Source organism: Python bivittatus, unplaced genomic scaffold, assembly GCF_059951505.1.
Source record: "Python bivittatus isolate LINGU-HERP-01145 unplaced genomic scaffold, Pbiv_v1 ctg000310_np1212, whole genome shotgun sequence".
Lineage (NCBI taxonomy): Eukaryota > Metazoa > Chordata > Lepidosauria > Squamata > Pythonidae > Python > Python bivittatus.
The window spans coordinates 4,801,577-4,941,896 of record NW_028277054.1 but is presented as its reverse complement, the minus strand read 5'-3'; the positions used below and the strand labels follow the sequence as shown (position 1 = coordinate 4,941,896).

At 45.3% G+C, this 140,320-nt stretch overlaps 6 protein-coding genes and 1 pseudogene across 16 annotated transcripts; 2 read left to right on the top strand and 5 right to left on the bottom strand.

Moving 5' to 3' along the window:
* Positions 1-5,101: 5,101 nt before the first annotated feature.
* LOC103056386 (adenosine receptor A1-like) lies at positions 5,102-9,231 on the bottom strand (annotated as a pseudogene).
* A 5,197-nt stretch (positions 9,232-14,428) lies between these two features.
* LOC103052281 (guanylate-binding protein 2-like) lies at positions 14,429-27,846 on the bottom strand. Of its 2 annotated transcripts, none has more exons than XM_007427267.3 (11): positions 27,628-27,846; positions 26,763-26,963; positions 26,084-26,211; positions 25,612-25,721; positions 24,377-24,573; positions 23,172-23,414; positions 22,631-22,911; positions 21,952-22,164; positions 20,012-20,114; positions 18,721-18,914; positions 14,429-16,528 (listed from the first exon to the last, which is right to left on the bottom strand). In XM_007427267.3, the coding sequence occupies exons 2-11, from the start codon at positions 26,938-26,940 to the stop codon at positions 16,316-16,318; spliced, it is 1,860 nt and encodes a 619-aa protein (XP_007427329.1). In that variant the 5' UTR covers positions 26,941-26,963; positions 27,628-27,846; the 3' UTR covers positions 14,429-16,315. The 2 variants fall into 2 exon arrangements, with proteins under 2 accessions (XP_007427329.1, XP_087996042.1); XM_088139916.1 differs by lacking the exon at positions 27,628-27,846 and adding an exon at positions 27,513-27,617.
* Positions 27,847-31,395: 3,549 nt separating this feature from the next.
* Positions 31,396-45,210, bottom strand: LOC103057637 (guanylate-binding protein 1). 3 transcript variants are annotated; one of them, XM_025177178.2, is made up of 12 exons: positions 45,064-45,210; positions 43,340-43,539; positions 42,937-43,064; positions 41,595-41,704; positions 40,395-40,591; positions 39,568-39,810; positions 38,497-38,777; positions 36,514-36,726; positions 35,650-35,752; positions 33,294-33,487; positions 32,841-33,023; positions 31,839-31,974 (listed from the first exon to the last, which is right to left on the bottom strand). In XM_025177178.2, exons 2-11 carry the CDS (start codon positions 43,509-43,511, stop codon positions 32,877-32,879), a joined length of 1,788 nt encoding a protein of 595 aa, XP_025032946.2. In that variant the 5' UTR covers positions 43,512-43,539; positions 45,064-45,210; the 3' UTR covers positions 31,839-31,974; positions 32,841-32,876. The 3 variants fall into 3 exon arrangements, with proteins under 3 accessions (XP_007444669.2, XP_025032945.2, XP_025032946.2); XM_007444607.4 differs by lacking the exon at positions 32,841-33,023 and having other exon boundaries at positions 31,396-31,974; XM_025177177.2 differs by lacking the exon at positions 32,841-33,023 and having other exon boundaries at positions 31,396-31,974; positions 42,937-43,052.
* Positions 45,211-48,171: 2,961 nt separating this feature from the next.
* Positions 48,172-65,718, bottom strand: LOC103068218 (guanylate-binding protein 1-like). 3 transcript variants are annotated; one of them, XM_088139915.1, is made up of 18 exons: positions 65,582-65,718; positions 64,533-64,728; positions 63,551-63,660; positions 62,593-62,705; positions 61,692-61,879; positions 60,340-60,543; positions 59,740-59,840; positions 58,621-58,707; positions 57,361-57,592; positions 56,971-57,098; positions 56,634-56,743; positions 55,659-55,867; positions 54,589-54,822; positions 53,961-54,241; positions 53,223-53,435; positions 52,680-52,782; positions 52,271-52,464; positions 48,172-50,989 (listed from the first exon to the last, which is right to left on the bottom strand). In XM_088139915.1, exons 2-18 carry the CDS (start codon positions 64,693-64,695, stop codon positions 50,858-50,860), a joined length of 2,802 nt encoding a protein of 933 aa, XP_087996041.1. In that variant the 5' UTR covers positions 64,696-64,728; positions 65,582-65,718; the 3' UTR covers positions 48,172-50,857. The 3 variants fall into 3 exon arrangements, with proteins under 3 accessions (XP_087996041.1, XP_007444632.4, XP_087996040.1); XM_007444570.4 differs by lacking the exon at positions 65,582-65,718 and adding an exon at positions 65,418-65,542; XM_088139914.1 differs by lacking the exon at positions 65,582-65,718 and adding an exon at positions 65,107-65,241.
* Positions 65,719-79,468: 13,750 nt separating this feature from the next.
* On the top strand, positions 79,469-89,654 carry DMRTC2 (DMRT like family C2). Its single transcript, XM_025173738.2, has 8 exons — positions 79,469-79,698; positions 80,616-80,785; positions 81,089-81,186; positions 81,871-82,042; positions 83,062-83,179; positions 84,497-84,575; positions 85,793-86,780; positions 88,532-89,654. Exons 1-8 carry the CDS (start codon positions 79,469-79,471, stop codon positions 88,765-88,767), a joined length of 2,091 nt encoding a protein of 696 aa, XP_025029506.2. The 3' UTR covers positions 88,768-89,654.
* A 608-nt stretch (positions 89,655-90,262) lies between these two features.
* Positions 90,263-95,622, top strand: PAFAH1B3 (platelet activating factor acetylhydrolase 1b catalytic subunit 3). Of its 3 annotated transcripts, none has more exons than XM_025173739.2 (6): positions 90,263-90,593; positions 91,336-91,431; positions 93,499-93,588; positions 93,681-93,836; positions 94,585-94,707; positions 95,018-95,622. In XM_025173739.2, the coding sequence occupies exons 1-6, from the start codon at positions 90,372-90,374 to the stop codon at positions 95,282-95,284; spliced, it is 954 nt and encodes a 317-aa protein (XP_025029507.1). In that variant the 5' UTR covers positions 90,263-90,371; the 3' UTR covers positions 95,285-95,622. The 3 variants fall into 3 exon arrangements, with proteins under 3 accessions (XP_025029507.1, XP_025029508.1, XP_087996039.1); XM_025173740.2 differs by having other exon boundaries at positions 90,266-90,593; positions 93,681-93,797; positions 95,018-95,621; XM_088139913.1 differs by lacking the exon at positions 90,263-90,593 and adding an exon at positions 90,857-90,877.
* A 1,085-nt stretch (positions 95,623-96,707) lies between these two features.
* On the bottom strand, positions 96,708-133,766 carry CIC (capicua transcriptional repressor). Of its 4 annotated transcripts, none has more exons than XM_025173736.2 (21): positions 133,651-133,766; positions 127,107-129,680; positions 113,258-113,407; positions 112,842-113,061; positions 112,197-112,326; positions 111,831-112,013; positions 110,730-110,889; positions 110,464-110,645; positions 109,235-109,454; positions 107,756-107,856; positions 106,142-107,414; positions 104,617-104,837; positions 103,106-103,275; positions 102,845-103,014; positions 102,406-102,678; positions 101,223-101,689; positions 100,508-100,776; positions 99,482-99,636; positions 98,791-98,922; positions 98,527-98,658; positions 96,708-97,915 (listed from the first exon to the last, which is right to left on the bottom strand). In XM_025173736.2, the coding sequence occupies exons 2-21, from the start codon at positions 129,646-129,648 to the stop codon at positions 97,584-97,586; spliced, it is 7,482 nt and encodes a 2,493-aa protein (XP_025029504.2). In that variant the 5' UTR covers positions 129,649-129,680; positions 133,651-133,766; the 3' UTR covers positions 96,708-97,583. The 4 variants fall into 4 exon arrangements, with proteins under 4 accessions (XP_025029504.2, XP_015745503.2, XP_087996038.1 ...); XM_015890017.3 differs by having other exon boundaries at positions 99,482-99,633; XM_088139912.1 differs by lacking the exon at positions 133,651-133,766 and adding an exon at positions 132,843-132,948.
* Positions 133,767-140,320: the final 6,554 nt, after the last annotated feature.

The window sequence follows — 140,320 nt, the reverse complement described above, 5'->3', positions numbered from 1 at the left end:
AACTCCCCAGCCAATGTGTGCTGCTTAGGGAACTCTGGGAGTTGAAGTCCACACGTCTTAAAGTTGCCAAGTTCGAACAACACTGGTCTAAATTGACTACAGTATGGAAATTGATAGTGCACTATTAAGACTTAAACAGTACTTTCCACCAACTGTTTCCAGGTTTTAAACATCCATGATATCACTGGCTGATTTAGAGAGAAGCTGTTGCTAAACTCAACAGTTTTCTATCTCTCAGTTTTTTAATATTTTATTATAAAACTGATAAACTAAGTTTTGATTTGTCATCCAGACTTCTTGATCTCTTGCCTTTTCTATGTATTAATTTGATTTATATCCTGCCTTTATTTTTTTTACAACTCAAGGCCCATACCTAATGCTGCCTCCTCCGGGTTTCTCCACAACAACAACCCTGTGAGGTGGGTTGGGTTGGGTTGGGTTGGGAGAGAGGGACTGGGCCACAGTCACCCAGCTGCCTTCCAAGCCTAAGGGAGGACTGGAACTCACTGTCTCCCAATTTCTAGCCCAGCACCTTCGCCACTACACCAGACTGAACCCTTTTCCCTCAAAAATCCATCAGAAGCACCTCTTCGTCTGTTTTCCACCCAGCCTCTGCTCAAAAACCAGCAGAAAGCATCTACACAGCTTCCCTGCTGTCTCCCCACCCTCAGCCTCTTTACCACTCACACCATAATTGTCTCCCTTTTCGGATAGTTTTAGTGCTTATTCTTGATCTCCGTTATTTTGCAGTGCCCTTCAGATTCTTCGTCTCCTTGCCCTGTTGCCAGTTTATATTTATTCTGTATTTGTACATGACACCTTATTTTTCTTAGACAAACCCTGTCTTCCCACTAATGGGTTTCTTGATTCTCTTCGTTAACTGCGTTGGCATTTCCTTGGACTTCAGTTTCTAATCAATGGTATCTATAGTTCTTTAATAAATGTTCAGGATCTCCCCAAGTCTTGAAGTATGAATGCTTAATGTTTTTTAAAAAATATTTTTTAGGACATTTCTCTTTACAGGCCCCAAAGTCAATGAGGGCAAGCAGAGGTTGTCTTAAATACCAATATTTGGGGAATAAGGATGTCAGTTCTAAACATGGCCAGACCATCCATGATACAGAGTGAGATCCTTGCCTTAAGCTACAAATTGGGTGGGCAGTGGATTATGGCTTCAGTGCCATGCCTTTGGGGCTGGACCCAGACCCCTCCCAACCTTGGAGTGCCAGCTTCTCTTCCATATCAGCAGAGCTATTAAATGCTTGGTCAACTTTATGTCCCTGATGGCCATTTTCTTAATGTCCCTCTAGTGGCCAAAAGGAGTCCACATTTACTCTTCCCAACAGGAGATTTCTGAGGAGACAGGGAGGAACGGTTCAAAGTTGGCAGTTTGGACAACTGGTGGTGGAAAACCAGCTGGTGATGATGGTTGAAGAGAAGAGGAGGACAGGGACACCTCTGATGGAGTAGTATTTTTTAATGAAAGGTGCCAGTCAGAACAATGATTAGCGAGTTGCACTGAATCTTTATCTTGGTTAGGCTTATTCAAGATTGCTCTCGTGGTTTTCATGTCTACACCCTGTTGAAATCTTGAACAATTTGTTGAATGCTAGTCCCTTAAGAACCCGCCATGCATGGAACTCATTCATCTGGTGTACCGAGGGCCAATAAACCTGCAGAGTAATCTGTAAGAGAAAAAAGGGGCTTCTGGTTTTAGTCTCTAGAGCAGTGTTTGTCAACCTCATCGGCTTTAAGATGTGTGGACTTCAACTCCCAGAATTCTGGGACTGGGGGAATTCTGGGAGTTGAAGTCCACACATCTTAAAGCCAATGAGGTTGACAAACACTGCTCTAGAGGAACTCTCCTGTTATCCTAGAGCAGACTGTGGCTCTTTAGCAAAGGAAAAACAAAAAAATGCTGCCCAGCCAGATGCCCCTTCAGAGAAAGGGCTGGTGATGCCAAGGAGCCCAGAGGAAAGAGTGGGAGGGTCTAAAAACATCTACATTTCAGTACATTAGCTAACACCACAGCATGGAAGGGACTGGTGGGGTTCTTCATAAGGACCAGCACCTTCTGTGCTTCACTCTCAGGGGCCTTCATGGGACAAGCAACTTCAGGCCTCTCTTTGAGGAAGGCCCTTTTGGTGTGAGGCTGAAGCTGTCCCCTGGGCAGTTAAAAAAATGGTTATTGTGGTAGGAAATGGATTTGGCCGCGGCAATGCTGCATCTGCCAGTGTGAAATCTTGGCTATGGGGCCTGATGGGGGCTCACATTGTTGGAATTGGCTGGTGGGTAATCGATTCTGGCCCCCCGCCATCTTGAATTGGATATAGTCTTTTTATATAGTATTATTTTTTAGCTAAGTTAATATGGATATTTATATTTTTACTGTTTGCAATGTTCGATTTGAACTGTGAGCTGCCCAGCGTCACCCTCTGGGGGAGATGGGCAGCATATCAATTTAATAAATAGATAAATAAATAATAAATATTTGTGGCCACCATTCATTCTAAACGTGGACTGATCTTTAAACCGCACGTGCCGTCCTTCGAAATCAAGTTTTCTCAGGGTGGCTAATGGATTTGGTGACCCCACACAGCACAGGGAAGCTGTTTGCTTCTGATGGCCCCAAGTAACAGCCTTGGGGATGGGTGTCTAGATGAAGGCAGAAATTGCTGTCTGAACAGTGCAGCAGGTATTAGCTTTAGAGGGGTGGAGGGAGGATGAGAGGGGCATTTGGACTGGTTTATGAAGCAGAAGGTCTTGGCATAAGTGCTGTCTGATCAAAAGAGGAAAAACACCCAGTCGTATGTGAACACCCTCTTCCAAGGTTGGAAGGTTAGAAATTGGAGTTGTTGGGTTATCTAAAAGGTCTTATGAATTACCTGCTGCCAAAAGTATCCATGCAATTGGGGCTGAAATGGAAGTACTGGGGATTGATGGCTTCCCCTAGCAACTGCTTAGGTTTCCAAGGCAGTGGGGGAACCAGCTTTATTAAGGACAGCTGCAACAGATGGAAATCAATAGGCAAAGCATGCCAGCCAAACTTCCACTATTGATTTACGCCTGTAAGTTAGCCCTAGGAGGCACGTAGCCTCTGTTGGTAGAAAGTTAATAGGAAGAACAACATTACAAGCCAAGAACCCTGGAGTTAAATTATTTGTGGAATGGAAGTTGTAGGGTATCCCAAGCATTTTAAGAACCAAAGATCAATAACTCAAAGCCATGTTTTCCGGCACTTATTTCTTCCCTATCTTTATGAAGGTTTCTTTCTTTCTTTCTTTCTTTCTTTCTTTCTTTCTTTCTTTCTTTCTTTCTCTCTCTCTCTCTCTCTCTCTCTCTCTCTCTCTCTTTCTCTCTCTTTCCTTCCTTCCTTCCTTCCTTCCCTCCCTCCTTCCTTCCTTCCTTCCTTTTCTTTCTTTCTTTCCATTTTACCTCCCCAAGATAACAATAAGATTTATTGCACTGAATTTTAAACCAAATCAATTCCATCTGCTTTATTTAAGGTTCTAAAAATAGCAGGGGCCAAGCTACCACCTTTGTTTAAATAATGGGCTTATCGACATTCACTGATGTCCATTATGTGCCTTAATGTCGCAATATTCAATAGCTTTGTGCAGTTCAACTCCCTTGTTTTCAATAATTGCTTTGTGGGTGGAAGCGATTTTCCTGTTGCTGTCTTAAGTGGGCCTCGGTCTACTGCACTTAGCTGACAACACCCAGAAGCAGGCAACGCACACAGACAGAAATGTGTAAAGGCGGGGACGCCAAATTATCCATTCTGCACCATGAGAAAGGTGCAGCTATTTTGTCCTCATTAGCTTATTCAGAGCCAGCATCAAGGGACATCAGCATCAGGACCACTCCCAGCAACACAGGCTCTCCTCTTTTTGCTGTTGCTCTATTTACTTGCTTCCCTAAGAATTAGGAGAAGAACCTTCATCCTTCACTTACTTTGCCCTCTCTTGCTGGAGGGCCAAGAGACAGAGGTCAAGCCCTTCCAAATTTTTAAATCAGCCCTGGATTGATTTATCGCTTCTAACTGTTGCTTTTTCCAAGAGACTAACAGGCAACATCCTCCAATGGGTCTATCTACTAGCTAGGCGGTGACCACACATTTAATATAATTTGTAGCTTCGCCCCCAAAGAAAAAGTTCAGAATTCATCTGGCTAGCAATAGCTAGCAGATATTGTACCACATAAGCAACAATAGTTGGATCTGATGTACCTTGTTGTTATTTGTTTTCATTGAGCTAATTGGTCAATGTAATTGTTTCTAATGAATAAAACAAATAAATATTTTTCAGGCTTAATTAGGCTTTCAAAGGATTGCTGATCTGTCTTTTTTCAATTATCGTTGAAAGCTGCAAATGTTCCACACTGCCCTACATCTCTTCCTCATTTCTGCTCAGCAATACATTGTAAAACAATGTGGAGTTACGTATTACTCTGTGGATTTCTCTGTTCCTCTCCCCACCAGATGCAGCCAACGAGCCAGAACAAGGATGGGGAAGGTCAGAATTAATTGAACTCTTGACCCTTCCTCTATTTCACATTTGCCCTTTCTTGTATGTAGGGCTCCAATTATGGATTGCAGAAGGTACAGGAGAAGGTGAATGCTTTGACTGTAAAGGGCTAATGTAAAATCTCAGGTCACCATTATATTAATTAATTAAGAATTAAAATGCAGGTTATCAACCTTTGCTTCTTCAAGATGAATGCTGTCTTAGATAGATATCTAGAACAGCATTTATGAAAGACATGTGGTAGCATATTGTCACTCCCTAGCAGGAGTGCTCATGTTCAACGTTCCACACAGCAAGCTCTCCTCTAGGATATCACACACATAAACACATACAGAACTTCCTATTTTTTTCTTTTCCAGTGGATACTTGGTGTTCTATGACTATTAAGCATGCATGCTCCATGGCTGAGCACTGGTTGCTGATGTTTCTAGAAGGACGTAGATGTCTCACGTAGGCTTTGTTTTATTTGTTTTTGTAGGTAGGTCTGAAAATCTCAAGGTTCTTCCAATTCTTGTTTCCCAGTAGAGCCAATGCATGGATTTCACAAAGTTGTCTGGTCAGCAGTTAAGAGTCCTTTAGGAATTATGCTTTCTCACTTCAGGCCTGAGGATGGACTTTGGGACTAGGACCACAGCAGGTCTTCATGGAGGGCCAGCGCAAGACTCGGTAGAGGAAGACAGATCGTAGGGCAAGTCCTAAGTCTTTCTTCCTCAAAGCATAGACCAGTGGGTTGGCCAAAGAATTCAGATGCGAGAGCAACACCGCCAGGTGTTCCAGTGACTCATACTGTTCACAGCTAGGACACAGGAGCTGGACACAGTAGATCATATGCAGTGGCATCCAGCAAACGAAGAAGACACCCACCAGGAGCAGAAGGGTACAGGCCATCTGCATTTCCCTTTTCTTGGCTGGCCAAAGAGGCTGTGACCGGAAATGTTCTCGGACTACCCGAAAGATGTCAGCATAGATACCCAGCATGGCTGCCAAGGGCAACAAAGTGCAGGTAAAGAAAATGAAGTAAACCAGGTACTCAGGACTAAAGATGGAGGTGAAAGAACAGCGACCCAAGTGTTCAATTTGGCTGTCGCTGTAGCTCAGGTTCTCTTGATCTTGATAGGCTTCAGAGAGAAAGTGTCCAGAAGGTTTATCTGGGATTACAAGAACAAAGACTGCTCTCTCTGAGTGGAAGCTGATAGCCATGGTCTCATTACCGGTCTCCCCATATTGCTGAAAGCGATTCCATCCCATCATTGGGGAGAGGCCGATTAACAGTGACAGCAGCCAGCAGAAGACCACGATGATCACCACCCAGCGCTTTTTCACATGTGTGGTGTAGCTGTCCAATGAAAGAATTTCATTAGTATCTTTGGATGGGCAGAAACCAAACGTAGAACTGCTCAGTCCCTGGGAGTTGGGTGGCATGTAAACTTAATTAATTACATAATAATAATAATAATAGATATAATTGTGGCTCAAAAAAGCATACACCAAGAAGCCTCATGTACAGTCTTTCAAATATAGTTGAGCTGAACCTTCTTCTACCATGACTGCCAATAACATCTTTGGGGTTTCATGGAACATTTCCTGTTGAAATAGCTGGGGCATAATTGAGGGACAAGTGTTAGATCTATTGGGACATTGAGAATAATTTTCAGCGGTACCTTAATTTTATTCCACTGCGATCCTAAATAGGCATTTGTTCCTAACTCTATAAATCACTTTGAACTGTGGTGCTGGAGAAGACTCTTAAGAGTCCCCTGGACTGCTAGGAGGTCAAACCAGTCAATCTTAAAGGAAATCAACCCTGATTGCTCATTGGAAGGACTGATAATGAAACTCAACCTCAGATACTTTGGTCACCTAATGCGAAGAGAGGAGTCTTTGGAAAAGACCCTGATGCTGGGAAAGATTGAAGGCAAAAGGAGAAGAGGACCGCAGAGGATGAGATGGTTAGATAGCATCACTGAAGCAATGAGCATGAAACTGAGCAAACTCCGGGAGGCAGTGAAGGACAGGAAGGCCTAGCGCAATATGGTTCATGGGGTCACGAAGAGTCGGACACGACTGAACGACTGAACAACAACAACTATAAATCACAATATACCGGGGTCAAAAAGTTCTCATCATGAACCAATTGCATGAATGAACTTTGCCACATCAACAGCCCTCTGGTTTGCAGCATATGCCCAAGACGTATTTCCTATATTGATCTCATCGACAACACTTTCCAACATACGCAAACATGACACCAGAACTGGGGAGACATAAGAGGTAGAGAAGAGATAGAAGAAAAAAGGGGGGATGGATTTCTATCTATCTATCTATCTATCTATCTATCTATCTATCTATCTATCTATCATCTATCAATCTATCTATCTATCTATCTATCATCTATCAATCTATCTATCTATCTATCATCTATCAATCTATCTATCTATCTATCTGTCTATCGTCTGTCTGTCTGACTTTCTGTCTTTCTGTCTATCTTTCTATCTTTTGGTCTTTCGGTCATTCAGACTTTCTGCCTCAGGGAAGAAGATCTGCTTTGATTTCTGGAAAACTCTTTACAGTATTGCCGGTAGATGAAGTACAGACTCTTGATAGCTTGCTAAAGCAATCCTCCAGCTCAATTCATACCAAGTGTAATCAAGGTGGAGTTGCTCTCCATCCCTTTTTCATGCCTCCTCATGCCTCCTCCTCACCTGGACTGCAGTGTGTCTTTTGTAATGGTGTGGTTTCCTCCCTGGGTTTCCAGGGCCCGCTAGACATTCTGCCACAATCACTTACCTTCACACCACAATCAGGAAACCAGTCACCACAGCTATCTCTTTAGATTAGTATTGTCCAAACTTGGCCACTTTAAGATGAGTGGACTTCAACTCCCAGAATTCCCCAGCCAGCATGGCTGGCTGGGGAATTCTGGGAGTTGAAGTCCACTCATCTTAAAGTGGCCAAGTTTGGACAACACTGCTTTAGATGTATGAGTGAATAGTCCCCGATGTACCTGTCAGGATTCATAACATTTTTGAGGGGGTGCCCTCGGGTCAGTGTTGACTCCTGGTGACTGCCTAGACCAGTCCCTGCAGTTTTCCTGGCAAGATTTCAGAAGTGGCTTGCCGTTGCCTGCTTCCTAGGGCTGGGAGAGAGGGACTGGCCCATGGTTACCCAGCTGGTTTGTGCCTAAGGCTGGACTAGAACTCACAGTCTCCTGGTTTCTAGCCCGGTGCCTTCACCACTACACTAAACTGGCTCTCTCGTAACATTATTTCTGAGGACTCATTTCTCAGATTATGAGCCATCTCAAGTAACAAAATATTTTCAGCGGGCCATGACACCAAAGCCAAAACCCAATTTAACACTACTATGGCTTCTTCTAAGGCAAAAACCAATCACCATGAGTGCATAATTAGCCCAGGTTTAAAAAAATATCATAAGCAAATTCATGCAAAACCATGCCATAGTATCTAGCAACTCAATTCATCCAATATCTCTCAGATGGATTCACACACTGCACTGAGGAATGTGGTTTGGTTTTGGCTCAGTGTATTGTGCAAGCATAGCCATTGTTGTTTCTAAGCCATGATTTATGGCTTAATGCACTGCAATCATCCAGCGACTTGTGTTTTATTTAATAAACCATGGTTAAACCTTGGTTAGATAATGTAATGTTTGAATCACTGCTGATAAATTAGTTCACTACATGCCCTCGCTTAAATTAAAACAAGAATGCAATTGTCAGAAGGACAGCTTCTTAGAAGAAGAAGCCTGCTTTCTAGCTCTTGATCATAGTGTACAACTCCAGGGTAGGGAGAGAAACCCTTGTCCAGAACTGTGGTACACTATTAGCTTTTCTCTCCAATTACAAAGCTGGTGTGTGCCTGATAAAATAGCAAGTGAGCAATTTAACTGGTTGAAAAACAGTTTTCTGGATGGATAACAGCTTTTTCCCAACCTCAGGAGAGTTCATCCTGAAAAAGACAGATTTATTATTCCCCTATGATATAAGACAACAAAATATATAATTGACATTTTTAAAGAGAGAGCTGATTTGAGACAAGAGGTTATTTGCGCATAGCACACCCGTTCTTCTTTCATCCTACTATATGATCTCAGGTATGAAAACAACCAAATGAAAACCAGTTGCCCATCAGCACTAAAACCTGCCTTCAATTCTCCAAAAAGAAAGCGGGAAGTGATTCACTACTCCAATCTATGGAAGCATCAAGTCTCCACACGTGGCTCTTCTGTGGCTTCTTCATGTGGAATGTATTCCACTGGATCTGCAGAACCTCGTGGAACCATCCAGATGGCTGTGAATACAGATAATCTCTCTCACACACATCCAAACTTCACACACTGGGTTCTGATCAAAGAACATGACTTGCCTGTTGGGCAGCTTGATCTTCAAGTGGGTATTGATGGCAATCACCAGCAGGAGGAGGATAGAGAATTGGGTGGTGACCAGTGGGAAGCAAGTGAGGAAGAGACAAGTGTAGAAGCACAGGGTATACTCCATGCTGAGCACCATGGAGAAGGGGATGGCTAAAGCTCCCACGCCAAGGTCAGCCACCGCCAAGGAGACAATCAGATAGTTGGTGATACATCTCAATTCCTTGTGCAGATAGATGGTGACACACACTAGCAGGTTGATTGTGATAATGGCTATGGCCAGGATACTCTCAAGAACCAGAAAACCAATATTCATGATGGCTATTGTTCTTGGAGACCATCTGACCACAAAGCCACTCCTTCTTGCAGAGAAAAATCCTCTGGACTCGATCTATTCCATCGAAGTTGCTTCTCTTAAATCCAGAAGGCACATCAACATACCTATTCGCCTATCTCCCTGACTTTGTAATGTGAAATTTCAGCTCTTGCCTTCTATGAGCAATAATCAAGACCTATCTCTGTTTGCTTAGCATATTGCCAGCACTTAGATCAGAGGTGTCATGGGCACAAGATAACTTTTTATGTGAGGTAGTGCACTAACGTTCATGTATTAGAGGCGTATTTCTAGAGTAAACCAATCAATGTGACAGGTTAAGTGAATCGGGATAGGCAGAGCTAGAGATAATAGAAGACGCCACTGAAAGATACAATTTGCAGAGGGAAGTTATCTCACCAATTCTCAGATTAAGACATCCCTAGCGTTAAACACATATAACCAATGAGATCAATAGAGTAAAATTACAATTAAAAGGTGTTTTTGTGTGTGTATGTGTAAGTAGGCACAAAATAATTTGGTAACTGCCTTGTTCAACTGCCCAGTAATCAAGGTTGGAAAACGTTACAAGAATTGATCTTGATGTGTCTTTGGTTTGCCACCATCTTCAGATAGCATATTATTCCCATATGGTAATAGGTGTCCTCCACTCCAAGGGTATCTGCAGGATGGGGGTCCAGAAAGTCAAGATGGCAGACAAAACTAAAGCTCCTCCCATTTTTATGTACAACACATAAAACACAGCTTTGATTGCACCATCACAACTACCATCTTGAGCTGGTGGACCATTCCCTGTGGACCCCATTGCTCCATGCCATTATCTCTTTTTCCTAACCATTCCCACCTTGGCCACCATCTTCCCTTTACCTGCCTCCCTTCCTCCTCCTCCCTTTTACTCCTCCTTCCTTCACCAGCTATGGATTCTCTTCCGAGAGTAATTTTTTTTAAAAAAAATCACACTTGCAGTTTACCTTTTGTAAATGAGGACTGGAAATTGCTCAAAATAACACCCTTTTTGGGGGCGGGGGGGGGGGAATCCAGAAGGTATCCAGAAAATCACAGGCCAGTTAGCTTAACATCTGTTTGGATGAAACTGGAGGGAACCCTTATAAAAATAACATCATAAAACACTGAAAGCAAGTTGTGCTGAATAAAAGTCAACATCTGCAAAAGAAAGATATGCTGGCTGTGTTTTTTCCAGAAGCAAGTGGCTGGTCTTGTGGGAGAGGAGGCTGGGTAGATGGTTCCTGGTCTGAAAAAGCTGTTCTTCTTTTTCCTTTCATTTATAGCATGTTGCCTAATGGGACTTGTACAGGTCTAGTGCATTTCTATTTTTCTCCCTTCAGATTCAGGTTAATTGCATATTCTTAGTATAGACACAGACTTGGGAAACGGACAACATAAGTCCCAAACCTTCCTTTCCATGAATAAATTCAATATATCCCTAATGACTATTCCCCGAATCAGGTGCCTATCTAAATTGGAAACCCCATGCATTCTGGCTCTTTTCCTAATTATTGGAGGAGAAATACAGCTCATCGGGGGGGGGGGGGAATGCAGTAAAATCTAAGGCTTGTTAGAAAGATTCTGGATGCTCACAGGTTTGCACAGATTGCTAACTGCCCTTCTTAGAAACAGGAGACCGATTAGAATCAACCGGATAATCCCGCTGCCAAAACTGGCTGTAAAAAGGGGGGGGGGCGTTCTCTGTAATTCCCTATTGCTTCATTGTTAATATGTTAGGATTTAATGTTGAGAGGGTCTTCTTGCACACATTACAAATGATAGAAACAGTCCACCGGGGATTTTGCCTTGCGAGCTGCATTGGTAAGGAAAAAAAATACACGGTACGTATCACAGACTCTTCCATTTCACTGGAGGCTTCCTGCAGACGAGAAGTTCTTGGTGGATGGGACTTCTTGTTCTAGTTTGCCTCTTCCTGTGGAAGGGAAGCACTGGGACTTTAAATGGATGGGTTACCTTTCTCAAGTTGTGAGCTGTGCAGAGAGCATTATAATGACGAGGAACGATGGGACGTATGGCATCCATGCATTTAAAACAGCAGGAAAACTTACAACCTGCAGGAAAGGGGGAAATCAAAGATACACCTTCTCCTCCTTTTTCTCTTCCTCCTCCTCCACATGAGTGCACTTGGTGTTTAGAGCAGGGTTCCTCAACCTTGGCAACTTTAAGACGGGTGGACTTCAACTCCCAGAATTCCCCAGCCAGCCTTGCGTCTTAAAGTTGCCAAGGTTGAGGAACCCTGGTTTAGAGGGTTGCAGTCCAACAGCCCTGACCCACAACAGGTGAGGACACAGCACTGGGATTTTCTGATTGTTCTTCTTTTTGGGAAGCAGAAGATTTGGGGAGAGAAATGCGTCAACATTCTGTTCAGCCTATCTAAGGATTTATGGCACCCTTTTGTAACCAGAGCACCCTCCAGATGAGTGGATTTCAACTCCCCAAATATCTTGACTTATGCAATCAACGCTAGACTTCCTGCTCCAAAAGGTGGGCAACTTTGCCGCAACTGCAATCAAGCAGAGCTCCAGGACCATTACAGGTCCCCCCAGAGAAATTGCTACGTGAAATATGATCGTCCCCTCAAATATGATATTTCTTGCAGGCAACCTGCTGCCCTGGAGATATTTTGAATTGCAACTTTTACTGGTGCTGAAATCCAACACATGCAGGGAGAACCAATTGGGAGGAAGCTGCCTTAAAGAGATGCCAACAGCCCTTGAAACAATTATGCAGTGCGGTAGTTTATGTCTATGCAATAGTCATCCTTACCGACTGATTTGCAGCCAGCAGAGGGCAATGCAGGACAGTAATTCTGGAGTGTTTTACTTCTGATTTCACATTCATCATTCTGGAGGGAGGACAGGCTTCAGTTCAATTCAGGCAAGACCATGTGGCTGTGGGTTTTGCCATCCCCCCAGGATCTGGATCAGGGGATTTTCTACCCTTGGCTCTGAGTGGGGTTGCACTCCCCTACTCAGAGCCTGCCTGCCACTTGGGGGTCCTCGTGGACTCACAGCTCCTGCCTGAGGAGGGGGTGACAGCCATGGCCAGGCAGCCCCTTGCACAACTTCATATTGTGAGTCAATTGCACCTGCTTTTGGATTGTCAGGTCCAGCTTACAGTCATTCAGGCCTTAGTCACCTCCCAGTTGACTTTCTGTAATGCACTGTATATGGGCTGCCCTTGAAGACCATCCAGAAGTTACAACTAGCCCAGAATGTGTCTTCAACGGATAGTAATGGGTGTGCCCTTGTACACCCGTGTAACATCACTACTCTGAGCTGCGCTGGCTCACAGGTGCCATTCATGGTGTGGGTGATCACCTGTAAAGCCCTGCAACTGCCCATCTCTGGTTATCTCTGACCATCTCACTAGGTCACCCAAGATGGACATGTTCCATGTCCCTTGCTTAAGGCAGGGTCATCTTATGGGGTGTGCCTTCTTTATTGCTGTGCGTGTCCTTTGGAATAAGCCCACCAAGGCCACCACCACCACCACCCAAAATGTGGGTGATCTCAACCCTCACAAGCCTTTCATAGAATTGTGAAGACCTGGCTGTTCTCCTGTGCATTGGCCCAAGATGGTGCTTGAGCTATTAGGAAACAGCACCATGGTTACTTCCAGCCTTAGCTCTGTGTGCATAGTTGTTATATTGGTTTTATACTTGTACACTGTCTGGAAGCATAAATGAGCTGGACAGCCTTATAATCCCATAAATCAGTGCCTACGTCCATACTGTACTCTTCTGGGTTTATTTATTCCTGATATGGGAGGCTTCTAAATAGTTTGAAAATAAACATGATGCCAGATCTTCCTCATCTGAAACTTGCACACATGGGTAGGCTCAGATATGTAAGTTTGGATTTATACCCCTTGTCTTAAGAAATCTTATTCTGATGAATAATTTGAATTATGGTTGGAATGTTTTATTCTCTCTGCAGACGCGTAAGAGCTATGGACACACCATCTATAATAGATGGCGCTCCCCTTAACTGTAGCAGGGAGCATCTGCGTGGCTTTTGCTAAATAGTCACTGAGAACTCTGTTGTGCCTTTGGCAGGAGTGACTTTCCTGTTGTGTTGCTCCTCTGGAGGAAGGAAGGGGCAAACTGCAGCCGCTTCCCTAGTTCCCAGCCTCCTGAAAACAATGACGCATCTGAGGGAGAACAAAAGCAATTCTTGGGCTTCCTAAGCGCAGGGGCTGGGCAGGATCTGTGCAGACCAGACCAAGACCCGGTGCTTTCTGAGAAATGGGACTGCTGGGGAGGAATCAGCAAGCAAAAGTAAAATCAATGGCAGGAAAAGGCGCTTTGGGAGAGGCTGGCTGTTACGAGCCACAGGTCAGAGAACCAACCCCTGGTGGTCTTCAAACCTGCTCAGTTACAGGGAGATGCTGTCTAATGAAGTGATATAATGCCAAGGGTGATACTGGGGATGTGCGTGCGTTGTGCGTGTCTAGCTTTTAACATTACTGTATTGTTGTTGTTGTTATTGGCAGATCTACACATCCCCCAAATGTTGGCTTGAGAATGCTGGGCTGATCATTCTCAAGAATTCCTCCGCAGGACGCAGCCTTCTCCTCATAGCCAGCTAGCCAGTGTGCAAACTTTCAGAAATGATGGGCTTTCCAAAGTTTATACATACTTGTAGTCCTCGCTTAATGACTGTTCATTTAGTGACTGTTCAAAGTTACAACAGCACTAAAAAAGAGACTTATGACCTATGCCCAAAGTTACAACTGTCACAGCACCCCTGCAGTTACATGATCATGGTCTGGACACTCAGCAACCAGCTTGCACTTATGACAGTTGCAGTGTCCCAGGATCACATGATCACCATTTGCATTCTTCCCTCCCAGATTCCAGCAAGCAAAATCAATAGGGAACCCATGTGATTCACTTAATGACCATGTGATTCACTTAACAACCACCATGAAAGGTCATAAAATCAGGTCCAGTCATGTGATGATTCACTTAATGACCACATCACTTAGTGACTTAAATTCCAGTCCCAATTGTGGTTGTTAAGCAAGGACTATCTGTATCCCTTTCTGAATACTGTAATATCAAACTAAGATTGTTTCCATGGAAGGAAGGGATGAGCCACAGAGCCACACACACCATATGTATACATTTAGCTCATCAGGATTAATAATTTTAATTTTTGAAAGTATCTGTGAATTAGAGACTCTGCTCCCATACTATTGCTTATGCCAGAAGAAGATGTTCACACATTTGGAATGCAACTGTTTATTTAGGAGACAATCAAATTGTGCACTGTGAAAACAGGCAAGCATTCCCACAAATTCTGCTTCAAACCACTTCAAACAGTAACAAAAGGATGAGCTTCTTCCTGGGCACCCACCCTCTTCTTTTACTGATCAGGAGAAGGGCAGTTTGCTAATACTGTCAACTCCAAAGACCGCCTCCATCCAGCACCTTAGTGATCCCATGGAGCTCCATGGAAGGACACATGGTCCCGCAAGATCTCGAGCTTGGTCCTTCCCTCTGTGTTCAGAAAGACTGGCTCCGCTGGAGTGAGGTAACATGAGTGCAAGTAAACAAGGGTCCCGTAGGCTTCCTGGATGGATTGCGTTAAGTGTTACAACCTGAACAACCATGACTTTAGGAAATGCACACATGATGTGTGTTCCATCCATAAGAAGCTTCCTGCCTCCTATTTGGGAACAGCTTCTTAAAGCTGTGTGAAAGAACAGGGGAATCCTGTAACTTTTAGGCACATTCCAAAAGATGGGTTCACAGCACCACAAACCTTAATGTGGCTCAGATGCAATGTAAAAGCATCTAATGTGTGATATGCATATCCATCCATGTGGGTTAATTAAGCAAACTATAAAACATGCTACTTTGTTATATTTTCTAGTAGGCCTTTTGAGTTCAAGCTTATGAAGCTATTACGGTGTAAATGGGCTCCTCACCCATCAGGCAACACAATAACACTGTTATTAAAGAACATATTTAAAAATCTATATTGTCAAGGAAAGGAAAGAAAGCTACGCAAAGGCCATTCAAAGGCATAACCTAAATTGGGTGGGTGTTGAAAGAGCCAATCCAAAGATGTGGCTGAATCACGTGGAAGGCAGAAGTTTCCTGCATCTCCAAAAAGCAGAGAATTCCTCAGCTTTCTGGTGGCCCCATCACCATAGGCTGCTCCTGCTGGGTCTTGCATTTCTATTATTTTCTGGAAGCGTGATCAGATTGATAAATACAGTCCACCTTCCCTTAAGCTCTCAGAGGAGAGAGACAGAGATGTTACAGGGTTTGCATGACTTCCACACAACCCTCTTGGGGTTCGGTTCGGTTCTATTCTATTCTATTCTATTGATAAAAAGTTATCAATCTATAGCTACCGATGTCTGAGTAGTCCCAATAAAGACAAAACTGGACATGGGTACCTCTTGTGGTCAATGTAACTGAAAATACATTTTCTAGGAATATCCAAAATCATAAAGCACTATACAGCCTTCTCCAGTTGGTGTTATGTTGGCATAGTGATGGGTGGACAATGCTATAAAACACTATAAATTGCTAATGAGGAAATAGCCAATATTTGGGAAACAGGTTAGGGTCATAATCTTCATTCACTATGCTTCATTCTATCCTGTTTTATTCTTTTCTTTTCTCTCATAAATGAAAGAAATTTCATTTTCTTTGGTTATCTTACAATGACTTCTCCAATTGCACTAAGGCATTAAGTGATTGGTTTAGTTTGGGCTTTGTGTCATATATAAACCCCCAAACATGACTTAAAACATCAGGATTAAAACCAACCAACCAACAGGAGCTTAATACAATGCCTGAACTCAGCTTGTGATGTTTCATGAAGCCACGGACTGTTGGAAGCCTATGAAGCCTTAAAATGCCATCCTTGAAACAAGCCCCTAGAGTCCAAGAATGACTTTGCGTACCATGACTTTACATTTACAGAACATATTTAAAATAACTCAAGTAAGAATGCAGCCAGGTCATTTCTAGAATATACAGGAACTTCCTGGGAGAGGAAATAAGGCCATTTGTTCTGGATTAGAAATGCTTGAACAAATTAGTAACAGCCCCAACAGCTTTGCCCCAAATTCCTGGTAATGCCGTTGAGACCACGTCTCCTAGGACTCCCAAAGCTGAGGCTATCCAAGATGGCTTCTTCACATCTTCACTTTTCTGTTTCAGCTGACGGATCTCCCCGTTCAGTTGTCTAGCTTCCTTCTCGAAACCCTCTTTCAAGAAAGCCTCTTGTTCCTGCAAACAGAGCCCATCAGTTATTAGACTGAAAGCAAAAGATGTGATTAACATTGGAGACCATGTTCAAGAATGTACCCAATAAAGAAAGAAGACTCAAGATGTATTTGGACATTTCCTGTCAAATTAGAATTGGGTAAAGGGGAAAAACAGGGAAATCATCTCATATGGACTACACCCCATTGGATCCCTGTAGTTCAGCTCAATTACTCTCTGTGCCATGGAGGGGCGTGTCCTGCAGTGATCAACCCGTGTGGCTTCTGGAGCAGTTAGGATATTAAGCTGCATAGGAAGTCTGAGAGTAAAGGCTGTCTGTCTTGCTCCCCAAATCTCAGAAGATTCTTTGCACTGTAACTTTAAGAGGGGTAAGCCTCATTTCATTTTCTCTCATTTTACTATTAACCATCTTGGGTTTTAGCAAAGCCTGCCTCCAAATTTTCTTTTTCTTGTTCCTCTACCCTTAAATTTCTCTCCTTGCTTTTCCACTGTTGCTTTTTGCAGCTTCAGCATCACTGGATCTATTCCCTGCACTGAAGAAATTAAGTCTTCAGATGAAGCTCAAGTAAAATTGACTTTTGATTCATGGATAGATTACATGCCATCAAGTTGGTGTCAATTATTAACAACCACACAGATGGATTTTCTCCAAGACAATCTGTCTCTAACCAGGTCCTTTAGGACTTCCACTGGTGTATCCGTCATTGCTGTAACTGAGTCCATCCACCTTGCTGCTGGTTGTCCTCTTTCCTTCCACCTTTCCCAACATTAGAGCTTTCTCCAGAGATGCAGCTCTTCACATAATGTGTTCAAAGTATGATGATTTGAGCCTGGTCATTTGTGCCTTGAGTGTGAACTCTGGGTTGATTTGTTCAATGAAGCTTTGTTTTGTTTTCATGGCTATCGATGGTGTTCTCAGGAGTCTTCTCCAATGCCAAAGCTCAAACGTGTCAACACTCTTCCTGCCCTGCTTCTTCAAAGTCCAACTTTCACTTCCATAGAATGTCACAGGGGAATATCATGACTTGCATGATTCTGATCTTTGTAGATATAGACACATCTTTTCCAAGGCCTTCGTTACTACTCTACGAAGTGCTAATCTACAGCATATTTCTTGACTGCTGGTTCTTTTACCATTGATAGTTGATCCTAAAAGGCAGAAGCTATCCACCACTTTGATATCTTCATTGTCAGTTCTAAGACTGGTTGCTGTACCCGTTGTCATTAGTTTGGCCTTCTTTATATTTAATCTGTTTTATTTTTTCACTGTGCTCCTTGACTTTCTTTACTAGAGCTTGAACATTTGCATTTGCCTTTTCAGCTATCCGAGTAGCATTATCAGCATAGCACAGGTTATGCAGTTTCTTCCTCCAATTTTAAAACCATACTCAGCATACATATTCAGCATATAAAGACTGACTTTTACCTGACTGTAAACCTATACAGGTAATCCTCACTTACCAACCACAACTGGGACCAGCAACTCCATTGCTAAGCAGTGCAGTCATTAAGCATGATGTTATGTGACCATGACTTGTAACTTCCTGCTGGCTTCCTCACTGATTTTGCTTGTCAGAAGCTGGCTGTGAAGGTCACAAATGGTGATCATGTGACTGCAGGATGCTGCAAACGTCGTAAATGCATGCCAGTTGCCAAGCACTCAAATCACAATCACGTGACTGTGGGGACACTGCAACAGCTGCAACTTCGAGGACTGGTCATAAATGTCCTTTTTCAGTGACGTTGTAACTTTGAACAGTTGCTGAACGAGTGGTCAGTAAGCAAGGACTACCTGTACTGTTTGAAATTCTGCATTTATTCTTCAAGACTTCAGTTAAGTACCTATACAGTAATTCTGTAAGTGCTGTGAATTGTTGCGTCTAGTTCTACTCTTCATTGCTGTTAAAAGTGCATCCTTCTGAGCACTAGAAACCTTTAGGACGCTCCCTCTTTCACTGTTTCTATCATTTGCTTTCTTTACATAGTCCCAGTGACTTTAAAACTTCCCCAAGCAAATAAATGTATTTCAACCTGTATCAAAATGACGTAAGTGGAGACGATGTGATAAGGTAAAGAAAGAGGAACGTGTGCTATGCTTATTCTAAAATCATGGCTTTTCAGTTCTGAAAGTCTGCAATTTTGTTAAAACTGCCCCCCACAACTAGAGCAAACTCTTGCTGAGACAATAGCCTTACCCTGAGTTTGCTACTGATCATCTTCTCTTGCTCTTCCAGTATCTTCTTTCTATCTTCCACCATCTGCGCCTCTAGCGTCTGAAGGTTCATATCATAACTCTGTTTCTGGTCATCCAACTTCTGTTGCAACATATCTATTTGCTGCTTCTGGATCTCCCTCTCTAGTTCTGCTGCTTTTGCCATGGCCTTTGCATCTGGTCCAGGGGGGAAAAAAAAGACAAACATCTGCAGGTGTGGGCTAGACTTGGTAGTATGCAAATAATGTAATAAATAAGTAGATTTGGCATACAGATGGTCCTCACTTAACTATGGTAATTGGGACCAGAATTTCCGTTGCTAAGCGACACCGTCCTAAAGTGCAACATCGCATGACCACACTGCTTAGTGACGGCAATTCTGGCAGTTTCTATTGCCGTCATTAAGTGAATCCCGCACCACTGTTAAGTGCGATGTCACATGGTCCCCATTTGCAACCTTCTGCCAGCTTCCCCATTGATTTTGCTTGTTGGAAGTTGGCAGTGAAGGTTGCAAATGGGGATCATGTGACCGTGGGACGCTGTAACTACCGTAACTGCAAGGACCAGTCCTAAGTCCTATGCATTCAGTGCTGTCGTAAGTTCGAACAGTCGCTGAACAAATGGTCTTTAAGCAAGGACTACCTATATACATTTCCATCCTCACTGTCAGTGTTTCTCAACCGTGGCAGCTTTCAGATGGGTGGAGTTCAACTCCCAGAATTCCCCAACCAGCAAAGCTGGCTGGGGAATTCTGGGAGTTGAAGTCCACCCGTCTGAAAGCTGCCAAAGTTGAGAAACCCTGTTCACTGTAGTGAGGGAGTTTAGAACCTGGACAAGAGAAGGTTACAGGCTGTTATAGGGGAATTACAAGGAAATTGCCCAAAGAGGTAAGAAAAGAATGGGAAATTACATGAACATTTTAGAAAAGAGGATTGCTTCCCCTAGAATCCTCTTTTCTCCACAACCTTTAAACATAGCTGTGATAGGCTTGAATCAGCTCCTTCATGATCCCGTCCTTCCAAGGCCCCCAGCTCTCTTGCTCAGCATTCTGCAATCCATTTATTGGGATATACTGTGAGTACAGTTAGAAACGCTGGCTAATCCTGCAGAAAAAAGGAACTTCTCCATCTTTCATTACCAGGATTTTATGTAGACAGGAAAGCATTTCCCCAGTTAGCAATGGGTTTGGTGTAAGGATAGACAACCCGTCTTTTCCCACCTTCAAGGGAGAGCCAACACCCCAGCATAATCTTACAACTGGATCAAGCCTTTACCTTCCATTTCCTTCTCCTTCTCTTTAAGGGTTACATCACTTTGAAGAATGGTTTTGCTGATGCTGTCCTTGCCCTGCAGGAATTCTTTCAGGGTCTTCCCCGCCTAGGTGAAGAGGGGAAAAAAGAGCAATCTGGAGCATGGAATCTGGAAATGCGATGAGGAGGCTTTGTCAAAGCAAGGACACTGAACGATCTCCCTGTAGGATGGCAACGCTGCCACATGGCTGGCAAAATGGACCTCTGATGCCCGATGAGGAAATTTGGCTTCCTGTAGCTCTTCCAAAGAACATTTTGAATGCCAGCATTCAGTGTTGGTGCCAGTGAGGGGGAATTTCTCTAAAAACCACCCAGAAATGGGCTGGACTCTGTGTGGCCTACAAGGCTAGTAGAACACCCGTTACATTTTAGAAGTTAATCATGGCTGCAATTTCACAATACCCAGTATGGTATTCATGTGTGAATCTTAATCAAGTCTTCCATTAGGTGTCTTCCATTAGTCTATTTGTATAAAGGTTCCCTTCAAACTTCTGTTATTAAAATTGGAAATAATACTTTGAAGGAAAACATGATGTTTTAGGTGTGGAGACCTTGGAAATTTCAAATGATTGAATTTTAGCAAATTGAGCATTCATATAGCTTGCTTGAACTTACTGGATTATTTAAGGTTGATCTATCGATTTTTCTGTATCTCCTTGTTGTTTTCAATGGGATGTTAATGGGTCTTGTTTTGCCTATGTTTTGATAACTCAGACTGATTATTTGTATATAAATTTTAACCAATTTGCCAAACATCTTTCAGGTTTTTAAACTTGGAATTGTAGGAAACAGTTCTTCAGAGGCATCTGCAGGAAGGTTCAGGGTGGCAGCAAATAATGAAAGCCGTGTCACACTGTCACAATACAAGCTCCACCCCTTTTGTATATATGTTGTGATCTTGCACGGACACACTCAAGGAGCACAGCTTTGTATTGCAACAGCATGACAGTATTTCATCATTTTGATAAAAGCACTGGATCCTGCAGACACCTCTGCCTTTGATTATTAGTGTCCACAATGTGCGTAATCTATTTTCCCCTATTTTGAATTCTGCTTTACAACTAACCCAGCTCCACAATATATTGCATGCATCATTTGTTAGATTATGGATTACTGCAATGCACTCTACGTGGGGCTACCCTTGAAGAGTATCTGGAAGCTACAGCTGGCACAAAATGTGGCGGCGCGGATAGTTCTGAATGCCCCCGGGGGGCACATATAACACCACTGTTACGTGAGCTGCATTGGTTGCTGGTTTGCTTCCAGGTCCAATTCAAGGTGTTGGTTATTATCTTTAAAGCCCTTCATGGCACAGGACCAGGTCATCTGAGGATCCGTCTCGCCCATTACATCAGCCCGCCCCACTCAGTCCAGCAGAAGTTGCATGTTGCTGACCCCACCAGTCAAGGAATTTCAACTGCCAGGGTCTAGGAAGAGGGCCTTTTCTGCCGTGGCCCCCACTCTGTGGAACAATGTACCACCTGAGGTGCAGTGTGTCCCCACTCTCATGGCCTTCAGGAAGAGTGTAAAATGTTGCTATGCCAGATGTCCTGGGGGCCTGATGGGGCTCACATTGTTGGAACAGGCTCGTGGGGTAACTGATTCTGCCCCCCCATCATCTTGAATGTCATAGTCTTTTTATGTATATAGTATTTTTATATACTATGATTTTTTTTAGCTAATTTAAAGTAGATATTTATATTCTTTCTTGTTTTTAATGTTTGATTTTAATTGTGAGTTGCCCAGGGTCACCCGCTGGGGGAGATGGGCGGAATATAAATTGAATAATAAATAAATAATATAAATAATTTTCCCAACCGCTCTCTCAAATGTTACAGATCCTGGCCTAACAGCATTACAATGTCCCTTGTGAGTATGAATTTAGCAACCCCAGCATTTTGTACCATTATTCCTTTCTTAGGTGCCTCATGGTATCTTTCCTCCACTTGTTTCAGGTCATTTACAAATTCCTGGTGGCCACCAGGCTGGGAGTAGCTTCCATTCTTGACCTTCTGTTCCAAGCCCTCAGAGAGTGACCTCAGTAAAGCTAAACAGACTTCAGAAGATTTCATCTCATTTTTGCGGCAGTACTCTTCCTTCTTGCTGTCCACAGTTTTCTGGTAGGAATAAAATGTTACAAAACAAGATCTGAGACATAACAAACAAAAGCATGTTTTTACTTCCAGTACATTTGGATGGTCTCCCATGATTCAACAGAGCTTAATCATAGTTTGAAATTGCAGGTTCTCTTCCTTCAACTTAACTAGAGGCTCATTAATTCTTACAGGAGGAACCTAATTGAAGAGGCTGATGATGATACTCCTTGCCACCCTGTGGACCCTCCTAGATGTTCCTTCCCACATCCATCTATTATCCGTCTGGGCAATTGGGCATGTTTCCAAACAAAGCACCTGGCTGCAGCCATCCACAAATTTATTGACTAAGAACATCTCCACAATTTGTGTGAGGCTATGTAGCATTCTTATAAATACAGAAAATACTGGAGGCCAAGGTACCATACCACCAGGACCCTTGAACCTTCAATATTGTCTATGAATGTTGGTATCTCACAAGATTACCTACCACAAGTTTGCCCTGGAACTGACGTGTATCATCCTTGAAAGCACGAGCCATGAAGATCCGGAGGGCCTCTTTCTCAGATTTTTTATGTACATCCAGAAGTTCCTGGAGAGTCTCAGTGGGTAGCTTCAGGTTTTGCTCCATCATTTGCACATAGTGAGCACCAGCTTCACGCACAGCAGCCGCGTTCTCAATCTCAGACAAGGCCAATACTGCATTCTCCAAGCAAGGAACTTTCCCACTATGAATAGCATCCACATAGGTCTTGACCAACTCTGCCAACACTGAATAGAGAAAAATAAACAGATTGCTGGAGCATCAGCTGCACATATTCAGCTGCCTTTGCTCACTGTGGAGCAGACTCAAGAATCTAAGGCACTGTGCCACAACTTGTTTGCCAGTTTGGGTGGTTGAGGACTGCCACATTTTTCCAGCCTGCATGGCTTTCTGGAGGACACTTCATTCAAGAGATGAGGCATAATGAGCTCAAACCTTCCAACTGCCCCTGGCTTATAATAATAATAATAGAGCTAGAAGCACTCACGGTTGCCAGTGACAATGTGTCCGCCTGGAAGAGTCTTTTCTCGAGATGTCCAATAGACATAGCGACAGAACTGCTTTGCTTGTTCCACAAAATCAGGCTCCAGCTGACTCTCTTGCATCTGTTCCAGATGAGGTAAGTTCTTCCTACTAGTAGGGCGATCAAAGATGAAGCACTTCCGGGTGGGGAAGAATAGTCGGATACATTTGCGCGGCAGATTGAACATCTGCTCCTCGTGACTGTTACCTAGAGAGCAACATGTCCATCTTGCAGATTAATTAACCTGAATTGCACCTACCAGCGGGCATTTCAGTAGGAAACGTTCCCATATCTGTGACAGAGCGCCACTTAATTATTATCCTTACCAACTGCAGGAATCTCCTCTAACTTTTTAACTGTCTTTGTCTACCCTTCATCTCTTAATTATAGAGGCCACACCTCTATAACATTGGTTTTTCTTGTTTCCAAATCAGTGGTTTTGGATAACCTCTATTTAACACACTGCACTGTAATTTACCAAGCATTTTGTGGAAAGGCAATGTACAAATTAAGGGTGATCTAGTCTTTTAATGTGTAGACTCAGCCAACAAAGTATATGCAAATTACAGCCTGAAATCCAAAGCAGTACCTTCTGCAATTGCAACCCTGGTTTAAATTAATCAAGAAAAATGAACACTGAAGAATTAACACTGTTGCTTATTTTCCAGCAAATAATTTGGTTAGGGCAGTGTTGTCCAAACTTGGCCACTTTAAGATGAGTGGACTTCATGCTGGCTGGGGAATTCTGGGAGTTGAAGTCCACTCATCTTAAAGTGGCCAAGTTTGGACAACACTGGGTTAGGGAATAACAGGAAAATACATTGGTTTATATTTCAGTGGCATGATTACTGACACAGAAATGGATTTGCTAGGAAAGACAAATTCCTGCTGGGTATTTTTGTTGTCTATTTAGCCTTTTTCAAAACTCAGTTATTTTTATGATATATTATATCTGCTGGGTCTTATTTTACAATGGTCTATAGTCAGGTACAACAGAAGCATCTTAGTAATTCCAGCTGAGAATTGCTTTTTATGGTCAGCCTCTTTTCACCTCTTAACAACTGAGGACCATTTTGCGCCTCCCTGAAGGAGGAAAACTTAGGCCCAACGGCTCCTATTCCTTATCCACATGATCACCTGGATCTTCACACTGCATTTATCATCAGTACCTTTTTTTAATTCCAGAGCTTGTTCCAGATAATCGTCCTCTGTGATGGGTTTCCCATTCCGTTCCAGCTGCAGGGTGAAATCTCGCACAGCCCAGACAAATGTAGGGAAGAAGCCAACAAATTCAGAAGAGTCTTCTGTATCTCCATGGCTGGATGGACTCTTTGTCCTGATGTGTTTAGAGAGCTCCGTCACAAAACTTTTCCCCCAGTTTAGGAATCAAGAAACGTACAAGTGCAGTGAATAAAGAGGATGGCCTTGAAGGACAGAGAGAAGATCTGCTACCAAGGCAACAGTCAGACAAATGAAACTTGAGCCCAGGCCAAGAAAGGAGATTGCAGAAATGCCTCAGATAGCTCCCTGCCCAATTCTCATGAAGATAAAAGAGGGAGGAAGGGAAGCACATAGAGACTTGCAAGATTCCGTTACTGCAGCTGTTCGGATAAAAGTAGCTTTAGGTCTACATGGTGTCTGATTCTTAGTCTGGTCTACCTGATAGGGCTGACATCAAAGGAAGACATGTCTGCAAAATGCCTGGCTCTACCTCTACCACAGAACCAGACATGGTTGATCAAGTAAGGAGAAGCAGATAATTTGGTTGGTTCCTAAAAGCTATTTATTTTGCAACAGCAGCTTCCACATTTATATTTGTTTGCCAAAATTATCTTCTTAATATTTACTTTTGAATATGAATTCTGCAGATGAATTGCTAGCAGCACAGCACCAAGGCTAATTTCTCTTCGATCATTATTTATTAAAATATATTGTTTATAGATATGCTATAATTAACATATGGCATAGGTTACCCACTGATTTCTCCCTCTCTCTCCACTGTCAAGAAGGGTAAGTGCTATACACCTCAGTGCTACTGAAACATTTTTGAAAGAATCCAAAGTGCCAGATTAATCTGAAATGCAATGGGAAGCACGGGATTGATGGATGACAGTAGGCGCCGTTTTGAACGTGTTGATTTCAAACAAAACAAAATTATCCCTGTTGAAGAGCAACACGATTCACATAACAGACTTCACCTCTTTATTGCCTTAACCCATTTTCTGTGCTTGCACAATACATTGAAACATAAGCTAGTCAACATTCAATCTAACCAAGCTTTGCAGGTTGGGGAACACACTTGATGAGTCTAGAAATGACTTAGACAAGGATGTTTCTGGATGTTGCCTCACTCCAAATCTACAGTAACTGCACAGCATAACAGGGCTATTCTTTAGAAGGATACTGAAGCTTGTCCATAGCAGTCTGATCAATGGTCCCCAAACTATTGTAGACGAGGGTGCTGCTTAGCAGCACGGCCAAAGCGAAGATCCAGGCATCATTTTGAGAATTGCCCTAAGGAGGGACAAGAGTAAGTTATGATCTGTTTCTGACTTCTGCTGATTGTATCTATGCCTCTCATAAGGTAACTTCATAAGAACAAGAAACCATTCATTCACCAGGCCAGAATTCATTCACTGAGTCCTTCATCATTTCTGACAGCCAGGAATGCTGGGAGTTGTAGTTCAGGAACAATTAAAGGCCATGCGTTCTTCCCCTTGGCCAAGAGAATTAGATTTGGTTGAGGTATATTAGGCCTGACTCTTGACATTAATATTGCAATCTTCCTTCTAGAAAGTCATCTGTGCTACTTGCTGCCTAAAGAAATCCCACTGACATGGTGCTTTATGCAAAGAAATACACAAATACAAAATCACCTTTTGCACATCACCCAATCCCTCAGTGTCCAGAAGGACGAGGGTTTGATGAGGCCTTTCCGGATAGGGAATGCACCACATCCAGATTCCTTTTGTATTTGCTTGCACCGTGGAGCCCAAAGAGAAACCTACAAATGGAAAAATAGGCCATGGTTTAGACCCAAAATAGATAATCCTGTAAATGTGTGAGCTGCAGTTCATGAGACACAGCTTTTCACTACCAGTTTTTGTGGCCGCCCCCCTGTCTTTAACACCTTCAAACAGGAAATCGTTCAAGGGTGCAGTTTCCCAGACGGAAATGCTTATGAAATACATTTCATTTTGCAATATAAGAGGAAGCACAAGAACCCTGAAAGAAAAGGGGGGCTACATTTCTCAGCACCTAAAAAGAATACCGGGAGCAGAGTTATACAGATGCATTGATTAAATCAGCAATTTAAAGCTTGCAATCTTACTATCCTAAAGGGAATTCTGGAAGTCAAGGTCACACCAGTCCAAAGAGTTCCCTGTCACTGCATGACTCACAATGGGCATTTTGGAAAATGGGAGTCCTGGGCTCTGTACATAACCTGATCATCAGAGTAGAAAACACTGGACTTGGGGGTGTTCATTTCCCCACCACCTATTCCAGGTTCTGCCCTCACCCACATTGTCCCGGTTCATGTCCGCCCCTTCTCACCTGAATTTTTACCAGCCAGCTTGTTCATCAGGTAGGACTTGCCCGTGCGGTACAGTCCCACAATGGACACCACCACCACCTGGTTCCGGATTTGCGAGAGCAATTGAAGGGCCTCTGGAGAGATGTGGAGGCCGCTCAGCCTGTTCTCAATCAGGCACACGGGGGCTGCCATCTGCATTTTGGAGGCCTGGAGGGATGCCGCTGCAGAGCAAGATTGGCAAGAAAGTGCCCAGAGTCACCAAAGATGCCGTTTGTATATGACGGCGATAGCACTTTCTTCACAGACGCTCCCAAATGAAGAATATAAAAGAGCCTTCCCCAAGTTCATGACCTCCAGGTGATGTCAAGCCCATCTCAGGCCAGTGAGTGTATGGGCTTTGTAATCCCCGACTGATTCCTTCTCAAGCATCTTCCCCCAGACCTCAGAAGACAACTGAAGAGCAGCAGGTCTTCAGGGCCAAGCCCGCCCCTGGGGGCAGACCTGGTCGGAACGGCGGGACGGGTCCCCAGGTCCCCGGGCCCGAACGGGAGCAAGTTCCCCGCGGTTCCCCAGAAGCATTTCCGCGGAGGAGCCCCGCACCGCGCCCCAGCACCCGCCCGCACCAGGCCGAGGGAGAAGCCTCTCGTCCCGCTGCTGACCCTCCCGCCAGCCCTTCGCGCCCCCCAGTTTTCAGGAAGAGTCTCTGCTTCGCGGATGCTCGGGAAGAGAGCCCCGCAACTGCTCCGCCGGTGCCAGCAAGGGGGACCCACCCAGCCCCTCCGGAGGACCTCAAGTCCCGAAAGCGGCTGCCGCTGCGGGGAAGGACCGGACACCGGAGGGGAAGTCGGGGAAAAGCGATCGCGCCTCGCGCCCGGCTCCCTTTACCGTCTTTCCAAAGGAAACCAGTTGGGCCGCCCGCCAGCTCCCTTCGTAGCCCGACGCGACCTCTCCCTCCTGCGCTGAAGTCGGGGCTTTTATAAAGCAGCCGCGAAATCGAAAGCGAGGTTCGCCGTTCGCTTCCAGGAAGGCACCCAGCTTCTCGGCAGATGAGCCGAGCCTCCGCGAAGCGCGCGGGGCCCCTGCTAGAAAGTAGCCGCCGGACGGGGAGTGGCTGGAGATCCCTCCACAACCCTCGAGCCAGATCTGTTTCACGGTGGCTTGCACGCGTAGGGGTTTCTGGACTTTAATATACATAGGTGTACCATCCGTTTGTGTGAATGTGATCGACCTGAGCATCTTCTATAGAGATACACGGAGTCGCTTGCGCCTGTTTCTATCTGAGCCCTTTATAGCTTAACAAATTGCGCAACTTAAGGGCGCGGGGGGGGGGCGCAGGCGATTTGGGCGCGGCCCCCCCAACTTCTGACATTTTCTGAGCGCTGGGAAGGAGTTGCCCCTTGCGTGTCGCTCCATAACTTGGAGGAAAAGCTGGAAAAGGCGGCGATTGTCCTTGAGAACATGGCAGACAGAAGTCATAATTGCATTTTTCGGATAGGTGGTGACTTTTGAACCGTTCGGGTGAAGAATATCCTGTTTTTCCCAGGCTCGTGTCAGAGTTGCAATCACTTAGATTTTTTTTCTTGTCCCTTAATCCTTCATTGATGGCTTCATAGATGCAGCGTGGGCTGCATTGCAATACCCTCCCCGTCACCTTCGCAGTTATTACCAGGAGGAGTCGCACGCACCCTGCTATTTTTGGTGCCTTCAAGCCATTGTGGATTCCTTGTGACTCCCTGGGCAAGTCCCAACATCTTACCAAGAAAACTGCAGGGTGCTTTGTCATTTCCCCCTTCCTAGGGCTGAGAAAGAGTTGGTTCCGTGCCCAAGATGAGACTAGAACTCAGGGTCTCCTGGTTTCTAGCCTGATGCCTTAACCCAGTGTTGTCCATGCTGGGTGGGGAATTCTGGGAGTTGAAGTCCACTCATCTTAAAGTGGCCAAGTTTGGACAACACTGCCTTAACCACTACACCAAACTGGTTCTTTTCTAGCTGGTAGTGGAATAAATTTCTTGTAAAAGAAGTAATGAGAAATGTCATTTTATTTTTTTAATAGACATTCTATACAAGTGTTAGTTGACTGGGATGCTTCTTACACCTCCCCACAAAAGAAAATCGCAGTTAAATGTGGGGGGAAATTTGGAAGGGGGGGAATAAGGAATGTCTGAGTGTGTGCGCTTGGTAGAGCAGCCACAAAGTTCTTGGGAAAGATACCCAGATGCTGTGATGTGTCTATGCCTATAAAGATCAGAGTTGTGCAAGAAATGGTATTCCCTGTGACAATCTAAGGAAGCAGAAGTTGCACTTTGAAGAATCAATATTAAAATATGCAGGGTATAATATATAATGGCCCTGATTCCACAAATAAGCCCTTTTTTTCACTTTTATTCCCAATTGTATAAAGCTGAATCAAATGTATTTGAAGAAGAAATAAATGGCATATAATTGGGGGTTCCACGGTGGGCTCAAAAAAATTGGGATGGCAAGCACAACTGTTTGATCAAAGCCCCTCCCCCCCTTTAACAGGTGATGTAATAAAGGGCAAGGCTTTGATCACACCGTGGTGGCCACTATCTTGATTTCTGTGAAATCCTCCAAGTGGACATTCCCCTATGTAATGTAAGGCGCCCTAAGAGTACATGTGATCAGGCCATTTAGTTAACTACAGCTTTATCTCTTCAAGAAATAGTAGATACTATTCAGGCTATGAAAACAGAAAGAGCTCTCAGGGTCTGCAAAGAAGGTGATGGGGAACGATCCATGAAGATGGACCATCCACACGGTGACCCAGAAGACCGTGATGCCAACACTGCATTTGAAACTATTAGGACAAGAACATTGCACAACCTAAGACAGCAAGGTTGCATAGGTTCTCCAAAGTCTTGGGTGGATTTTCCAGGAACTTCCAAAAGTTATGAAGGTACTGCCATTTTCACCGGGCAGAGAAAAGAGAAAGAAAGAATTATATAGCTGAACAGTAATCACACTGACTGCTATTAAGCATAAAGGCTGGCCAAATATTCTGCCGGTCCTGGGCCCAACTGAAAGGAATTAGGATACAGCCCTTGGTAAAAACCAAGTGTAGCCTTATATAAGTAGGACCTCAACTGTTCTGGGGATACGCAATGGTGAGGGTGCTCCCATCCGGTGGGCACACTGTCATCATCTCATCAACAGCAGCAGCCACAGCCGCAGGAAGGGCTCAGAACAGGAGATCATGCAAGGGACTGTAAGAGAAGGCTTTTAATTTCCAAGTGAGAGAATTTGCTAAAAGTATCTAGGCTATTTTTAAAAAATCAGGATAAATGAATCCCAGGGGCATCTGCAGGATAACCAAGATGTTGGGTAGTTCCTGTCTTTCCCATTTATAGTCTTCTGTCCTTTGGTCAACTTCCCTCATTCTTCCTCCTCTATTTCTTTCCAAGTTCTGCCTGGGCTTGGCTGGTTAACTCTTTACTAGCATGCAAGTAAACTACCATTTCATCGCCAGGATGTCAAATCCAACCTGTTGTTCAAATTAAGTTTAATTTTCCAAATTAAAGCATTGTGGATAAACGTCAGCTCAGTAGACCTATACTTTTTAAGTGTTTTCTAGATTGGGCTAGTGCACAGCTTGTTTGCACTCCATTCCCTTTCTTTTCCTGTTAAAATATCTCTGAAAAGTCCAGTTGTGGGTTTGCTGTAGCACCTAATTGACCTCAGCTGGACTTGAAAAAGCTAAACAGGGCTAGATCTGGTTCAGAGGGATGTGAAATGCTGCAGAAATGCTTTGGAAGAGGTGCTTCAGAATATACGAGTGCAAATGCAGCACCTGCCTGCCACTCATTAAAACAACTGCGTCTTTTTCCAGGAGGCAGTTTCTGCAGCAGCTGATATGGCTGTTTTAAAGAGTTACAGAGAGGCTGTGTGTTCACCCTCTTCCTCATTCCAAAGTATCTGTTCTGAAGCATCGCACAGACCTTAATAGTTGATATAGGATGTGATGCCACCAGGACATCTCAGGGCTGTAAACTAGACTGGGAAATCACTAAAACATTGTGGAAGAAGGCTATGGCAAACCATTTCTGCAGTGTCGGCAGGAAAACTGGATGCAGCCATCAGGAATCAAGAGGCGCTTGAATGTGACTTCACCTGAACTAAATTGGAACTGCTTGGATGAGGTCTAATGAGACACATTCCAGATTTGCTGCAAATAACTGAGGACCACCAGCCTACTTTCCTGTTAAGAATGCCTCATTCTGTTGAAATGGCTTTTCTTTTGCTTGTGAGGAATGGAATCTTCAAAGAACTCAACTCTGGAATAATATAAGTCTAATTACTTATGCCTAGCCGTAGTGTTTGTGGTGTTTTCCTGATTTTGTTTCATTATTAGAACATAGAATAGTGTTCGAAGATCAACTTTGTGTAATACTTTTTGGAATGTTTACTACACACGCTGAAAAGGCAACATGTGTGCATGAGGGAGGAATACATTTCAGAGAATCAGGACTGGAAGCAGGTTTTTGGTTTGCACTTAGTGGTAACCTGAACTGAGGCGTGAAGAGGTCCTATTATCAACATGACCCAACCCAGAAAGTCCGAACATTTTCTGGCAAGAAATGCAATGGATTACAAACAGCTATGCTGGTCCATAATGAAAACAAACAAAATCCATACTTGGGTAATATCTTTATTAAGCTCAAACAGAAGGACAGAAAGAGTAGAAATGTTCAACTTTTCCACAAGACTGCATTAAATAAGATGTTAATTAATAGGCGGACAATGGGGAAGAAGCAAGCAATAATGCTTGGAATCCACTGCCCAGCACTGAAAATCTATGTAACTAGTTACTCTTTCACTAGTAACTAGTTGTTACCCTACTTCAAAACTTGTCATATGTTAAGAGTATATTGGTTCAGAGGGATCTGGTTCAGAGGGATGTGAAATGCTGCAGAAATGTGCTACTTAGCACCACAAAGATGATTGTGCTAAGCAAATTCTCAAAGGAAAACAAGAAAATGATGGTGAGACTCTCCTCCCATTTGTTTATAACATCCTTAGCAAAATGGGAAGCAGAATCACAGCAGCACTTGCTAAGACTCCTAACACAACTACAGCCGCCTCTGTCAATCTCTTCATGCGCGGGGAAGTTTCACTCGGGGTCTTGGTTTGGGTTTTATATTTGAAATAATTTATCTCTGTTTGCAATAGGCTGGCACAGGCAGAGAATTGTTGGCTCTCGAAATACTGTTGCTCCTGGAAAGGAAAGAGGATATCAGTTCCCAGATCACATACAAGGAGGAAAATGCTTTGCCTTGAATGCATTCAAGAAAAATCCTGGTCAGACCAGGAAAGCAGTGAGGAAGGGGTTAAACTGTTAAAATTGCTCAGGAAAGCAATCCTGAGAAGCTGATTTGGGGGTAGATTTCTGACTCTTCCTCCTCAGAGTATTTGCATGACATTTTCATTTCCACAACTAAATTGATTAAGGGAATCCTGGCTAAAAGCACCTACTGCATGTTCTCAAAACTCCAAGCTTGTCTGCCAGCTCAAATGGATTGCCAACTGCTGGTTTCAAAGCTATTCGTAGAATCAGAGGTCAGAGAGTTGGAAGGGGTGGTTGAGGTCCTCAAGTCTGCTCCATGCAGGAATTAAAGCTTCCCCAACAGATGGCTGCTCTGCCGCTCCTTAGACCAGTGTTGTCCAAACTTGGCCACTTTAAGATGAGTGGACTTCAACTCCCAGAATTCCCCACCCAGCATGGCTGGCTGGGGAATTCTGGGAGTTGAAGTCCACTCATCTTAAAGTGGCCAAGTTTGGACAACACTGCCTTAGACCCGTTAGCAAAGGGGAACCCACCACCTCCATAAGTAATTGGTTCCACTGTTGAACTGCTTTTACTTTTAGGAATTTTTTCCTAATATTCAACAATAGTCTGCCTTCTTTGAATTTAAGATTATTCCATCATGTCCTCTACACTGGGACAACAGAGAACAGGAAAGTTTTTCCCATCTTTTTTATATTGTGGACCAGCAAACCGGTCCCTTTTATACCATGGTCTCAGTCTTGCACTGAACCAGTAACATTTCACAGAAAGCTCCACTGGAGGTTTTGGCACTTACATTCTTCTTAGCAACCTGGATTTGGCTTGTGGGACATCACAAGAGATTCAGCCATGTTATTGGTATGGTGATTTGCTCTTGTCGTGGAAAGCCATGAGCTAAATGGGACTTGTACCAACAATCTACAAGTGCTAGTTGTTGGATATGGCCAGCCTTGTCTCCAGCTGTGATTGGCTGCTGCCCCTGGGGGTGGTGTCAGAGAAGTTAACATAAATATCCACCACTCAGCATTCAAAAACTGAGTCACCACATGTTGACGAACCCCTCATCTGGAAGCTTCCCAGCTCAGCTGAAAGGAACCAGCTAGATATAGAGCATAGGCAGGAAATATAAATCTCTTGGGAGCTCTGCAGCTAGGTTATCTGAGCGTGTTCTATTTCTTATCTATATTTTAGAAAAATGATTCCTGGGCAACCCAACCCAAGCTGTTTTGGTTTGGTTTGTTGCAAATACCTTGGATTTTGCATCGATTATCCTGTTTAGCTCTTCCAGCGTACTTGTATTTTCTCCCTTCATCTTTTTCATTAGGTGTCGAATATGTGCACAAAAACTCTTTTCATTTTTCTTCTCCTTCTGTTCTTGCCTGGTCTCCTGGTTCTCCTTGGCCTTCAGCTCTTGTTTTGCTGCCTTTTCCTTTCTTTTTACATCTGTCCCAGTGGAGAAAAACAGGACTGCATGAGCTATGCAGTGCAACTGTATCCCAATGGTGCTTAGGAGGACAGGAAGCTGCTTTAGACCATGCCCCCACCCAGGTCTTTGAAAATGCTTCCCCACCAGTGTTGCACTGCGGGGTTCCCATGCTAGCCTTTACAATGATGCAGGCAAACCAATTTTTTTCTCTCAGTTTCCCCCAAAGTCAACCCACAAAGCTTCTGTTTTGCAACTTGTGCTACAGGCTACTTACCCTTTCGTAGACCCTCTCACCAATCTCCAGCTCTGTGATTCTCCTGTCATCTGTGAAGGCTATAGGCCAGCTGGTTTTCTTTGTCTTACCATGAGCAAATGTGGCAAAGTGAAGACAGGGACAACATATTGCCTAAGAACTAATATCTGTGTTCTCTCGTGTCCCTAAAACTCCCTCACTTCAGAATAATTCCGCAGACTTCACAAGTCAAGGTGGTTTGTTTCTTTCTGGCTTACAGTCAGGTGTGAAAGGGGTCAGTAAATGACCATGGTTCATTTAAAGACAGCAAACCAAACTTTAGAACCGTAGTTCCTTATTGTATACAGGTAGTCCTCACTTAACAACAATTCATTTAGTAATCATTTAAAATTACAATGCTAAAAAAAGTGACTTATGACCAGTGCCCAAAGTTATGACTGTCCCAGCACCGCTGTGGTCCTGTGATCACAATCCGGGCACTTGGCAACCAGCTCACACTTATGACAGTTGCAGCATCCCGGGGTCACATGATTGCCATTTGCAACCTTCCCAGGGGGCTTTCAGCAAGCAAAGTCAATGGGAGAAACTGGATTCACTTAATGACCATGTGATTCACTTAATGACCATGGTGATTTGCTTAATGACCGCTGCAAAAAAGTCGTAAAATTGGGTCCAATTCGCTTAACAACCACCCCGCTTAATGACCAATTTTCCTATTGTGGTCATTAAGTGAGGACTACCTGCACAACTTTGACTTAGCAAGATATTTAAACTGGGGAATATCTTTATAGGGTCTTGGCTATTCAGCCTCAGGGGTGTCCTTAAGGTATGTCAAAAAGTCAAGATGGCAGCCATGACATAGTGATTGAAGTTCTGCCTGTTTTTTATGTGTGTTCCAGATGTAAACACTTATATTTGGAATGAGGTTCCCCCTGAGATCCAGACAGGCCACTCCTGCTGGTGCTTTGAATGGCCTTAAAGACCTGGCTCTTCACCCAGGCAATTGCCAAGGGTGAGTGAAGCCCCTTTGGATTGTGTGGGCTCGTTTCTTTTTTGTTCCTGTCCAGTTTCTTGTCATCCTTTCCATCTTCTGTTCTTCATTTTGGGCTATTATTGTGTTTCTTTTCTTGTTTTTAATTTTTTACTTGTGAACTGCCCAGAGTTGTTGGGAGTTGGGTGGCATATACATTTAATTATTATTATTAACAACAACAATAAATTTAACAATAATACTAATAATCGCTTTTTGTGAGATGGGCAGTATCTAAATTTGAAATATAAATAAATAAATAACAACAACAACAATCATCATCATCACACATAAAAAACAGGTGGAGTGTCCATTGCATCATCACAGCCACCATCTTGACTTTTTTTTTACTATACCCTGCAGACAAACATCAGGCTGGTTTGTTTGTTTTGTGCCCCCTGCCTTTTTTTTAACATGGGGTATGGTATGGAAATTACTCAAATCCCTTAGAGGCACAAGGGAAGAGCTGTTGAAGCAAACTGGAGAAACAAGTTAGGAATTGGAGAAACAAGTTAGGAATTGGCCAAACAAGTCAACTATTGACATGCTCCTCTGCAAGATGAATACTGGCTTGTGTAAAAACCACAGTTAAAGCAAACTGTGGCTTAGCATAATACGTGAACGCATGGAAATCAGTCAAGGACTTCCATTCCGTTTTCTCTTAGCGAGATTTTGGACTAGCGATCTTTGTGGCACGGCAAAATCAAGAGCGAAATAAAGGATCCTGTTCTGTGTGACATTGCAGGTCCTGCTTATCATATGGTTCCTTACAGTTCTCCTAACGGGAACTAATTTATATAGTGTGTCTGTCCCAAGAGTAGCACAGGCCTTCTCCATCCAGAAGCAAGCACTTCAGTCCAGCAGTGCCAACATTCCCTCTCCCCATATGCTCTTACCTGCCATTTCCTTGTCTAACTCTGTAAGTTGTTTATCACTTTTAAGTATGGCTTCGCCCATCACATCCATGTCCTTGAGGAATTTACTCAAGACCTCCTTAGCCTGGACAAAGAAGAAGTAAAAGTCAGCAGAGAGGCTAATGTTGAAGAATGCCCAGTTCCTCAGCCAAATTCCCTTTCCTATTCAGAGGTGCCTACAAGTTGAGCAGATCTCAAGCACGTTGCCTTCTCAAGGATCTCTTGTTGATCTATTGCGCCTCTTCTTGGCTGCCATTCACCTTTTGTATAATTTCCACATTAGTAATCTGCAGCACCTTCTAGAACAGTGTTTCTCAGCCTTGACAACTTTAACATGGGTGGACTTCAGTTCCTACAATTCCCCAACCAGCAGTTCTAGGAACTAAAGTCCACACATCTTAAAGTTGCCAAGGTTGAGAAATGTTATTCTAGAATCATCTAGCCATTGTTGTGCCAAAATAATGCAATACAAACAGGATGTATATCGCTTCAACAATGGCCAGAAAATGTTATGAAGGTGCTTTAAGTCATAATGTAGAAAGGGCAAATAGCAACACCACCTTATCCATTTCTTCACATCTTCCTTCCAGCAGCCAGCATATGCTATAAAAATGCTCTACAACTACAGCAGCTACCGAGTATATTATTTTGCATAAAAGCACTGCCAAACTAGAAGTATTGGGGAGGTAAACCAATCAGATGCTGCCTTCCAGGGTGTGCAGTCAATGAAGGCCCTGAAGAATGAGGTTAGGTTAACAGGTATTTCAATGCTGGTACTGTTCTTACTCTACAGTCCCACTATGTCCATTTTAGAGTCCTTATTTGGTGATCCTGACTCTTCCTCACCATTATGCCTTTCCTTGGCTCATTGTAATATTTTGTTTTAATTGTCTTCCAGTCCATCCTGAAAAGGTGGTAGCCCCCAGATCTGATGTAATTTCCACTTTTGATCTTGTCCCTTAAATTTTGAACCAGAAGTTTCAAGATATCCGAGCAACGTTTTGAGGATGCCAGCTCATTCTTCTGACAATAATTCTCTTTCTTCTCATTCATGGTTTTCTAGAGGGAGAAATTTAAAGCAGAATGGTGAGAAAGTCATGTGTGTTGCTAGCAATATTCAAGCAGCTTTTGGTTTAAATCCTGCCTTTGTTCTATTTGCACAATTCTGAATATACAGCTTAATATATGGGAACCTTTGGACCTGTTATTGTGATGTTTTCCTCCTTTCTCCAAGGCCAGTTCCAGTTGGTATTGATAGGGTGGGAGGAAAAGAGGTATGCTGTAGACCTTGGACCTTGCTTTGCAGATGCCTCTGGGCTTGATTTCCTCCCTGCCATTGTTTAACATCCACATGAAGCCACCAGGTGAAATCATCCATCAACATAGGGTTAAATATCATCAGTATGTGATGATACCCAGTTGTACATCTCAACCCTTTGCTGGCTGAGTTATACTGTTTAAGCTCTCTCTCAGGATCTGGAGCTGTGGGGTTCTGGATGGGGAGGACCAAGCTCAAACTCATCTCTAGCAAGACTAAGTGGTTCTGGATTTTGTGGTCACCTGGATCCAGAGAGTTTCCACCTTTGGTTCTGGATGGATGTAGAAAGCAAGGAAGATGACCCGGACAGAGATATGCAAGATATATCAGGGCAATGACATTTTAAGTCCACAACAGACAGATAATATTCAGAAGCAGTTCAGACAACTCCCTAATTCACCGAAATATAAGAAGGGGGAGGAGGTACAGCACCATCAGACCTGCTAGATTCTGTTATTAGAGCCAATCAATAAAAGTAGTTTCAGCCTTCCTGTGGAGTTGATTTCTTGGTCTGGACTATCTAGTGGGGTGACAATGGGGTTGCACTACCTCAGACAGACTCGGTATGCAATTTGGAGATCCCCTTAGACTCATAGCTCCTTCATGAAGAGCAAGTGCCAGCCATGATTCAGACAGCCTACACACAAATCTATCTTGTATGCCAATTACGCTCATTCCTAGATCAAAATGTGCTACTCATGGTCAATCATGCTGTAGTCACCTTTTATCTGAACCCTGTATCTGGATTATTGCAATGCAAGCTCCATGGGGCTGTCCCTGAAGACCACCTGGAAGCTACAGCTAGTCCAGAAAGCTGGATGCAAGTCGGTATGAATGCACCTGGATACACTCATGTAATAATATTATTTTGCCAGTTTCACTGGTTGCCAGTGGGCCTCCAGATGCAATTCAAAATGCTGGCTGTTACCTATAAAACTTTTCATTGTACAGGGCCCAGTTATTTGTGGAACCACCTGTTTCCATTTACCTAGACCTGCCTGATAAGAGCGAACATGGTGGACATTCTCTGTGTCCTGTGTAATCTGATAGGATCCAGGAGATGAGTCTTCTTTGTCACTGTGCCTGCCTTGTGAAACAGCGTTCCCTCCAAGTTCTGGATGGCCCCCACTCTACCTGGCTTTGAACATCTGATTTTCCCCCAGGCCCTGTGCCTGTCTTGATTGTTTTGATGTTGTGAAACTGCTTCTGCACAGTGTGTCTTATTATGCTTTTTATTTTAATCTGTTCTGGCTATTGCTTGTTTTTTGATGTATACCAACCTGAGTCACTTATCAAGTGAATGGCTATACATATAAATCAATTAAACAAGCAAAAAAAAAAACCACCTTAGTTTCCTATGCTGGTGGGAGCCTTTATGAGGATCTATGAGGAATGGCTGGGGTAGCTCTCCATAATCAGATGTGGTATCCATATATGGGATTGTGCAGATACCACGACAAAGGACAGGAATACATGGACTCTTAATATTAACAGATTAAGACATCACCTACCATAAGCTCAATCTGGAAATGACATGTATCATCTTTGAAGGAACGATCCATGAATATCTGGAGGGCTTCCTCTTCACACTCATTATGTATGTCCAGGAGCTCCTCGAGAGTCTCAGTAGGCAGATTCAGCCTTTGCTCCATCAATTCATCATAGCGAGCATTAGCTTCACGCAAGGCTGCTGTGTTCTCTGTCTCGGCCAATTGCAGTACTGCATTCTCCATGCAGGGAATGTTACCATTGCAGATGGTGTCCACAAAAATCTTCACCAGTTCTTTCAGTGCTGAGTAATGAAAAACAATGCAGATTATGGGAATAGATTTACCTGCACAAGACTTACTTAAAGGATATGCAGCTGTCTATACTCAGTCATGTTTTTTAACCAAGCCTGAAAGTTCTCCCAAGGAAAGATAGGGTCAGCCAAAATGTCTGTTGGAACCTGGAGAACTGATGATTGTACCTAGTTCTACTGATGTTCCACTGGCTGGTTTAAGTTCTACATAGGTTATGATCTGCCCTAAACTAAGGCACACTAGCAGCATTTGGACCTTTACTTGGAGAAAGAGAAGAAGGAACAAAGGCAAGTACTGTAAGAAAGAAGGGAAGAAAGAAGCAAAATGAAAGACGGAGAGAGATTAGCTAAATCTAGTAAATATACATTAGAAATAAATTAGATTTAAATATAGATAGGAAGATAAATTTAGATAAATGATATATTTACACACACATACAATATACTAAGTATATACTAGATCTATTTAGATATGCATTGTGGGTCTCATGCTGGAGGTTCAGATTAAAAGATTGCAGATACTATATCTAGAAACTATGAAGACCACTATTCTAGTCTGTTAGCTGGTATCGGTATTAAAGTGTTGGGCCATGACTAGAGAGGCAAAGATTCAAATCCTGACCTGACAATGGATCTCACATGGTGGCTTTAGGCCATATGCTGTATATACAATATATATACTATATACTATGGCCATCTACATTGGGCCATATACTTAATTCTATCTGTATTGGAAAAAGGACTATGATCAAAGATGATCTAAGGAACTACAAAGACTCACAGCATCCAGTGAGGACATGGCCACCTGGGATGGTCTTTGTCTTAGATTCCTCATAGACATAATGGCAAAACTGATCAGCTTGTTTCACAAAGTCAGGATCCAGCTCTTTCTCCTGCATCTTCTCTAAGTTCTTCAGTTTATTTGCTTCAGTAGGACGGTCAAAGATAAAGCATTTCCGGGTGGGGAAGAACATCCGTGTGCATTCACGCGGCAAGTTGTATTTCCGGATTTCTTTGGTGTCACCTAGACAAAATTAAGATGAAGATGGGTTGATGACAGATGAACATGGAACTGTATCATTGGCAAGATGAAAAGATTCATTGGGAGGGGAATATTTCAGTTGTTAGTAGGAAGAAGCATGAATACTGCTTATAGAATTTATCTTCTAGCATTGCATGTCAGAATCCATGTACCAGATTAACAACTAGGTTTGCCAAATGGACAGTTTGAGAAGTGACTGCTAGGTGGCTGGTGAAAACATGTCACATGCCTCATTTCAGCATGAATACAGCTTTCTTGATGTCTATTTTTCACCACTAGATTACAGTAGCAAACTAGATCTTTCTCAGAAGAAACAAATTATGGCCACATCCTGAGCAACTGTAAATTGAGTTGAGTTGACTCCAGGTGACTTCTCTATAGTTTTCTTGCAACAATACAAGTTAATTGTCATTACTGCCTTCTGGGATTTTTGTTTTAATTTCTCAGTCTAGCTTACAGCTCCTCAAGATCTCCCATCCTAGCTGTAATTACGCCTCACTAGCTTAGTTTCCCAGCCCAGGCAAGGTCAACAAAACAGTACTTTCTATTGAGATTGTTCTTTGTACCTTCCTTTAATTCCAAGACATATCTATCCAGATACTCATCCGCAGTGATGGGATCTCCTTCCAGCTCCAGTTCCAATGTAAAATCCCTCAAGGTCCAGATGAATGTTGGGAAGAAGCCAACAAATTCTGCAGAATCTGCTACCTCTTTGATGGGTGACGCCTTTGCCTTGATGAGCTTAGTCAGCTCCGTCACGTAGCTGTGGGTTTGGTTTAGGAACTTGGGTTGCCAACTGCTTCTATGGAGGACATCTGCCTTTCTAAGACAAGTCTCCTACCTTTTTCATAACCATGCAAAATATGTTTTGAGTAATTAGAGGAAGATAATGAATTTCCCTCTTCTAAGTGAAAGGAGTAAGAAAAGCTACAAAATATAATTTCCCCTTTTGCAATATTCTACAACTGATGGTCCTAATGACAGATGATCAGATGGTTAAATTTTCTAGAATTCATCTGCAGGGTTCTTCTATGAATGCACACCCACATGCACAAACATATTTAGTGATATGAACTAGAGGGAAGACTAGATGCAGTGGCCCTACAATTCTACTCATGATTCAACATACAATATGTCTGTCTGTCTGTCTGTCTGTCTGTCTGCCAGCCTGCTATTATTATTTCTCTCTTTCTACCAATAGGGCACTTAAGATAACTAATACTGCAAAAAAAAAAAAATCTCCAGTAAATAATTAAAAGCAATGTCTTAGTTAATGAAAATTAATGGTAGCACAACCCCAAAGACTTGATTGAAAAGGAGCAGCTTAGGTTCATTCCCCAAAGCAGAAAGAGTAAGACTTAAAAGAATTAAATACAACTCCTAAGGGGGAGAAACCCTCTCCCAAATGTCCAAGGAGTGGGTCTCTAAAACAGCAGACATGTTTAAAACTTGTCTTCTAACTTGGGGATTGCAATGCCTAAAACAAAATGAACCAATTGAGTGTATCAGAATGTTTGCTTCACAGTAAGTAGTAGTTACTGCATGTCACATCTGTGGTCTTCCAGATGTTGCTGGGGCTTCATTAGAAATCCCCTATGTGAAAACAGAACTCTACATTTCCTTCAATACAAGCTTATAACTGAGGCGAATGGCAAGCAACATTCTACAGCCACCTAATCAGGGAAGGACCTACAGAGGTTCCTTCAAATGGGATGTGCGTGTGATAAAAAGAATCCTGCATCATACTGAGGGTTTCCAAAGGATACTGAAGGTTGTCCATGGCATGCTGAGAAATAGTGCCCAAAGTGTTGTAGATTAGCGTACTGCTGAGGAGAACAGCCAAGGCAAAGATCCAGGAGTCATTTTTAGTATCACCCTTAAGAGGGAGGAACAGAAGAGAATCTCCTAAATGTTGGTTCTGCACCAACACTGTGCTTTCAGATGACATTTTTATGATGAAATTACATGTCTTATGGACAGAATTCGAATCACATTCTTTACTTAGCACAAGGCTCCTTGAAACGTTTCTCTGGCTGCAGGAATTCTACTTTTTCCCACTGCTGAGTAACATTTTAATCAACCACCCAAAGAGGCAAGAAACTCACCACGAGGTATCTCAGATGAAATTGGCATGAACTGGTGCCATTTCCAGTATTTCTATTTCTGTTTAGCTTCTGACTTCTAAAACCAATTGAACTGAAGAATTTAAGTGAAATATTTAAGTGTGATTTAAAAGAAAATTCAAAATACCTGCAGTTTTTTTTAAAGATTTGGAAGCTCAGTTGTTTGACTTGACCTCCTCATCTTCTGCTTGTTTGCAGGCTATGATTTCTAGAGATAGCCTCTTCTTGTCATTTTAATGTGGTTTTCTTTTCCACTGCTTTATTTATGCAAGGTATAAATAAGTGATTTCAAGGTTTACTTCTGATAAGCTGAGTTCCTAGTTGAAGAGAAACTTCTCTTGCTGTGGTGCAAGCTTCACATACTAAACCAAGATTTACTTTAATCGTAGCCTGCTGACTGAGCTATAAGGGCAGAGTTTATCCTACCCATCACACTAGGCAAGGATTGACACTTTGTATAGTGGCTGGTTGCACATGTAGCCCAAATCAAACCAAGTACATCATGGTTTAGTGCACTAGTTCAGCCTGGCTGTCTGCTCAGCATTGGGACAAAGGTCTTATCTAGACAGTGCAATAATTTGGTTCATGAGAAATGGGGGCCAAAAAATTATACAAAATAACAAACTCCTACCTATTTTAGACTTTGTCTAGTGTGAACCAAGCACATAAAATGTTACTTCAAGTAGACCCATGCAGATTTGTTCTAACTGTTCTTAATTTCCAGAGTTCAGGAATGTTGCTCTTTCTAAACATCCTGATTCTCCAGAGTAGAAGCCTCTTCCATGCAGGGCTCAGAAGACATTGTGAGCTTCAGCTCATGAAAGCTTCGGTGTTTGAATAAAATGTCTTAGTTGCAAAAGGTGTTCTAAGACTCCTCCTGATTCTTAGCTACCATGGACTAACATGGTTCCCCTCCTACAATAATTATGAAAGAGATATACTGCAAAGGAAATTGCACTTTCCCCTCCCCCATGCTCAGAGTCACCTTTTTCGTATCGCCTAGTCCTTCAGTATCCAGAAGAATTAGGGTTTGGTCAGGCCTGCCCTGGTAGGGAACACACCACATCCAGATTCCCTTGGTTTTCGATTCTATTGAAGAACCTAGAATGAAACCTGTAGATGAAGATAATTGTATGTTACAGAGCTGAAGATGTTAGAAAGATTTTTAATATGTGTGATTTATTTGCCATATTTAGGTTAAATCATATTGTCCTTCCTCTTGGATGGAAAGGGGATTTATGGAAGTAGTGAGGTGGACATACTAAACTGCACATTCAGCTGTTTGGAACACAAATCACTCTATTTCGGGGTTAATCTCTTCCATGCCAGATTTCATCCTCCTTCCCTTCACTTCACCCTGCAAGCCAATGTCCATCTGTGTCTCTCACCTGCATTTTTGCCAGCTAGTTTGTTCATGAGATAGGACTTGCCAGTTCTAGCATTTCCCACAATGGACACCACCACAACCGGTTGGTGGATTTTAGAAAGCACTTCAAGGGCTTCTGGACAGACTTCAAGTTTGCCTTCAATATTCTTTATCAGAAGCATCGGATTATCCATTTCAATGTCTGATTGTGGCTGAAACAATCTGCAGCAAGAATGGAGTTTAAAAAAATGATACAGAGATCAGAACAGTTGCTAGTTTCCTATGGCAGAAGAATGAAGATAGATATAATGGGAAAAAAAGAATGAAGATGGATGGATGGATGGAGGGATAGAGATAGCTCATAACCATGAACCTGGAGAATCAGGATGTTTAGAAATAGAATGTTTAGATAATGTTTAGATAATATTTAGACAATGTCTAGATAAATAGAATGTTTAGAAATAGAAACATTCCCGAACCGTGGAAATTAAGAACAGTTTGAACAAATCTACATGGGTCTACTTGAAGTAACATTTTATGTGCTTGGTTCACACTAGACAAAGTCTAAAATAGATAGGAGTTTGGTATTTTATATAATTTTTTTTTTTACTTGGTTGAATAAATTAGGCCAGTCTCGAGCCATAACATGGTTTATTTGTTGAGGCGTTGCATGTAATGTGAATACAGCAATTGCATTTGGTTATATTGGGGGAGGGTTTGGCAAGTTGGGCAAACCCAGTCACTGACTCTAGTGGAGTTCATTCCCAGGCATAGAAAGGCAGCCTAACAGTTTTTCAGCAGCAAATACAGGGAATTTTTCCAAACATTTTGGGCACTGTTCCAATCAAGGAACATCCATGCATTATAGAATTCCTGTCTGGGATGCATCTAGATCAGTGTTTCTCAAAGTTGGCAACTTTAAGATGTGTGGAACTCCCCAGCCAGCATGGTCCACACATCTTAAGGTTGCCAACTCTGAGAAACACTGTTTTAGAGAATTTCAGCATATACAATAAACAGCATTGTTGGTTGTATCCATATCACACCATTCCATTCACACTCTGCAGGAAAGACAGTTGTCTGATTTCTGTTATCTGCCTCCATTCCAGGGTCACAAGCACTGAACTCCGAGCTTCATTACTTCAACATTTAACCTAATAGAATATAGGTTCTATTTCTAAGGCATAAAAATGAACGTATGAATTAGATCTCCACCCTGGAGCTCTGGAGATTGCTGCTTTATAGCTCAGCTGCTAAATCTTTACTCAGAAGAGTAAACCCATATATTTAAATTAAACTTCCAATGGGGTGTCAACAGGAAGGCTGCTGGAATACTTCCAGGCATCTTTAAAAGACAACTCATTCTTATAAATCCACTATTTTTGAGGTTCCCAAGAAGCAATGATTTATTTATTGTAACTGTCTTGTAGGCGTGAGCTTAAACATAATGAAAATGGTTGCAAAGGTGTGGTTTTTTTTAATAATGCTATTAAAAGAAGACCCAGTCACTGTTGATGTAACCATACCAATGGTGTTAAGCTAAATGTATCTGTTTCAAGAAAGATACTCCAGTTCTAGAGCTTACTGAATCTGATTGCCAAAAGCCATAATAAAATTCAGTGCACTGCAGTTCAAAGTCATTATCCAATCTACGTACTTTAATATTCTAGCCAAGCCGAAATTCTCCCCTACAAAGCCTCTGTACCCAATTTAATGCCAATTCTGAGAACTGGACCCATTTCTTACCTTGTTGGAATCTGGGGTGGGCAGCTTGCTAAATTTCCAGTGCTCTTTCAGTAATTTTGCTTTAGTGTTTAAGGAACTCTCGATGAGCAACTGAAAGTGAAAGTTGACTTTAGCTCCTAGGAGACCAAACATGGCACTTTGCAGAACCTGGGTGTGGCAAAGTCTGAGAGGAAAAGATAACCACCTCTAGCTTGGCAGCCATTTCCACAAGGAAATGGAACAAAAACAGAAAATGGGGAAATTCCCCGCTTGAAAAACATCTGTGGGAAGGCTTATAAAGATCACAAGGATGGAGGAAGGGACAGAGAGGGGATGTCTGGCTGGCTTGCAAGTGTAGGAAAAGGAACAGGCCCACCCCACCCTCTGAAAAGTTTTACAAGTGGTGGCCCTCGGTCTTCTGGGGTCCCCAGAAGCCTTGGATGCATCCTCCAAAAATGTTTCTTGACCAAGAACTCTTTGAATGCTTACCAAACGATCATTTTGAATGTGATAAAAAAGAGAAAATAATAAATACATGACTGGAGAGTAATCACGTCAATTATGTTTAATTCAAATTACTGTATGGGTAAATGAACTGAAATCAAACTTAGTTTTTATAGTGACCCACCCATTGTTTTGGAAGGTGCCTCTTGGAGAGTCAGGGTTGTCTCGGCACAGAAGTTGTGCATTTTCACTACTAAAGAATCCCTACCCCCTGGGGCTGGACAACAACTCCCAGCAGCCACAGCCAGTTTAGCTGTTGCTGAAGAATGTTGGGACTTGTAGTCCAGCAACACAAAGGGAGCCACTGGTTCAGCTTCTTGAAGCAGGCTTTAATGCAGCTGTGGCTGTCATCTGGCCTTCAGCTGATCACAGGCAGCTCTTCTGGAGCACAGAAGAGCCGTCAAGAGCTTAGGGATTGTTTCTGTATGGCACCTTTTATTTCCCAAGTCTCAATAAAGCCAAATAAAAAGACTTGAGACGAGGCTTCTTTAAGATAACAGATGTATTTTGATCAAGACACAGCTGGGTGACCCCAATCAACACATTCAGAAGAGATGTTGATGAAATCACACCTCACAAAACAAACATCAAAGGCTTTATAGACATTTAAATCTGGAATCAGATAGTACATCCCCTCACACCCATACAAGGGATTTTTGGGACGGTCTGAGCAAGTGAAAGGTGGTTCTTAGGAAGGTAAACTTAAATGTAACTTTTTCTTCTGGTTACCAAGAGAATGGCATACAAGATTTTTCTTATCTTTTCTCTGGAATGCAGGGCCCCACAACTGTTGCAAAAGCTTGGTAAAACAAACAACTTGTACTCGGCTAATTGCTTATTCGAAGACAATCGGGCATTCAGCAAAGAGATAAGGGGGGGGGGAAGAAGAAACCAGTGCTCTTTACAAAGCAAAAGCAAGTTAACCCTTTAGAAATAAAATAGAGTGCACTGTTACAGGTATGGTTAAACATTATGTGAAGCATATATATACTGTATATATATAAAATATAAAATTGTGTATACAGTCAGGTCCAGAAATATTGGGACATCGACACAATTCTAACATCTTTGGCTCTATACACCACCACAATGGATTTGGAATGAAACAAACACAATGTGCTTTAACTGCAGACTTTCAGCTTTAATTTGAGGGTATGTACATCCAACTCAGGTGAACGGTGTAGGAAGTACAACAGTTTGCATATGTGCCTCCCACTTGTTAAGGGACCAAAAGTAATGGGACAGAATAATAATCATAAAGCAAACTTTCCCTTTTTAATACTTGGTTGCAAATCCGTTGCAGTCAATCACAGCCTGAAGCCTGGAACGCATAGACATCACCAGACGCTGGGTTTCATCCCTGGTGATGCTCTGCCAGGCCTCTACTGCAACTGTCTTCAGTTCCTGCTTGTTCTTGAGGCATTTTCCCTTCAGTTTTGTCTTCAGCAAGTGAAATGCATGCTCAATGGGATTCAGGTCAGGTGATTGACTTGGCCATTGCATAACATTCCACTTCTGTCCCTTCAAAAACTCTTTGGTTGCTTTTGCAGTATGCTTTGGGTCATTGTCCATTTGTACTGTGAAGCGCCGTCCAATGAGTTCTGCAGCATTTGGCTGAATGTGAGCAGATAATATTGCCCGAAACACTGCAGAATTCATCCTGCTGCTTTTGTCAGCAGTGACATCATCAATAAATACAAGAGAACCAGGTCCATTGGCAGCCATACATGCCCACGCCATGACACTACCACCACCATGCTTCAGTGATGAGGTGGAATGCTTAGGATCATGAGCAGTTCCTTTCCTTCTCCATACTCTTCTCTTCCCATCACTCTGGTACAAGTTGATCTTGGTCTCATCTGTCCATAGGATGTTGTTCCAGAACTGTGAAGGCTTTTTTAGATGTCGTTTGGCAAACTCTAATCTGGCCTTCCTGTTTTTGAGGCTCACCAATAGTTTACATCTTGTGGTGAACCCTCTGTATTCACTCTGGTGAAGTCTTCTTTTGATTGTTGACTTTGACACACATACACCTACCTCCTGGAGAGTGTTCTTGATCTGGCCAACTGTTGTGAAGGGTGTTTTCTTCACCAGGGAAAGGATTCTTTGGTCATCCACCACAGTTGTTTTCCATTGTCTCCCGGGTCTTTTGGTGTTGCTGAGCTCACCGGTGCGTTCCTTCTTTTTGAGAATGTTCCAAACAGTTGTTTTGGCCATGCCTAATGTTCTTGCTATCTCTCTGATGGGTTTGTTTTGTTTCTTCAGCCTAATGATGGCTTGCTTCACTGATAGTGACAGCTCTTTGGATCTCATCTTGAGAGTTGACAGCAACAGATTCCAAATGCAAATAGCACACTTGAAATGAACTCTGGGCCTTTTATCTGCACATTGTAATTGGGGTACTGAGGGGATATCACACACCTGGCCATGGAACAGCTGAGAAGCCAATTGTCCCATTACTTTTGGTCCCTTAACAAGTGGGAGGCACATATGCAAACTGTTGTACTTCCTACACCGTTCACCTGAGTTGGATGTACATACCCTCAAATTAAAGCTGACAGTCTGCAGTTAAAGCACATTGTGTTTGTTTCATTCCAAATCCATTGTGGTGGTGTATAGAGCCAAAGATGTTAGAATTGTGTTGATGTCCCAATATTTCTGGACCTGACTGTATATAGAATATAAAATTGTGTATCAAAATAATGCCCTTCATTTCCTTCAACAAGGAGATCCCCCCATGGTTTTGTGGCCCCTGTCAATCAGTGTGGTGGACCTCTGGGTTTTCTGACTCACTGCAAACCAGGGAAGGTGTTGAAAATGTCAAGATGGCAGCCAAGATCTCATGGTTGCAGAGGCCATCTTGACATTTTTGACACTCTCCCCCCTACAGACACCTAAATGTCATAGCTCGTCTCTGGTCCAGAGAAAGATATGTGGATGGCTTGTAGCTGTATGGGTCATTACCAATGACTTATACTGAACTCTTAAAGGTTTAATACTGACTTTTCCCAACAATTCCATCTTAAAATACAGACATTTTTACAGTACACACAAATACCCATGCATTATAAGTACCCATTAGTTACAGTATGGTTAATACTGATATAAGTAATTGTATATAACAGTCAATTTGTGTGAAGATTCAAGTAATATCAGCATTACTGAGCAGTAACAACGTATGGGGTGGAGTGATGAACATGTCTCCCGATAGGACATCCCCTGCACAAAATCTATCCAAATTTGCTTTATAACTAGAAATCTAGATATGTTTTCCATACATTGGTTGGATCTGCACACTGAGCTAAGCCATCATGTGGCTTGTTTGTAGCTTAGTGTGTAAAGTAAACACAGCCAATTTTAGGCTACTTAGTAAAACATTAAAAAATGCTTCGCATAATACATAAATCCAATTGATCTTTACAGATAAATCTCCACCTTCTGGTTCAACCCAATGTTTATTTGCATCTGATCCCTTTAAAGCAGCCCTTCTTAAGCTTTTTACCCTGGGGGAACACTTGAAATAATTTTCTGGTCTCAAGGAACCCTATGCAAAAATTATTATATCTACAGTTCACAGTACAGGTAGTCCTTGTTTAGCAACCACAGCTGTGACCAACTTGGTCATTAAGTGAAGCGGTCACTAAGTAAAACAGGTATGCTTATGATCTTCCTTTGCTTTACAGACCTGCAAAGGTTGTAAATGAGAGGATCGGTCACAAAATTACTTTTTTATCAGCTGTAACTGCGAACAGTCACTAAACGAGGTAGTTGCTAGATGAGGATAACCTGTATCTTATCATGATCAGTAACTTGTAAATATAATAATCCAATACTAATTGTGAGCACTCTTCTGAGAGTGGTTTTTTCCCAGTGGATCTGATTATTTTGGCCAAATTATTAGCTTACTCTTTTTGTTATGTTCCCCCTGCCCCCACAAAGATATCAACTCTAATATAGGGCAGGAGGATAGGTAGAGGAATGTCAGTTTTTCCTCTTTTTAAAATTTCCTACTTGATTTTTTTTACCTTATCCAAGTAGGCCTAAACGTCTTATCACAAATTTCTATTTTACAAGATGCTAATGAGGAATAGTACAGGTGGTCCTCGACTTATGACCACAATAGGGATCAGAAAATTCATTGTTAAGCAGTGTGGTTGTTAAGCAAGGCATCACATGACCACACCCGATATCACATTTTTTGCAGTGGTCGCTAAGCAAATCACATAGTTGTTAAGTGGGTCATGTGGTTCCCCATTGACTTTGCTTGCCGGAAGCCGGCTGGGAAGGTTGCAAAATGGTGATCATGTGACCCCAGGATGCTGCAACCTCATAAATACATGTCAGTTGCCAAGCACCCAAATTTTGATCACTTGTCTGTGGGGATGTTATGACAGTTGAAAGTGCAAGGACAGGTGGTAAGTCACTTTTTTCAGCACCATCATAACTTTGAACAGTTGCGAAATGAATGGCCATAAGTTGAGGACTACCTATATGTGCAAGAGTCGTTTTTTCCCCCTTATTTACAACTAAGTGGAAGTTTCACTTCCAACCTATACACATTTTGCAACATTTACAACAGCAAAGCAGCAGACCAGAATTTTCAGAGTGCGTAAAAATTCCCAACACTGCAAGCACTAACATTTAAAGTGTGTGAAGTTCAAAACCCAATGTTGTTTTTTTTCCAGTCATGATACCTTGCAGAATCCTTATGAACCTCTCAGAAACCCAGTTGAGAAAGGCAGCTCTAAAACATTTTGCATATGCCAGGAGCACAAATTGTTTTTGGCCTCATGGGCCACACTTCCTGTCCGGCCTGGGGACCATGGGGAGACGTAGCTGGTGATGACACTGGAATGGATCAAATGGGAAATTCTGGATCTGTTCTTCTTTATTGGAGGGACAGTTTAAGTGGCCCCATTGGTTCCATAAGCCTTACAAAAGCTGTTTTGCCTCTTAACGCTCCCCCACCCCAAGTGGGAAAAGTAGCCCCATTTTTGGCAGGGACAGTTCTGAGCCTTGAAAGGATGCTATTTCACCTTTTAACCCCAAACTCAAAAACCAAAACAAAAAATGTCTAGCTCTGTCACTCTGGGATCTCTGGAAGTTGCAAATGGGGTTCAGAGGGGCACAGATGGGTCGCAAACCCCAGAGCCTCCATTCCTGCTATCTCCAACAATACAAGGATGGTCCAAACTTCTGTTGAAGAGAGTTTTCGTTATCCTGGATATTACTCTTTACTTCCCACCCATTTTGTCCCCGCTGCACTCAGGAGTCGCTGTCTGTTTCTCAAAGCTTTTCAGAGGTGCCACCCTCAGAAGATCATACATGATTCAGAGTCCTGTCTTCTTGAGTTTTGATTGATCTGAAACTGCAGTCTCTGGATCTCATCCTGAAGATCAGAGACTTCCTGCTGATACTGTTGTTCATGAAGCCTCCTCTGCTCCTAAAGTGCAGAATAAAGGTCAGTGGCTGGCTTCACACATCACAATAAGCCATGAGGTTTTTTAACCATCATCAGTTGAATAAGCCACAATGATTTAAGCAGCAAAACCAAACAAGGCAGTTTATTGTTCAGCATAAAGTAGGAGCCCATTCAGGGTCCATGGGTTGTACAGCTGTAAATAGGAGAAGCAGGTCATACACCAACAAGTGCTTTCACACCACAAAACCACAAAAAAGAACAAAATAAGAGGGTTATGGCTAATTCAGCGTAGCAGGTTAGGTGAATGGAGCTATCAGGTCTTTAACTGACCAAGTTAAGTGTCCTACATGAAGCCAGCCATTCAAACTCATAGGAGAGGAAACTGAATTACAAAAGAATCCAGTCATTCCCTAGGATTCCATTTGGTTGGCCCCAGAATCCTCAAAAATCTGCAAGAAACAAGTTATTTCTTTCCTGCCTATAAGAAGACAATAACCAAAAATTCCCATAATGCTGAAGGCTTCCACCAACGTCAGCTGTGCACATCAACATGCACTGCTTTTTTAAATCAACCGTTTTGACGTCATGTTCTCTAGTGTTCTGAAAGTATCAGTGGGAACCATGCTTTTGGAATCAGGTGCGTGGAGAAACCTGGTTTCCTATGTTATTTTTGAAGGCACATCTCCTAATGTACACATTTCATAGACCTCTTTCCTTCCCTTTCTTGCAAGCAGTTTTCTCTAATTTTTAATGTGCTTGATAAAGGAATTGCGCTGCAACACTGGGGGAAGTGCAAAATCAAAGGGTGTAAAGTTTATATTAAAATGAGGAACAGGTGAAAGTTCTCCTTGTATTTCTACGTGCCACTGAAGCAACTGATAAAGGTAAGTGGAGTCCTTGGTGCTCTCTGAGCTTGGTTGTTTGCTTGCAAACGTTTCATTACCCAACTAGGTCACCTCATCAGTGTGAGTGAGTGTGGGGTTTGCTCCCTGATTATATACAGTACCTTGCCCTGCCAGTGTTGGTGAGGGGGTGGTTTTCTCCTTGGTAGTTCCTTGATTAGGGCATTGTTTTCTGCTGGATTGTTTGCCTGGTGTCAATCCTTGCTTATCTGGGTGTTGGCTGCTGGAGAGAACCTGGTCTTTTTGTTCCGGTCTTTTTGATTCCTTCTTAGCTTTTTTATTGTCTCTTTTGAATGGTGTGTAAATGGTATGTAAAAGTAAAGCCTGTATAATGGTATGTAAAGGTAACTGGTGTGCAAAGGTAAGTCAAACAGACAGGAATGATGGTGAAAACTATTACCTGGATCTTCTGGTTCAGGAGCCACTCATACTCAGTCGCAGTCCTCCTCCGCTCTTCCTCCATCTTGCCCAACAGCTGCCTTCTGTGCTCCTCGAAACTCCGTTGGTTTTCCTTGGCTGTCTGTTCTATCTGTTCTTGAATTTCTCTCTGCAGCTGAAGTGCCCGCATAGAGGCCTCAGACTCAGCTTTCTCAGCTGAAGACAAAAAGACTAAATCAGAAATTCTACTACTTAGTATACTGATGATGTCAACATAGAAAAAGTCACCCCAACATCTCCTGCTGGGGACTGCTGTTCACAAACAGTCTCCTATTTACTGTGGCAGAAGACATTAGCAGTGGCAACCATGGGTCTCACTAATGTGCAGTCTTCCCTGGGGAAGAATCAAGGGTCCTCCCTGGAAGAATCACCTGCAATCGCCTTTGCCTGCTTTGTGAGAGTCTGATCAGCATGCAGAATGGATTGTCCTTCTGGCTCCTTAGATGTCAAGAAGTCTTGCAGGGCCAACATGGCCTAGAGAGAATGTAAGAGAAAATGACACAGTTCGCTTCTTACCGGGTTCCCACCTTCATCCTTCAAAACAGAAGGGCTCTGTGACTCCTTTCATAGAAGACTGAGTCATAAATGGCTTATGGGGTGTCCACAGGAAGGGGGATTAAAAAAGTCAAGATGGAGGGCCCCACCATAAGATCAAAGCCCTACCTCTTTTTATCTGCACGGATGCACATATAAAGGGGGCAGGGCTTCGATCCCATCCATCATCTTGACTTTTTTGACCCTCCCTTCCCTGCAGACACCCTGGTGGTTTACAAATTACAAAAGTGGGTTTGCAAAACACAGTACGACCCAACCAAATGAATCACACAACAGCTTAGCAAATGCCTGTTCCCGATCTCCCACCCCGCTACACAATTTGGCTTTAATCAAAACATCCAGGTTCTCAGCCCACATACCATTGGTCCTTTCTCAGGGATCTTGTGGTACCTCTCCACTAATTCCTGCTGGTCATCCAGGAAGTGTTGGTAGCCACCAGGCACTAAGTAGCTCCTACTGCAGATCTTCTCCTCCAGCTCCTGGAACAATTCCAGGAGCACAGCCTGACAACGGCTCAAAGACTCCTGCTGGTTCTGAAGGCAGAGTTCTTCAAGTTTGGATTGCAGCTGGTTCTAAAAGGCAGAAACCATGACAAAAGGTGTCACGGACACTTGGTAATGGGGAAACAGCCCTTTGGATGACTTGATCTCAAATATTGGGCAGACCTGCTCTATTCTGCTCTCCAGAAGGGGCAAATAATCAGAATCTTACAAAGGGCAGCTTCTGGGTGTGGAGCATCTTCCAAAGGAATCTGCCAACCACCCCAATCCAAAAGACTCTTCCCAAATGTGCTGCACGTAAAAGGCAGGCAGAGCTTCAGTTGCACCATTGTGGCTGCCACTGTGACTTTTTTTTAACCATACCCTGCAGACACCCCTGTCCAACTGAGACCAGCCTTTCTCTGTCACCCTTTAGCTGGGCAGGTATTTTGGGCCTAGATGTGGTATGCATGTTCCTTATTTCAAGTTATTGACCTCCTATTGCTTGAATCCATCTTTTTAACAATCCAGTACGGATTAATTTTATGGTACATTTCTTTAAGGGGAGGGTCCTTCTAGACAGTATAGAAATATTAGATAAGAGATGTAATCTGGTACCTGCAACTGTTTCTGGTACTCTTGATCCTTGTCGTGGAAGGCACGGGCTAAGAACACCTGAATGGCCTCTCTCTCACAGGAGGCATGCATGGTAAATAATTCAGAAACATCTTCTGTGGGTAGATCTATCAACAGCCCCACCATGTTCTCGTAGCATCTGAGGGCATCATTTACAGCAGCTGAATTCTCTATCTGAGCCAAGGCCAGCACCGCATTCTCAATGCAAGGGACGGCCCCACTCCGAATGGCATCCACGTAGGTCATTGCCAGGCTCCCCAACACTGCAAAATTCATCTTTATGTAGTGTATCTAGTTGCATTTTCATCCCATCTTCTTCCCACCAGCCTCCTTTTTCCCACCCAGCATCTTCTAGACAGATAGCTGGGAATAGAATGATCTGATGGAAGCTATGGTCCACCAGATCCAGAGGTTAAATCTATTCTAAAGGCTCGACACAAGTTAAAGTGGTTCCACAAAAAAGTAGAAACCACAAAGCTTGTTTCAACTGTTCTATGAGGAGTTACATTGAGTCATCATGGGTCTGAAATTTTTTCACCCACTTCTCTCCTTGCTCAGTTCCCCTTCCTGGGATTCTCCTGTTATGGCATCCTTTGCTGCTTCTACTTACGTGTCCCAGTGACCATGTGTCCTCCCTGGATAGTTTTGGGCCGGGCCTCTTGATAAATGTAGCGGCAAAACTGATGTGCTTGCTCCAAGAACTCAGGTTTCAGGTTCGACTCATCCAGCATCTCAAGGTGTGGTAGATCTCGTCGGGAGGCTGGGCGATCAAACACGAAGCACTTACGGCGAGGGAAATACTGCCGTAAGTACTTCTGAATCTTAGCCTGATTCTCTGGAATATCTAGAAGAAAATCCATAGACACACAAACACAAATAATCAATCAGGAGGCTTTATTGGCTGTTCTACAACCCAACAGTCCACACCAACAGTGCTTTGGGAGAGAAAAGGAAGCTTAAAATTATCATGGGGAATTTCTTTTCTCCAACCCGCTTTCCCCACCATGGATGAAAACTAGCAATTTGGCAAAGGCCAAGCTTGGTTTCCAAAAACAGTTTGTCTAATACTCTGGCAACTATTACAAGTTTTTATAAGCAAAAGAGCTGGGGGGAGAAGAAGAGAAAGGGGAAGGGGATGGAGATGAGATTGTCAGAATCCTTGCAAACCTTTATTAAGAAATATTATTCACGCTATAGCCTGCTTGCTTTTCACTTGCTTTTCACTTGCTTTTGATGTTCTGCCATGGGGGAAAGGAAATGGATGGAAGGCGGTCAGAGACAGATGGGCTCTTATCACAAGCCCTGGAATGCTCAAGGCCGTACCAACGGGAGAATATGAGGAGGCTAAGAAGGCAGGGGGTGAAGGAGGGAAATTATGTTATTTAAGCCCTCTTTAGGCTAGGAAGCTAAGCAGGTTAGTATTTGGATGGGAGATACCAGAAAATACCAGGGCTGTAGGCTAGACTAGGAAGTTGAAAAACATTCTGGAAGAAGGCGATGGCAAACTATTTCCACAATGAAGCCAAGAAAACTACAAGGATATGTAGTCACCAGGAATCAAACTCAGCTCAAAAGGATCTTTGCTTTATTTTTCCCCACCCCCAATCATTTTGGGGGCAAAACCTAGACAGCAAAATGGCTCAGACCTCCCAGGTGAGATCCCACCAGATCCTGCCTCACCGTTCTGTCTTTCCAAGGCTATCTCCAGGTACTCATCTTCAGAGATCAAGCGCCCATCCGCCAACTCCAGTTGCAACCAAAAATCACGTACCACCCAAATGAAGGCTGGGAAAAAAAAGGCGAACTCATCAGGGGGCCCGTCGTCTCTCTCCCCATCCTGCTGGGGAGAGGCCTTCACCTCGATATGCTTGGTGAGTTCAGCCACGTAGCTGGGCATCAAGCTAAGGAAAAGAGCAAAGTGCTTTCTCCATCTGGGACAATCGCTTCTCAGTCTCAGGGGTCAGGTGGCCCACTGAAGCTCAAATGTCTGGGGGCTGTGACACTGGTATTGCAAACTGCACCCAGGAACCATCGCTTCACTGACAACCGCAGTGATTTCCACCTCTTGACAACTGTTGCGTGTGTAGGCACATGTGGGTGTAGGCATATCTGAGCATGAGACTTCTGTAAAATGGCGGGAGCTTCAATCATGGGATTGCAACCGCCGCTGTGACCTTTCTGAACCACCCCTGCCGATGCCACTAATGCATATCCATTTGCAGGCATGCAGGCAGGCCATTGCAGCTCACCTCCTCCCCACGAGACCTGGCCCAGGATTTGATGGTCCCCAACACATTGCCCTCTTGCTCCAAAATGACTTGAACAATCTCTCATTTCATGTTTTTGGGAACCTCCCTGAAAAGAGCTCCTTTTGGAGAATCGGAGGGTTATCTAAAGCAGCATTTCTCAACCTTAGCAACTTCAAGATGTGTGGACTTCAGCTCCCAGAGTTTCCCACCCAGCTGGCTAGGGAATTTTGTCTTAAAGTTGCTAAGATTGAGAAACACTGATCTAAAGATCTAGAATCCACCGCAGTCACACCCGCTCAGAAGCTGATGGGTGTCAGCGTTTGGGTGCCTTCTAGCTTCAGTAGCATGCAGTCCTCCCTCTCCTCTTCCCCCCATCCTCTCAGAAAGCCTCCTGATAAAAAGATACTGCAGTTGTTCCAAATCGTAGTGATTAATGGTGCCCATGCTGTTGAAAATGAAAGTGCTACTCAGCAGAATGGAGAGTGCAAAGATCCATGAGTCATTCTTCGTATTGCTCTGCAAAGACATGGACAGGCATCAATGTCTGATGAAGGAAGACATCCTGGGCTGCTGCATCCTTGGGTGTACTGCTACAATAGGCTCTGTTCTTAACTATGGGTCATCTGTAACCCAGACGTTCTTAACCCAGGGACTACCTGTACAGAGCTTTGGGAGGGATTCTCTGGCAGGCAAGGTCTCCATGGTGGCTCTTCCTGACCACCATCGCCCTATTTCCAACTCACCTTCTCAACATCACCTAGACCTTCCGTATCCAAGAGCACCAGGGTATGGTGAGGCTTTAAGGGATGTGGAAGGCACCACATCCAGATGCCCTTGGTGTTGGCTTGTATTGTGGCACCTAGTGAGAAACCTAGAGGTTGCAGAACAAACAAGAAAAAGGGGATGAATTATCTAGGGCACATCCTCCCCAGCAACCAACACTCAGATGTCCATCAAAGATGTTCATCACTCTCCATCAAAGTCACCTTCCTTACCCTCTACAGGTGTACGAACCCAAGCAGTGATAAGGCAAATCAGATGGTCCACAGCTTTGATCACCCCATCATGACCACCATCCTGATTCTTTTGACTGTGGATATCCCTGAGGCAGATGTGCCTTCTTGCATTCTCACCTCCTTTCACCTTTCCTGCCAGCCTGTTCATGAGATAGGATTTGCCAGTGCGGTACAGCCCTACAATGGCCACCACAACCACAGGCTGGCAGATGCTTTGCAGGAGTTGTAAGGCATCCAGATTGATTTGCAGCTGCTCATTGGGCTTATTCTCTATCAGGCACACTGGCCCTTCCATGATACTTGTTGGATCCCAGGATGGTAGCACTTGAAATGGAGATGCCTGTCTGGACTGAAAGCCAAGAATAAAATTAGTTGGAGGGCATGCTCAGAGTTTTGTCACTGAGACACAGTTGCTCAAAATTGGGATGTTGATGACACACTAGTAGGTTTCTTGGAAGTGAAGGGGTCTGCAAGCTTGCTACAATCCTAGTGTGTGAAAAAATATAGACATGGAGAGGCAGAAACTGCGTGAATGGCTTATGGGCCAACTCCAAGGTGCAACTGATTGGATGGGGCAATGGAGGTAGCTACACAGTCAGTGAAAGAGGGTCAGCCTTTTGACAGTGAGGGTTGTGCTTGGAACCACAGAGATGGAAGAGGCTACTTCTGTCCTCAAAGGCAACCCCTAGGGGGGTGCTGAGGGTAGCAAAGTGATGACAGCCATATCACAACATGCATGGTGTTAGATCTGACAGCTCTCCTTTGGTTTTTTTTAAACTCTAAACTTTTTTAAAACTTTAAAACTTTTTACTCTTTTAGCGCTCAAGATCTAACATCTCCTTCTAGATTGAGCTTGACTCTTAGCAATTCATGATCATGTCCTGGAAGCAACAATATGGAAGTGGCATATCTTTGCTTCTTCTTCTTTTCCATCTTCCCAACCTTTAGTCTACAGCTCTGATCATCTCCTATCCAAGTACGAGGCAAGTCTGACTCTGCTTAGCTTCAGAGCCCAGACATGGTGGGCTTCACTTTTCAACAATCAGAACCAGAGGGAAAGGGACTCATGGACCACCTGCGGTCTTGGAGTGCAGGCAGCCCACCCATGATTTATGGGAAGGGTCTCCCAGAGCATGTCCAATATCATCTCTGCAGGATAGAGTCTGCACCAGGAAGGTCCAGGGAGGGAGGCCAAAAAAAGTCAAGATGGCAGTTTCAATCACATAGTCACGGCCACCGTTCTGACTTTTTGATACTGCCTCTGCAGATGCCCTGGTCTACACTTTGCAATTCCTGCTCCTGTGGATATCCAATCCTGGCTTTTTATGCTCAACATCTTGTAGATTCCTCCACTGTTGGCCTCATCCTGTCACCTACCTCGTATTCCTGTTCAGAAGAAGAGCCTTCTGCTGGGGTTTCCGAGGCAATATTCTTCATGGAGTCCATAAGGCTCCCATTGTCATCCTGCAAGGAGAAGCAGGTGGAAAAGCATGGATTAGGTTTCCAACTTCACATTCCCCCATTTATTTTATCCATTTGATTTACTGCACTCGCATCTTGCGAGTTTAACCATTGCACCAGTCTTCCTAGATGGTGTCCCTAGATGTGTTCAAATTATATCGCTCAGAAGAAAATATGTTCAGCGTCAGGCACATCCATAGGTGGGGGGGTTAAAAAAGTAAAAATGGAGGCTGTGACTCCACTTTCAAAGCCCCATCCCTTGTGGATGGGACAGGGCTTCAGTTATGATACTTTTTTGGATACTTTTTTGTATCCCTCTGAGAATGCTGCTGCTGAACATCTTCTGCAGAAAAATGGGATATGCACACTAGAGTTGGTTTGGGCTGCTGGGTGCAGGGCCCCAAAGCTCCATAATTCAGAGCCACACATCTCTTAACTAACTAACTAAAATAGCAGAGATCATATCCTGCCCTCTGCTCTTCTTTCTGAGAAAATAAAATCTGCATCAGGGTTCTATCCTGAGGGCAACTCCTGCTCCCCTGACACTGATAGTGCTCAGAGAAAGCTTTTCCTTTCTGAATCTCCACCCCTTATACCATCCAACCCACTGGGGGTGAAATGGTGAAAATCCAGCCTTCAGCTCACATTCTGTCCTTTGTGCCAGCTGATCAAGTGTGCAAGAGTTGAGTGATGCAGTTGGTACCAGTTCTGGGGATTCAGGATGCTTTTGGAAGGACTACACTGGAGCTGTCCTCTTCATCCTTTTCTCCTCTAACTTCATCCTTAACTCCTCTAGCAACTTTAAGATGGGTGGACTTCAACTCCCAGAATTCCTCAACCAGCATGATGGCTGGGGAATTCCGGGAATTGAAGTCCACAGATGCTGAGATTGAGAAGCACTGGACCTATCACGGGACTGTTCTGATAATGCTCCTGCTTCAGCCTGTTGTTAGCCCTGGAAGAATTGTATAAGAGGGGGGAGAACCATGGTCTGCTTCAAAGTGACTAGGGGTGCAAATTTAGCTCCATTCTTACCCAGAAGAATACTTCTTGGACAGTTTCCGAGATCTGACTCAGAAGGATAGGCTTATCCTGTGATAAGGCATCCACAAACAGCTCCAGCCTGTAGGACCAAACTGAAAAGCAAAGAACCTCAAATAACCATGGATCTACCACCAGCTGCATCTGTGCTATCGTGTAACAACCCCTTTAGCTTTGTATATCAACTACTCCAGATTTAGATTTACAGCATACCCTTTCTCCTGGAGCTCAACTGAGTGGCTTGCAGGGAAATATCTATTTTCATCCCACCACAACTCTGTGAGGTAGGCTGAGCTGAGAGAGGTTGGCCCAAAGCCAACCAAGAATTTCCATGGCTGAAGGTAGACTTGAACTTAGGTCTCCCCAGTCCAAATCCGACCCAGCTTCCCCACTACACTATGCTGCTTCTCAGGTGAACTTGGCCCATTATGGCTTGTTAAGCAAACCATGGGTTGTCACAATATGCAAACCCATCCAGAAACCTAAAGCAACTCCCGCCCCTCCCCCAAATCTGGCCCAGGATCACCTCCTTCTTCTCCCTCGCCACCTCCTCCTCTGGGCAGAAGCAAAAGGAGGGTCTGAAGGGAACCTCACCTTTTCCACTGACACTTATCTTTGGTTCTTTGCTCAGGATATAGTTATTAAATGCTCGAAATTGCTTCTGGAACACGGGATGCAGTGAATCTGGTGGGAAGAACCCCCAGTCCTCTTCATTCACTTGAGGACAGTGAAAGCAGAACGCCTTCTGGGAGGGGAAGAGCTTCTGTATGCAGTCAATCGGTGTCTCTGCCTCCAAAGCTAAGGGGACATGGAAACAGAGTTCTAGGTTATCCCTTCCATAAAAATAACTGAAGACTTGGACAAAAATGTTCACTTTCTACATAGAGGTATCTACCAGGGGTGACTGAAAAGTCAAGATGGTGTCCATGACTGTGGGATCCAAGTCCTACTCTTTTTTTTACACCATCTTGACTTTTTTGCCCCACCACCCTCAGACTCCCCCTCACATTTTCACACCTTGTTCCCTTTCTTCATCTACTGTTTTTGTCAAATGAGCCTTTAACTGTAGTCATGTTTCCTTGTAGCAACCATTTTTACGATTTGCTACCTTCCTACAACGGCTACTTTAGCCAGCTGCTTTTTAAAATATATTCTCCATTTTTCTCACACTAGTTACTGTATCTGTTTTTAGTTTCAAGTTATTCTGTCTACATTGTTTTCATATTAATCAGAGCTTCGTTTCTACTGTCTTCCAGTTTTATAAAGTTCTATCTTTAACATTTGTACAATTAATTCTTATTGGATTAGTTGCAAATGTTGTTATATACTGTACTGTTCTTATGCCAATCTGTGGTTGTAATAAAAACGTCTGTTAGACTAGATAGATTAAAACGGTTGGTTTTAATCTTTGTACGCCACCTAGAGTCACTGTTGCGAGATGGGTGGTCATATAAATTATTTAAATAAATAAATCAATAAAGGTACATAGTAACCTCTATCTGAAGAATTTTAGGAATTATCATTCTGTATGGAAGGAATCTCCAAATCAGGATTCACTGTTCCTCTATTTTTATCTGCCACTGTTTCCTGTCCCTACCCCACCATTAGTTTCCTCTTGACAGATTGTAGATGGTGTGAACTCCTTGCATCAAGGCCCTTTCTTCTTGTAAAGATCCTTACTCATTGCCATTGCTGCTCATAAGCAATGCTTTCACCTGACAATTTCCTGTCTGGGGTGCATAAAGGAGATTTTTCATTGCAAGACATTTCTTTCACTTGGCCAACTGAATGTCTTCACTTTGGCCCCTTTCATCCTCAATCCTTCCTTATGACATCAATCAATTATATCTTTCCTATATACCTTTATACTGCATAGCCCAGCTCCTGTTGTTAGGCCAAAAAGCAAGGTATAAATACATCTGAAACCCCTAAGTTGCAGTTCGTACCTGCAAGGGAAAAAAGGAAGCTATCCATGTTATTGTTTGTGCTCTGGAGCATCTCTTCCCAAACCGAGTCAGAAGACACATCAAAAAGGGACCAAACAAACTCAGGAAGGACGCTACGGAGCAAGACGCTGTTCTCCAAAGGATCATCCTCAGAGAGGAGGATTTTATTGGACAGCTGCGTCACATAGCTACACAGGCTGTGAGCAAAGGAAATGAAGCAGAAAATTCGCTTGCCTGAATAACATGCTTTTTTGATTAAAAAAAAAAAAAGTTTACAGAGACCCAAATCCTAACCCTAACTTTCAGCTGAACTACTATTCAGGCTAAGAGGTTTATTCAGTGGTCAGACTCATTGGGTTCGGTGAAAATCACCCCCAAAGAGGCAAGACGGCTGAACACTGCCATCATGGTCATGGAAAGTACTCTCCGAACCATGAATGCTGCAGCGTGAGGAGTTACTGCAAGCTACAAGGGAGTAGCATCGTTTTTGAAGGCACACCAGGAATCTAATATAAACTAGCACAGTGGATTTACTCTACAGTATCTTATCTGTAGAATATCTGCTGTCCCAAAAAAGAAGAAAAATACAAAAAGGAAAGGAGATCAGAGGTAAAATCTATCACAGGCTATTATACTATTTCATTCAATTCCTGCCTGTGTATTCTGGGTCTTCCAATTCTTCCTGCCCAGCCACCTTTGTTTTGGATCCCAAATTCTCAACACAAAGTCTTATATGAGTCAAATATAGCTCCTGGGAGCTCTGGGGGACCCCCCAAAATATTTCTATAGACATTTGTTTAGGCCCTGACTATAGATTTGAATCTGTCCATGCATTTCCAACCTGCACTCCCCACCCTCACCCTCCTTGGGGGTAAGCAGACAGCTGAATCAAGAAGGATACGAAAGTTTTTCCAACTCTTTTTCGGGCTCTTCATTATGTGTGGTGTTATATATCAGGAGGTCGCAGAGCAAGGCATTTAAGCAGAAGAATTTGGAGAAAAGGTTATCTTTATCCTGCAATCACAAAAGAAGGAAAAGGTTGAGGGGACGAATGACTTGCTGAAGTGCTCTTGAAGTCACTCACTAAATTGTGCCTTTAACTCATCTTGATCTGTCCCATTCAGAGATCTTCCAGTTGGATTTCTACTCCATACAAAATCTGGGGTTTTCTTTATGCATAGAGTTCATACTTCAATTTCATGGGATATTTAAAGCAGAACAGATCCTCAGTTTTGACTCAGTCTATTCAGCTTATAATTCTGTGTGATGATTCATACTGAGCTGACCAGGATTCTTGCTCTTTTGCCTTGCTTATAGCTTAATAGTGATTTTTAGTCATTTAAAGCAATATATTATGTTCAATTATTCATAATTTATTAATGATATACCAGAAAACTAAAACCTCCTTGACATTTTTCAGATCCCTTACTCACATCGGCTGTATCCATATTCTATCTGTGTTTGTTGATATACTTTCTCTAAAAAGTTTTTTGAAAAAAAAGAGAGATAAATTTCCAACTCATCTGTCAAGTTCTGGATCTGCAGATTTCTGCACATGGAGCGGCAGGGGAGAGCACCTCTGTTCAATGCAGCCTGGAGAAAATGTGTCCCCCACCCCCAAGTTTTAGGAAGGGCTGGTCTTGAATGAAATCCTGCCTTGTTTGTACAGAGTTTTCATTTTGCATTTCATTTGATTTTTATTGTGTACCTTTTTATTCAAATGGTATCTCTTAGTGTGTTTTATGGTAAACTGCTCAGACAGCTTTGGCTATTGGGCAGTTTAAATTCTGAATAAAATGGAATGGAACTCCAACCTAGCCACTGCCTATTTCTATTTCAGAAGCAAAAGATGATCCTACTTTGTCCATCTGCTCTGGAAAACCTTCTGTGTCCAGCAAGATGAGGTTTTTTTCTGGTTTTGTTGGATGAGCCAGCTGCTGGATCCACATTCCTGGCATGGGGCCAAAACCTAGGGAGAAAGGGAGACGCCAGTCATGAAGAGGGAGGATGGGTGATCTCGGGCATCAGAGAAGAGTCCCGGAGCGGACTCTGATCTACATTTATTGTTGGCTGGAAACCCCTTATGGACTTTTTGCATCAAAATGAAAAAAATGAACTTGTGATTTATGGTTTTGATGATTAGTCTGGATGGATGATAAAAAGAAGAGAGTCATGAGACAACTTTAGAGAGAGAGGTTAAAATATAACTACTTCTAGCTGCTGTGAAGAAGATCAGAAGCCACTTCTTTATATGTTTATATCTTTCTTTATATCTTTCTCTTTTCTACTTTCTTCTAGTTTTTTTATTGTACTTTTAGCTTTTTCTTTTATTTCTCTCTTTTGTTTTTACTTTCTCTATTTCAGTTTGTATTACAGGTATTTACTACCACAATTGGGACCGGAATTTAGATTGCTAAGTGATGCGGTCATTAAGCAAATCATCACATGATCGGACCTGATTTTATGACCTTTTTTGCAGTGGTCGTTAAGCAAATCACACATTCGTTAAGTAAATCAAGCAGTTTCCCACTGATTTTGATTGCCGGAAACCAGCTGGGAAGGTTGCAAATGATGAACATGTGACTGCAGGACACTGCAACCGTTGTAAATGCGAGTTGGTTGCCAAGTGCCCAGATTGCAATCAAATGACCATGGGGGCACTGCAATGGCTGTAACTTCAGGGACCAGTCACAGGTCACTTTTTGTAGTGCCGTCGTAACTTAGAACAGTCACTAAATGAGTGGTCATTAAGAGAGGACTACCTGTAGTTCTTATTATCGCTGTTAAAACTTTCAATAAAAATTATTTTAAAAAAAAGAGAATAATCCCTGAGGAACTCACCTTTCTCCTGCCCTGCCAGCTGGTCCAAGAGAAAAGACTTCCCCGTGCCTTTGGGTCCAAAGATACCCACCACATAGAGGGGGCCAGTGAGGCTTCTGAGCAGCTTCAAGGCAGCTGGGTTTACATGGCATGACGAGTCCACCAGACATATAGGCTTTGACATGCTGGCTGCCAGCCTCCAGAAAGTCAGAATTACCTAAGACGGGGAAAAGTAGGATAATAAAGGGGTCAGTCTTTGAAGGGCCAGAAAGTCTTTGTTATTTTTATTGCAAAAGACAAAAAAGGAGGAGATGATGATGATGATGATGAAGAAGAAGAAGAAGAAGAAGAAGAAGAAGAAGAAGAAGAAGAAGAAGAAGAAGAAGAAGAAGAAGAAGAAGAAGAAGAAGAAGAAGAAGAAGAAGAAGAAGAAGAAGAAGAAGAAGAAGAAGAAGAAGAAGAAGGAGAATTTAGAGCTGACTTTAGGGAAGGCATAAAAGAGCCATTAGAGGGACTTGGAGAAGAGATTACATAGTCTGGAATAGTGTTTTTCAACGTTAAGACAGACTGGGGAATTCTGGGAGTTGACGTCCACCTGTCTTAAAGTTGCTGAGGTTGAGAAACAGTGTCCTAGTCTTTGACCATGAGCTTAAGACTTGCAAGTGGCAGGCTGCATCCTTTTTACTGCCAGCAAAGTCTGGTTGCCCTCCTGGCAAGCAACGGTGCCTCTTACAAGCAAGGTTCTGCTCAGCCAGAAGCCGGCTCCCTTGTCGCCAGCGTGCCCCGGCCGCCCAGCCCGTCTCTCTGCACCCGGAAAGCCTGCTCCGGGGGTCCGTGAGCAGACGGGCCGCGCCAAACCTGCGGCTCCGCTTCCACGCGGGCTTGCGTGTGGCTGCCTTAGCCTACCGAGTGAACCGAGCCGGCAGGACTCCGTATTCACTAAGCCGCGGTTAAGGAAGCCGCCAGGGCAGACCCGGTTCGGCGAACAGCCTCCTCTCGCCGACCCCTTGGACCCGCTCTTCTCGGCGGCGGGCAGCGGAGAAGGAAAGCCCGGGGGGAAGCGGCCAAACCTGGCCCCGGCGCGACGATCCGGCGGGGAGACGCTTCCTGGCTCCGCGCGGCGGAGGGGCAGGGAAAGAGAGCCGGGCGCGCGGGCGCCTTCGCTTCGGGCTTTATGGACGGGATCGCTTTTCCGGCAGCGGCGCTTCAGCCGGACCCCGCCTCTCCCGTCCACGTGGGGAAAGTCTGGAGTCGCTCGAGGAGCCGCCTCGCCCGGGACCCGGCTTCTCAGCGCTCCGGAGAGAGGCGGGCGCCCACCCCCTCCGCCCGAGCCGTGCCAGGGACTTTCCCACGACCCCGTCGAGTGAAGCGTCGCTTCTGCGCTCCGGGACTGGTCCTTCCCTGCGTTCGGCGCAGGGGTGGCCGCGAGGGGAGGGAGGTCACGAAAGTCAAGACGGAGGCCACCACCCCGCGATCCAAGTTGTGGGCGCCATCTTGACTTTTGTGACCTCCCCTCCCCCGGACCCCCTCGCCTGGCTGCCTCGGGCTTTCCTGCAAACTGCCAGTCTTTTCCTTCTCCCTCCCCACCTCTGCCATATGGGCTTGCTTTTCAGATGGCAAGGCCAAGTGTCGGAAACTGAGTTAGCATCGTGATGCCATTGGGCCAACCACGCCACTTGGGTCGTCTGCGTCATCCCTTGAGGACATCAGATGGTTCATCCCTGATTTATTCCAGTGTTTCTCAACCTTGGCAACTTTAAGATGGGTGGACTTCAACTCCCAGAATTCCCCAGCCAGCACAGCTGGCTGGGGAATTCTGGAAGTTGAAGTCCACCCATCTTAAAGTTGCCAAGGTTGAGAAACACTGATTTAGACAGAGCATTTTCACCCTGATTCCAGCCCTGTGCAAAAACAGCCTGAAGATGTCTAAAATCTGATGGGCTTTGCTCTCCGTGGCGTCGCAGGGCACCTGTTGGGGATGTGAAGGGAGGTGTCTTTTGGGAGGGAGGAGCACAGTCCAGCCCCTCCCGCTGGTCCCTGGCCAGCCTGAGCAGACCCGCTTCGCTCCCAGCCGTCTGTACTTGCACTCCCTTCCCCTCCTCCAACATCGTTTTTGGCATCTGCTTCTTCCCGTTAGATCATGAAAAGGAGAGCAGACGTCTGCTCTCTCATCCGGGGGTGAAGCAGGAGTGTGTTTGTGTGAGTCTGCCAGTTTTACTTTCGTTTTCACCCACCCACCGCGCCAGGGAATTCAGGCGACTTCTCAGAAATCAGCTAGTTTCAGTTCTGCCTGGAGAATGTCCTAACGGATCAATCGTGGCAGGATCTGATCTGCAGATGGGGGGGAAAGTCCCACCCTGGTGGCTTCCCACGTTTCTTCATTTTGCATTATTTTAACTTGGCAGATGCCCAAATGGGTGTGGGACAAGGGCCAATGAAGTCCACCTGGGAGAGCCAGAGAGATCCTGCAGGGTCCCACCCCATTCCTGCTGCGGTGCCCGATTGGCAGCTGTGCCCCCCTCTGGCTGGGGGGGGGCAAAAGGAGAGGGCAGGGAAGTCAGAAGAGGAACCCAATCCCCTGACCTTCCACAAGTGGCCCCCCTGCAAATCAGGGCCACACCATGCCGCTGTGACTCAGAAGAGATGCACTGAGGGCAGGATAGGGATTGGGGCTGGGGGCAGCCCATTTTTACCCCCCCACCCCCATTTCCTGCCACTTCCAGGATGGGTGGCAAGGAGTGGGGAAAGTCCCTTAGGTCTTTACTTGACCTGGTTAAGCATGGTTTATCAAAAGAGCCCTCCTGTTTGCTTGTCAAGACCATGGGCGTGTTTAATGGTGGTGAGGGGAATGGCAGCATCTGCAGGAGGTGGTCAAAAAAGTCATGGCGGTTGTGGCAGCATTGCCACTGAAACTCCTCCCCGTGGTACATATATCCAGTGGCAGCACATTAGAACGGGCGGGGCTTCTGTTGCATTGCCATGACCGCCATCTTGACTTTTTGGACTGAGGGAAAATACCCCGTCCCCACCTCCCCTTCCCCTCAATTGTTCTTCTTTTTGGGTCTCCAGCTTTGGAAGGGTTGCCCAAAGAAGGCGGCCATTTTTAGAAATTAAAGGGCCATTTAGTTCTGGTGGGTGAACTATACTTTCCCTTCGTTGACGGATTGTCGGTACATCCTCCCCAACAACCTTTTTTTTTTCCCCCTTCTCTAATTTGTTTTCTTGTATTGTTATAAAACATTAAGTAGTACATTATATTATTTGAGTATAGAGTATTTATACAATTTGTATAATTGTACTGTATGGCACCTTTTATTTCCCAAGTCTCAATAAAGCCAAATAAAAAGACTTGAGATGAGGCTTCTTTAAGATAACAGATGTATTTTGATCAAGACACAGCTGGGTGACCCCAATCAACACATTCACAAGAAATGTTGATGAAATCACACCTCACAACACAAACATCAGAGACTTTATAGACATGTCAATCTGTAATCAGATAGTACATCCCCTCACACCCATACAAGGGATTTTTGGGACGGTCTGAGCAAGTGAAAGGTGGTTCTTAGGAAGGTAAACTTAAATGTAACTTTTTCTTCTGGTTACCAAGAGAATGGCATAAAAGATTTTTCTTATCTTTTCTCTGGAATGCAGGGCCTCACAACTGTTGCGAAAAGCTTGGTACAACATTGAGCTTGTACTCGCTAATTGCTTATTCGAAGACAATCGGGCATTCAGCAAAGAGATAAGGGGGGGGGGGGAGAAGAAGAAGCCAGTGCTCTTTACAAAGCAAAAGCAAGTTAACCCTTTAGAAATAAAATAGAGTGCACTGTTACAGGTATGGTTAAACATTATGTGAAGCATATATATACTGTATATATATAAAATATAGAATTGTGTATATATAGAATATAAAATTGTGTATCAAAATAATGCCCTTCAGTACAATCTGTACAGTTTATACAACTACACTCTAATACAGTGTTTCTCAATCTTGGCAGCCTTAAGATGGGTGGACTTCAACTCCCAGAATTCCCCAGCCAGCTTGGTGGCTGGGGAATTCTGGGAGTTGAAGTCCACCCATCTTAAAGTTGTCAAGGTTGAGAAACACTGGTTTGGACCTTCCACGAGGTCTAGATTCTATCACAGTGTTTCTCAACCTTGGCAACTTAAGATGTGTGGACTTTAGGCTGGCTGGGGAATTCTGGGAATTGAAGTCCATACATCTTAAATTTGTCAAGGTTGAGAAACACTGGTCTGGACAGTCAAAGATAAAACACTTGTGGGTGAGGAAATACTGCCATACAGACTTCTTGGCAAGGTCCAATTTCTCAGGACTATCTAGGAGGAAAAAAAGAAAGCCACAGACAAAATCAGTCCAAGAAACAGCCACAGAGATGAAGTATATCATTCCTGTTTTTCTCCCTCTTTTATTTAGATCTCATAACAATCTCAACATTTATGTAACTTTACCTCTTGGTCAACATACATTTCAGAAAGGAAAACGAGAAGTGCAACCGAGCAGCTAAGATTGCAGAAGGAGAGCTGAATTAGTCTAGGCTGGAAAAAATCAGAAGTCTGATAGCATTTTTGTCAACTAACAAATTGTATTAAAAAGCAGCAGCTTTCATGAGCTTTTATTCATCAGAAAACGTGCTACCAGACTCTTGATATTTTGTCAAGTAGCCAAGGGTGAGCAACCACAGCAATGGCCATTATTATTAGTAGTAGTACTTTAATTAAATTTGTATGCTGCCTGACCACTAATAACTCTGGACAGTAAAATGTTCATATAACAAGAAAACAAAATAAACTCATCATTCAAGTGTGGGAGGATGTTTTCTGAGTAACTTAATACATGGTAAATTAATTAATAAATTTCAATTAACTTTTAATTTTAATTAATTGCATTCTGAGTAAATTAATAAATGGTTGCCAAGCTCAGTTGAGCTCAGAGTTTTTAAATCTCACTTGTGTTGTTATTTTAGACATGGTAGGCTGCAAGCAGAAGTATTGCTGAAATTATCCAGTATTAAGTCTATTCAATTCTCACTGCTAAAAGCCTATATGATGTTAAATCAGTGTTTCTCAAGCTTGGCAACTTTGTGTTAAGTCAATAAATTGGACTGGTGTATGAGGTTTTGTGATATTTAACAAGACATTTAGTATTTTCTTAATAACTGTCATTCTTGATCCCCAGTTCAGACTTCCTTTATTGTATTCATCCAAGACAATTGGCTGTTGGCCCAGGAGTTGTGGGTTCAAGCTTCTCTTGTTCATGGACTTCATTGTCTCTCCTGTCCTGGCCAAATGCCGTATCATGTAAACAATACTCATATTTCCCATATTATAAATGACCCAGACATTGTTCTCCTAGTCAGTAGGTTGACTGCTATGTACCAAAAGCACATTTTCACAGATAGTTGGGTCAATCTTACAGTGAGTTTTCCTAACCTATAAAATTGTGTTTTATTTAAATTAAAATGATCTGGTGGTTCAAATATTGATCATTCTAAGATGATGCAAAACTTTCCAGCCTTTGCAATGAAGTGTTCGCTGGTGTTCTACCTCCAGGCTCCTTAAGAACGAGGAGGCAAAGTGTCTTCTGAGTTGACCTTTACTCCTGGTTATATTGTGAACATAACCCGTGTGGTTTTCTTGACAAAAATATGAAGTAGTTTAACTTCCAGGATGTTTTTGCAATCTCCTAGTCTAGTTTACTGTCCTAAAGTTTCCTTAACCAGGTATGGAAGAGATCCAATTGTACTTAGCTTTTTTAGATCAGCCAAGGTTGTGTCAGGAATTGGCCCTCCTTAGGCCCATAAAGAATCAACTCCTGAGAGTTGTATGTGATTGCATTGGTATAGAAATACCATTAAAATAAATAAAATCACAAAATCATCATGACCATTTCAAAGAATAATCAGAGGACACCGGATGCCTTCAGAACCAGCAACTGAGGGATCCTTGTCCACATTCAGTACAATGGGATGATCACTTCAGCAGGAACCAATAATTCATGGAAGATACACAAGTTTTTCTTTACTGCTTGATAACATAATTCAACATCAGATTATTAAGACACAAGGGTTACTTGTTTAGCAGTCTACAGGATCCTATCACAAGGGGTATTTTCTTTTGCTGTTGCTTTATGAATAATGGCTGGTTTTAAATATAACCTATTAAGCATTAACTCAGAATCATGGCTTATTCCCAGCTTACATCTGTCTTCCGCCCAATGTCTGGGTTCTGGCAAAAACCAGAGGGAAAACAAAGCAGCAATCGGCTGAACAAGCCAAGCTGACTTTGCTGTCCACAAGACTGATTCCAGCTTGTTCAACAAACCTTGGTTTTAAGAGATACTGACTTAGCAAGATAAGCTACACAACCCTAACATGCTACTTGAATGTGCTCTCTTCATCTTAGCCATTCCTCTATCTCAGGGCACAGCCCCATCGCCCACCTTTCCTTTTTCCTGCCAGCCAATCCATAAGGTAGGATTTCCCAGTGCAATACAGTCCAACAATGGCCACCACCCTCACAGGCTGTCTGATGCTCTTCAAGAGCTTTAGAGGATGCTAGTTGATCTGTAGCTTCTCCTTAGGTCTGTTCTCTATCAGACATACTGGTTCATCCGTGATGATTGAGGAAGTCAGGCTGGGTAAAGGGGACATAACTGAAGCTGAGGACCCTTCAGCTCCAGAAGATGGGAAAAAGTGATTAAAGAAAATATACAACTCATTTCATTAAGCTAAAACGATTACATTAGATTTCAAAGGACAGTTCCAGTCCCTCAGCTTTTCTCTGTCAACAAGCTTGGGCCCAGATTCTGGCTACTCCAGCCATTTTTTCTGTCTACTCCTTAGGCTAGTGTTTCTCAATCTCAGCAACTTTAAGATGTAAGCTCCCAGAATTCCCCAGCCAGCCATGCTGAACTCCACACATCTTGAAGTTGCTGAGGTTGAGCAACACTATCCTAGACAAAAGTGTGCTTGCAATTTATGTCTTTAATATTGTATGTCTTGGATTACACTTCCAGCCAAAGGCATATCTCCCAACTAGCATAGCATTGCACATGTGAGTAAAGGCTTCCCCTCAAATGAGGGGGTGTTTAGATTTGGCAAATAGGATGATTAAGTCACTCAATTATATCAGTATTTCCTTCTTGTCTGAAATCTGCTTATACAAGTAGTCTTCACTTACCAACCAATCATTCAGAGACCATTCAAAGTTACAACAGTGCTGAAAAAGGAGACTTACGACCGATCCTCAAAGCTGCGACCATCACAGCGTCTCCACAATCATGTGATCACCATTTGGGTGCTTAGTATCCAGCACACGTTTACAAGGGTTACAGCATCCTGCAATCATGATTGCCATTTGTGACCTTCACAGCCAGCTTCTGACAAGCAGAGTCAATGAAGCCAGCAGTAAAATTGCAAGTCATGGTCACATGATGTCATGCTTAACAACCTGCGATGATTCGCTAACAATCCCAGCCGGAACTGCTGTCGTAAGTTGGTGTGGTCACATGATATTTCGCTTTACAACCATGTTGCTTAGTAATGGAGTTGCCAGTTCCAGTTAGGGTTGTTAACCAAGGATTACCTTTATTAAACAAAGGTAGTCTCCTTTGATTTCTTGGCGACTTCATAGACCTATCCAAATATATCAGTTCTTTTTCAGCAACAGTACAAAATTAGTTTGCCGCTGTTTTCTTCCTGAACACTTTTTATGAATTCTCACCTTGGTTTACATTGGTGGACTCTCTCTGGAGACCACTCATTCTGAAGGAATAAGAAGCTGACCTTGAGGATCGGGAAGCCATTAAGGGGAGACTTGCAGTAAAGATGACACAGTCCTGAGAAAGAGGATAGTGTGAGAAAGAAACTCTATATAACGGTATGTGGGAATGACCTCAGGAGACAGGAGGAAGAGCCACAGCCTAGACAACAGTCGGATAAATGACATTTAAGGCTGAAGGAGGAGGGGTGGCGAGTGTCTCAGAAGGGACCTTCCCTAGTTTTCAGGAGAGTAAAAGTGAGGAATTGTAAGGGTACTTTCAGACTTGCAAGATTCTATTAATGTAACCTTACAATAAAGAAAGAGTTAGTATTCCTGGTTGGGCTTCTTGTCTGGACTATGTCGTAGGGCTAACGCTCTAGAGCAGTGTTTCTCAACCTTGGCCACTTGAAGATGTGTGGACTTCATGCTGGGTGGGGAATTCTGGGAGTTGAAGTCCACACATCTTCAAGTGGCCAAGGTTGAGAAACACTGCTCTAGAATAAACCCACCTTGATTTTGTTTGGTATAGGATGGGACAAATTTAGACAGGCTTTCAAGATTCTGTTATTCCACCTCACTACAATAAAAAGCTTTCCTGGAATCCCTGTCATGCCTGTTTCTTGACCTGGCCTAATTCAAAGGACTGGTACCCATCCACGCACCAACCAGATCCAACCCTGCTCAGCTTTCCAAGATCGGCCATGAGGTCATCTGGCTGGGAATGCCTAGCTGAGCGTAGTGTGATTAAATTCATGCTCTGGGACAAATGACTCATAGTGTGGAAGAGAAGAAGAGCTTTGGCAGAGCAGATCCCCCCCAAAGCTCCCAAGGTAACCAGCCTCTTTATGAAACCAACTACATAAACTTGGCTTGAAGTCTACAAGCTCTTCCTACGTTGCTTAGTGGTAAATGACCTTTTGCCACGGAGATTCTATATTATCTACTCTAGTTTGTAACCACTGGTAAGTATGTAGTTAGCCTTTTCCAACAGATGCCTTCTAAGCTCCTCCAAAATTTCAATTCTCAAAATGACATAAAGCATAGGCTCAATCTTTGGGGTGGAAGAGAACAGATGTCTGGATATGGGTCTTCTAGAATGGTTGGGTGTGGAAATGTACGTGATCAGAACCGCAATGGGAGGTATAGGAGAAGCTGACCCCTAGTTTTAAAATGTCATGTCCAAAATGTTTTTGCCCACCACTGACGTAATCAATTGGTGCAATGTCCTGCTGAGATTACAGTGTGGATACAAAAATTTTCAGAGGTAACTCTCAACCATCAATCCAAAAACCTAACCCTAACCCATTTGGGGACCCCAAAACATATAACTGCTAAAATAAGCAGATGTCACCAACCGGTGCATGAAACTCAGTGGCAGGCAAATCTTCTTTGTTGAGCCAAAAAGCCTAGGAGGCTGCAGAAAAGAGGACGAGCAAGCCTATGGTTTTATTTTCCCCTTTTTTCCAAAACTTTTTTTACAAGCCCTTTCAACTTTTCCATTCCCCTTCATTAACTATACTTTTTAAGCGCCTCTCTTAAAAACAAAAGACTTTCCACGGAGATTGAAAGTGAACGTTACCCTGGGGTCCTCACCAACTTATCCCCCCCCCCGACTGAATGAAGGACACAGCCCCTACAATCTCCAGCCGGAGTCAATCCAGATACTAATCGCGTGTAGCACCGGAGGCTTCGTCTGGGTCGCAATCCGCCTCTCCGCTTCCGCGTCCCAACCAGCGCGCTTCCAAACGCCGGACTTCTTCGCGTCTCATCCGGTGGTTTAGGGTACTTCTCCGAAAGGGCGAATGCGGCGTTTCCCAAAAGTTCAGCTCGTTAGTCTTGAGTCCCCTTTCTCTCTGAAGCAAAAAAATAAAACCGCAAAGAACGAACGTCTTTTGCGAGCGGAGGTGGGAAGGGGAGAGGATCAGAAGCCTTTGATTTTCTGATCGTAAGATCTGCTAGTCTTTAAGGAGCCCCCCCCCCCCGTTGTTGCTGCTGCTGCTGCTGTTTTAAAATAAAACTCAGCTTCCTTCCAAGCAACCAAAAAATAGCACAACCACCTGCGTGTAGGGTTTGAGGTAAGAGATCCGGCAGGTCAGAATGGAAGCTGAAAAGGCTTTTTGCTGTCGCAAAATCTCTTCCTTATGTTTCTGTGCTGAGATCTTCATAGAAGGAGGGGTCTTTTTTGCCACGCAAACTTGCAGTGGCTTCCCCAGGAGAGATCCCCCCCCCGTTTCTCGGAGCGGGGTGGGACGATCCGCGTGCAAAAGTATGTGCAAACGTAAATGTGTGGCCCTTCAGGGCACTACAAAGCTCTTCCCAGTTTTAAATGTGCAGAAGAGGCAGATTTTCTCTTTTCTCCTAAATGGCGTGCTTTGACAGGATGTGCCAGGTGCTAAGAGAGGAAACGGCATCAGCTGCTGGTTGAATGAAACCGCAAGAAAACTTCCAGCTTGCCTTTCTCAGGCTTCCGATTGAGCACCGGTTACTGAAATAGAAGAGTTTTCCCCGAAACGAACACATTTCAGCAACTGTCCTGAGAAAGGAACAGCCCATAACTAAACTCCAGGCATCCAAGGGTTAGGTGACAAGTCATGAAAGTTTATGGGACAATCAGAGGAATGCAGGGGAGTCAAAAAAGTCAAGATGGCAGCCACAGCCGTGCCATTGGACACTGGTAAAAAGGGGGCAGGGTTTTGATTGCAGGGTTGTGGCCACCATCTTGATTTTTTTGACCTCCCTGGTGACAACATATTTATTTCTTCATTTCTGGCATTTCCCTGCTGCTTGGGGGTAACCGGGTCTGCGGCGTGCAGACATCAACAGAGAATTCAAAGAAGGACGAATCCCAATATTAAAAGAGTCACCCTGTGTGAGATGGGCGGCTATATAAATATGATAAATTAAATTAAATTAAAAAATGGAGGCACCATCCAACAAGGACAGGCTCATATTAGTCCATTTAATGCAGTATTTCTCAACCTTGGCAACTTTAAGATGGGTGGACTTCAACTCCCAGAATTCCCCAGCCAGCTTGCTGTCAAGGTTGAGAAACACTGATTTAATGTTCCAGTTGCTTTTTCTGGTGGTGTTAATTTTCAAATATGGAGGCCCTGCTCCCTTTTGGCTCAAGGGTTGCTGGGCTTTAGAGCCAGGTAATGGATCCAGCTGTTTTCCTTGTTTGAAAGGAAGCTGCAGCAAAACATGGATCAGGTCTGTTCCTGTAGCCCCAGCCCCTGCAACCAGCCACCTCCAGCTCCATTGGAAATGCAACTCCCAGAATTCCTAGCACATCATGCTGAATGGGAATTCTGGGAATTGCAGGTTCAACACATCTGTAAAGGCTGATTTAGTGTGTGTGCGTGTGTTTTCTCCAGCAATAGGCAAATCTCAGAAAAAATGCACCTGTTTCCTTTGCCATCCATACTGTTTAAGGGGGCTCAGTATCCCCCAGAGCTTTACAATAGTTCCTCCCTTCTCAGTCTGCTTGGCAGAACATCCCCTCCTTATGTTCTTTTTACATGCAAATTATGTCAGGCAGGCTTAGGTGTGACACAGGGGAAAATCCTCTGATGGTTAAATCATGTGCTGTCTCCCAGGTTAAACAGTTAATTTTTAAAAATATAAAATCCCTTTTGAATTGCAGTTAGGGACTTTACATACACATCTATGTTGTTTTTACAGCAACAGTGTTAAGTGACTTACTCTGTCCTTCTGGAATGTTTTTCTTTTTTCTTAAAACTTTTATTAAGATATATAAAAAGCACAATTCAAATACAAACCAGAAAGTATAGAAAAGAAAGAAGATAGAACTAAAAGAAAAAGACAAAAACTAAGATAGTGAGAACAGATAGAAAGATGAAACGGAAAATGACTTCCGACTCTCTCCAATACAGATATGAATACACATTAAAAAAAAGGTTAATCTCTTACCACTAATTAATCCAAATTCACATTATTTCTATCAACACTAACACTAACCCTAACCATCTAATCATTAATCAAACCTTCTGGACTGTTTTTCTTAATTCTTTGGAGGAATCTCATCCAAGCCCTATCACTTCCAACCATTTTTTTTTAGCTTTAAAACTCAAATAAAATCAGGTGCTGCTCCCTGCTGGAACTACAGCATGTATCTTCAGCCATGAGCTGGTTTCATGAGTTAACAGCAATAAATAATGTAAGGTCTGCAATAAAAACTCCATCACCTACTTATATCCGGTGCCCTCTTGTACTTTTAGACTGCAGCTCCTATCATCCCTAGCCTGAAGGCTATCAGATTAGGGGAAATTATTCTAGAATTGGTGGAGTTTCAAGTACCTTTTTTCTGCTGCATTTCATTTTTCTTTGTTGAAAGTGTTACCTGGGATTTTAGGCTTCGTTATTAGCATTTTAAAAAGGTGATCTTAGCATTTTTAACATGGCAGTCTAGGCCTACTTTCTAACTTTAGGGAAGTAAGGCTTTTGTTCTGGGCCAAGGGCATTTCTTCTGGTATACAAGAACTTGTCTTTTCAGCAGCTAAACAATAGACAGCATATTCTGAAAAGTCCTTGCAAGTTTTAAAGATACAAACCCAGCTGGGAAAGAGAGTGATGTAACCCGTAAATCTGCCCGTCGTGGAACGTGATCTCTAAACAAAGTTTTCTATTGTTCAATTCTTACCTGTAATCAATGGCTTTTATTGTTTGATTACTTGCTAGTAATGTATGTACAAGTGTATGTATCATTTGTTCCTATACCCTATAAAAACTTGACCCCATCCTTAATAAATGCTTTTTGGTTTGCCTGATTTGAATTTTCGGGTGATTTGTATTTTCGGGTGGGCCAAAAAGCTACCTTTGCAAAGGTAAAATCGTTTTCTCTCCCAAATTCAGGAAATAGGTCTTCAGCTCCATGCCACTCGGGGTGCCTGAGGCAACAAAACCTTCATATTACATTACAGAAATGTTGTGGGGCAGGGGGTAGTATATTCTGGGTGGCCTGTTTTGCATTGATCTTTCCAAGCAAATTATGGCAAAAATTACTTGGCTGCCATTTAATGGGTTTCTAGAGCAGGGTTTCTCAACCTTGGCAACTTTAAGATGGGTGGACTTCAACTCCCAGAATTCCCCAGCCAGCATGGCTGGCTGGGGAATTCTGGGAGTTGAAGTCCACCCATCTTTAAGTTGCCAAGGTTGAGAAGCACTGTTCTAGAGGTTTGCAGGCTAGATATGGCAGCCCTAACGTAACCTGCGTAGCTGCATTTCTCAAACACACCATCCTCGATTAGTTATAACCTGGGTTAGTTATTTGCATCCTGTGCAAACTCAGGGGTTAGTTTAGAATTCAGTGGTATTGTTTGTGCAACCCCCAAAACCTATTATCCACAGCCAGATCGCAAGTAGTGGGAGTTGTCAAACACAACTGGAGGGAAAATGTATATTTTTTCCTTATGCCCCTTTTAAAGAAACTTTAAACAGACCCTTATATGAAAGAGAGGTGACCCCCCCCCCCATGTTTTGGACTCTCTTTGACGCTCCCTTTCACCCCTGTGGTTTTGCAATGGCTCGGCCCAACTGTTGCTCGCTCCCTTCTCCCCAATGGTCTGAGCGGCCCCCGCCCCCACCCGCGGCGGCGCGAGCCCCAGTCGCTCTCGCCGCCCATTGGCTCTTTTATTCCATCAGTGTGAAAAAGCGACAGTTTAAGTCCCGATCAAAGCAGTCAAACCAGGGAGAGGCGGGGCCAAGCCGGCCGATTCTAATGGGTCGCTGGGGTTGAGGAAAAATAACAGCCCACCGTTGATTGGCTCACCGTGCCGGGGGAGGATGTTAGGAAAGCTGCAATTGGCAGCGAGCTGCTGCAGGGACCGTTTTACGGGCAGGAGTGGGAGCAGGCAGGCTTCAGAAATGCAGATTTAGTTGTTCCTTGTGACCTCTTCTGCCCCGGCGCTCCCCCCAAATAGCCTTTTTAGGCAATATTTGCTTCCAAGTGGCATGGTAATGCTACACGTTGCTTCCTAGTCCTCGAGAGCGGCTTTATCAGAGAAGTGGAGGATTCTCTTGTTGCCTCACAAGTATCCTGTTAGAGGCTAATCCTCCTCCTCCTCCTCCGAATTGAAAAGCTTGAAGGATGCTTAAAAAAAAGTCCTGGCTGTGCCTTGCAGCCCCTGCCAAGGAGCCTCTCTTCCCTCCCAGCCAAGATGCAGAGGCGCTTGGGCTCCTTGGGGTGCAGCTGTGTCCCCACTGCTGTGGGATCCTGGTTCCCATGTGGGGCTTGGCCGTCGCGTGAAGCCATTGGGCCTTTAGTTTGGTTTTGGCCTCCTGTGCGGAATGGACCAGGCAGCCCTTGGGGTTTGCAAACCATGGTTTATGCTTCAGGATGGGTGAAGCCAGCAACCCAGGATTAAGCAAGCTGTGGCTTAGCTCAAGCTGTGACTGCAGTCACAGTGACCTGAGGTCCCTTCAGGAAGATGCCATGCAGGAGGGGCCCCTCCTAAGACTGCCAGTTGGGGTCCAGTCCCCACCCTGCATCAAGCCTTCATTACCCTGGCGGTTTACTTATTTCATTTACTTCAATTTATGATAGCCACCCAACTCCAGTGGACTCATCCAGTTCCAGGATGATAATTTCAGTCATATCAAAACAACTCTCCCAGTGTCTGTTCATGAATCTTGCAAATAGGAAATATCCTGAAGCAAATGCTGGCAATTTATGGTGGCAATTAACGGGCCAGGCTTTCCCATAAAAGCTGTCGTTTCACAGAATAGATTCTAGTGGTGGTGCCTTATTCCTGGCCTCTTAATTGTCATCTTTATGGCGGCAAGCCAAAATTCACTTATTTAGAAATGAATTTCCTGGAAGCAGCTAAGGCTCACTTCAAAATACTCTTATTTATTTTCCAGTAATATTTATCCCTCTCTGACAGTGCTGCTCTACAGTCAGCAAGCGACCATAAAATATGGGAAAGAAGCATGTTTCAAATCAGGAAAAATATAGGAGGTGCATGGCAGGATTGAGTTTCTGGGGGATGTTTCTGATGTCTATCGAACACGGTACCTGAAATGGAAAATGTTCTGTTCTCCTTACTTTACCTAACAGCAAATTAACTCAGTTGGCTGGATCTATGCTGACTGTGGAAGGGACTTTATGTTTTCTTCAATAGATATTTCCTCCCTCTCTTTCAGGTTCACGCATTATGGGGGACAATGAGGATCTTGATGCTGCGACTGCCCCAAATGTTCAGAGTTGCCTTTCAGACTCCACTGTGGATAATAGTGCCACTCAAGATGATTATACGCTTCCCACCATTGCACGCTCTCCAACCTGCGCCCGCTGCCGTAATCATGGCATCAGAGTCCCGTTGAAAGGCCACAAGAACAGTTGCCAATTCCAGGACTGCCAGTGTGACAAATGCATCCTTATTCTGTAAGCTAGGAGGGGAAACAAGGTGAAAGTAAATGTTGAGCTTTGTTGTTCTTGAGAGATGCGTTGCCGTTGAGGGCATCGTGTGGGCCTCAGTAAGAAGCCTGAATAAGGGCTGAATTGCTCCTTGTAAGGATTTGGTAGCTTGAAGACAAGGTCAGAAGGATAGTGTATGCTTTTGTTTCTGAGTAACAGTGGTTTCTGGTTGAATTACTGGCTTCTGGGCCAGTAACTTGCTTTGAAAATGAAAAACAGCCTTGGAAGTCTACAATTTTGACAGGAGAAACATGACTATCTTCTAGCATCTTAAAGGAATCTTTATTAGCAGGGATGGACAACATGTGGCCCTCTAGATCAGGGTTTCTCAACCTCATGCTGGCTGGGGAATTCTGGGAGTTGAAGTCCACACATCTTAAAGTTGCCGAGGTTGAGAAACCCTGCTCTAGATTGTGCTGAATTCCAACTCCCATTTGCTTGTGCCAACATGATAAGGGATGATGGAAGTTGTACTTGAACACATAGGGAGGGCCTACCCCTTGCAAAGCCCAAATCAGATCCATTAAGTACTTCCTGAGTTACAAGCCTATATATACCCATAGTGTTAACTGACATGTTAACATCAGAGGGAAGTGAAATTCAGGACGTACAGAGATGTACTATACTTACTACCTGACTGGCAAGGACAGTTCACTAAATAGTGGAGTTTATTATACATGGAGACAATGAAGTCTCTTTGCTTCTCTTGACAAATTGATCATCTTGTTATCTTGGAGACAACCAGGCCATTGCCCATCAGCTCAGCTGGATAGTCAACGGGAAGGGATATGAGAGTAGTAATACAAAACAGTACTGTGTGGTGGTTTATCTTTACTTCCTCTGTTACTTTATTGTAAAAAAAAAAAAAAAATTGGGTCTTCTAGACAAAGACGCCGTGTCATGGCTGCCCAAGTGGCTCTGCGCAGACAACAGGAGATGGAGCTGAGAAAGCAGCTTGCCAGTGGTTTGCTACAACTTCAGGACAGTGGACCACCAAACTCCCTCCACTTGGCCAAACCACTGAAAGGGATGAAACCATGCAGGGGAGGGACAGGTAAAACCATTTCTAGCATCTGACTGAATACAAAAAATACAGCATAGTGGTTCAGCAATGGGTAGATGATCTAGAACAGTGTTTCTCAACCTCAGCAACTTTACAATGTGTGGACTTTCCCCAGCCGTGCTGGCTGGGGAATTCTGGGAGTTGAAGTCCACACATCTTAAAGTTGCCGAGATTGAGAAACACTGATCTAGAAGATGTGACACATCACTAGGGGGAAAACCTTATGGTTGAGCCTGAGAATCTGTTTGGCAAACAATAACACACACTGAACCCCCTCCTGCTTTGGTTGGATAGGAAAGAAGGAAAATGAAGAACCCTTGAATGATTCAGAAGATGGACTCTGGGGAGCTTCAGGACTCCTGAGAAGACAAAGGCGGAGAACTGCAAGGAAGGTGAGAAAAGGAGTTCCTTTTGATGAAGTCATTTTAACAGCAGATTGCATGTAGCATCTAGCAAACAATTTCAGACTCATAGTTCCTTGAAAACAAGATTCCTTAAAATGTGTAACAGAATCCATGAAAAAGGGAAAAACATAAGGAAGGCTATATATCTCATTCCATTACCAACATAGTACCTATTTTATGTGGAAAATCTTAATATTTTGTAGGAAAAACATTTACCTCTCAGTATTTTCTAAGTAATCATAAAATGGCCATTAATTCTGACAAACTGACATAGGACTCCCTAATTGGCAATGCCTTCACCCCATTTCTCTAAGAACCTAGGAGAAATGTGTCAGTACCTCTATAATGAACTTTCTGTATACAATTGGGATTTTGTAAGGATAACTAGCTAATATATTTTCTAGCTCTAAGTAAACTTTACTGGAATTCCGAAAAGTATACATAGTTCATTTTAAAAATTACAATATTTCCTGTCCACAGATTTCAGTAAGACAGGCACTAGTCCGGAGGGGGGGGGATCATTTATGTCACAAAATAACTTATATGATACCTAGCAGTGCAATATTTACAAAATGTTTCCTATAAGAGTCAATTTATGTGAGATGGGCGGCTATATAAATACAATAAATAAAATAAATAAATAGTAAGTCTATGTTATGCATTGTTCTTCAGGAAAATTCCTGGTTACCTCTCTCTCCTTGTTCAAAAGTGACCGAGCTGCCCTGGGCCCTTGGAGGACATCAGGCACCTCCTGCTTGGTTCCCACCTCCGCTTGCAATGCCCCCAGCTTCCTTTTCCCCTTTCCTGCCTCAGGAACATTCCTTTAATCTTCCACCCATGGAAGGTAGGTAACCTATTATCCTAGTAACAAAGCTAGCATGAGAGCCAGTTTGGGGTAGTGGTTAAGGCACCAAGTTAGAAACTGGGGGACTATGAGTTTCAGTTCCATACCAGATTAGTGGCCTTGGGTCAGTCATTTTCTCTCAGCCCTAGGAAGAAGGCAAAGGCAAACCACTTCTGAAAAATCTTTCCAAGAAAACTGCAGGGCTTTGTCCAGGCAGTTGCCAGGAGTCAATGCTGACTTGAAGGCCCAAACAAGCAAACAAAAAACCCCTAGCATAGTTCAAAGTTAAATAAGTTTGATGTGGGCTCTGTGAAACTAGCAATCAAATTCTAGAAACGAACAAATGGCTGTTTCCTGGCTTCAGTTTCCTGTTTATATCTAAATGTAACAGTGACTCACTTCACAGAACTGTTCTTAGAAATTATGCAAGGTATTTTTAATTATTACAGTTTGTTAATAAATACAAAAAATGTAATTCATGCTTAGCATGAATTCAAGGATTTTTCCTCATGAAAGGGGGATTACATTTTGGAAAGGGAGATTTACGGAAAAAGCTAAGAACTTTAACTTAAAATGTTCTTGGAAATCTAGCATGCTGCCTCAATGTAGATGAATATTAAAATTGATTATAATTAACTCAAATTACATGAACATAATTATTGTAAAGAATTCTAAATTGCACTAATAATTAATTAATTAAATTTACAAACTGCACCATTCACCTATGAGCAGCCCAGTGATGACCAATGACAATATCAATTTTCATAAAATTACCCAACCCAAGGGCAGAAGTCAAAAATACTATCAGTATCCCTATTCTAGCAAACATTGAGTAAGAACTTAATATAGATGGCCTGTGACCTAACATTTTTAAAAACCATTTGTGAATGGCTTCAACCCGAAGAAAAGTTGCCCCCCAAAGCTGCACCTCGGTCTCAGTTTTTATACTATAAGCATCTTATCAGCCTTTCTACTCAGGTTCTGACAACATCCGGTTATGGCTTTTTTCTTTTCTGCAGGTTGCAATGGTAATGAAGCTTTGTACACACCAGAGAGTTACCTACCTGCTCCAGGGCAGATGTTTCATCAGGTCCCTGGTGCCTCCTGGTGCCTCCCTCCAGCTGCTGACCTATCGAGGTATACTGGACATCTTCAGCATTTCTGCCCAGAGAATATTGGACAGCAGCACCTAGCTGATCCTGGGTGATTTCAGAAAGTCTAAGCAGAGTCCAATCTGGTTAATACTTGGATGGGAAGCCATCAGGATGGCTGTGAACAAGATGGAAGTTGAAAAAGTACTGTTGCAAAAATCAAGCTGGATAGATCCCTAAATAAATGGGATAAATGGGTCAGTCCTGACTTTGCAGGCCTTTAGAAAGGCATTTAAGGCCTGGCTCTTTCCCCAGGCACTTGGGTCAGGATGAGTAGAGCCCCAGAGTATTATTTAGTCCTGACTGGCATTTAATGTTTTTAATTTGCTTTAATGGTATGTGTTATTTTTCTTTTGTATTTTTGTTTAATGATTTTGTATACCACCCAGAGTTGCGTTTGAGTTGGGCGCCCATGCAAATGTTCTAAATAAATCAGCAATAAAGTCACCAGGAGTCAAGATTATCTTGAGGGAGAAATGAACTGAATTGAAACTGGTTTATAGGAATATACTTACAAGAACCAGTTTAAGCTGTGCCAGTTGGATTAACTATGGAAAGTTTTAAAAACTTGATTCCTGCAGTTTTGAGACGGAAAACTTAAAGTGAAAAGAATGAAATCCTATCAGATGTGTAAAAAGAAATTCTGGCAGAATTACTTATTAAAGAACGACACCCAGCTCTGACTCTTAATTCCATCTGAGCCAGATCAGATCATATAGGGGTTATGCTAGGGCTTAGATACAAATAAACACAAAAACCAAGAGAGAGTTTATTATAGAAATGTGTGAGATAACGTAGATGAGATTATCACTTTTTAAATACCAAGTTCTATTGATAAAGAAAATGCTCAAACTTTCCAGTTACATGGAACTCTTCCACTAGAAGGATATAGCAGGAGCGTGCAATCAACAACATGAACTAGATATAACAGATAGACTGGATTAATAGAAGAAACTGTTGGAATAATGGTTTTGCAAACGATCTTTACATTATGTCCAGACCCTACATCCTGGAGAAAAAAAATGCTTCAGTGAAAGGAACAGCCAACTTAATTAGGTGTCTTGTATTTTCTGATCCCAGTACAGCAGCAGCTGTCTATACTGACAAACATTTACTGCAAACAGCAAGTTGTGGGTGTATATGTAAGGTGAATTTGGGAGAATGACAGCTGTAGTAGTCTTTCTTCCCCCTCAACAGTTTGTGTTTTAGCAAGGACAGAAGGCAAGTGGGAGACAAGCTGCCACTGAGGAATGTTATAAACAGGACAGACAGATGTCTCTCGCTCTTTCTCTTATCTTTCCAGCCGCATGGCTCTGAACCCCATCAGTGGCAACATGGATTTGAACAGACGTTCAAAGGCTCCACCGTTGGGAGGAGGTCAGGTACAATGTTTTGTTCCGTCTGTGTTGAGCACATGAACTGGAATTATTCTATTTCCTCTTCCCAAAAGGAACCAGTGTGAGGGAAGTTGTAATGAAACAGTGAAGTAGACACATGAGATTATTTCATCTGTGAGTATGAACCAGGGACAGGCTCATAAAAGCATTTGGTTGGGTCTCTCTTGATATCTCCATTTCCAGTCAGCGGCTGATTGGAGTGTGATAATGTCACAAAGAAATGGACAGTAGTTCAAAATCTCCCTTTTCAGTGGTACTTTTGAATGGATACCTTATTGCTTCCAAATAACCCACTGGCTGAGTTCACCCAACACGCAAGGCTAGGCTAAAATACCCCAGGCACTTTGTGGCATAGGCGTCTGCAGGAGAGGCAAGTGGCAAAACGTGCATTGCAACATGGTGATGCGCATTTCATCATTGTGGCTAGCCAGGGACATCTCTGGTTTGTGGTTCATGATGTTGTGGGAACCTGGCTCTCTTTTAGCAAGTTGTGGGAACTAAACCAATCCATTAAGCCATTAATATGGAATATTTGTTTGGGCATGGCCTTTTATATGGGCATAGCACTTGAGCTGTTAATGTGGGTGTAGGGCTAATGTACATTAGGAAGCAGGAAGCCAGGCATTCTCTGCATGGTTGCTTCCTGCTTAGCACAGATCTCTTGCTTGCAAGAATCTTATGTCTGCAGATGATGCAATAACTCGGGAAGGTTAGAGAATGCATGAACTGAGCAAAAGGAATAAAAGAGAATACATACTCCAGGGACAAAGCAGCCTAGGTAACCTAAATGTTATCCATTAAATGATTAAAGCAAAGAGTTTTGCTCTTTGGCACAGGCAAGTGTTCAAATGATTAATTTTTGGGGTAACGTTTCACACTATATACTTGAAAAGCAACCAGCACGTCATCTTTATTCCACTCAAATCAAAATGTCTATAAAAGAAGAGCCCAGGCCACCTCCTAAGCCAACCATGGGCTCGATTGAAACTAAAGCTAGAAAAGGCCTAGTGTGTTTTATAGTTTATATTTTTCCAGAATGCCTAGCACTGTTATCTTAAGATGACGTAGGAGAGCACAGATTTATCCTGCTCTTGTAGTGTTTCCTCACTTGCTGGAAGGAACAAATGTAACTTCTGTTGTTTGGTCCTGTTGACACTGATTTATTTATCATGAAGTTAATTGTCTTTCCTGCTCTCTTTCAGCCAAGCTCCTCTGCTCATGTTTCAGTCTGGCCCACTCGAGGATTTTTCTTCTCACCCCTTTCTGAACAACAGCTCCAGAAGGAGGCCGCTGAAGCCCTGATGGTGTTAAGAAATGCCCCCCAGTCTGGTCCCATTCTTACTTCTTCAGGCCTCCTGCCCCCTGCCAACACCGTTCCTGCTCTCATGGCCTCACCAGGTTTCTCCCGCCCTGTAGAAGCCATTCCCAACCCTGCCATTTCCAGTCCTTTCCACTCACATCCCTCCTACTTCATGCCTTCCTGTGGTCAGCATGGTATAAAGGCCTCTAGGGACATAGCTTTGAAACGAGCCCATCTACCTCCAGAATCAGTCAATGCTCATGGCGAACAAGTTTCAGGACCCTTCTTCTTTCCATTATTCCATGGTAGCACTCTTCCCCAGCAATACAAAAATGTCCGTCTCTTCTCAGTTGCTCCATCTCGGGGGGCTCAGGTAGCAACTTCTCTAATGGTTTCCAGTATCCAACCTGTCAAACCTAACCTTAGTGGGGCTTCCAGTATCAGCCACTACCATTTTACCCCAAACTTGAGAACTTACCATAGTACCTCAGGCCCCATGCAAAAGACTGTCTGCTTGCCACAAAGCATGGAGACTGGTTGGATTTCAGAGACCAGCGTTGAAGTTCTTGCTCCATCTAGCTCCACTCCTGGCAGTCCTCAGCTGCTGCCTTTCTGTGTCTCGCCAATGGATGTATCTGTCACCGTGCCCCTACAACCCAGGACCCCAGTTGGGATGGAACTGCATATGCTTCCTCCCAGTTTGTCTCTACTGAACCCCACCCCCTGCATTGTAGCTCAGCCAACTTTCCCAGACCCAGTGCTTCTCCCAGGGCAGATATCTCAGCAGTGCCAACCACAGCAGATTCAAGAAGGAAGGTGTTCCAGCAAAGGGCTCAGAGGAGAAGAACGTTGCAAGAGTCATAAGATGCCTGGGAGCAAGGATGGAAAAGGTAGACTTCTGCAGCTGCTCAGACTTCCCAGGAGTTTATTATTTTACATTGGCCTCCCCCACACGTATGGGCCAGCAACTCCCATCACCTCACCAGTATGGCAGGGGTTAAGATGATGAGAACTGTAGTCCAAAATGCCTGGAAGTGGATGTTTTGTTTAAATTTTTGTCAGTTGTTCAGAAAGCCCTTGGAGCAACTAGGTAGAGTTAAATTAAAAAACAAACAGCTTATGAAACTGATAACAGAATCAAGGTGAAACAGCAATTCTCTACACAACACATCATTGATGTGGAATTGGTACAAATAATATATGCAAATGAATGCATATGAACTTAGGAGAAAGCATTACATATTTCAACTGTCAAGTTACACGTATCCCTGGATAAGGCATAGTTTGCAGGAATTGTCACCGAATGTAAATCCTATGAAGATGCAGACACAATTGTATCTGTAATTAGATTTACTCTCATTTTCTTATACTTACACTGGAAACAAATAAAAGCTACAATGGAGGCATTCTCTAGTGCAGTGTTTCTCAATCTTAGCAACCCAGCATTCCCCAGCAGGCATTGTTGTCTGGAGAATTCCGGAAGTTGAAGTCCACCCATCTTAAAGTTCACTAGCATGCTGGCTAGGGAATGCTGGGAGTTGAAGTCTGCCCCTGTTAAAGTTGCTAAGGTTGAGAAACACTGCTCTAGTGGGACCTAGGAAACACACCTCAGTAGTAGCCCTTGCCCTGTGGAAACCCTTCGCCCCAAGATACAGCAGGCACCCATCCTCCTGGCCTTCTGGAAGGCCTTAAAAAGCAGGCTCTTTCCCCAAGCATTGGGAACAGGTGAGGCTGGAGCCCAGTCATTGTTACTGGGAAGTATCGCTTGAGGGCACCAGGCATTGTTTTTGGGATGTTGGGTTTTTTATTGTTATAAGTTGGTATCATTGCTGTGAACCGCCCAGTATATAATGGGCAATCATATAAGTTACCTAAATAAATAAATGCAATAGATTCTCGTTATAAGTAGCGTCAATAGACATGAAGTAAATGCTTTAAGAATGTGTGCAAATTAGTTTGAGTAGGTTCTCTTAATTTTAGGAAATCCAATTTCAGTAACCAAAGGGAAAACAACAGCACTGAATTTGATTTCTCCCTAATGGAAGATCCTCTGCAGGACAACAAACTTCTGTGTGTAGAAGTACCAACTGTCAGGGCTCATACCGTAAAGGGAGGCAATTGTTCTGGGTATAATCAGATAGCTTCTCCAGAACTAGTTCATTAAACATTTTTGGTTTTGATCAAGAGTTTTTATGGAAGGTTATTCAGCCAGATTCCCTGTGGCTTAGGCTACAATCTTCATTTATTCCAAAGTAGTCCCATTAAAGTTGATTTGAGGATCATTGGCTTAAAGAATCTTAGTCATGGCAATGTGCAAGAAAGATACACTAAAAGAATCTGGCGTGACTGAATAGGGGTTTTATATACAAGGCTCCCGCAGGATGTCAATCAAATGTTCGTGATGCCACAGCCACCAGGGTTCATTCTGGATCAGGCAGAAGGCAGTGCAATCCCAGTTATTTCGCCTCTGGTTGACCTGGCAAACCCAGGTCAACTACATGGCATTTACAAATAGCAGGGTAGCATCCTGCCAGAGTCTGTCTGAATGGCTGTCATAAAATCAGTGTAACTGTTACATGGGAGGCCAGAGTCTGTGACATGTAGTGTCAGTGATCTAATAGACTTTCTCTGTTCCATTTAGATGCAAGTGAAGCAGGGCCTGACTGCCTGGCATCCAAGCAAGCACACGGCCCGTCTGCCCAGCAAGTCCCAGGAAACCCACAGCAGCCGAGCCACCTCCACCTGGCCAACCCCTCCCCTTCTGTTTCTTTGAGCATTGGCCAGATGGGCTCCATCTCCCTTCCCAGTGAGTCTTCTGACTGGGAGGCAAAGGACAAGGGTGGCCATACATCCAACTGCGTATGTAGAATCCCTTGAGAGGAAGGGGCGGCTCCGGCTGAATAAGATCCCATTTCAGCCCAGGATTCTGTTAAAAGGAGGTGGCTCCTACCCAGGGTTGCAGCCTTTGCATTTCTTTCATTCTGTCTGCAGCTGAGTTCCTGCAACTGCGGTAGCTTTATTGGGGCAATGCACAAAGACAGGATCATTAACATGGTCAATTCATTTTTAACTAGTTCAGTGCCAGATGGAAGGCAGAGTTTGTTTGACTTGAAGAAATGTTATATTTTAGACCACAGCAAGTTTATTTTTAGTAACAAAAGCAGTTTATATTCCTTTTTGAAAAGGGTATTGACTTTCTACCATTTGAACTAAATCATACTGATATGATTCATAAGCAAAAAATGGGTTTAGGACATATTGAGAATTTGAACCACTTACAAGACCTTGCATTATTGACTCAGGAGAAGGTACATGCATTGAATTCTTGACCCGAAAGTTTGCTGCCAATAAAATGTTGAGAAATACTGCTGGAGTTTCTGTTGTTTTTTATCAAAAGGTTGCGGTTTTCAAAGACTTTTAGAATTATTCCAGGTTTTACAAAGGATTCTTTAATTAGGACTATTTAGATTTTAAACACAATATCCTTAAATTCTGCACTCCAAGTATTTAATTATGTTTATGTGTAAGCTTAATATTGAGCTCCATATTGAAGGTAGCCAAATTCTGGGAATTGAGAAATTAAGCATGTTGCTGTGATAAATACCTTTGAGGATATGCATGATGGCCATGAGTACATAATACATGCTACTCTTATAAAACCATTCCTTCCATGTACAGCTTCTCCCCTGTGCGGTGATTTATTTAACCATTACTTCTATGAATTTCTAGAATTATTTCCATAATAAGGTTTTTCTTATGTTTGATTCTGCAAGTTAACACGCAGCTACCCTGTGATAGATTCCGCCCCCCCCCCCCCGAGCTAGCACCTTAGGGCTGTGATCCCATTTAAGGGAGCTGTTATTCCCCCAAGAGTGCCTTTCGCACCGATCTACACAGCATCCCTTCTCCCGCCGGCCTCCAGATTTGTAGAAAAATGGGGCCCCTGCGTGGCTGATGGAGAGAATGCAACGCCTGCTGTTGGTCAGCTCCTGTTTGAATACAACCGCAGATCTGTCCACAGAAAAGGCCAAACAATCTTCATTAAATAATTTGAAAGAAACGCAGGTATCCAAAGCCCCCAGTGCACATTATCAAGCAGCAAAACAAATGGCTCGTTATAACGATTGTTTCCAACAGGCGGCTTCGTCTACCTTATTATCAGTTCTACACACGGAGATAGGAGTCCTGCGGTCTCCAGATGGGATTGAACTACAACTCCCGTTAACCCCGAAGTCGAGGATCCTGGGACGTGTAGTTTAATGACGAACGGAAGACACCCGGCTGGGGAAAGCCGCTGGGCGTACGTCGGCTCGCCTGTCAATCCGGCTGAGTCTAACGACGCGTTCAAGGTAAATGCCTAGATGGCTAGAAAGGGACAGGACTGCGGAGCAAACGCAGCTTAATCCCAGCCCGCCGATCCCAGGGGATGCTCTCAAGCAGCCGCCTTGGCGGAGGCAGAGCTTAACGCCGCGGAAAGATGAATGGGAGGCCGGAGTCTGGCTAGAGTAGCCGGTACCATTTGCTTCGCCGGGAGGGTGCGGAGACGAAGCGAGCCTCCTCCCCCCAGCCTGCCTGGTCAGGTGGTTCCGTCCAGGTGGCTGCAGGAAACCGCTTCCAAAGCGGAGCTGAAACCGTGCAATCAAAGCCGTTTCTCCGGCAGCTTAAAGGTCGGAGGAGCGGTTGATTTTTTTCCGACCAACGCCGTGAGTAGTTTCCCCCGTTTTCGAATGGTACTGGCTATTTACAACAGGCAGAGCTCACAGGGAGAATGAACCATTGTGCACGGGGAGGAGGAAACGGATTAAACCCGTTCCTATTTCCTCTCCGAAAACGAAAGGATCGCTACTCGGTTAGAAGGCGTAAAAAGGAGACAGGAGCATCGGGGAAGTGTGAGGAACTATCTGTGTGTGGGGGGGGGGGGTAATCATCCTCCGCGTCTCCCCCCCCCGTTCTGTGCATTGATGCACTGATCCACTACGCGTTGATGGTATGATCGGAACTTGGGGGTGGTGCAAATGATGGCCTGAGGAGGGAGGGGTGCGGGCTTGTAATATGGAAACGCTGCAGATAAATTAGCCTTTTGCTGTGGTGGAAATCAGAATTTCTGACAGCCTCGCCATTACCTCTCTAGCCCTCCTTGCGCCGCGCGGAAAGCACCCCCGCATACGTCGCCCAGAATAGGGTTAACTTTCCCCCTTCTTTTAGAAATGGTACCGCCGAAGCTTTGTATGGCGGCGGGGGATGAATAGGCGAAACCACTCGCTCTCTGCGGGTGGGGAAGGAGCGGGGACTGGCATCGGTGTTCCTGGACTGAGTTCCAGCGCAGGTCCGGCGATTCCTCGCTTTCCCCTCTGGATGCAGAGCGATGGGGTTGCTGTGGAGGTGTGGGGTGGGTAGGCAGCGGAGCGAGGAGTTCCACCCTTATTCTCTGCTTTGTCTCCCTAGAATCTGCGAGGGACCATGAGTGATGGCGACAAGAACCCCGCCAGCACCCCAACCCCGGTCACTGACGTGCAAGGGGATGGAAGATGGATGTCGCTGGTGAGCTGACTGGCTGAGCGGCAGGGAATCCAGCTGAAAGGGTGGTCTTGGGGTGGAGGGGAGGCACCTATGGCCACCCAGACCCCTTGATGTCCCTAACTCAGCTTTCCACCACCTGCACCTTCCAGATGTGGGAAGGGTGCAGCTTCCAGCCTTCCCAGCCGGAATGGCCAAAGGAATCCTGGGAGCTGCGGTTACAACACATCTGGGCGACGCTGGTGAAGGAATGGCCATCTTTCACTTTATGTTCATTGCTCTTGGTACAAGGCAAGGAAGGTCTCGACTTTCCTCTTCGTGTTTATCATTGTATTTTGAACCCTTTGGCACCGTTAATCTGCAGTATGCTCAATCAGGTTGAGCGTATTGTGGTCCTCCAGATGTTGAACTAAAGCTTCCAACATTCTTCCTCACTGGTTGTGAAGCACTTGAAGGACCAGAAGCTCTCACCCTAATTTACTGTAATTGGATGTAGAGTCAGTATTCTGCAAAGTATGAAGATTGGGTTTTGCTTTTTCAAGCTCTAACGTACTGTTCCCCAAACTTGGTAAAATGTTTTTTTCTACTACAACTCCTATTATCCTCATCCAGCATCTGGTCAGAGAAGACTTCTCTAGGGTAGTCATCTTCAGTCTGTCAGATCTGGGGAGAGTGGTTGGAGCACCAGATCAGGGAATGATATTCCCAAGGACTCACGATGAAATCCACAATACACAGTCTGTTTTTAGCATTAAGCCTATTGAAAGCAAACCAAACCAAGAATCTTGAGACACCTTGAAGGAGAACAGATTGTGCCACCAGTCTTTTGGGATTATGTTTTTTACCCATAAGCCTTTTCTGCCTGCCTTCCTGTTGGCATTTCTCTCTCATCCTGTTCAAAAACTTCCCCTGATTAATCTTTGCAAAAGAAGGTGATGTTGGTATCCTCAGGAAGATCCACCTGGTGTTGCTGTGAGGGTTGCAGTACCAACCTTAAGCCGTCTACCACTTAAAGACCAATGGTAGAGTACTCTGTTTGCATTCAAGGAAAACTGGATCCGTATTGCTATACAGCAAAGTTCACCAGGAGCATCTGTTGCTGGTCTAATTTGGTTCACTTTAGCTGAGTCAGCTCAAAACTGCATTCCTGGAGGCCACCGATATTTTGGATCTTTCCTTTAAGAGCAGAGGAAGAGATCTGCCCTTGGAGACACAATTCACAAATTCCTTCCATGAACAGCAAAATGGGTGTTCCTTGGGTGTGCCAGAAGCTCCCTCCTTGGAGCAGGGAAAGAACCGCATCCTATCTTGGAGGTAGCAAAGCTTATTTCCCTCCCACTGGGGGAGGGGGGAGGAATGGCCATATTAAAAGAGAGAAATGACCTTATTTCCCCTGTTCTTCCATCCTCTTGCTGAAGATGAACGAGGGGTGAGAAAAGGCACAGTTTCTTATCTGAGGTTTGCTTTGTACGATACGCAACATCTTCTCTTTTAGCATCTTTGAATCCCTCCTTTCTCACCAAAATGGCTGATAGTAATTTCCCCCATTTAGATCTAGCCTCAAAAAGACGTGCTGGTTCTGTGCTGCAACTGAACTTGCCGACGGTGGTCGTCCTCCTAGGTTAATTCATTGTGAATTAGGGCTGTGATCATAGGCAGAGTCTGGCACATCGAGTCCCATGGAAATTATGGAGTAGCAATGGAGGCGAATATGTGTAGCTCAGGATTGAACTGTGGAGTCCTTGGGGTTCTCTGAGCTTGGTTCTTTTCTTGCAAACGTTTCATTACCCAGCTAGGTAACATCTTCAGTGCACTAGCCGGGTAATGAAACATTTGCAAGAAAAGAACCAAGCTCAGAGAACCCCAAGGACTCCACAAATTATGGAGTTTCAGGCCAGCCTGCCCCAATCCAGCCCTTTCCAAATGTGGATGTCACTGTCAGAATTCTTGGGGTTGGCAGTCATAGCTCCCGTCCCAGGCCCACTGAACTCTGTGTTAGATCCGAATTCCTGGGCTGCTCCTCTGCTTCCCCTTCCCTAAACTCAGTCTCTCTCCCTTATTCCCTTCTCCTATTTTCTCCACTTTATGCAGCACCACCGTTTCATTGCTGACAGTAAAGACAAGGAGCCCGAGGTCGTCTTTATTGGGGATTCACTAGTACAGCTGCTGCACCAATTTGAGGTAAAGTAACGCCGAAACTGCCTGAAAGAAGCCAGAGGGGTAGGTAGGTTTGATCATCTGCTCATTGGCCTTTCTTTTTCTTTTTCCTCCAGATTTGGAGGGAGCTTTTCTCCCCCTTGCATGCTCTCAACTTTGGCATGGGGGGCGATGCCACTCAGCACGTGCTCTGGCGCCTGCAGAATGGGGAATTACAGCACATCCGTCCCAAGGTAACAGGCTGGAAGCTGATGAAGCAGCCGTCAAACCCGGTATTCTCTCCTTACAGCTCTTAGACGTTTTTTCAGCCCTGCTCCCTATTTTTTTTTAAGCTGGGCCTGCAAGGCTTAAGCCCGAGATGTCAGAAACGCAGCGCATGTATTCCATCAGAAGGGACCACTTCCTTCTTCATGGAAGCATCCGTGGGAATCAGAGATTGAAGGGCAAGAGGAGGATTCTGTGACGGCGTCCAAACGGAAAGATATGCCCATTCAGATCCCCCCCTTTAATTCTTCTTCTGCTTAACAATTAGGGAGAACAAACATCGTGAGATTATCTGGGGTTGATTGCATGCGAAGGACCTAATACTTTTTCTAAAAAAAATTGAAAACATTCAACTGTAAAATACTATATAGTACCTCTATGGGTTGTGTGGAGGTTCCTGAAAATACGCAACCCCGAGCGTGCAGAGGGCAGCATTGCATTGACCCTCCTTTAACTTAGGTTTCCTGTCTGGTCCTGAGGCTGCAACGGAAGCTCATCCTTACTTTTCAGACTCTTTATTATCTGTGTCCGTATAAAGGCCCGGAATGTCCGCTTTTGCAGCAGCAGATATTTTCTGTGCACAAGACGGTGTTGTGTTTCAATATCCAGAGTTCCACTCATGGTGTTAGAAGATAGGTAGCTGTGTGCAAACACTGATGTCATTAGAGTAATTACTTCTTTTTACCCAAGCTTCTTTGATCCCTTCCCACACATATAACTTAGAAACCATTTTTTTTCTCCTTTCAATGGTTGTAGATTGTGGTCCTCTGGGTGGGCACCAATAACCATGGACACACTGCAGAACAGGTGGCTGCTGGCATAGAATCCATCGTGTGCGTCATCAATCAGCAACAGCCACAGGCGCGTGTGGTTGTATTGGTGAGTTCCAAGCCTGGGCCAATGTGATGGTAAGAACGGCCTTAAAAAGTGTCACCGTTCCTAGGGTGGGCTGAATTACCGGGCTGCCCCGTAACACTAAGCCAGAATCGTGTTGACCAAAGAAATCACAGTGGTCTGGCTTGCAATATACAGGCTAGCTCTGTATGTATGAAGCTCATACTAAACAAGCCTACTTTCCCAGGTCATCGAACCCAGCTGATGGGCCATCACACACTGCATCAGCTTAGAAGCCAACCACTCTGTGCATGAAGCAGAGCACTGACTTGGATCTTCTCTGTCTCACACACAGGGCTTGTTGCCACGGGGCAAAAACCCCAACCCGTTACGGGAGAAGAACAGAAGGGTGAACGAACTGCTTGAGAGCAAGGTGCCGCTGCTGCCAAATGCCTCCTTCCTCAACATTGACCCAGGCTTTGTGCATTCAGATGGGACTATAAGTCATCATGACATGTATGACTACCTCCACCTGACCCGCAACGGGTATGCCAGACTCTGCCCCGGACTGCACCGCTTGCTGCTGTGCCTCCTGGGAGAATGCCACGCCCAAGCACCTTGATGGATGCCATCCGTCACGCCCCAGATGCTCTCCATTGGCTTGAGTGACTGCTGGGGGCTTAGAAGTTAGAATGCTGGTGACTCTCTCCGGGCAGTAAATGCAGTTTCCCACAGCAGTCCTCTGCCTTCATCTGCCTGGTATTCGGTGCTGGATACTCGTTCGCTAACTCCATGAGCCTCAGTGTAGGTTGTTTAGAGTACAAAATTATTATGAGGGATGGGGATGAACAGCATGTTGACCTGCAGCTGCCAAAAAGTTTGGCACAAGACAAGTTAATGGGAACTTGTCTATTTTTATGTAATAAAAGTAACTGCTTAAAATGTACGGGCAGAAGCCTATGTTTCTTTACGTATAACTGGGTTTTGGATTGATAATGCCCTAATGGGATGGGAGTCATTTCTTGTCATGTTTGGGTAGTCATCTGGCTTAAACAAGGAATAGGAGGTTTTCCCAGAAGCAACAAGCAACCATTTGCACATGAAGCCACATTTTCGAGCATCTGTTCCTGCTCTATGCAAACTTCTCCCTGGTTGCTGCCTTTCTTAATTCTTTAGTGATTTCTCCCTCTTTACTTCTACCTTCCTGAAGTTGAAAGGGGGAGGCTGTTTTCGCTTTTCTGAGCCCACCTTTATAGTGACAGTAGTACATAGCTTACAGCTGTGTTGCAGAACCTTGTAACACTTCCCTCCCTTCCTCCTGAATTTAACTTCTTTGTGAGTAATAAATTTATTTCCCATCCCACTTCTCTGGGGAAAGTGCTAAAAGTAGGAACATTGTGGCTGTAGACACACAACACACTTAACATTAACTTAATAGGGTTTAATTAACCCAGTTGGCTGGGTTTGCAGAACCCTTGGGCTAGTACACGGTGGACTACTTTGTGACTGACTAAAAAGCTGTCACTGATAGCATTGAATCGTTCTGTTTTCTCTCGAGGATAATCTAGCATTTTTCTTTCCTCACTGGTTGAAAATGGAAGGGTGGGGGGGAAATACAGAATAGGGGGTTGCAAAGGCATTCCAACCTGAAGAGCTGTATCGAATTGATGCGCTGAAGGGTTTGATTTTAGGGAAACACATCTCTAGAGATCTGCATCGTGGTGCTGTAGAAACGTGTAACATAATGTTTTGTTTCAAAGCCTGAAGAACAGATTGTTTTTGCACCGCTGCTGCAAATCAGCAAGAGGCGACACCACCCAAAACTTAACATCTGCCCAAAGGAAGTTCTCCAGTTTCCAACCCTATAGACCTTACCCAAACATTTCAAGCATATCTTGGCACCTGTAACGATTAGAAAAGCAGAGCCAGCCAAAACAGCAGAAGAAACTAGGTGCCCCATACCCCTAAAGCGCAGCTGCAAAGGAAATACATAAAGAACACAAAAGGAATGGATTACCAGCATGAACTGAAATTCTACAACCAGACCAGATTGTTAAAGAGCTTTAATAGTATGTGAGGTGGGGCCACCCCAATACAGAAGGGGTTACACATGGTCAACATGTGGCTGTGGCCACCAGGGCACTCACACTCGGAGGGGAGCTGGCCAGGCGAGCTCCCTTTCTCCAAGACCCCTCTTAACTGCCGTCCAGATTTAGGCTGCGCCATACATAAAGTCTCTCCTCCAAACAACGCCACTTTCCTCCCTCTGCAAGTCAGAGGAAGAGGCGCTATTCTCAAAACTCAACGGACCCCAGCCTTGGTCTGGATCTACTTCCCTCTTCCTGCTCCTCCAGTGACCCAGCTTTCCAAATGACCAAAGCAATCACCTGTCTAGGAGGCAAGGCCTCCCTCTTCCCACTGCAAGGATGGGTGGAAAGGCTCCCCCTCTGCCCCAATTACTGACACAGAAGCAACAAGTAGGTGGGATCTCCAAATACTTATAACATTATTAAAAGGAGATGGGGGAATCAACACAAGGTCTGTCATTTTACAGGGGTTTGTTTGCCTGGGAGGCCTTGGCAGCCCCTCCCCAGAGGTCTCCTGGCCTGTGTCCTGGAATGGTTGATATGTCAGCACCACCACTTGAGTTCTTGGGAGGAGGAAGGTGCAGAGGGACCTGCTGGAAGTCCACAGCCCTTCCCTGTCAGATTAGAATGGCTGAAGAGGCCTGCAAGAAGAAAGGAGCCCAGGCAGTGTCTACAGGTTGCGGGCAGATGCTTCTCCCGTACAGTCACAGAAGAGAGCAGGTGAGGTTAGCAAAGGAAGGGATACCGGTGAGGAGCGGGGCAGGGGTGGGGGTAAAGCTCCGAGACTCCCCCCACTCCACGAGGCTGCTTGTCTTGCTTGTTGCTCAGTGCCCTTCATCTGCTGCTGGTGGTGCTGCTACTGGGCCCCCCTGGAGAAGACTGCTGGTTACAGTCCCAACCAGCTGCTGTAGTGGAAGGGCTGGCTGCTGGGGGGGCAGCCTCTGTGCCTTGTGCTGAGTCCTGTGGGAAGCTCAACTCTGTCAGCTGTCCCTCTGCAGTGCTGCCCTGGCCTGGGGGGCCTCCGGGCTCCGGCGTGCTGGGGGCTTGCTCTGTGGGGGTAGCTGCTTGCATAATCTTCTGCCTCACTTCCCGAATCTTAAGTTGTAAGCAGACCTTGGTAGGGAATATGTCAGAATAGCGGGCTTGGAAAGCTGCAGTGGCTTGGGCTGCCAAAGGAGAAAAAAAAAACTATCAGCGAGGCTCATGGAAAGTTGACAACAAATGGGGCGATGGTCGGAGGGCAGCTCCCTGTACAGGAAAATCTTTTCCCTAGGGCAGTGTTGTCCAAACTTGGCCACTTTAAGATGAGTGGACTTCAACTCCCAGAATTCCCCAGCCAGCATGGCTGGCTGGAGAATTCTGGGAGTTAAGTCCACTCATCTTAAAGTGGCCAAGTTTGGACAACACTGCCCTAGAGAGTTACTTCTTAAAGGCTTTTCCCCAAAACAACAATCCAGAAACATGCAGAACGGGGTACACTTTGGCCTGCAGCTTTCAAGACAGCCCTCCCCTCCCCAGCAAGGTCCAGAAGCTATCAAAAGCATCTACCACAATATTGCAAAAGACAAGCAAACTGCCATTTGTTTAGCAGGACCAAGACTCAGCTGGAGTTACCCTAGGAAATCCAGGCCTGGCTGATACTCAAGATGGCCATGGAGCTGGAACCTAGACAGGCCAAGCTGTACGAGGGCAGTGAATCCGAGTCCAAAGCTGTTCAGTTCAAGGCCACTCCATGCCTGAAATAAGGCTTAGATCTAACCCGAAACAATAATCCTACCTGAAGGGAAGAAGCCGTGATCCTGGAAGAGTTGCATGACCAGAGCCCTTCTCTGATCCAAGGTTCGCCGGAGGGAAGAGTAGGGCACCTTCTCGTACTCCAGCTCCCCAAGTACGTCCTCCGTGTCTGTGCCTACAAAAAGATGGAGACTGGTAGAAAAGGGAGCCTGTAAAGACTCTGACCTTGCCAACCCCTCCAATGAGCAGAGACAGCCCTCTTTGGCAGCCTTCCCCTTGGGTGGGATTCATTTCCGCTTTCAGCTACCTGTTTTGTCAAAAGTAAAGATGTCTCCTTCACACTTGGCGCTTTTGGGAGTGTTGGGCTCTGAACTGCAACTGGAGCGACGCCGCATCTTCCGTTTAGGGGAGATGGGGTCTTCAGTGGAGGAATCAAGGTCTGAAAAGGAACCCCAGGTTAGGTGGCAGAGACACAGAGATGCTCATATTCCAGCAGTCTACTCCACATAAAACTCAAGACTGTAAAATTAAATTGTCACAGAAATAATGTGCGAACTTAGAAACATGTATCTATGCTGCTTTTTTTCTTATTGCCCTAGAAGCGTGAAGGGGATGGGTATGGCCAGAGAGCAGAGTTACCCAGGAGTATGAAGAGAGGCCCCACAGTGTATTCACAGGTCCCATTTCAGCATCTTCACAGAGTATGCCAAAAGCTGCCCAAGGCCCCCACAATTCCTGAACTACCACAATCATGCAAACAAGAAACGTAGCTGTCTTCCATTTCAGGTTAACGTAATAAATCATACCACTGTTTAAAAAAAAAAAACTCTTCCAATCACTCTCCAGTAAACCCTGGTCCTTGGGTTGTACTGTACTAACTGCACAGCCATGCCTAGATCCTTGTCAGTCTCGGGACGAGAGATGTTTGTCCTCTCGTGTTCTGGCTTCTGACACTCCGCTACCTTCACCAGCTTCCCTGGCCCTCTCCTTCCCCTTACCAGTGGAATTCTTGCGCTTCTTGCGGTAGCTACCCAGGATGGCACGAGGAGAGGTGGCAAGAGACTGCAGCGTGGGCGAAGGCAACACCTCTTCGGGCTTGAACTCAGGCAACTCGGCAAAGCGCTCCTCAAAATCCACTTCTGAGAGAACCCTGCTGGGGGGAGGGGAGGAGATGTGGGTCAGGCAATGGGAGGCGGCTGGAGGCCCCCCCCAGAGACGCCACTATTGCTTCCAACCCAGCCTCCCGTATGGCAGTGCTGTCAGATCACCCCAGCCCCCTCTATGAATAGCGGTATTTCTGGGGACACAAGGCAGGTTTTGATACGACTTATACGAGTAACAGCCTCTATTCTGTGAAGGAAATATGGCCACGTGACACAGCCATCGTATGATAGGTGAATGGAGGTGGGAAGTGTCTGTTTCAGTGAGTTAAAAGGCACTTCCAAGTAGCCTGTGGATACAGCAGAAATACGCACCAACATAGAAACTGCACGTTTTGGAGACCTTTGTTTTTTTCCCAGCATTAGGTCGTTGCCCAAGCAGCAATAACTGTGTAGGAATGACTGTCACCTAGTCACTTCTATATATTCCCCAGAATTTCCATCTCTCCTGTGAGCCCATCTGGTCCTGTTTCCTGACGAACTGCAATCCCTTCATGGATTCATGTCTTGTAAGCATTCTGTCCTGCACTTTGCAAACTCTAAAGCCTGTTAGGGAACTGCTGACCATCGCTGAGGATTTGGGGAGGAGTTTCAACATACATTCAGTTCATTCTGAGGTTCACCATCGCTTGAATTTAAACTGAGGGTACTCCTGGAACACAACCAAAGGCTGGTATAGCTGGCCACAGAAGAGAGACTGTCACAAATGGGGAAACTGTCTTTGCAGGCACTTTTTCTACTACTGCGCATTGCCACCATGATAAAACCACAAAGAACTCCCCCTCTGAAGAATACAATCCTATAATATGAATCTTTAGGACTTTGGCCACAGACACAGTCAGCGGTCGCCTCCCCATCACTCACTTGTCAACAGAATCAAAGGTTTTCTTCAGGGGTGGAGGTCGGACCTTCACTTTCTTCCCACCTGGACCCTCCTTTGGCTCGAGCCCTTCGGTTGTAGGGGCTGTTGTTGGGGGCAGAGCTGAAGCTCCACTCCTAGAGCCCTCTCCAGGGTTTGATGGGATCGGACTCAGTGAAGAAGAGGAAGATGGACCTGTAGATGATGCTGAACCCTCAGGACGACCCTCTGGACCTGCTGTTCTCCAGTCAGGGGAGCTGGGGAATTTTGGGGCCTAGGCAAGGAGGCAGACAGAATACTAGTGAGCAGCTTGGAAGAGGTGGTTCAAACTACAATGATGAACGAAGCAGCATGTTGCTGGGACACGAGCAGAAGGATCCTCTTTGTTTCTTTTAAGAAGCTGGATAAGAAAAGGCAGGGGTAGGTAGGAAAGGTATTCGGACCAGGGCACGTTGCTCAAATCAAAACAAGCAATGTTCAAACACACTCTGTCAATAGGCTCACACCCAGCTACCCAAAGCCATCTAAAACAAGCCCAAAGTCTCCAAAAGATGCTCCTGCTACAAGTCTCCAAGGAGAAGGCTGTCTAGCCACTCCTTCCCAAAGTGCACAGCAAGCCCCACGAAGCCGCTGCAGGCCATGGCTCTGGCGGCCAGAAGCCACAAGGAAGGCTTATAGGGAGAGGGGGAGAGGCAGGGCAGCACCACCTGGCTTTCATACCGTTTCTGTCCCTTTGCTGCCTAACAGAGAGGCTGGTGGAGGGTCACGGGCAGCACCCTCTTCACTGGACCCCGCTGCCGCCTCCCGCTGGTTCCAGACAACTTCTGTGGCCGTTGTCTCCGTTCCTTGCGGCTGCTGGGATGCTGGGGGTGATACTGGCTCCCAGGAATCTCGCTTCAACTCTTGGGCTTTGGCGGGACTCTGTTCGGCCCCCTGGCACGCAGGGGGAGAGGGGTTATCTTGGGGTCCTGTCTCCCGTGAAGCCCGTTCCAAGGTTTCAGCCTCCCGGTGGTATCGCGCTCCCCCAGAGTCCTGCTGCTGCCCCACAGGAGGCCGAACGGGGCCTGGCGAAGAGGCTGATTCATAGGAACCCACTGGGATGCTAGCAATGGTGGCTTTCACCTTCTGGGGAGGCTTGAGGGATGGGCGCTGAGGTCGAATGGCTGTTGAGGGAATTACTTGTGTGGCTGAAAGGGAAGGACAGAAAAGGTAAAGCTGATGATGTGCAACAAAGGTTCAGCAGCGTCATCCTAGGTACAATCATAAAGACATCCACCTTCCGTTTACCATTATTCCCCCTCCCATTAATCTTCCCCTTCCCAGTTCCATTTGAGGAGCTGCACTTATTCCAAGATAATAAAATGCAAAGAAATCATACTATTGCCTGGAGTCACACAACAGACTAGGATAGGCTGAAATGAGCTTGGGTACTTTGGGGTTCAGCTTGTTGTGGGAACCTGCTGGAGGAACCAGGCCATCGTATTGATCATCATATGATTCATCTGTTTGGGCATCATGTATTTAGGCAGCTAACCTAATTTGCTGCCCCGTATCTGCTAACCTAGTTTTAGGTTTTATCTCAGCATTGAGCACCAGTTGAGAAGCCTGGCTTGAAAACAGCCCAGTAACATCTGCTGAATTACCAGAACCAATGTGGCTTCAAGAAGATTTACAACATCGGGGAGAGGGTTTTGACCTCTTTCCTTTTCCTCATGACCAGCCAAAGCTAAATGGTGAATATAATTTTGAGGGAACAGACTGCTTCACCTGAGGTCTCAGAAAAATTTCTTTTTAGTCCCTGCCTCCCTCCTAGTCTGCCTTCATTCCCTCTTAGTTTTCTCTCGGGGGGACAACTACCACCACTTTCACATTGTGACTCCGATCCCCATCTAACATCCCATACCTGTGGAAATCAGGCCGTGGTTAGAACTTCCAGAGCTCTGACTGATGCTGCCCCCCTTGGGCAGGATAGCTGTGGGAGAGGAGACAGTGGCAGTGCCTGTGGCTGCCACTGAATAGACCACACTGTGACTGGCAGACTGAACAGGACTGGTCCCTGTGGGGGTGGGGTAGACGGCAGTAATGACCTGCCCTTGTCCAGCACAGGAAACTGGGAGTTGAGGGCTCTGCAGTGGGGACACTCCCACTTGCCCTGAAGTCAACAGAGGATTCTGACCTGAAGGAAACAGACCAAGCACACACTTCAGCTCAACCTCCTTTGGAGTTAGTTTTCTCCACTATTACCATTCTGTCCTCAGACACCGCCCCCTCCCGGGCAGCCAACCAGTCTGTAAGCCTGGCATCCTGCTCCCTCCCCCCCAGCTCGCCCCCCCCGGCCTTACCCGAGAGCAGTGGCCCAATAGCTGTGAAACCCAGTGCCATGGGGGCAGGTCCCACTGGGGACTGGACGTAGGTGGTGGCAGGAGCAGCTGGGGGGACACTGGGTTGAGTATGAGAAGTTGAGGTGCCCAGGGACAGGGCATGCCCAGCTGCTGACTGCACATAGGTGATCCTGGGGCAGAGAGAGAGAGGGGGTATTTTATGGCGGCTGCTACAGCCATGTATGTTCCCCGTGACTCTAAACTAACACAGCAAAGCCATACCTGGTAGAGGAGGAGGGCAACAGAACTTTCTGGGTTTGGCTTGGGGAACCAATGACAGCGGTGGCCATGGTGCCCTGAAGAGCAGCAGGGCTAAGTGGGGGCACCAAGGTGCCACTGCTCTGTGAAGAGGACTGAGGCTGGACAACTGGCACTGGAGTGAGCTGAATAATCTGAAAGAGCAGAAAGACTCAGTTGGCACAAGCAGACAGGAGGAACACCAGGAGTCCTGGGCTGGATGTAAGCCATTTTGTCCCCAGGAGCAAAAACAAAATTGAGCCAATACAGTCTCAGACTCAACATCATTTACACATTCTGTACCACTGCTGTAAAGAAACTTGTAAGTGATATTATTCAAATACACTTGGAAACAGATGACTGAGTCTGCACAACACACATCTCAGGTCCTCAGTCTTTACTACAACAGGGAAGAAGAGAGAGGAAGTATGAATGGGCAGGAAATGTGAACTGGGGTTGGAGGTGATGATCAGCAGCAATGAAGGACTGTGAAGCTCTTTATTGTTTCAGACCTTCCAAAGAGACAAAGAATCCCACAAACTTGATAGGCCCAAAGAGATCTTTTCATTACTAAATCTCTTTTCCCCCTTTTTCACAGTCCAGAGAATGAGAGATTTATTGTTAAAAAAGTGAAACAAAGCGAAGTGAGGCACTCAGGCTTCTAACAGCAGTCATGAATGGTATAGATTTTCCCAAAAGGGAGCCCTCCAAATGTTTGAGCCATGATGACTAGGAACAGTGCAGATTTGTAGGCCAATACATCTGGAGAACACCAGGCTGGGGAACAGATTGCCCCTTGTGTTTTTTTCTTTTCCCAGATCTAATTTTGCAGAATGACAAATGTGCAAAATGCATGTATGTTTTACTTAAATCATTTGTATGGCTGTCTGACTCACAAAATACACACCCATAAATAAACTACAGAATTCAAACGATCCCAGATATATCCTAGGTATATAAAAATATTCAAGATATTCTAGTGTTGTTATAAATTTGTATAAATACAAAGAAGCTGCTAGTGTTAGTGTTCTGCAGTATGAGATTCCTTCTGTTCCAATCAGGCTTTCTTTCATTTAGTATGCAATATGCACGTTCTTTTCCCCTGGTCTTCACAAACTCCTCCCCACCCCAACTTTTCAGAAACAACTTAAGTACAATTTAAGGGAATTACATTTCTGAGGCTGCAGTTCTCTATATATTTATTGAGAAATTCTCCTTCACTGGACATTGTTCCAAACCCTCACTGCCCCTATGCTTGTCTATCACCCTCATGAACCTGGCGCTCACCTATCTTTTAGAACAGGGAACATACTTCGGATCCTGCATGTCTAAAATACAGCACAACACACAATATATGCCCATTCTGCACCATTTCGGCCAGTCACATAATCTATACTTTGCAGCACACAGATCTGTTTATTCATCACCCTCACTTTGTTTCACATCGCTTCTTCTCCCTCCTTACCCCAAAGGCATCCTGTTCTACAGATACTGACCTTGCTTGCCGGCTGACTCCCATTTTGCACTGGGACAGGGAAAGGTGGAGTAACCAGAGGCAGCTGGGTGGCTGAGGTGGTCCTCACTGTCACCTGGGAGGCTGCCATAGGCACCAAGACTTTGCCTTGCACCTGTAGCCCTGTGGGGGGCATCACCTGCCCAGAGACAAGGTGGGCTGAACTGCTAGGAGATGGTGCCTGCACTGGGGACACTGACTGAACTGCGGGGAGGGGGGAGAGAGAGAAAAAAAGAGAAGGGTCAAGGGAGGTTGGGGATGGCACAGCAACTGTGACAACTGGTGTTAGGGATGCATCAACTTACTGAATACTAGGAGCACCTGTGCATTTAGAGTGGGGCCTCCCTATTTAATCTCCTTGTTCCCTCCTGTGTTTTTGACTCATTAAGGAGCCCCTCCAATAGACAAACACCTAATACTTGGCTTTCCATCAGGGGATAGACTGACTTAGGTGTTCAATTTCCTATGGAGATATGCTTTTTCATTATATTCTGCTAAATATGAAAGCCATGATTAGGGGTGGCACTGATGAATCAATTGTCCCAATTTCCCAGGAGCACATTTACTTATTTTATTGTTTTTTCAACCCACCCCAATTTGCAGACTCTGGGCAGGATACAACAGTGTAAAGATGTAAAACAAGTAAAAAGAAGAAGACAATTAAAAACAACACACCACAAAAAACCTACTCCCAAAATGGACACCACAAAGCAAAGAACTCAGATCAAAGGTTTGGCAGAACAAGGTTGTTCCACAGCCTTACCGAGTTCAAAGCATTAATATTTTGCTTGGAAGTAAACCTGTGAGCAACCTTCTGTTGGGGCTGCCCGGATTCAAAGACTACAATCTGGCCCATTAGCCAACAGTTAGATAATTGCAGCTGAAATTATGACGAGGCTATAGTTTTATCTCCATATTTGCTAGCTTTATCCAACTGGGCATTTACTGTATCTGCTGCTTTTCCGTACCAATATAATAATTAGCCTCCAGAGAAACACAAAACAAGCAAACAAAACAATATGGAGGGAGTGCAATTTGGGAACAGAGAAAAATTCTTCAGTCATTTTTTTCACAAAAGGTTTGCCAACCAGCAAAATTAGGTTTTCCCTGGCTGTACCTATTCTGATTCCACAGACAAAACAGAGGCCACCACGTTCTGCAGAAAGACTATGACCACACCACAGGCTCATTTTTCTTATGCCTGAATAATCGGCCCATGAAAGCAACTGTCCAGTGCTTCCAAAACAGATTTAACTCCGGGTGTGTTCACTCCCCAAAGACGGGGGAGAAACTCAAGGCTCCCTGTTTCATTTGGGTACAAGGAAAACTTTATCAGCAAGGTATTCTCTATCCATGTAGCAACTGCCCAGGACAACCCAGGCAGTAGCCTATGCTTCTAACTCTATGCAGTTATTTAAAAACATGCTTAATAACAGAGCAGTTGTAATCTCTAACAAAAGTTGCCCAAAAGTTGTAATCTCTAACAAAAGTTGTCTAAAGAAGCTTACCTTTGGGTGCCGAGGACATGACGGTGACGCTGCTGCTGTTGCTTCCTGGTGCGGGCTGGATGATGGGGATGGCTTGGGGGGCAGTGATCACTTTTCCATTGGGGGGAGGCAGAGTGAAGTGAATGCTGGCGGCCGCAGGAGTGCCTGCTGCGGCCGGCATCTTCCCCCCTGCCACCTGCAGCTGCTGAGGCAACGTAGGCAGGATGTACTGAACCTGAGTGATGCTCCCGCCCTTTCCTGCTGCCCCTGACAGAATACCTTGAGGCTGCAGGATGCTGAGGGGCACGGGCCCATTCTGCCCAGGGGGATTCTGGGTGATGAACTGCACAGACTGTTGCTGGGCAATGGCCCCAGGTGGCAAAACAGTCACTGGGACGCCAGCTCCTCCGGCACCGCTGGCTTGGCTATAACCTTGAGTTCCTACAAGGAGATTGGTCACAACACTTCCTTGGTTTGGGGGACACTTCCCCACCGCAGCCAAGCCTTGGCCAAGAAGCGGTCCAGCTACTAAATGAGGAGACGTGGCTTGGATCCCAGCCATGCCAGAGCTCTGGGGAGTCTTTTTATCGGCATAGAGCAGGCCGAGTCGGCTTACGGAAATTCCTTCTGGCTTTGTGTTGCCGTCTGAGGGTGGGGGACTGAGCAGTGGCAGCCCATCCCCCGATCCACGCAGGAAAGGTTTGCTGGCAATAGGTACAGGAGTGCTACTAACTGGCTTGACTACGTTGGTTACCACAGTGGATGCTGTCCGGACCAAGCTGGGTGACCCGCTGTAGCCGATCACCCCCATGTTTGGGGTGCTCATAGAGGGGGCTGTCACCAGCACAGTGCCAGTGGACAAACGGGTTGAATCAGGAAGCACCACAGTTTGCACCACGCCGCCGGGCGGAGAGATGACAGAGTGGGCGGGGACAGAGAGGGGAGCTGCTCCAGACTCTGCAGGCCCCTGGGAACTCCCTGCACTGTCTGCTCTCTTCCGCCTGTAGGGGGCAGCTGTTGGGTCAAAGCGCGCCTCCAACCGCTTGGTTGGGGTGTTGTGGGGACGAAGACCTCCATGTGAGTCTTGGGCCTTGAAGGTGCTGGGGGACATCTGGAAGGAACTGTAAGATTTAGAAGGGGGCTGCTCATCGTGACTGTGAGGTGGTGGCGGCGGTGGCGGCGGTGGCGGCTCCAAGTCCAGGGGAGGTTGCGGACGACATGGGGCAAAGGGAGCAGAAGGAGGAGGCAGGGCTGCTGAGCGGATCACTGGGGCAAAGAGTTTTCGTCCAAAGTCCTACAAGGAAATGGGAACTCTCTTAAAAAGAGGAAGAGTCTCAGGCAACCATTTTCATAGTGTCCTGGCGAAGATGGAGACCAGCCTTGAAAACTGATCAGGTCCCAGTTCAAATCTCATCAAGATGATTTGAGACAAGACCTTCTCAATATCACATGCTTGAGAACAACACTAGGGTTAATGTAAGGGTGAATGTTTCCAAGCATTATACATACGTGGGAACACAGACAGAGAGAATTCCCTAGTCAGAACAGCCTTTTCATACCACGTGGCTGTGAACCCCCCATTTCTGTACTTATCAGTGCACTTAAAAGCCTTTCTTGTAGCCTCTTGCAACTTACCTTGCTGTCGGATTCATCCCCTAATGATCCTTCACTATCACTGTCCGTCACTCGCTCTTTGCACTTCAAGTCAACATCAGCCGGATTGAACCCATCCTCAGCTGTAGGAGGAAAGCAAGGTGAGTGAGTCAGCAAGATACTGTCTCCCCATCTCGCTTCCCCTATGAACACTCTCCAGGATGACAGAGAGGTTACTCTCCAGGAGATAGTATTACTGCAGATCTGCAAATATGCTTACTGCAAAGACAAGCACCACAGAACAGGGCTTCTGGGGAAGAATGTGGGCCCAAGTGCACATATCAGAAATGTTAGAAGAGCTTTATAAACAGGGGCCTTGGGCACAGGAGTATTCAACTGAACTGAGTACCCAAAGAACTGGATAATCACAGGAAATGAAGGTGATAGTTAGCAAATAACTGGGGCACAAGAAACCAGTGTAATGGAGGAGGCAAAAATGGTAGGTGGAAATGCCTGGTTCCTCACTGGCCACCACCTAGCTTTGAAACAGTGCATTCAGACAAATTTTCAAGATTACTGAGAAAACAATCAGAGCTTCTAACCAGGGATTGTGGGTTCTCCCACTCTTACTGCTTACACACAAACTGAGCACTGGCGCACAGCTCATTACTTTCTGTACTGACAAGCAATGATTCTTCAGGATTTCTCAGCCTCCACTGACTGAACTTGGGATTTCCTCCACAAAAATATTTGCACTTCTGCTGAACTACATTATTTTTTTTCATAATGAAAATAAGTTCAATGTAGGGAGCTGCCTTATATCCAATTTCTATTTCCTACAAGTGATTCCATGAAGGGGAATCCGGTTATTCTATTTTATACCAGCAGCCGTTAAAGTCGCTCAGGAAAATGTTTGAAAATCCCAGCTATTTTATAGGAAAATGGCTGACACAATAAAGTCACGGAAATAAGTTTGGCTCAGCTTTAACAGTTCCAAAATGAAAATGTTCCTCAGAGAGGATATTGTTTCTAAAAAAAAAAAAGTGCCTTTTAATTTCTAGCTAACATTTGTAAATATCAAACTATTTAGTCAAGGCAATCCAAGATGTGCTTCAGCTTATATCTACAAGTATTTATTTCACATTTCTCCCTTGTCTTGTTTATTTAGCGAAGTTAAATTTTTAGCTTCTAGAGAGGGCAAGTTTGCAGAAATCAGCTATTCATAATGTAAGACAGGAAAGGTGAGGGTGGCCCACCAGCATCCCTTTCATTGCCTCCAGAGCCTCGTCAGAATGGGTAAGTCAAAAAGGGTACGGTTAAATCTTTGGATTGTTTTATTGCATTTGGGGAGTTTAATGGAGATTTAAGGAATACTTCTTAAAACTCTTGAAAATCCTCTCAAAATGTTCCTGGTTTCTGTTTATTTCTGGAATATTCTCCTTGACATGCAATAGAAAGCCATTCATTTCTGAAACATTTATATGGGAAAAGTTCAGAGCAGCTTCAGTATGAGTTCCTCACCAATAACGTCATCGTCACCCTCCTCCTCACAGATAACCATGCGCTCCTCATCACTGGTCATGTCCTCGCTGGTTGTGCGTTGAGAACGAGAGGCACGGGAGGAATGTGGGTGCAGAGAATGACGGGGACCCTCACCCGGAGTCGCAAATGGGGACCCTGAGGGGCCCAGCCCCCCATACTGCCCCTTTCCACTGGCATATGGAGACTGCCCAGAGCAAATCTGAAACACCAAGATAGTAATCTGTTAGAGGAGGGAGAGGCAACTTGTAAGGGCCTGCGTACATACATGCTCACTTCTGGCACTGGGAGCACAGAACACCAATTTGCCAAGTCTTACAACGGTTGCCAATTAGTTTCCAGGTACAATTCAAGCTCTTGGTCATGACCTGTAAAGCCCTTCATGGCTTTGCACCTGAGGACCCACAGGACCACCTGCTCCAACTGAAACTGGCTGAAGGAAGGCACTCCAAGGAAACAAAGAAGTGCCTTAAAGGCAGTTGATCAGATGATGTTAAGAGGAGCTTAGAAGTTGCATCCTTTAGGAACTTCTAAGACAGTCTTTTGTGTAGTTTAGCGTACTGCCTTTGTGTTGCACCCTCCCATTTCATGTATGTGTATGTGTATGGGAGTGAAAGAAAGAGAGAGAGGGAGGGATGCATGTCAGTAGTGGGATACAACCTGAGGACACAATGGGCGGCCATAGATGGACATAAAATCACGATGGACAACCTGGGATTCCAAGATAGCATGCATCCCTCAAACCCCCTTTTTCTGAGCCTCCAGAAACCTCTTCAATCACCTTAGAAAAAGTTGGGATATACTTTCCTACTACTTTGAGGTAAGAGATACTGATCTTTAAAGAGAAGAAAAGGCCCATCTATAAAATCTAGGATAAATTCAACTCTGCATGTGTGCATGGTATGGCTCCACCCTCCTTGTATCATTGTTCCACCCACTGTAGATCTCACTTTCCAAAAACTTAGAAGCACTGTCAAATCCATAGTCTCACTGAGAAATTCTTTACTCCAGGATAATACCCTGACCACCGAATATTTTCCCACCTCAGACAGAAATAAAGTCACAGTGTTTGCAATAAGCAACATTACCCTCAATGGCAGGCCAAGGGTGTTCAAAGCCTGATGCTCTCCTGAATTCTAAGCGAGCATAGCCCAACCTTCACATAAGCTTCTTGGATTCCTGTTGCCCTGTGGTACCTTGTGTTGACTTACCTGGGTAAGCTCTTGCAACACCTGGTTGTCCCGGTCACTCTCCATGCCATGCACACCGCTGTGGGAGAAGGCCCGTGGGCGCTGTGCATCAGACCCTGAGGGCAGGATTCGCTCCCCATGGATGTGCCCAGATCCCAGGATCCCCACCTTGCCATCTGGCCCCAGTAGCATTTCAGAAGTACCTGATCAAAAAAAGGAGGGAAAAAAGTAAGAAGGGCCTAGAGGAGCCTTACCAAGGGACAATAGGGGGCATCAAAGCAGCTCACCTCCAGGTACAGCAGCAGGACCTGTCTCTGACATGCTGCGTTCACGTGTCTCCTTGGGGCACCCCCCTGGTCCAGCAGGCTTCACATCCGAACTAGACTTCTTCCGATCTTTGTTACACCACTTCCAGTCAGGGTGTGCTTTGAAATGGGCTTCCTTCACCTTGGAGGTGGGAGAAGATGAGGGAAGAAAACAGTGAAAAGAGAGAGAGAGGTGGGGAGAATGAGAGGGACAGAAAACAGAGAGATTCCAGATGCTGAGGGCTAAGCTGGAACCAGTCATTACTACAGCTGCAAAGATTCCACACTGTGGAAGATTCTCAAATGCTATAAAATCACAACCTCTATTAATTCTGCATATCTGCATAATTTCTATCAATCTCCATAGCTGCACCAAGTGAAGCCAGCTTCCTATCTAAATCTGTCTTAAGATAATGAAGCCCTGCTTGTCAAAGTTGGAGATCTTCTCTAGCCAATTCTTTGACTTCTGAGATTTCACTAGGCTTTACCTACACTTTCAAGCACATCTTGGCTCCCATCGGAAATAAAACTCATCTTCTAAAATTACACAAAACCCAGGATTCTCTGGGAATTTAGTTCTGCTGAAATGCCCGTTTTGCACTTTGAGTATTTCACACAGTCCTGGATGTCACCACATTTCCTCCTCCACTTGGAAATAGACTAGCCCCTCTTAAGAGTGTCAGCCTTCCCAGATAGACCAGACAGGAAACATGATCAGATGTGCTAATACTACTTTACTGTAAGGCTACATTAACAGAACCTTGCAAGTCTGAAAGGACAAATCTCCCACTGTCTCCTTTACAGCCTGAGAAGTTAGGGAGAGTCCCTTCTGAGCCTCTTTCTCCACTCGTTATGCTGCTGCGGGCTATGCCCTCTCTTATCTGACAGTTCCCTAGGCAACATCTCTTCCCCCCATCTCCCAAGGTCATTCCCACATACCATTATACAGAGACAGCACACTGGACCACATTGACCCTTAACTACTTCAGCCATGCCAGCTGAGCTAATAAAACAGTGGCATGCCCAAATAGAGCTCTGACTCTTAACCTCATTTTCTGACCAATGCTCTGTAGGAGACTGTACCTGGAAGGCCAAGTCATGGTACTTCTGCTTCTCCTTGGCACCTAACGCGTACCACCACTCGCCCAATATCTTGCTGACAGTACGGTTATCTTGGTTGGGGTGCCGCTGGTGTACAAGGGCCCGGTGCCGCTTGCTGAAGATCATGAAAGCGTTCATTGGCCGCCGAATGTGATCTTTTTCTCTCTACCAAAAAGGAAAGAGGGAATGTAGGGAAGTGCCATAGTCATGTTACCCCAAGGCAGACAAATTTTTGGTGGAGCATTTCACAAGTAAGCGAAGGGAGGCAAAAGACTTCCCTGGAATACTCCTTACTAAGCATATTCAGGAGATGGAAAGGAAAAGGAAAAAACAGGAAAGTCATCACACCTTGTTTGGACTCCGCCCATCCTTCTCAGAGGAAGAATCGCGCTCTTTCGGCAGCGCACTCAAAGACTGGGTACGCCGCTTGCCAGGCAGTAGTGGGATTGGGATCTCAGAAGATGAAATGGATAGGAACCTAGATATGAAAAGATTAGGTGAAGGCTCAAAGGCAGCTTCTGCATTTCCGGCTGCCTATTCCAGAGCCCTCCCACCATCTGGGGCTCCCAGCATTCTTCAACACTTCTAGCACCACACCCATTCCTTCCCTTCTTTCCGGACATGAAAAAAAAAGGGGGGGGGGTTCAATTTCACTGTCGCAATCACCATCTGGCCTTTTTTGACCACACCCCCCATTCATCCCTGTTTCTTTTTCTTATGTGGGCTCCTGCCAAAGGTGTTCTCCCCTAGGTATTGCTCAATTTCACCCCCTCAAGTCACTGCCTCCAGCTACACGTCCAGTTCCCACTATACTTCCCATCACAACCCTGGAATCCAGCAGAAAAGCAAGTCCTGCATCTGCCATGCAATCATTGTGCAAAACATGAACCATACAATAGGGTGGTGAATCAAACAGGAGAAAGTGCAGCTACAAATGGCTGGTGTCTGAGCAGCATAATGAAAGATACAACAACTCAAAGCAACAAAACTCACGCATCATCATGGTCACTCTCTGTCTCGCTATCCAGGCGTGGGTGCCCTGGGAGGTCATCATCATGCTGAGATGGACCTCCGCCTCCTCCTGGAGTCACCGAAGACGGTTGGGGAACTGGAGCGGGACTATCAGGGTGCGAGGAGGTTGGCCTCCCTGCACTGTCAGCCTCTGAAGATAACCCAGGGAGTTCATGGGCTACAGCAGCTGATTCGGGAGGTTCTGAGAACATAAATGCCAAAGTGGGAATGAGTGGCTATTTCATTGGAGAGGGGTTATTGCAAACTTTGCGTTACTAGTTTGGGCCAGCAAGGCATCACTTCATTCCCAGACAGTCCTCTTCAGTGATTGCTTTCCTACCCAGAGACTTTAGGGGAAAATCTGTACATATTCCATTTCTTTCCTTCGTCCACCTTACCTTTGTTCTGATTGGATGTGGACGGATGACTGACAGGCTGCTGGCCTTCACTGGGCTGCACTGAGGAATCTGGTTGGCTTGGAGCCAGGAAGGGCACTAGTGAGTGCCATGGGAATACTGCCACAGACCGCGGCTCCACATTTGTCCACACTGGAAGGAGGAGGGGAGAAAAAAACACAAAAGTGTTTCATCAGCCAACTCAGACCAGCAACTGAAAAAAACCGAGTGAGGTTCAATGGCATGGGAAAGAACAGGAGTCCAGAACTGACAGAGTTGGGTTACTGGGGAAATCAAACTACATTGCTTTCTCTCCCTTTAAAAATTCCCTCCCTTTCCCTGGCAAAGATGCCTTGTTTTTGTCTACAATTTTCAGTCCCAATAGTCACAATTTGTGCCATGCCTTATCACTAGTCAGTCACTTCAGTCCCTGAGGAGGGGGGCAAGGGGGAGGTTTTCTCCTCCGCCTGCCAGGAAGCAACCATGGCGTCCTCCGCCCTTCCCAGCTGGAAGCCAGGCAAAGGAATTTTACAGCTGCAGGAGGGGAAGGGGAGGGAGAGGTTGAGGGGCCCCGCTCGCTCAGACTCCCACGCTCACTGGGGCAGCCAGGCCGTTTGGCTTCATCCCATCTAGAAAGCTTGGGAGCATCCCCAGGAGCTCAAGCTGAGCAGGGCAAAGATAGCTAAACATTACCCAGAACAGTCTACCACTACATCGCTCTGTATGGTGGGTTCATGGGCCTCTGCTGGGTAGACAAAGTGGTCAGATCCTACTTATAGGCAATTTAGAGCTAAAACGAAGAATGTTGTGGCCTGCTGCATTCTCTCGCCCTCCCATCACTTCCTGCTGCCCCTATCAAACTAAGCAATACTTCCTTCTTGGGGTATCCAGGAAAAGGCTAATGCAGAGGAAAGGGACAAATATACAAGCCCGCGTATATATACACACAATTTACAACACCCCAAAACCACATTTCACAGTAACATCTAATTGCCAATAACTCCAAATGTAAGTGATGTTTACTTGTCAATACAATAACTGTGAAATTACAATTTAACGCAGCAACAGGTGTGAATGGACCAGAGTTTTGCATTGTGGCAACAGACCATGACTGCAGTGTTTGCAAAAAAACAAACAAACCCTTAACTCAACACTGATTATAGTGTAGACTTTGCAGATCAGCCGTACTGACTTTCAATCAGCAGCAGCAATAATAGCTTTCAGTTTGAGCAAGCACCCCAACTGATATCAATCATCCCATCACAATATAATGTAGTATCACAAGGAACATCCACAGCTGGATGAAGTAGGTTGAGCAACACTGAAACAATCAGATTTTAGCTACAGTCTAGGGAGAGAATACTGTTGAAGGGTTAGATTCCACTGCTCTAGAACACCTCTGTCCTTAGCATTTCAGTAACAGTAAGGTTCAGAAACAAACCAAAACTACTTTGCATGCATATAGGCATGCACCTCCATTCCATTCAAAAGATCATGAAAGAGATTATGGAGCAGATTTCCACCAAGCTTCTTGAAGAACTGCTGTCAGTCAGAGCAGACAACACTGAGATACATAACTAAGCAGCTTGATCACTGAAGGGTCTTAGATCACCTTTGCTACTTCTTTGATTCTATCTATAATTTGTTTATTGGGGGAGAGGGTTAAAAGCACTTTTAAGTACTTGCTTAAAACAAAAATGTTTAAATTAGCGATTAAATGGTGGGGGGAGGACTTGACTTTGCTCCCAGAGAGAAGAGACAGGCCTGTTCCAACAGCACATTGCCTACCAAACAAATGCCTCTTTCCCCATCATTCTTCTTCCCTTCCTTATAGTCCCTAATGGATCAGCTACATTTCTCCCCCTCCCCCCTGCACTTGCGTGTAAAGTTAACTCAATTATTAAAAGCACTGAGTGCATCGTGGTTGGACTCTGCCGGGAAGCGCTGGCTCAGTGGCTTCCTGTCCTCCAGCTGGTGACCACATCCCTCTGCAGGAGGAGGAAGAATTAAAGGGGGAAGGAAGGGGGAGAGTAGAAACAAGGACAAGAAACATTAAGACACCCCCCCCAAGAAACAAGAATCTTAAATATAACCACCAGAGGCCATCCACCATCCCAGCACTACCTCCAAGCAAAGATTAAGATTCAGCTTCTGAGATTGAAGCCACATCAAGCGAAAAAAAACTACCAAAGCATGTGACAAAGAAAGTTCAGCACACGCGGGGACTAGTCTGAAGCTATACAACAACCTGAACACAGGATTTAAGAGTCCTGGTGTATAGTAATACGCTGTTCTACCTCTGGTCAGCAGAACAATCCCGAGTTTACAAATACTGTATACACGGGGCAATGGTCTAAAAGTTCTGCTCGGATTCAAATCCCACTTTTGCCATCAATTACATAGCCATAAGTGTATTCTGCAACCACAATATGGTTGCAAGATACACCTATAGATATGCTTGCTTCTATAAACATCATCTAATATCACATGCAAATAAACTGTACAAAACCAAATCAAAAGTACTGTGTGCATTTGTGCTGGCCTTGTCCTGCCACTTCTCATCACATCCACGAGGAGGGACTTCTAATGGCCATGTGCACATTCTAACAGAACTGTCACTTTATTTCACCCACTGCGCTTTTAACACCATCTTGAACCACTGAAATTTAGTAACTTCTGTTGATCACCACATCTCCTCTCTAGAAAAAGTTCATCTGCTAAATTTCTGGGTAACAGGATCCCTACATACATCACGGGACAGCAAAAATAAAATAATCAGAAACCTTACATCCAATGCTTGCTCCTTGTCTTCAGTGGATGAATTGGAAAGACTTGAATCCCACTGTATGTTTATTAAGCTTTTCAGAGACCTTTAAGGATATTTTGAAGCTAATTCCCCAACTCCAGCTTCTTCCATTCCACAGAACTCAAACCTTATCATCAGCGCAATAAATAGCAGACAAGCCATGTCCTGACACAACAAAGGTTAAAGGTCATCCCATTTGGGGTTAGGGTCTCTTATAACCTTCACACCACTCATCATTTCATCAAGATAGAGCGCAATACAGGAATTGCTCTGCACCGTGCCTCACACCTCTCCATGCACACACATATACCCACAATGCACTGACCGAACATGCCTAACCCCCTGTGTGGCAAAGGGGGTAAAGTTGCTGGGGGTCTTTCTGTGGAAAACATCGCAAGGCGCAAGATGCCGTTGACGTCTCTCAGCGAACCTGTCTGGAGACCATTCTCCCCACTCTCCCTCCCCAGGATGGAGGAGGTGTGGCCCAGTAAACTGCAGCTTCGATGCAGGTTGAAGGTGTACTGCGAGGTCAGCAAGCTGGTACTCCTCGGGGCCAGGGGAACACTTTATCTGGTTCCATGTGGAAAGCAGGCCAGCTGGAGGTCAACCCTCTAAAGACCGGCCACCATCATGCAATAAAACAGCCGGAGAGGCAACAGTCTTCTACAGCCTGTTCCAATCCTCCTCACAGGTGGAGCGCATCTCGGACTCAGCCTGGCAGTCAGCGTGGGGTAAGTTAAAAGGCATATTTGGGAGAAGGAGATGAAGAAAGATGAGGTAGTTGTGCAAGGATGTCTGTGTGCGCCAGTGTGTGCAAAAGAGGAGGGGAGGGGGCACACAGGCAGCGCAAGTTTTCAAAGGTCGGAGGGGTGCACCAGTCTGTGCAAAGAACTGTCCAGCGCCCCCTCCTCTTCGTCCACCCCTATTTTGGCCGAAGAAAGGCCCCCCAGAAAAGAAAGTGGGAAAAGGGGGTGGCTAAGTAGAAGAGCAGAGGCAGAGGGAACCGCCGCCGCTTGTCCGCCTGTTCCGTCCCCCCGCCAGCAGCAGCGACTGTAGCCTGGCAGGATTAAAGGGTGCGCGCAGGGAAAGGGAGGAAAGCGGGGGGGGGGCTGTGGGAGAGAGAAAGAGAGGGAAGGGGGAGGGCGAGGGCTCCAAGTTGTCCGGCTGTTCCGTCCCTCCGCCGCCCCTCCGCTTCCTCTTCGCTGGGCTGTCGCGGCTATCGGCGACAGGCGGGCGGGCGGTTGCTGGTCGCGGCGCCTCTCGGCGGAGGAGGGGGGAGAGGAGAGGCGAGGAGGCTGTCGCTGCCGCTCCGCCTGTCGCGCCGTCCCTCCGGTTGTAACCAAACACCATTCACTGCCTCTCCCGCCTTCCTTCTTCCTCCTCCTCCTCTCCTTTCCCAGCCGCTCTGGGCTACGAAAAAGGGCGGCCCCCCGCCCGAACCTCACCCCTCCCTTCGCTCGCTCGCTCGCGCGCCCTCTCTCTCTCTCTCACACTCACACACACTCACAAGCGCGCGCGCACCGAGAGCCCCGTCACGCATGCCCAATTAGCCCTCCGTATGCCATTGGCTGCCTTCACGCCGGGTCATTCACATGCAAATGAGCCCCCTCTCTTTTCTCTCCAGTCACACACGCACAAGGCGACCTCCCATTGGCCGCCGCTGGAATGTCAGTCATATGCAAAATAAGAACGGATCACGGGGCCAAAGAGATGCCTATTGGCTGCGGTTTACTCCAGCTTCCCCCCTCCTCGCCTTTTCTACTCTACCGCCTCGGGCTCGCTTGTCAGAACCCTGGAAGAGGGAGAGACCACGCCCGGGGGAAGGCGGGGGGGTGAGGGAAAGACGACGCCCGGGAGTGCGGGGGGGGCGGGAGAGGGATGTGGCTAAGGTGAGAGGGAAAGGAGGGTCTTGGGGGTAGTGGGGCGCTTGACAGCAAAAATAAAAAGGGGGGCCAAGAAAAGGGGAAACGTGGGAAGGAAGGAGGGGCTGCAAAGAGGAGAGCGAGCTATGGAGGGGCGAACAGGAAGGGGCAAAGCAGGATAAGACGAGGGGCAAGAGAAAGGAGACAAATGAAGTGGGGAGATGTTGGTGAAAAACAGAAGAAGATGCAGAAAAGCAGAACTGGAGGGGATGAATTAGAGCGAGGATGGGATTAAAGCGAGCACTGGAAACAGGTTCACACGGCGCGCTTAAACTGGTGGCCTGATCAACTCTCTCTGCGTGGCCCAGCACGCGTAACATAAAGGAACCCAAACAGCCTGGATCTGCACTACATGCAAAGGCACCCTAAGACCTATCACAGGTTACCCTGACCACCGAGACCACGTTCAGCAGATGCAACTTCCAAGACTTTATCTGACCGGAAGAGCATTGCCCCCCCGGGTCCAGCCAGCTGAGGAAAGTGCTGGGAGGGGGGGTCACTGGATGGCGTGGAGAGCATACAAGCAGTAGTCCCCAATGCACTCCTTCCCTCTTTCTGTGTGCATGTGTGCAAAGGAGCGTTCTGACTCGCTGCCAGCTGATAACACATCTGAATAAAAGCTAGTTCACCTTTACCCTTCTGTGTTGTACTATTGAGATTGGGTCATCAGATCAGCTGACACCCAAAGCTGCAGGGATCCCTGCCTGTACTTGCTATGGCGCGCCTGGCTGGCTGTACACACACCTGCAGGCCACCATCCTTACTTTACAGCCTGCTTGGGCGCAGATAGCTAAGCTCGACAGGGTGTGCAAAGGAAGGGAGAGACCCTGAAATGGGAACCCCGTCATGTGTGCACACTCATATGAAAGTCACTCCTATTTCTTGCTCTCTTGTAAAGCGGTTTCTGCTGGCAGGCAGCCCAGCTGGGGATTAAAAGCTTGCAGCACAGATGCATTCCTGGGATAATCTCTCCTCCCTGGGGCAGGGTGGTAAGAAAGAGAAGTGTGTGCATGGGGGAATGGTGGTGAATCTGAATGTCTGAATGTCTGAATGTCCTCGTGTGATATGTGCCCCCCCACCTCCTTTTCCAGAGAAGCTGCCTCCACTTCATGTTGCTCTCTCTATGACTCACGTCGCCTCCTCCCTTAGCATCACAGTCTCGTCCTCCACAGGCCTGACTCAATGCTGCTTCTGCTCATGTCTGGGGGTGGGTGGGATGCAGCCAGCCTCCAGCCCCCAGCAGGCAGCCAATAGGCAATGAGGTGAAGTGAGGAGACACACGGGAACACCCCCACGTACGCACACTACATCTGGGCGCTGGGCCAGGCCAGGCCAGGCCTGGGCGAGGATCCCATTGTTAAGTGGGGGGGGGGGAGAAGACACAAACACACCACTCCCAGCACGCACTGTACTATCGCAGGGCACGGTGAGGGAGAGTGGACACGACTTGGGGGGGGAATGACAACTATGTACAAAAAACAACACCCACACTCTCCTGCTCCACAAGGTACATCTACCCACATGCAGACAACTCATGGCAACCCAAACTTCCTTCTCCTTCTTGCAAGATGGTCACACAATCATACCCCATCCACGCAACAGAGAAGCCTGCAGGATAATGTATCTGTATATGGCAGGACACCCTATATAGTCTCTCAGAACTTGCTGTGCACAGGACCCCCATGTGTTCTCAGGGGATTTATGGGAAGAATCACCCCCACAACAAAACATGGCAGACCTTCCTGCTGTACTCACACTCTAACATGTGCCTCCCAGAGAAGAGAAACCAGCTTATTTTGTTATCAAGGTTTGCATCTCCTAAATGGTTTAAAGGAGAAGGGACTGCCCTTTTCTGCAGAGAAAAGCACTGCCCCAGGATAAGGAAGGAGCCTTCACGGAGTTGTGTCCGGAGATGCTCGACGTCAGATGGCAAAAGCAGTAAGGCATGAATCAGGCAAAGCCGGGGGGAACTGAATTCATCTTCTAGCTGATCTTAGCTGGAGCTATGTGCAAAGGCTGCCAAACTGCAACTGGAAGTGTCACAGGCAGCTGGCAAACTGACAGAGCCCATCCCCAGTCTAACCAGTGTGACCAAAAGTGGTTGGTTACAGTGTCATCGTTCATTCATTATTTCAGTCTCATGCCTATTATTTATGTAACCTATCCTCCCTTCAGAGAAGTTCCAGGCAATATACCTGGAGTGATTCCAAAGTCTTCTGAATTTTAGTCACATGAACACAAGTTCTCTCTCTTTCTCTCTCTCTCTCTCTCATTCTCTCTCTCACACACACACACAAATTTTCTTAAATAAAATGCAAGTTTTGCTTTTTGGAGATACTCCTGTAATCAGTAAGAAGGCCCCTGCTCAAAAATAAAGACACAAATCCTCCTCCGTTCCCATTCTGCCTTCCCAGAGGCTTAGCAACTTAGCAAGGTTACCAAAATATATCTGGAAATAAGAAGGGGAAATATTTCTGCATAGAAATGTTACAAAGATGTCAAAGGATAAAAATACCGCTGGGACATGCTGCCAAGTCCAATGATGTCAGGAAGAAATTTTGCATTAAAAAACTGCACGTTTGTTTTGCCCCACTCTATCCCTGTCTGGATTTCTGCGCCGCGGCCGCAGCAGCAGCAGCGGAGTTTCGCATCCCAAATGCAAGTATGCTTTCTGGGAACAGGTTCATATACCTGTTCGCTTGTAGCAATCGAAAGATGAAGTCCTATGTATGGCAAATAAGTTTACTGGCGTTCCAATGGCATCAAGCAAAACTAAACCTTACCTTAAAACAAAACTAACCTTATCAGGAACCAGCAACTACATGAAGGGATCCTGTTAGATCGCTCAGGATAAACTCCTCCCATGAGTGGGAATAGCTAAGCAAGCTAGGAAACTTCTAGCCATAGTTTGATTTCAAGTGGGGGAGGAGCAACCTATGGCCCCTCTAAAGGTTTCCCTCTTCAGGGGGACAGTAGGAGAAAATTGCTAAATAAATGGAGAATAATCACACTATTTAATGAGCTGAATTTAATTAAAATGCAGTTAAATTTAGCTTTCGTCCTAGCCCCATCTATTTTTTGGGAGGGTGACCCCTGGCAAGCCATTTAAAGGTCAAGTGTGGCTCTTGACCTTAAAAATGTTGCCCAGCCCTGGTTTACGGTTACAAGTGAACTGGGACTGCTGGCTTATTGCTCTATTAACAAGCCAGTGGGCACAAAGCAAGATTTATTCTTATGATTTTCACTTGCCAGGAAAGAACAAAACCAGAGACTTCAGAGATAAGACGAAATCAGAGGCCTGCTGCTGTCAGAAAAAACCAAATTGCTTGCACTAACAGGCTTACATGATCCTGGGAAGTAAGATTTCTAAAGAATTTTGATTTAACATCATGTCCAAACAGTATTTATCTGTTACTTCACCCTCTGCTTTTCTCTTCAGATTGTCTAAACCAGTGTTTCTCCACCTTGGTGAGTTTAAGAGGGGTGGATTTCAACTCCCAGAATTCCCCAGCCAGCACAGCTGGCTGGGGAATTCTGGGAGTTGAAGTCCACCCACCTTAAACTTGGCAAGGTGGAGAAACACTGGTCTAAACATTGTGCCCTTGTTTTGTAGCCTTACATGGCAGCTTGATCCCAGGCTTCTTCCAAAACCATACAGTCCCGCTCACTTCCCACTTTTGAGCCAAATTAAAAACTGAAAAGGAAGCATGAAAGCAAAATAAGGCACTGGGGGAAACAGAAAGACATAACTTTAGTACATTTAACATTTTAAAAACTCAAGTATCACAGTATGTGGTCTCCTTACTATGGCTTTCCTGGTTATTCCTGTAACTGGGACTGTCATACATGGCATGGAATTCCAGCTGGGAACACTAAATCAGGATACAAACAGAAACCACAAGAGCTTTACTTGAGTCACTTCACAAAAGTGCCACGTGAGGACCCGTGAGAAATATACCCAGGCAAAAATGCGTGCACGTTCCCAGCGGGACAGAGCACACACCAAGGGCATCTTTGTTATGGACGCTAAAGTCCATTCCACGTGAGGATGTGGACATGTGAGCTGGCGCCCTTGAAGTGGCTTCCCAAAATCAAACCCTTCCATGGCCTGAAGCCACATGCACCAATACGCCATGCCACCCCCCCCAAATCTGGATCAGGTCCCTCCCATTGATGATATAAATAGAGACGGGGCTCCAAGCAGCAGGGAGACGGTAGTCTTGGTTACCAGTTGCCGAGAGACCGCAACCTGCATAAGTGATGCTGAAGGGAGAACTGCAGCCCAACCTCAGGAATCAGAGAAGTACATGCCACACGATTCCTTAGCTTGCAGGCTTCTCTCCAGCTACATATTCCTTTCCCTGAGCACATCACAGACTCCCCCCCCACAAACAAAAATATGTCCTTGGAGCATAATGTTATACAACCTCCTCACTACCAGGGCCCAAATAATCCTCTGATTAAATGCCTGAACACAGAGTTCCTGAAGAGCACACATCCATGAGTGAGGAAACCAGATAAATGGCAAAAATGCCATCAAATCCATTCCAAAAAGTCTCTCTGGACATGGTGCTTTAAATCCGAGGGGAGTTGTGAAGTTTGTTAAGATGAAGAACTTTGAATGGGATTGGGAGCGTGAAATATGCTCAGCCCCATCTTGAGGGAGAGGGGTCGAGAAGGAACAGGCTCAGCAAGGGCTGGGTCTCAGGACCAAATCTAGGGCTCCACAACCATTTGGGGCTTCCCAAATGACCATCTGGAGAATGGTATGTGATCAAGCCACAGCATCTATGTCTGGACAGCATCAACAGCTGGGCTAGCCTGGGCCCATCACAGATAAATCAGCTCACTCCAGAATTCTTTCTTCTTGCTTCTTTGGAGCATTTTATATGCGTAGGGTGGCTAGCCAAGTGCATCATTAGAAATGCTCATTTTATTTTTATTTTCTTCAGTGGCTTATCTTTTTCTGCAAGAAACAACAGGCTTTCCAAAATAAGTGCTTAGCAGCATTAGCAAATTCCATTTTATTTCAGTAGTCCGTAAGGGACCACGGCAGCCTTTTCTGACTTAGAGCATCCACACGAGTGGGCTATAGCTCCTAGCGTCCCCAGCCACGGTTCTACCACACGGAAGGTACTAAGGTCCAGAATGTGGGGTTATCATTTATGTCCATCTAAAATGTGAAACTACTCTCTCTTCCTCTCTCCATCAGAGCTGGCAAACAGGTTTTGTTTTGACTCTGAACTAGGAATGGGGAGGTAGCTGTAAGCCATGGAGGGGCACTGGGTGAAGGAGAGGAAAAAAAAGGTGAGCTCAGAAACACTTGGCCATATAAACAGTGCCTCATTGCACCACTCCGGGCACAGTCACATGTTCTATATGATGCTCCAGCTGGCTTACACTCAGATGCAGCAACCCACGTACACTGATAAAAAAAAAAGGCAATACCAGAATGGTATCTTTAATATCCAGCGCTTACAGGAAGCCGTACTATTATGCTGCTGCCAGATTCAAGTATCATGTTGTTCCCGCAGATGCTTGGATAGATAAATGTACTGCAATGAACCCATATGTCATCACGTCATGCACACACCCGCATGCAGATAGGTGGACATGTCCTCTTTCTCCAATAAAAAGTAATATATACATTCATCTCTTAGTTCTGGTCTTTTAATTGATGATTTAATGATACTTTTTTTCAAAATGAGGGACCCATGCAGAAGAGGGCAAGCTTCCGATCTCCAGGAATCACATGAAACGTTTGGGAACTGAAGGGTTGCAACGGACGGGGGTGTGTAACACATGTTGGTAGGGCTGGCTTTTTTGGTTATTTTTCTTTCAGGGTTTTTTTTTAGTCTTTTAAACTTTTAAACTATGGTAAGCCTATTGTTTGAATGCTTACATTATTCATATATTTCCTGCCTCGAGAGGGTGGGAAATTATACCACTAATTTTTACAATAGTAGTCAGAAAAGACTCCAGATGCTGCAAAAAAGCGGGGGGATTGGGAACCCACCAGCAAAGGATACAATAGTCTTCCCTTGCTGTAACAGGAGGCAGGTCAAAGTACCAGTCATTCTAGAGCAGCACTTTATACTGCTGCTTTTCTCCAATCTAGTCTCCTCCAACAGATTGCATCACAACTTAATATGACTTCCAGTAAGTATCAAAGAGTTGCAGTCCTGCTCACCTTCTGTGTGGGTGTGTGCGCGCCTTCAAGTCAGTGTTGACTCTTGGCAACTGGACTACCCCCTGCAGTTTTCTTGGCAAGATTTCAGAAGTGGCTTGCCATTGCCTTCTTCTTCCTGCGGCAGAGAGGGACTGGCCCAAGGTCACCCAGGTGGCTTTGTGCCTAAGGTGAGACTAGAACTCACTGTCTCCTAATTTCTAGCCTGCTGCCTTAACCTCTACACCAAATTGGCAAAGCTGTGTTTTATTTATGTATGTATGTATGTATGTATGTGCGTGCACGTGTGTGTGTGTGTGTGTGTGTGTGAGAGAGAGAGAGAGAGAGAGAATTAGGAACAGCTAAGATACTGTGCAGAACCCTCAAACTCCCAGGCCTCTGGTAGAGGACCCAAGATTGAGGAAGACATGTACCACCCACAGATGTGAGAGGGGATTTTTTCATATACATACATGTGTGTGTGTGTGTGTGTGTGTGTGTGTGTGTGTGTGAGAGAGAGAGAGAGAGAGAGAGAGAGAGAGAATGAAAAAAATCCCCTATGGGTGGTATGTGTCTTCCTCAATCTCGGGTCCTCGGCCAGAGGCCTGGGAGTTTGAGGGTTCTGCAGAGTTTCTGAGCTGTTCCTAGCACTGCACTCTTCTGGACAGAGAGCTCAGATGTTGCTCCTGGGATCTGTTGGAGCCCCTCTCCCAGCTTAGGAGTCACAGCCCCGAGTGCTCCTATCCCCACTGGGACCACTTTGGCCTTGACTTTCCACAACCTCTCTAGTTCCTCCTTCAGGCTCTGGTACTTCTCCAGCTTCTCATACTCCTCCTTCCTGATGTTGCTGTCACTTGGCACCGCTACATCTATCACCCCCGCTGTCTTCTGGTCCTTGTCTACTACCACGATGTCTGGTTGATTGGCCAGTAGCTGCCTGTCCGTCTGGATCTGGAAGTCCCACAGGATCTTAGCTCTATTTGGAAATCCCACATGAGACACCCACACATACACACATATAACACCTTTCACTGTGTTACAAGATCAAGTTCTAAATGCCAAGGTTTCTGAATATCTGTGAGCACCGTATTGACCCAACATCTCTGTGCTGGATAAGGCACAATAAGTTATTGGCCAGCTACCCTATGAACGGCCTGGAAGAAATTCTAAAAGATCCAACTGCCTTTCACTTTATAAATGCTTTCCTGCCCAAAGACAATTCCCCTTCACCACTGGCGAATTGCTATCTACAGGTCTTCAATATCAACCTTCAACAAATACCAATAAAATGGGTTTCTCTGGCCCATGACTAACCAGCCAAACACTTACTAGCTGTGCATGGATGCTCTCTTCACTTTGCTGCCTAATTGGAACTATGAAAATGGCTACGGGGACCCCCAGAATGTCTATACACCTAACTGCCATCTGTTATCACTCTGTTCTCCTTCAAGCGTAAATATAGAAACAAGCAACTCAACCTGGAAAATTAACAAAAATATCCCAAAATACTAATTTCCCGCATCTCATATACTGTACTGCATCCTCAAATCTTCGGACTGGAATTCGGAAAATTTGCATCTGTCACCTTTGAAAGGCAGAGAGGACCTGTTTGGTCCTACTTTCAATCATGATCTAGGAAACTGAAGATGAAATTCCAGTTCAGCTTTGGGCACCCTGCACAGACCGACTCCAATGCGACACCTATCAAATGGGTTTACAGTATTCAGGAACTTGGATGTGAGCCAGTCCAAGGCAAGGGTAACCCTGGCAGGAGATTTAAACTCAGGTTTAAATCTCTCTCACTAAAAGGCAATATTTAGCACCCATCATGTAAAAGCACACCAACTTAGTGGCTGGATGTTATGAAACCACGACCGAAATTCGTGAAAGACTATTCTGCACAAGAGGTACATGGAATCTCCAGCTGCTAGAGCAACAGAGAGAAGACTTCACACTCAGCTTCCTGGAAGCATCTGGAAGCCCACTGTCAGAAGCAAGATGATAGATTACAGAGGGACTCTCAAGAGAATGGAATCTGGTAACTTAAAAATCATTTACCATTCATGGATATATTGCATTCTCTCCTGTACCTGTTCTTCCCTTTTTCCATAGGATGGAGGAAGGAAAAGTTGAAAAACTACCTCCCAACAAATCATGTTAGCAGCACAACTTCTGCTGGGTGCAGCAACCATCGTGTACCCCCCAGACTCCCAGGTTTTTGAAGAGAAATCCCATTTTTTTCCAGCTTTTACTACTGTTAATGCACTTATCCTCACAACCACCTTGATGGAGAATGATAGCTTACAAAAAAAGAAAAACAAAAGGATTGCCCAAAGCTGTGTATCAAGATTTCAGAGACGAGTACATTTTACAAACAGGCCTCCGAGATCACATCCACTAAGGAATACAGTGAGCAAGACTCGCTCTTACACAAAACCAGCCTGAAAAAAAAAAGATTAATCGCCTGCTGGGCCTGATAGAGAAGGAATACAGAACTGCAGTTCTACTTTGGTTACAGAAAAGAGGGTTCCCTCCTGGAGCAGCCTGCTTGTTTCTGGGTTGTGCAAAGAATCAGTGCAGCATTGCACACCACTTACATTACACCATCCCACTCATTTGCCAGCATGTATTCCTGGTCACCTATGACTACCCAAGCAAGATATGGCTTGCACAAGCTCTTTCAACAAGCCTTATGCCAAGAAGAAAGCTGTTGTCAGAATGGCTCCAAATACTGGAAATAGAATATTGAAACTAAGAGACATGTGCACTGTGACTCCTGCAAGCTTCCCCCACCCACCGGCCCCACTCCTTGCCCCCGAGCCACTCTGCTGTTTTGCTTTAACACCGTTTGTTCTATTTTGGGCCCGGAGGGATGGAAAAAGTGAAATAAACACAGAGAGGCGAAAGCTACACCAAAAGACAAAACCCAGCAGAATCACAGTAATCAACACATCTTACCTGTGCCAGGTCGTCCCATGATAATCTCCTTCTTGGGAGCAGGGTGGCTGGTATACTCTCCAGGGACAAGGAGAGGCAGGAGGGCAGCTGGGGAGGGGTGGAAGGCAACAGGCTGAAAGGGGGAGGACACACTGAAAATAGGTGGGGCTTGTTCAGGGGCAGATACCACACTAGGCTGGCTGGAAGGCAGAGTTCGCCCCACATTAATGGGCACTGGCATTTGCAACTGCCCTTTCCCTGGCAAGTGTTCCTTGGAGCCAGCTTTCCCCATCCTTGGACTGCCCACTCGCCCCTCCAGGGGCTTCTCAGTGAACTTGGAGGGCAACGGCACATCTGGGTTGCGCACAATAACCGGAGAGTCCCTCTGCACGGCAGGCACCCTCCTCACGGTGGGGCTAGGATCGGAGGTCAGTCCAGCTGGCGGGGGCACCAGCAAGAGCGGAGAGGCCTGCTGAGAGCGCGAGGAAAAGGGCCCCGCTCCCGCAGGCGACACAGCCCGGAAGCCAGCAGGGGTCGAAGGGGTAGGGGTGTGGGAAATGGACTCTACTCCTGAGTCGAGACTGTCATTCTTGTGGAAGTCAGCTGCTGAGCTGGTACTACTGTGGTGCGACTCGGCTTTCCGTTTACTGGGGCTCATTGGCACCGTGAAGGTAAGGTTGGTCTGAAAGCTGATGCCTGAATGATGGCGCTCCCGGGAGGTGGCGTGATGCAACATCTCAGGGCTCAGCACCGCACCCCCGACCCCCTTTGGGGTGCTGGCACTCACATGGCGGCTGCGAGCAGCGGCCCGCTGGATTACAGGTGAGGCATTGATGGGGCTGAAGTTGGCTGGACGGAAGCCAAAAAGAGGGGAGGGGGAGGGGGAGGGGGCAGGTGAGAAGGGGGACTGGTTGGAGACAGGCGAGAAAGAAGGGGTGCCTGAACGGGAGCTGCCCAGGGACACCAGCATGACGGCCGCTTCGCACTCGTCAAACTCAAAGCGCGACAAATCAGCAGGGGCCACCAGGCGAGGCCGTGAGTCTCCTCGAGCGCTACTGGCCTCGCTGTCCCGTGAAGTCTCGTCCCAGTCAAACTCGGCACTGCCCTCCCGCAAACCGCTGCCTCGGCCTTCCGAGAGGCTTTCCATTTCCTTGGTGCGCATGGAGAGGTGGCGCGAGCAATAGCCCCGCCGCTGAGACTCCTTCATGCAGCCGTCCCGCGAGCAGAGCCGCCGCCACTGCTTCCCGTTGAACTTCTTGCGGATGCCGTTGGGGGTGCACACCACGTCCCCTTTCTTGTACTTCTGCTGGGCGGCGGTGAGGGGCGTACGGGAGCGAGAGGACCCTGGCGTGCTGCACTTGTCCACGGACATCACGCTGCTGCTGCGGCTTCCACTCGCTTCTGGGCTCAACAAGGGCGATCGCTGCTCGGGAAGGCGAGGGAAGGCGGGTGACTTCGGGGGGGAGAGGATCTGGGGTGGCACCACCACAGACTTCTCCTCTGCCCGCACCCCAGCGCTGATCTTAGAGACTTCAGCATCTTCGGGCTGCTTGGGCTCAGGGCACGGGAGGGCCAGAGCAGCTTCCTCTGGCTCTGGCAACGGAGGCGTTTTTTCGGGGGGCCTGTTGTCTTCAGAAGGATGGTCACAATGCCACGGGGAGCGCAGAAGGCGCAGAGCAGAGCGGGGCACCCAGGCAGAGTCTTTGCGGGCAGCGCTGGCAGCCCCAGGGAGAACCACAGGATGGGCAAACCGCACTTTGTAGGAAGCAGGCTTGGCACTGACTTCCACCACGGTGCCCTCCTGATAAGCCGTCTCCTCAGGGTCCACACAAGCACAGACAGGGGTGCCCACAGTCAAGGCCCCAGGTGGAGGGGTAGCATCCAGAACAACGTCCACAGTGCCAGACCCCAATGCCCCTTCATAATATGCTGTGACACGGTCCCCCACAAACTGCACCCCCAAGTCCTGCCCTCGCCTGACCTGCTTCACAACGGCTGGCTGGAAGAGTCCTTCTCGCTGAGCCAGCACCCGCTGGGAGCGCAACTGGCGCAGGTCGTATCCGCTGGGGGGCATCACCCACACGTCTCCGGCCCCCTTGTCATTCTCGTCTGCAGAGTGCTCGCTGGCCGTATCCGTACTGGAAGAAGGACAGCGCCGGGGTTCATCCTCCGAGGCTGCTGCTACGTTCTCGCTCCCATCCGATTCTTCACCCCCGGGGTACTTCCGGCACGGCGCGCGCGACTTAAACGTAGCCGTCTTGCGGTTCAGTGAGGCTTCTGTCCCGCAGGCCTCAGCCCCCACCTGCGCTTCCCCTTCGGGCAGTTTGTAGGGGTCATCATGCGCCCCCGCCAAGTCCCGCAGGCCGGGGTCCATCGGCACCTGCATGCGCCGGGCACCCACAAAGGCTGGGGGCTGATCAGGAGCCTCTTCCTCTGCTCCCTCTTCAACGGCTGTCCTGCGCTTCTGAGTCTTGGCCCGGGTGGAGGGTGGCGAGCGGCTGCAGCTGCTGCTGCCTGAAGAGGAGGAAGAGGAGGAACTGGCAGCCTTTCTCACTGGTTTCATCTTCCCCCCAGGCTGGGCACAGACTCAGGGAGCTAAGAAGAAAAAGACAAGAAGAAGGTTACAAGGCCAGCCTCTGCTCACCGTGCCAGGGCCATCCTGAGTTCTACTCCTCCTCTGTCATTGGATTTCTCCAATCGTCAACTCAATCCTCCAAGCTCAAGAACTTGACATTTTTGTTTAAAGCAGGCGATCACATGTTTTGAAATATGAACAAAATAACTTTCAGCCATAAACTACTCTTCCACAAAATGCAATTTCTCTATTGTTTCTCGCTTCTAAGAACTCGATGCCACTTCACTTCATGCCCAGGCTTCCCTTCCCCATTATGCTCATCCAATTCCCTATCCTGAACTCTCTTACTTCAAACGATAAGAAGGCACCCATTCCAGCTTGGGAGCATTCAGAAATAAAGAGCACACACACTTTTAACCAGCTGCCATATGTGTACGTACAAAAAGACATTGTGCAAGAATATCTATATGCTGGCAAAGGGATTTTTTTTTTCAATTTAAATGTAAACCCATTCTAAAGGGAGAGGGTGGTAGTCTAGACATTCACTCATGCTGGACTAAGCAAAGAATTAACTTACAATAAATCTGGGATTTATGTCCTAAATAACAAAAACACAAGTTTTCAAGTGATACAAAATTAAGGTGTCAAAAAAAATTATAATAAGGTTCTGTTTTATTCAGCATCAGGAGCTCCAGCACTTTTAATATTAGATCCCAATTCAGTATCAACATCAGCATAGGAAAGGAGAGATTACAACTTCCATTGATGTGTTCACAATAGCCCATAATGTGGGTTTAGTTTAGTGTCTGCCTAAACCCAGCCTTTCTGGTTATAAACCATGATTTATAGCTTATCATGACATATGAACCCAGCCACTATACCTTACTGAATCATGAGTAAAACAAACCATGGTTTAGTGTGAGATGTGAAGCCAGTCTTTACCTGCATTTTGAATCATGCAAAAAGATCTGAGATATATAAGAATGTCTATCTGGGTGGGGACAAATGTTATCCTTAATACTGGTGATTCTGCGGAAAGACACCCCTGGACTTCAGTGAAGTCCCAAATAGTGGTTTGCCATTCCCAATATTAAGTAGCTTAAAACAAGCAATTTTCTCCACACTTAATGAAGCTCATGTACTTTCCTAGTACTATATGTTCTCTCATTCATTCACTACCAACCCTGGCCCAACTGAAAAGATTCTGAATTTTATAGGATTAAGCTTGGACAGTATTGGGGGAGCTTAACTCATATACCATCGTGAATTATGGCGGGGAAGCGGGGGGGAGGTGGAAACAGAATTGTTTGGAGGCCTCCCAAAGAGTCCTCCTTAATTCCTCTCTCCCTTGCTGCCCAGAGAGAGAAGGAGGGTGCAAAGGAATGTGGAATGGTTGCAACCTATCCACTAACTTAGTCAAGTAGGGACTGAGGCCAAATTTCCATCTTTTTCCCCCACCCTACCAAAACAAGGGGGGGGGGGAGAGTCTTCCTGGAAAAAAGCAATCTAAGGATTGACTCTACAATATTCTTAATGTTATTGTTTTAAACTTCCTCCTCCCAGTTTCCAAGCATCAGCTGTCTCAAGAGAAATGACCCACAGACACTGCACCAGTGGCCCCCCTAAGCTTCAAATCAGTTGCACATGTTAGTCTTCTTGCACCTTTCCTTAGATGTCTGGCTTTACCCTTGAATTTATTTAATGCACAGAATTCTGTGTATGCTTAGAGGCATTCTTTCTCCATTACACCACATCTTCTTGGGCTGAACCTCGGCATCTAATTCAGATTCCTGAAACTCAGACTGGACAAAGCTTGCAACCAATTCAGCCCCAGCGCTTCTCATCACAGCCCTCCCTCTAATTCCCCCTAGCCCCAAATCCCATTCCCCATGGGAAATTTCTGAAAGGGATTTTCCAGAGTCACTGTCTTACCCTTGCTCCCATATTAGCTTGTGCCATCTTTTCTCCTCCCCTCATCTCACCCCAGCCGGTGGCAACGCTTGCCTATACCCTTATCTTCAAAAGGCCAGCCCTCAACCCCTCCTCCAGCAGGTGACCTTGCTCACTCCCCCCACCCTCAATGCTTTCAAAGCTGCGATTCTTCTCTTGGATCTTATGGATCCCCCCCCCCCCCGCCTGCACTTCAGGAAGACCCTCCCATATTATGCAACTCCTCTACTTACCAGCCTCTCGGTCCCATTCCTGCCACAGGCAGACACTGGCCAAGCTTTCCTGTCAATCCCTCTATCCCATAATAACTGGTATTGGGTCTCAGCCTGGAACCTTGCCACCTCTATGCCATCCCATAATAAACATGCCTGCGCTCGCTCGCTCGCTTTCTCTCACACACGCGCGCACACACACGCGCACACACAGACACGCAACCCAGCCCCTGCATTCTGATGGAAGAGGAAAAGGGGCAAAGTTGGGAGCGCTCCTTGGTTCCCTTTTTGCAAAGGACTGTCCCACCTCTGCAGGTTCCCTCTGGGGCGAACCACTAAAACTTGGGGGCAAGAAGTGGGGAATGCCCCGGTTCCCATGCTGTGGCACCAGAGTTGGTACCTCCCCGACATAATTGGAACGGGGGGGCAATCAGTAAAGTTGGCTATGCCATGTATTCCTCCTCCTACTTTGAAGGGTTAGGATGCAGATCTTACCTTCTGCAGATCTTCCCCTTCCCCCCGCCCTTAGTGGGGGTACTAAAGTTGGCACCTCCCAGCCCCCTTACCTGAACGATCCCCCTTTTCCAGAGTAAAGCCAAAGTCTTTATCCAGGAAATCTTGGAATAGTTCAACTCCCCCCCTCTTCCCCCCGATGGTCCAGCCCGAGCCCCTCTCGGCCCCTCCGAGCCCCTTTTACTCCAACAGACAAAATGGTGAATGAATCTGGACCAGCTGGAACAGCCGTCCAATCAGCACCCACAACTCTGTGACAGATTTTCGCACCAGCCAATAACTCTTCACCGCAGGTTTCCCATTCCCCACCTCCCAAGACAGGCAGTAAGCGTCGCCTATCAACGCTCGAAGGGGAGGGCTATACCGTTCAAAGGACTCCTGCCCCTCCCTTGAGAGGAACACTTACAGTAACCTGTGAAAAGGCGAATTAGGGAAGGAGGGGAAGAAACTCAACATACAGTAACCAATAGGAATGAAGAGGTGGAGCAAGAACGAAGACTTGTTTACCTGGCGCAAGGCGAACAGGAAGAAGGCGCCTACTCTAAGCCTCATGGGACATGTAGTCTCTCAAGGGCTCTCGTCTTTAGCTGATTAAGCAGTTCTGCTCTCCCAGAAAAACTTTAATTCCCAGAACGTACTGCGGAACAAAGCTGAGCGAAGGAGAGCGAGCATTACTTTGTGGGACTTGTAGTTCCGCGCATTATCTTTCATAACGGGAATGGCACAACTATGGAAGGAAAAGACACCAACTCCCATCTTGCACCAGGGCAAAGCCGTCCGGTATTCGAAATGCTGGGCGCGCAAAGCCTCACGGTCATAGTAGTCACGGATCCTTTAAAGTGTTACAGAAGAAACCAGGAAGTTCTCCTAGACGGACGCACAACTCCCAAGATGCAGCGCGTACCGTTTCTCAGGAAAGTGGTGATGCCGGATATTTCATGAGAGCGAAAATCTTCAGGACCAGCGCTTGACATAGGAAAAGTCGAAGAACGCGATAGCGAAAAGACTAGGGCACCCATCATGCTTTGGGAAATAGAGCTTCTAAACAAGCTCAGACCCGGCGCGCGGCTTCCATGGGGGTTGTAGTCCGCAGCGGCGACCCTCCGTTCGCATATCCTGGGGAGTTCCCTATGGAAAAACTACTACTCCCATCAGGCTCTGCAGGTTACTTCGAGTCCGTCCCCTCCCCCCTGCAGGACTGCAAAGTACAACTCCTGAGGTGCGGGAAGGTAGACTTCGTTCCCATCAGAAATCCCCTCAGTGGAGGACTCATTTGAATACAATTTGCATGTCATTAGCATATTCATCAACTTACCGGTGGTCCGCTCCTGGCCTCTCTTGCCCCGGCCAGGCCTCTCTCGCTTCCCCTCAGCAACAGCGGAGCCACCGCCGACAACGCCGCGGCCAATCAGCGCCCGGACCGGGATCCCCTTTCCCACGTGGGGATGGAGAGGCGGGACCAACAGCAGCCAATCCTTACCTGGGGCGGCCGAGGAATGAGGTCACCATGGTGGAGTTTTACTGGTCGCTGCAGCTACTGTTGTCAGCCAATCAGAAAACGCTTTCAACAGGACAAGAATGGGCGAGAAGTCGGGAGTTGAGTGTATTTGGCAACGTGGAGATGCGGCTGTTTTTTGGAGTTGGGGTTTCTCGCCCGCGGGCGCGGGCAGTCCATTTTTCCGTCTCCCCCTCTTTTTCCGATTGTTCTTATCGCGAGGAGGTGCCTCCTTTTCCAGCAGCATAAAGTTAACGCGCACAACGCTCCTTTACCCCGGGTTTGTGCGCGGTCCCTCGAGTCGGTGCGCAGGGCGTTCGTGGCAAGACCGTTACCCGAAGTGCGGTGTGGCCAAGCCCTGCCCTGCTCTGCCCAGCCCAGACAGGAGTGGCGCGTGCAGAGGAACTGCACGTGGGTCTTTGGAAGGCAACGCGATTCCCACGAGCTTGATTCTGGGGGTTGCAGGAACAGAGGGAAAGCTCGAGCCCTTTTATCTGTAAATGCCTTGGCTTCCGTTCGCACAGAAGAATGGATGAATATGCGACAGCAATCATAAGTAAAATACTTTATCGGTTGCATTTGTACCCCACCTTTCCTCCTTCCTTCCCTCAACCCTGCAGCTGTTACATTCATGCACCCGTTTCCTCCGCGATCTGAGTGCGTTGTTGATTTGCCTTCTCTCATTTTATCCTCACAACAACCCTGTGAGGTAGGTTAGGATAGTAAGTAGGGACTATTTGCTGGGCCACCCTTTTGGGGATGTTGTTTCTCCTCCCATCACTGGTCTTTTTAAGAAAGTTCTGGCCAAAGGTTGAAGGCACAAATTTACACTTAGAGCCACTGCAGGAAATGTCATGCAGTGCAACATGGAAATGGAAGATAGTGCATTTGATCAAAGCAGGGAATTAAGGTGTGGGAGATACAGAGGTGCATAGAGGCCTAATCAGGAGATGTGGGACTCTCCAAATGTTGGGGAGTAATTGTCATTGGTGCAACCGTTCAACTAGGATTTGTGGCTGCTTGTTTCAGACATTGTAACACAGTGCCTCTGAGCATATGTAGTAGCCTATTCCCCTGCCACCCTGCTTCAAGAGATGCTGTACAAAGCTTTGCCAAGGTTGCTGAATGACCTGAGGGCGAAGTGCTACTGAATATTTGCAGGGAATCTTCTTCACACCCCGGGCCAAAAGCAACCAGGGAACAAAGTGCTTTGAAGTTGTGCTCAAAGTTCTCCTGTTCACAGGCTTCCATGTTTTCGGATAGAAAGTAAATATAAAAAATGCAACCTTTTCTCTGGCTTTACATCCGTGTTTCTTATCCATCCAGTCCTGTGAAAAACATTCTTCACCCACAAAATGTGTTAGGTAAAAAGCTGCAGGTAAATTGCGATTCATGAGAAGCAGAGATTTGAGACAGTGCCTGAATTTGTCCCAACTGCTGGTAGTCATGTCCAAGTGTGAAAGATCCCTGTGGTTACCAAGGCAGGGAAAGATGTTTGCCATGGTAAATTTCTTTGTGGATTAAGGTGTGGTGCATATAGAACAAGTATGGAAACAGCTTAGACATGGGCAATCTTTTAGTGGCTGGAGGCTGCATTTTTGGGAGGGAGAAAGCTATACTACAGTGAGTTAAGTAACAAGGCAGAGTAAGTGAGGAAATGTCACATCATATGGGCCAGATTTTCTGGGTCTTTCCCCTGGGTTTGGAAAAATAGTTTGGGTTCTTTGATTAAGCCTGTTTTACGGATTATGCTGCTGCTTTCAGGTATGTCCTGCCTCCAAATTTTGGAAACCCATGCTGCCGATGATCTGCTGTTGGAATCAGAATGCAAAAGAAGGAACTCAGAAGCTGCCTTGCAGAAGGACGGCCTTGTTAGTTGATGGTGGCAAAAAATCTGAAGGAATCTGGTCGCATATTTTCCAGTTTTTTTTATTAAAAGGCGTAAGCTTTTAAATAAATTGTGTTAGTTGGAAAGGGGGCTACCAGGATGCTTTTGAGTTTCTGAAGGCTACCTGTGGCTCTAAGAGCTCATGTTTTCAACCCCAGGCTTAATTCAAACATGTACTTTATTTTCTGGTATCTGTTCTGTTTCTTAGGCTTTGGTATTTTGGAAACTTTCTCTGCAACTGAATTATTGCTGTATGTGCACGCCCAAAAATCCTTTGTTCACAAGCATCTCAGGTGACCAGGAGCCTGGACATGTACAAACTGATTCTACTTGTATGTCTTTCGTTTGCTTTGGCTGCAACTAACTGGGAAAAAAAAGTATCCTGTAAGGTTTGAAAGTACGCAGCATTTTCAAAACACCATTGATGCAGTCAGAGCCAATACAGGCAAAGGAAAACATAAGGATTACTGTGTTGGATCAGCCCCAACTCTGTCAAAGTTGCTGCTTCTGCCCGCAACAGTGAACAGCTCTAGAGGCTGTGCAAAATGTTTAGTTAAGAGATGTATCACAGGATCCTTGTCAACATGCAAAGGTCAGGATGTATGGTATAAAAGCCACTTTAAATTTCTTCACAATGCATGGTTTGTATGCCCCGTTCAGATCGGTTTGTTTGCTGCGTGCAATCCGGTTTTTTTTGTTTTTTGTTTATCATGCCTTGTCTAAAAGGTGAGATGGAGCCCTCAATGTGGTTGTAGCCATGACCTGGATCAGTGTATAACATCTTGCTCATCGTAAGTACCAATCCTCAGTCCTAAATTTAGGAAGGCTGTCATCTCTTGAGTGAAATCAGTTATATCTGGGGAATTCATGTTCTCAAATGCCTATTAAATGACATAATCTACTCTATAGACCAGTGCTTCTCAATCTTGGCAGCTTTCAGATGGATGGACTCCAACTCCCAGAATTCCCCAGCCAGCATGGCTGGCTGGGGAATTCTGGGAGTTGGAGTCCACACATCTTCAAGTTGCCAAGGTTGAGAAACTGCCATAGTCGTATCAACCTCATCCCAGTTTGAATGTCATGCACTCCCATGAAAATCCTGGGAATTATAATTTGATGAGGAAGCTGAGAATTCCCCGCTGGAGAGTCAGTCCCTTCAGGCAATTTCCAGAGCCTTCTTAATTCACAGCAGTTTGCATTTCTTTTTATTATTTTTTTAATGACATTCTGCTGGGCCGATGTTGAGGGCTTGTGCGATGAGGTCACCGATCTGGCTGAGAATCCACAATCCTTGGATGTCAATTGATTTCTTTGCTATTTCAGATTCTCAAGTTCATGAAAACATCTTGGTATGTGCAGTAGGAAGGATCTGTTAGCTTTGCTTTTAAGAGTAAGAGCAGGGCCACGCTTTTAAGTAGGAAACTTTATTTTGGGCCCTTGGTTCCTCTAGCCCAGTGTTTCTCAACCTTGGCAACTTCAATTTAAAGTCAACTGAATCAAATTTAGTTTTTCCCCCGGCCCTCCTGCTTCTTCACCTTCTTTTAGATTGTGGCCATAAGGGTCTCCAGCTAGCCATGATTGAGTCAAAACGGTAAAATGTGCATCATGACATCATAGCACAAGCTCCACCCTTTTGTGCTTGTATTGTGACATCACCCACAAGTACATAAGAAGTAGAGTTTGCTTTGCACCCCACATGAGTGTGTTCATCTCCCCAAAACTTGTATGTGGGTACCAACAAAACAATTTCAAAATGTTGGGGGGGGGGTCTCTTAAAATTAGAAGAAAATAAACAGAATTGCAACCCGTGAGTGGAAATTAAAGCTGCCCCCCATTGGCTCTAGGACCTGGCAAATGTCCAAGCTTGCTCCGTTCCAGAACTGGTCCTGCAACATCCTCTAGTAATTTTTCCAAACAAAATGAATGTTGTAATGACTGTCCTGGAATGAAGAATGTAGCCTTTATTTTAGAAGCTCAACCCCATTTATATCATATTTTCCTCTTTGCTTTCTTTTGTGATTTCTTTTTTTTTTTCTTTGCTTTCCTTCATTTTTTCATTTTTCTTTGCTTTCTTTTGGGATTTTCACCTCCCCCAGCAAGGAGGGGGAAAAAAATCTTGCACATGTCTTTTCTTACAAAGGAACAGACATGCGATTTGTGCCATGCTGAGTCAAGATTCGAATCTGCTTTTCCTTATCGGCAGAACAGGATTGTTCCCTTCGGGTCCATGCTGGCTGAAGAGAAGTTTCCGAAAAACACACCGTTCTTACATTGGGAACCAGCTGTAGTTAAGCACAGTACTGTATTTGGGATTAGGGACTTAAAAAGACTCTGAGACCCTTTTCCAGTTAACACATTTTATTAAAAAGCGGAAACTTCTAAAGGGGCTGGGTTCAGACAACAGGCTAGGCCTGTGTTTCTCAACCTTGGGAACTTGCAGATGTGTGGACTTCAACTCCCATAATTCCCCAGCCAGCATGGCTGGCTGGGGAATTCTGGGAGTTGAAGTCCACACGTCTTAAAGTTGCCAAGGTTGAGAAACACAGGCCTAGGCTAAAATAGAGTTGGTAGTTTCCAGTTCAGCACGTTGTGTGAACTCTCCTCCTCTTAAGCCAAGCTAGTGTTCTATCATGGTGAAGGTGCTTGACCAGAATAGGGAGAGCAGAGTCTGGTCCCTCCGTGACCACAGACTCCCTGGATGACTTCGGGGCAGTCCCTCTGTGTCCAACCTACCTTACAGGGTGGTTGTTGCAGGGAGCTAAGAAGGGGCACCGTGTCTGCTTCCCTGAGCCCTGCATGGGATGGAAATCAAATAAATAAAAGTTTGGCCGTCACACGTAATAAAGATTTACTATACCATGCACTGGCCCTACAGTGGTTGAAGGATCCGGGACATGGTGCCCTCTGGAAGGTCCCACTCAGGATTTAAGAGTATTTCAGAGATTTTTCATCCTCTTGGTCTCTCCTTCTTCTTTTTAGTAATGTTTTAAATTAAGGTTTTATGTGTTTATATATTTTATGTTCTAATGTTTGTTGTGAATCGCCCAGAGTTCCCCCATTGGGGGGAGATGGGCGGCTGAAAAATTAAATAAATAAATAAATAAATAAAATTTGCTATTTTCTCTCCCCCTCCTGCTCTTTCTTTTTATTCTTCCCCCAATCAGAGCCACCACCCTCCGACTTTCTCTCCTCCCCATCAATCAGGTAGAATCAGTGACTGTCTGATCAGGTTTTGTTTCTCTTGTACAGTATTTGTTAAGAGGGTTTCATTGCAAACCTACATTTGCACCTGGTCTCTTCAGACAGCCTCTAAGAGAGGGAGGATGTGGGTGGGAATGGACCCCTGTTTTTTAAAAAAAAAAAATGCCGAAAAGTCACATTAGGTAGACGGCCTCTACATTTTCATCTGACCCTTAAGAGCTCACTGATCTCCCACACCAGAGAAATGAAATGTGAGTATCCCCTTTAATCCAGTATATTTATTTCTGCTTGTTTATAAATCAAACTTCTCTGCCGCCCATCTCTATGCAAGTGACTCCAGGCGGCTCGCACATAAAAAGCATAAAAACAGTTAAAAACAGAAAACAAAGTTAAAAAGCCTACAAATGGAGTGAACTGCTATTTCAGAACTGAAACAATTTACACTGTAGCAGGGGATCTCTCACAGAAAGGTTTTTAATAAATGGTTGTAAATAAATGAGTGTGGTACACCAGCTAAAGTATTGGGTTTGAATGAGGAAGATCTGGGGTTAAATCCATCTTCAGCCGTGGAAGTTTGGTGACTTTGGCCCATCATTTTCTCAGCCCAACCTACCTTGCAGGGTGGTGGTTGTGGAGGGCTGTATACCTGCTTTGAGGTGCTGGAGGAAAGCCTGGTTATAAATCCAATGAATAAAATATTGGATGTATTCAAATCCCATAAAGAATGCAAAACATGGGATTTTTACTGCTTTTCATTCGTATAAAAAAAGGTTTTGAATTGCTACATCTCTTAATAGAGCTAGATCAGTGTTTTTCAGTCGAATCAGTAAAACTACTAAACTGGTGTTTCTCAACCTTGGAGCCTTTAAGAAGCACGGACTTCAACTCCCAGAATTCCCCAGCCAGCTGTGCTGGCTGGGGAATTCTGGGAGTTGAAGTCCACACATCTTAAAGCTGCCAAGGTTGAGAAACACTGGACTAGACTGTTCTTCCTTTTCTGCCTGCCAGTGAGTTTTGCACACCAATCGGTTACGTCCGCTTATTTCGACTATCTTGCACTTTTCCCCCCAAATGGGTTAGGATTATCGATCAATGGTCACCTCTGCGAATATAGGAACCCAGACTGTAATCACCACAAGGATGTTGTGCCAATCGATTATGCCCACGGCGGGCAAAGACTTTTTGGGCGTGAGATTTTAAAGAGCCAGCTCCTAGATTACTGTTGCGGTTTATAATCCAAAGGGCTGGTTCGTTATTTGGAGGTTTCCCAGCCGTTCCCGTTTGTCGACTTCAGCGGGGGAAAGAAAAAAAGTGACGTCCACATGGGAGAAGAAAACGTGGGAACGGATGAAAGGGTCGTTCTGGCCCCCCGACCTTCTCAAAGTCTGCAAAAGCCCCCGC

Excerpts from the sequence above, each read along its gene's own strand:
- LOC103052281 (XM_007427267.3), bottom strand. The coding sequence starts at position 26,940 with ATGCAGATGGCAGCCCCCGTGTGCCTGATTGAGAACAGGCTGAGCGGC. Across the intron at positions 24,574-25,611 it reads ACTGCTATGGACAAGCTTCA|TTTTGTGACGGAGCTCTCTA; the intron begins GTATCCTTCTAA and ends CTGGGGGAAAAG. Across the intron at positions 23,415-24,376 it reads AGCTCTGGAATTAAAAAAAG|GTAACAGTCACGAGGAGCAG; the intron begins GTACTGATGATA and ends GTTGCTCTCTAG.
- LOC103057637 (XM_007444607.4), bottom strand. The coding sequence starts at position 43,511 with ATGGATAATCCGATGCTTCTGATAAAGAATATTGAAGGCAAACTTGAA. Across the intron at positions 36,727-38,496 it reads ATTTCCAGATTGAGCTTATG|AAAACCATGAATGAGAAGAA; the intron begins GTAGGTGATGTC and ends TTCTCCCTCTAG. Across the intron at positions 33,488-35,649 it reads GTTAGACAAGGAAATGGCAG|ATGTAAAAAGAAAGGAAAAG; the intron begins GTAAGAGCATAT and ends CCACTGGGACAG.
- LOC103068218 (XM_088139915.1), bottom strand. The coding sequence starts at position 64,695 with ATGTCAAAGCCTATATGTCTGGTGGACTCGTCATGCCATGTAAACCCA. Across the intron at positions 58,708-59,739 it reads TCCAAGAAGTATTCTTCTGG|GATGACAATGGGAGCCTTAT; the intron begins GTAAGAATGGAG and ends TTCTCCTTGCAG. Across the intron at positions 52,465-52,679 it reads GCAGGCAAAGGCGATTGCAG|CTGAGAAAGCTGAGTCTGAG; the intron begins GTGATTCTTCCA and ends TTTTGTCTTCAG.
- DMRTC2 (XM_025173738.2), top strand. The coding sequence starts at position 79,469 with ATGGGGGACAATGAGGATCTTGATGCTGCGACTGCCCCAAATGTTCAG. Across the intron at positions 81,187-81,870 it reads GGCGGAGAACTGCAAGGAAG|GAAAATTCCTGGTTACCTCT; the intron begins GTGAGAAAAGGA and ends ATTGTTCTTCAG. Across the intron at positions 83,180-84,496 it reads CCAGCTGCTGACCTATCGAG|CCGCATGGCTCTGAACCCCA; the intron begins GTATACTGGACA and ends TTATCTTTCCAG.
- PAFAH1B3 (XM_025173739.2), top strand. The coding sequence starts at position 90,372 with ATGGGAGGCCGGAGTCTGGCTAGAGTAGCCGGTACCATTTGCTTCGCC. Across the intron at positions 90,594-91,335 it reads ATTTTTTTCCGACCAACGCC|AATCTGCGAGGGACCATGAG; the intron begins GTGAGTAGTTTC and ends TTGTCTCCCTAG. Across the intron at positions 93,837-94,584 it reads TGAAGCAGCCGTCAAACCCG|ATTGTGGTCCTCTGGGTGGG; the intron begins GTATTCTCTCCT and ends CAATGGTTGTAG.
- CIC (XM_025173736.2), bottom strand. The coding sequence starts at position 129,648 with ATGAAACCAGTGAGAAAGGCTGCCAGTTCCTCCTCTTCCTCCTCTTCA. Across the intron at positions 109,455-110,463 it reads TGTTGCAAGAGCTTACCCAG|ATTTGCTCTGGGCAGTCTCC; the intron begins GTAAGTCAACAC and ends TTGGTGTTTCAG. Across the intron at positions 103,276-104,616 it reads GGAGTCAGCCGGCAAGCAAG|ATTATTCAGCTCACTCCAGT; the intron begins GTCAGTATCTGT and ends CTGCTCTTTCAG.